Source organism: Mustela nivalis, assembly GCF_964662115.1.
Source record: "Mustela nivalis genome assembly, chromosome: 10".
In the NCBI taxonomy this organism is placed as follows: Eukaryota; Metazoa; Chordata; class Mammalia; order Carnivora; family Mustelidae; genus Mustela; species Mustela nivalis.
Window position 1 is genome coordinate 40,350,100 of NC_139029.1, and position 122,186 is coordinate 40,472,285.

Sequence of the window (122,186 nt, forward strand, 5' to 3'; positions counted from 1 at the left end):
TTATATATCCAAAAGAAGAAAAAAGATGGGTGGAAGATGACCACTAAGGCTACTGAAATGTTTTAACCAGCAACCTTCAAATGAGGGAACCCACACCCCTGGAGGTTCATGAAGACTTTCCAGAGGTGTAAAAAGCATGAACAATCCCTACATCCCCAACTAGGACATGTGCTCTCTTCCCTAAAATAAATCTGCCTGATAGTGAGCTTTTTCTTATTTCTTCTCTTTCACAATAATGTTTCTCGCACATTTAAAAGAAAGACATACTTCTCACTTATCCTGAATATTACTGTCGGGTATTGCCCTGGAGAAAAAAATGTCTGGAGCAGCAACTTATGATACCCTAAGAGGCAAATTTGGTGAAACTTGGATGATTTCTTGCCTGGAAGGGGTGAAGGAGAAGAAGGTGTGAAGGATGGCTCATAGGTCACCCTTAAAAAATCATTGATTTTGGGGGTGCCTGGGTAACTCAGTGGGTTAAGCCTCTGCCTTCAGCTCAGATCATGATCCCAGGGTCATGGGATTGAGAACCGTATCTGGCTCTCTGCTCAGCGGGGAGTCTGCTTCCCCACTACCCCCCACCCCCCCACCTGCCCCTCTGCCTGCTTGTGATCTCTGTCTGTCAAATAAATAAATAAAATCTTTTAAAAAAGTCATTGTTTTGAATATTCAGGGCTTCTGAGGGAGAGTCCCAGAAGAGCAAATCAAGAGTGTTCAGTAAGCAACTGATAATAAAAATTTAGATGTCAAATTTAAAATGTGTGAAGAGAACCATTGTTTCTTACAGTTCTACTAGAGGGGAGCACCTGGGTGGTTCAGTCAGTTAAGCATCTGACTTTTGGTTTTGGCTCAGGTCATGATCTCAAGGCCCTGCATCTGGATCCACGTTCAGGTGGAGTCTGCCTGAGATGCTCCTCTCCCTCTACTCTTCCCTCCCATCCTTTCTGTCTGTCTGTCTGTCTGTCTAAAATAAATAAATCTTAGGGATGCCTGGGTGGCTCAGTGGGTTAAGCCTCTGTCTTCGGCTCAGGTCATGGTCTCAGGGTCCTGGGATCAAGCCCTGCATCGAGCTCTCTGCTCAGCAGCGAGCCTGCTTCCTCCTCTCTCTCTCTCTGCCTGCCTCTCTGCCTGCTTGTGAGCTCTCTCTCTGTCAAATAAATAAACATAATCTTTAAAAAATTAAATAAATCTTAAAAAACAATTCTTTTAGAGGGTATCAGAGGATAAAGTTGACAATTAGCTTTACCTCAGAATCACTCAGGGTGCTTAAAATTAAAAATTTCAGGTTTTGGGGGCACCTGGATGGCACAGCCACTTAAGCATCAGACTCTTGGTTTTGGTTCAGGTCATGATTTCAGGGTTCTGGGATTGAGCCCTGCACTGAGCTCTGTGCTCAGCACCGACTCTGCTGGAGATTCTCTTCTTCTTCCCCAACCCCCGTACTCTGTCTCTTTGTCTCTTCTCTAAAATAAATAAGTAAAATCTTAAAAAAAAAAAAAAAACCTCCAGGTTTTGTGATAAATCCAGACAATGGGACAATGGAATATTATTCAGCACTAAAAAGAAACGATCTATCAAACCATGAAAAGATACGATAAAGAAAAGATATATTAAGAGAAATTTTAAATGCTTACAAACTTCCACCAAGTGAAAGAAGCCAACCTGAAAAGGTCACATACTGTATGCTTCCAACTGTATGACATTCTGGAAAAGCTGAAACCATGGAGACAGTAAAACAATCAGTTGTTTGTCAGGGGTTTCAGGGGAGGGAGTGATGAAGAGGTGGAGCACAGAGGAATTTTAGGGCAGTGAAACTGCCCCATGTGATAACATAATGGTGCATACATGTCATTATACATTTCTCTAAACCCACAGAATGAATAACATCAAGAGAGAACTCTAACACAAACTATGGACTTTAGGCGATAATGATATATAAATGTAAGTTCATTGGTTGTGACACATGCCCCACTCTGGTACCTCAGGTGTGGGATTTTGATAATGGGGGAAGCTATGCATGTGTGGAGGTAGGGAGTATTTTAGAAATCTCTGTACATCCCATTCAATTTTGCTGTAAATCTAAAACGTCCCTAGCTTGATTTCTCTAGGTGCCTTTGCCTCCAGGGGGACAGACAGTAGCTGATATTTAATACAGGTTACAGAAACTCTGAGAAATCAGAATGTACATGGGAAATCCTCTTCATATGGTGGTTCTGAGACCTCACAGGGGAGCTGGTGAGAACTCTGGACTACGAAATCAGAAATTATGTCTCCAGAGAAGAGAAATGTGGGTTAAAAATCAATTAAATATCTTCTTGTTCTGTCTTAATTAAAAATGAACAATGAACAGAGGGTCTTGTACAGAAAGGAAACAAACTTCTCAGACTTAATTTATTTATTTTTTTAAGATTTCATTCATTTATTTGACACAGAAAGAGAGAGCCCAAGCAGGAGAAGCAGGAGAGGGAGAAGCAGGCCTCCCCACTGAGCAAGGAGCCGGAGGTAGGACTCTATCCCAGGACCCTGGGATCATGACCTGAGCCAAAGGCAGACATTTAACCAACTGAGCCACCCAGACACTCCTTCCTTACATTTTTTTAAAGTTTTATTTATTTATTTGAGAAAGAGAGCATGTGTGGGGAGGCACAGAAGGAGAGGGAGAAAGATTCTTTTTTTTTTTTTTTAAGATTTTTTTTTTAAAGATTTTATTTATTTATTTGATAGAGAGAGATCACAAGTAGGCAGAGAGGCAGGCAGAGAGAGAGAGGAGGAAGCAGGCTCCCCGCTGAGCAGAGAGCCCGATGCGGGACTCGATCCCAGGACCCTGAGATCATGACCTGAGCCAAAGGCAGCGGCTTAACCCACTGAGCCACCCAGGCGCCCCTTTTTTAAAGATTTTATTTATTTATTTGAGAGAGAGAGTGAGAGAGAGATCGTGAGCAGGAGGGAAGGGCAGAGGGAGAAGCAGACACCTGACTGAGCCAGGAGCCCAATGTAGGACTCAATTCCAGGACCCCTGGATCACGACTGCTGAAGGCAGATGCCCAAATGACTGAGCCACCCAGGCACCTGGGAGATAGATTCTTAAGCAGACTCCACACTGAACATGGAGCCCGAATTGGGGTTTGATCTCACAATCTCACAACCCTGAGATCAGGACCTGAGCAGAAACCAAGAGTCTGATGCTTAACCAACTGAGCTACCCAGGCGCCCCTGTATTTTCCTGACTTTTTTTTTTTTTTTAAAGATTTATTTATTTTGACAGAGAGAAATCACAAGTAGACAGAGAGGCAGCCAGAGAGAGAGAGAGAGGGAAGCAAGCTCCCTGCTGAGCAGAGAGCCCGATGCGGGACTCGATCCCAGGACCCTGAGATCATGACCCGAGCCGAAGGCAGCGGCCCAATCCACTGAGCCACCCAGGCGCCCCATTTTCCTGACTTTTAATGTAAAAAGATAAGGTTAAATCCTAAAGCTTGTAAAATATGTTTCAGAGAGTTGCACAAAGGCACAAAACACGTTTATTGTGAGAAAGAGTGTTAGTTTGAGAACTATGCCTATTATTCACTTAACCTATGAATGACTTCTCTAGTGTTTTCCTTTCCTTTTCCTTCCTTCATTCCCCAACACAGAGTGAAACCTCTAGGAATAGAGAATAGTTTGGTTGGGCCGCCTGGGTGACTCAATGGGTTAAAGTCTCTGCCTTTGGCTTGATCCCGGGGTCCTGGGGTCGAGCCCTGCATCAGACTGTCTGTCGGTGGCAAGTCCACTTCCCCTTCTCTCTCTCTCTGCCTGCCTCTCTGCCTACTTGTGATCTCCGTCTGTCAAATAATGTTAGAATGTTAGAACTGGCAGAGACCTTGGAGGTTACCCCTCCTGCCATTCATCCCCTGAGGGCATTTTGCAGATGATCAACCCACTCCCAAGAGAGAAGGAAGATTTGCCCAAGGCCTCACCATCTCAGGGGGCCAAGCGGTCTTTTTTATTTATTTATACATTTGAGAGAGAGGGAGAGAGTGAGGGAGAGGGAGAGAGACTCTGAAGCTGACTCTACACTAAGTACAGAGCCCGGTACTGGGCCTGATCCCACAACTGTGAGATCATGACCTGAGCCGAAACCAAGAGTTGGATGTTTACCCAACTGAGCCATCCAGGCGCCCCATCCAAGTGGTCTTAGAGTCATTAAATCCTACCTCTCCAATGTCATAGCCAGGAGTGAGCCCTCAGCCCCTCTGACTCCTGGCCCAGGGATCCTCAGTCTTATCCTGAGATAACACATTTGTCTTATCTACAGCCAAGAGAAGTGTAAAACTCTTCTGTTTTTCTGCTCCGATCCTCCTCATTTGCCTTCTGGCATTGGACAGAAGACAGTAGAAAGGAAGGATAGACTAAAAGTGGCTCTAGAGTAAAAGTGGCCCTCTCAGTGTCTCCCTCGTCAGCATCTCCTGGGATTGTACTAGTAAGGCAAACTCTTGAGCCCCAACCCAGACATTATGGATAAAAAACTCTGGGGAGGGACCTAGCCATCTGCTTTAATAAGTGCTCTAGATGACTGTAATAGACACTAAAGTTTCAGAAACATTATAGTAACAAATTAATTCCTCATTAGAAAGACCTCCTGTTCCCCTGATCCTTTTGATCCTAGAGAGAAATTCCAGTCCTCTCCAACGCTGTGAGATTGTGGAACGGGCTCCTGGCTCAGACGTAGCTCTTTCATGGCTGACTTGTGGGGTTTCCCATCTCTGAGCCTGTGTTTTCCCATCTAGCAAATCAGATAATAAGCCTTTCTCTCAGCTCCAGGGGATTGTTCTGAGGATTAAATGTGAGGCTGACTGATAAGCTTGCTTTTTAAAAAACTGTCTTCTACGATTTTGTGAGGGACTGATAGAGTTAGTATCTGGATTGTTACATTCAGCCCTGAAAACACCCCCTTGATACTGCTTAACTCTACACAGAGAGTAGCCAGCCCCCAACCAGGGTAGATGCTTATTGGGAACTTCTGCCCTGAATCTTGGGTTCTGAGTGGTTGGAATGCAGTTTGGCACCTCATACTCAGGAGTAACCTGTTGAAATTTCTTCATACTCTGGGTTTGTTTTCCTCCTTATTAAATTGTTAAGGAGAAACTTGTTTATTTTCAACTGGGAGTCTTTTTCATTAGAGTAACACAAAAGACAGAAGGCCTTTAGAATGGTCCCCTCCCTTAAAGATTGAGGGCACTGAATATTAAAAATAACAGGATATCCTGCCTCTGAAATCAGGGAGTTGTGTTGAAATTCCAAATCCTTTGCTTTTGCCTTTTCCCATTTAACTTTCTCGAATCACTTTTAGAATTAGAAGGAATCTGAGCAAGCATCAAGTCCATTTTTAAATTAATCACGGCACTCCTGTCTATCCATCCCTAACATTCTGTCAATCGGACTCTTTTTTCACATCTTTAGTGACTAGGAGCTTATTACCTCACACGTAGCCCATTCCAAGTGGGACAGTTCTTGCTCTTGGAATGTACTTCCCATTGTTGAACTGAAATCTACCTTTCTATAGCTTCCCATTCCCTTTGCTGCTAGCTCTACCTTCTGAAGCAAAATGGAACAATTGATATTCTCTTTGTAATAATAATAATAATAATAGCTATCATTCAAGAATATGAAGGAATCTTCCTTATTCTGTAAACAGTTGACTTTCTGGATAAATAAATAATCACAAGACCTTAGATTCAGCTTTGGCAATACTTAGAGTAAAACCAAGTTGGGATGCCTGGGTGGCTCAGTGGGTTAAGCATCTGACTTTGAATCAGGTCATGATCTCAGGATCCTGGGAAGGAGTACTGCATTGAGCTCCTTGTTCAAGATGAAGAGCCTGCTTCTCTCTCTGCCTGCCACTCCCTCTGCTTGTGCTCTGTCTCCCTGTCTCTCTCTTTCTCTCTGTCTCAAGTAAAAATAAAATCTTAAAAAAAAAAAAGGCCACAAGCTCACAACAAAAATTTTGAAAGGGTACACGTGTTTTTGAGAAGGAAAAACACTGCATTAACCATTAACTTCTGGTTACACAGATAAGAGGAAAGAATAGGGGGCACCTGGGTGGCTTAGTGGGTTAATCCTCTGCCTTTGGCTCAGGTCATGATCTCAGGGTCCTGGGATAGAGCCCCACTTGGGGCTCTCTGCTCAGCAGGGAGCCTGCTTCCTCCCTCTCTCTTTGCCTGCCTCTCTGCTTACTTGTGATCTCTCTCTCTGTCTGTCAAATAAATAAATAAAATATTAAAAAAAAAGAAGAAAGAATAGTGTACAATTATATACCATTTGTCTTTGAATTTAATTTAAAGCTATACTTAATCTTTCCTCATAAAGTAGAGTTTCTATGCTTATCAAAAAGGAGCAGAGCTTCACAATAGTATCAAAGGATTTATTTTTTAATTTAATTTTTTCAGTGTTTCGAAATTCATTGATTATGCCCCACACTCAGTGCTCCATGCAATACATGCCCTCCATAATACCCACCACCAGGCTCACCCCACCCCCCCAAACCACTCTCCAAAACCCTCAGTTTGTTTCTCAGAGTCCACAGTCTCTCATGATTTGTCTCTGCCTCTGATTTCCTGCCACTCACTTCTCCCCTCCATCTCCCAATGTCTTCCATGTTATCCCTTATGCTCCACAAGTAAGTGAAACCATATGATAATTGAGTCTCTCTGCTTGACTTATTTCACTTCAGCATAATCTCCTCCAGTCCCACCCATGTTGGTACAAAAGTTGGGTATTCATCCTTTCTGATGGAGGCATAATATTCCATTGTATATATGGACCATATCTTCTTTATCCATTTGTCTGTTGAAGGGCATCTTGGTTCTTTCCACAGTTGGGCGACTGTGGCCATTGCTGCTATGAACATTGGGGTGCAGATGACCCTTCTTTTCACTACATCTGTATCTTTGGGGTAAATACCCAGTAGTGCAATTGCAGGGTCACAGGGTAGTTCTCTTTTTAATTTGTTAACGAATCTCCACACTGTTTTCCAAAGTGGCTGCACCAACTTGCATTCCCACCAACAGTGTAAGAGGGTTCCCCTTTCTCCACATCCTCTCCAACACTTGTTGTTTACTGTCTCGTTAATTTTGGCCATTCTATCTGGTGTAAGGTGGCATCTCAATGTGGTTTTGATTTGAATCTCCCTGATGGCTAATGATGATGAAATTTTTTTCATGTGTCTTTTAGCCATTTGTATGTCTTCTTCCGAGAAGAATTAGAAGGAATCTGAGCAGTGTCTGTTCATGTCTTCTGCCCATTTTTTGACATGATTTTCTGTTTTGTGTGTATTGAGAACCCACAGAATGGGAGAAGATATTTGCAAATGATGCTACAGACAAAGGGCTAATATCCAAGATCTGTAAAGAACTCCTCAAACTCAAAAGGTTTATTTTAATAGTTTCAAAGAATCTCAATTTATGACCTTGAGATCATAAATTGCAATAGAAAACTACATTTGTTAGGATGCTTGTTGTAGAAAATGATATTTGTTCATTTAACTGTTTTCCAAAGGAGGTTGATTCATCAAACGTATGATGAGTAACTACTAATCTAGTTCTCATTAACTCAACAAGAATAAAAGACTGTTGGAATCTTCTAAAATTGGGAACGGCAATAAAGTTATTCCTCATTGCAAAAAATTATTTTACTTGTAAAACGAATAAGCCCTTCCAAATTATTATCTTCAAAATCTTATTTACTTGTAGAATAGATAATATACCCTCATGATTAAAAAACCAAAAGATATAAAAGGTTATATTATGAAAACTCTTCTTCCTACCTATATCCTGCCATCCAGTTGTCCTTTCCAGGAGCAAGTGGACAGTTGATAATATTAGCTTCTTTTAAATTCTTTCAGGGATATTTTCTGTGTATATAAGCAGTGATGTGTATGTATTAATACCATCACTTCCTACAGTAATGACAATAAGCAATATACATTAAGACCTTGCTTTTTCACTTAATAGATCTTGAAAATCATTTGCTATCACTACATAAAGAACTTGCTTGTTCTTTTTTTGTGGAAGCAGAGTATGTATTATAGGAATACACTGCTATTTAATCATAATAAACAATTATGTTTTTCCAATCGTTTGTTATTATAAACAGAGCTTGTTAGAAGTGGAATTTCTGAGTCAAAGGGAACGTGCTTTTAAAAATGTGAGAGGGACACCTAGGTGTCACTGTCGGTTGGGCATCCAACTCTTGGTTTCAGCTTAGATCAGCATCTCAGGGTCCTGGGATGGAGGACCCAAGGGCTCAGTAGGGAATCTGCTTGAAGATTCTCTCCAGCTGCCCCTCCCTCCACTCCAGCACATGTTCTCTTGCTCTTTCTCTCCCAAGTAAACAAATCTTTGAAAAAAAATAAAAAATAAAAAATTGATAAATACCACCTTCAAATTGTCTTCCATAGCTCTTCCAGTTTATATGCCCACAAACAAAATAGAAGAGTTCATGTCAAACCGCTCCTGCCACCAGAGCATCTTATCAGTGTTGTAGATATTGACCAATCTGATAGATGAAAAATATCATTTCAAACAACTTCTAATTTGCATTTCTCTTATTACAAGTAAGAGTAAGCATTTAAGAGCCATTCTATCTCTTTTTCTATGAACTATCAATTTATGTCTTTTCCATATTTTTTCCCTTGGATTCTTTTTTAAATTTTGTTATATAACATTTAGTGCAATATTGGTTTCTGGAATAAAGTTCAGGGGTTTATCATTTACATACAATGTCCAATGTCATCACAAGTGCCCTCTTTATTTTTTATTATTTTTTAGCTTTTTTATTTTTTATTTTTATTTTTTTCTTTTAAAGTTTTTACTTATTTATTTGAGAGAGTGAGTGAGAGAGGGAAAGAGCATGAACAGGGGGGAGTTGCAGAGACACAAGTGAGCATAGTCTGGCATGGGGCTCAATCCCAGGACTCTGGACATGAGCGGAAGGGAGATGCTTAACCAACTGAGCCACCCAGGCACCCTAACTTTTTACCTTTTTTTTTTTTTTTTTTAAATATTTTATTTATTTATTTATTTATTTATTTGACAGAGAATGAGAGAGAGAGAGAGAGAGGAGAGAGAGAGAGAGAGACGGAGATCACAAGTAGCAGAGACGCAGAGAGAGGGATGGGGAAGCAGGCTCCCTGCCGTGCAGAGAGCCCGATGTGGGGCTCGATCCCAGGACTCTGAGATCATGACCAGAGCCGAAGGCAGACACTCAACCGACTGAGCCACCCAGCCACCCCAACTTTTTACTTTTTTAAAGATTTAATTTAGTTATTTGACAGGGGGAGAAAGAGCACAAGTAGGCAGAGTGGCAGGCAGAGAAAGGGAGAAGCAGGCTCCTTGTTGAACAGGAAGCCCAAAGTGGGGCTCGATCCCAGGACCCTGAGACCATGACCCCAGGTCGAATGCAGACGCCTAACGAACTGAGCCACCCAGGTGCCCCGAGTACCCTCTTTCATACCTGTCACCCATCTAGCCCGTCCCCTACCCATCTCCCTTTGTATTTTTGTTCTTCATGATTTCATGCTGTATATAAATATGAAAATTATCAATTTCCTATGAAATGAAATGCAAGCATGATTATAGTCATTTGTCATTTTACTCTTTTTCAGGTGGTTTTGCCCTATAAACATTTTTTATTTCTACATAGTTAATTTTGTCAATCTCTTATAGCAACCACTTTTTAAAAAATTTGTATTTTAAAAGACCTTCCTCATTTCGAGATTTTAAAAATTTCCCCCTGGTTCCATCAAGTATTTTTTAGTTTCATTTTTTTTACATTTAAATCTTTGATATATCTGAAATTTATCTTGATAAATAGTGTGAGGTGTAGATCCAAATTAATTTTTTCTAGATGGCTATGCAGTTATTTTAACACCAAAAATACTGTTTGTTTGTTTTTTTTTTAAGATCTTATTTATTTGTTGCCAGAGACACAGACACACAGAGAGAGAGTATGAATAGGCAGGGGGAGCAGCGGGGCAGAGGGAGAAGCAGGCTCCCCGCTGAGCAGGGAGCCCCATGTGGGACTCAGTCCCAGGACCCTGGGATCATGTCTTGAGCCAAAGGCAGATGCCCAACTGACTGAGCCACTCAGGGGCCCCACTGGCTGTGGAAGTGTTTAGAGGTCAGAGAAATGTGGAGAAGCCAGAGCAGCCAATTAGATAGAAGAAGATCTAGGGGAGTCTAATGCCATGAAAGCCAAAGAGGAAGAAATGATCAGCTGTGTCTAGTACTCATGGTAGTAGGTCAAGTAAGAGCGAAAACTGATGTTTTTAAATTATGTCACTGGTGGCCTTGATAAGAGCATTTTGGTAGAATAGTAAGAGGATGGTTCCACAAACTACGGGGGAAAGGAAGTCAAGACATCAAGGAGCACAGTACAGGCCACCTTTATGAGATGTTTTGCTGTAAAGAAGAGCAAAGAAATGAGGCAGGCTGGAGAGAGAGGCTGAGAGCTGCAGAGTCGAGCTGAGTCAAGAGAGGTATTTCCATTTTTTTTGTTTTTTTCTGAGATGAAAGAAATAAGTCTATGTTGGTATGTCATTAGGAGAGAAAAACAGAATAATGATGCAGAAGATAAGAAGAATTGCTGGATAGATGTTTTTGAGGAAATGAAACCATGTGGGGCTTAACACTGTGCTACTGAAAGTGTGATTTGTGGTCTATGGATGGTCTCTGAAAAGCTTGTTACCAATTTATGGTAGAAATTGAGAGTAAATATTTAGAAGCTTTTTTTTTTTTTTTAAAGCTCTCTATTTATTTTAGAGAGAAATAGAGAGTGTGAGTTTGGGGAGAGGCAGGAGATGAGGGAGAGAGAGAATCTCAAGAAAACTCCTTGCTGACCATGGAGCCCAACGTGGAGCTTGATCTCATGACCCTGATATCAATACCTGAGCCAAACGAAGAGTCGGACACTTAACTGAATGAGCCACCCAGGTGGCCCTAGAAAAATTTTGTCAGTGAATTTATTTATTTATTTTAAATATTTTATTTATTTATTTGACAAAGAGAGACAGTGAGAGAGGAAACACAAGCAGGGGAAGTGGGAAAGAGAGAAGCAGGCTTCCTGTGGAACAGGAGTGACCTTGGGCTCAATCCCAGACGTTAATGACTGAGCCACCCAGGCACCCCTATCTGTGGAATTTAATAACAAAAAGTCTGGCATAGAGTTGTCAAATTCATAGATATGGGAAGTAGAGTGATGGCTGTCGGGGTTGGAGGAGGAAAGAATAAAGTGATTGTTTAATGGGTACAGAGTTTCAGTTTTGCAAAATGAAAATAGTGCAGGAGCTGGTTGGTGGTCGGTGGCAGCACAACAATGTGATTAATGCCCTTGAACTGTACTTTTAAAAATGGTGAAGATGGGGACGCCTGGTTGGCTCAGTTGGTTAAGCAGCTGCCTTCGGCTCAGGTCATGATCCCAGCGTCCTGGGATTGAGTCCCACATCGGGCTCCTTGCTCGGCAAGGAGCCTGCTTCTCCCTTTGCCTCTGCCTGCCATTCTGTCTGCCTGTGCTCGCTCGCTCTCCCCCCACCCTGATAAATAAATAAAATCTTTAAAAAAAAATGGTGAAGATGATAAAAAAATGATCTGGGCTTGCATTTAGTATGTCTGTTTTAAAATTTAACTTTTTAGTAATTAGTTTTTATTGCATTTTACAAAAATTAGGTTTGAGATCAGAGGAAAAAAAGTCTTTTAGCACAGGTAGTTTGAGAAGTGCTAAGAAGAGTTTGACCTCAGTTAAAAGTCAAGTGTTCATGCCTACTAAGGAAAGGAAGGCAGAATATAGCAACAGAATTAAAGGAAGAGCAGTTAGAGATAGGCTGGAAATCATGGTGGCTGTGGATGTTCTCTCTCAATCTCTCTCTCTTTCTCAGCTTCATTTTCTCAGTGAATTAGTAGCAAAATCATCAGTTAAGTGAGGATGAGGGAGGAAGGTTTGAAAAGAGATATGAAACAGTCATCTAGTACGGTGGGACGGTATGTGGAACTGGAGCAATGTAGATAAGCATTAAGGGCCTATTTGAGAATAGTAGGTTATCAGATTTAAAGAGAGCCAAGTCAGTATGATTCTGGATTTTTCTCCACTCTCCTCGGTTTTGCTGCAGGTTTAGGATTAGAGTTTCATCAGATGAGCACAAGGAAAGGAGAGCAGGATTGGAGAAATGAAGGTTAATAGCTAGTAATGATTTTCATGATGGATGACAGAATGTAAACTCAAGGACGTTCAAGGGCGAAGTGAGGATATAAGGGCCATGTAAGGAATAGTGCAAAGCTAGTAGGATCAGTGGATTTTGAGTCTTGCAGAAGGTGAAGTTTTGGATTTGGGTATTAGGGGAAGAGACCTAGAAATGAAGTGTGTAGTGATGGGAGAGAGTGGGATGATTAAAATTGAGATTATACAGGGGCTACAATTATTGGTAATGAGATCTAAAGAAAGAGCATGGAAATGAGAAGCTGAGGCAAAGGTGATTCCTAGTGGAGAGGAACCCGAGATATGAAGGCATTGAAAGAATTATCTAAGAGAACGGAAATCACCAAGAATTATGACAATGGTAACGAATGACAATGGACAGGAAAAGCAAGTGTCTATAGATTACTGAAAGGAGTAAAGGCTCCAATCTCCTGCTATGACGTAATACCTGAAGCTCTTATTTTTAGAGGTTAAGCTACGATTTGAGGGGGTGTGGCTCCTTTAAAGGCCAGACGCCGGGAGGCTACTCCTGGAGTCTGCGCAGTGAAGAGGGGGCGGGACCAAACGCGCTCGCCGGTGGGGGCGGGTCTCACGGGGTGGAGTCTGCGCTCCGGGTCGGGCTGCGGCTGCGGCTGCGGCGGCTGCACGTCCAGCTTCTGAGAGAAGGAGGCCGAGGCCTGGGCCAAGCCCGGAGCCGCCGCTTCCCGGAGCCTCCTGGAGCCCCCGCGCCGGCTCAGCCTGGGGGCGGGCTCAGGCCCGGCCCGCCGCCGAACCCAGGACAGAGGCTGCACGTCCGAGGACCAGGCCGGCGCAGCCATGGTGAGGGAACGAGGCCTGCCCGAGCGGCAGCCGCACGCCGCACGCCGCCTTAGCCCCCGCGGCCTGCCCCTCCCTAGTTCTGGTGCCCCCTCTGCCCTCTGCCTTTACCTCATCCGCTTGTTACTGTCCCCCTCGGCGCCCCGCTTCTCCTTTCCCCTGTTCCCCGTCCACCTGCTGGGGTGACATCCCCCCCAGCTCTCTCCTCGGTGACACCCTTTTTTTTAATCACCCCCAGTGACAGCTTCTTTCGCGTTCCCCTTTGCCGCCCCCTCCTCGTCCTTTAACCCGACCTTCCTTTTCTCCTCTGCCATTTTGCTGCTTTTATCTCATTTGGGATCTCTGTACCTCTCTTCTTCCCAATTTTCGTCCTGCTCTTTGCTCTCGCTTCTTACACCCTTTCATTATTTTATCTCCACTGCCCCCTCCTCTCCGTATCCTTTCTCCCCTTCGTCCTCTACGAGCCACATTTCCTCTCCCCCTTAATCGGATGTCCTTTCTCCCCCGCTCTCACAGCTGTCCCCATTTCCTTCTAAGGCTTCAGGGGTCTATGCAGGAACAATTTGAGGGCGATTGCTTCCCAGGAACAGTGGGGCGGGCAGATAGGGATTTGTAAGCTTTCTTCTTTATCTTTTTTGTAGACGGGAAGGGAGATGGGAAGTATTGGTGAAAGCCTGGACTCCGTATTGCCTAGTGTTATTGCAAAACCTGGGTGATAGTGTGTTTTGGACTGAAGCATGGGGTGACGGCCAACATCCGTCCTATGACCTTTTGAGATATCTAGCCTTTGACAAATAATTAAACGTGCTTTGAAACGTATTTTTATTTTGAGCGCCTTTTAATGTGGAGGTACATACAGCTAGGGAAATTTTTAAAAAATCTGTACTTGCAGGCTTAACCATTACTTAGAACAAACGGTTTGCTTTTGTTTGGAGACAGAGACCAGGGCATCTGATGACTGAAAATCAGGTTGGCGGTCAGATTGTGCCAGTCTTCTTTAATACCTACTAATACCATCGTTTGTTTTGCTCTCCCTGCCTTTAGTTGAGAGACCCTTATATTTGCAAATTTTCTCCTTCTTGTTTCAAAATAAGTTGAAGCTTCAGTTGGTTTTTCAAAGAGTGGGGTTACACATGGTTTGCAGTATATTTAATAAACACATTGCTGATCATATCAGCAATCTAAATTTTGGTCTCTGGGAGGAGAAAGATATTCTGGTTAAAACCAAGTCCTGATAATCATGTTCTAGGAGGTTAGTTAGTTTTTGTTTTTACCCCATTCATTTTTTTAGGAAAGAGGTTTGTTGTAGAATCTTTTAATCTGTGAACTTTGTCTAACTGACTGCATTGTTAGGTGGTTCTTCTGTGTCTGCCTCCACAACAACCCTTCACATACACAGTCTATCACACTGCCTTTGTGTGGTAACCTGCTTCTCCTCCTGAAATGTGGGGTTTTTTCTAGGCAGCAATTGTGCCTACTTATTCCTGTTATTCCCAGTGCCCAGGCCATGTACATGCTTGAATGATTCATTTTGTATTCTCATATGATCTTAAACTGAAATTTGAGACAATTAGGGAACTACATGGAAAGAGTGAGTTGGAGAATTTTATTTTTGGTACAAAAAGTAAATTTAGGGACGCCTGGGTGGCTCAGTTGGTTAAGCAGCTGCCTTCGGCTCAGGTCATGATCCCAGCGTCTTGGGATCGAGTCCCACATCGGGCTCCTAGCTCAGCCAGGAGCCTGCTTCTCCCTCTGCCTCTGCCTGCCATTCTGTCTGCCTGTGCTCGCTCTCTCCCCCTCTCTCTCTCTGATAAATAAATAAAATTAAAAAAAAAAAAAATTAAAAAAAAAAAAAAAGTAAATTTAGTAAGATGTGATGATTTCTTTAGAATAAAATAAGATGTTCTGCCTAAGACACCAAATTTCTAGGTTTTTGGAAGCATTGGCTATCCCACTGAGAATAAATGTATGAGTAGAGAGGGAGAAAATTTAAACTCTTTCCGGGTATTTAGGATCCAAAGGTGTCATTTGAGCTGGGCCAGAAAGATGAATATGATTTATATAGATCATTTTGGAAAGGCAAAGACTGCTTTGTTGTGAATATGAGTAGAAAGTAATTGAGATGTATTGTAGGTAACAGATTACCTTTATTTAGCATGGAGAGATGAGGAAATGAGAATGTATAGTAGGAAATGTGACTAGAAAGATACATTACGTATGACTATAACTTCGACTTTGCCTGCAGCTAACTTGATTTTCTTCACTTGTTAAAACACATACCTGCAGAGTAAGAGTGTATGTCTGGGAGAAGTGAAGAGAATGCAAAGTATTAGCTTATTATGAGTTGAGAATTACGTAGAGGCTACTTGTTTTCTACTTCCATCTGCAATATATGTAGTAGGCACTCAGTAAATAGAGTTAAACATTATTATAAAGCTTTGTATTTTAGTTTTCAAAATTTTCATTGTTATGTTGTGTTTTGAATACTTAAGATATCTAAAACAAGGATTCTCAGACTTTACCATAAGTCAGAATCAGCTGGAGGTTTGTGCCACCACTTCCTGAGTTTGATTAGGTTAGAGTAAGGCCTCATAGTTTGCATTTTTGTGTTTCTAACAAGTACTCATGTTATTTTGATGTTCCTGTTCTGTGACGAACACTATGAGGACCACAGCTTTAAGATGTAGTTCTTACTTTTTATTTTATTTTATTTTTTGAGTGCCATTGACTGTTGGCACTGGAGATATTACAAATAATAATAGATATGATCCTTGCCTTTTTATATATTGTATTTGTGGACAATCTAAACATTAAGCAAAAAGAGTAATTTTAAATGCAAAGTGTACATGGGCCTGTGCACGGTTCAGTTGTTTAGCCTTTAGCTCAGGTTATGATCCCCAGGTCCTAGGATCGAGCTCCACATTGGGCTCCCTGCTCAGCAGGAAGCCTGCTTCTCCCTCCCCCTGCTTGTGTTCCTTCTCTTACTGTGTCCCTCTCTGTCAAATAAATAAATAAAATCTTAAAAAATAATTTTAAAAAATGCAAAGTGTGCTAAGAAAGGAAAAGTTGTGGGATCATGGTATGGGATAGTCACAGCTGGCTTCTCAGGATTTTACTTTTAGGAAGAAAACTGAAAGATTAAATTATAGGAGTTGGATTGTGGAAAACCAGATAATAGAATGGCACAGTGAATGATCTGTGGTGGTACCTGTCTTTAGCCTGCTTAACTCTCTGTATCCTGGAGTTCTCAAGGAACTCAGGGAAACCTCATCTGCCTTGCATACCCCTCAAAAAAAAACCCTAAGTTACACCCTATCTATTATGTATCCCTCTTTCATAGAATATATATCAATTGTAATTATAACAAGAAGCAGCCACATGTGCTAAAAAGAAAGAAATCAGGGTAGAATATAAAGTGACATTGTATAGTTAACCCTTGAACATTGCCAGGGTTAGGAGCATCAACCCCTGTCCCAGTATAACTTTTACCTCCTCAAAAACTTAACTACTGATAGCCTACTGTCGACTGGAAGCCTTACCAATAACAAATAGTCAGTTAATGCTTACTTTGTATGTTGTATGTATTATAAACTGTATTCTTATAAGATAGAGAAAAAAATGTTACTAAAAAAACATAAGGAAGAGAAAATACATTTACAGTACTTTACTGTAAAAAATCTGTGTATAAGTGGACCCACACATTTCAGACCTGTCCTGTTTAAGGATCAAAGGTATATGAGTGTGTGGCAACTATTTTAGATAGTATGGTTAGGCTAATATTTATTGAAGATGGTTGTGTATTTTCAGAGCTGTTTTAAGTGCTTTATATATTTTAATGCTCATAGCAACCCAATGAGAAAAAATACTAGCTCTGTGAAGTAGAGACCATGTTTGTTTGGCTCACCATTTTATCTTTAACACTTATATAATACCTGGTGCATTATAAATGCTCAATAAATATTTGTTAAATGACTTTGGGGATGATCAGAAAGTCAGGGAGGCATTGTTGAAAAAGGGACATCTGAATTGGAGGTTGTAGCAAGTGGAGTTTTATTGGTTAAGAGTTTGGGAAGGAAGACCATTCTAGGCAAAGGGACCATCTTAAGCATAAAAACTGGGACCAAAGCAGGCATGATGTGTTCTAGGAAGTGCGTGGCTCTAGGATCGAGGGTACAGGAAAAGATGAGACTAGGTGAGCCTAGGGTCAGATCATGGAGGACCTTGAGTTATAGGCTTATGAGTTTGGCCTCATTGGAAAGACCCAGACTACCTTCTTGTGTGAAGGAATATCATAATTAAGAGATTTTGAAGGTTATCACTCTAAATCAGTATGAAACCTGTTTTGGTATGCGAAGAGCTATTGCAGTACTCTAGCTGAAAATAAGTGTGTGTGAACGTTCACCCTCGGCTTTTTATGGTAGTGGTGATTTAAACTAGAGGAGGAAGAATAAAAGGAAATAAAATATAAAAGTTAGAGTGGTGCCAGAGTACACTACTTTTTGGCAAAGTGTATTTTCCATAGAGGCATTACTATGGAGTTGTGGAAGCTTAGAATCATTAACAGCTTTGCAGTTTTGCTCACTGGGCTTTAGTTCTCATATATGTTGCTATTGGGGATTTATGAAAATATTAAAGTAAATTTACTATACCAAAGTCCTTTATTTACAAATAGTGGGTCTCCCAAATATCATATATTAGGTCCTGTAAAAAGAGTCAGTGTTTCCCAACTTTTTTTTTTTTAAATAGATTTTGTGTGGTATAAGGAATAATTTTTAAGTAAAATGTACTTAGTTTTTAAATTACTTACATAGTTCACTAATAATATATTGAACAAAATATATTAAAAGAAGTTTCAGCCTTTTCCTGTTTAACAAATGACACATTAACATAAGAGAAAGCATTATTTGTCATATTTTCAAATGAGTATATGTTACAATGTAGATTGAAATTATGTTTATGGCATCAAAATAAATAAGAACTGACTTTTTAACTTTAAATTTGGAACTCTTGCATTTTTGTACTTAAAAGAATCAGAAGGTTTTTATAATTGTTCTTTTTTATTTCTAAATGACAAAAGGAATGGTTTCCTGCTGCTACTTGCAAGCCTATGTCCACAAATAAAATATTGGAAGTATATGTAGTTCATTTCCAATAAATGAAAAGTCAAATTGGAAATAATTATCACCGCATTTCTTCTTGTTTTTTAATATTTAATTTATTTGACAGAGCTCACAAGTAGGCAGAGAATTGGGGCGGGTGGGGAAGCAGGCTCCATGCTGAGCAGAGAGCCCAATGCAGGGCTCGATCCCAGGACCCTGAGATCATGACCTGAGCCTAATGCAGAGGCTTAACCCACTGAGCCACCCAGTGGGTTTTGTTTTGTTTTTAACTTTTTATTTTAATTCCAGTTAGTTAACATACAGTGTTAGGCTAGTTTTAGCTGTACAATGGAGTGATGCAGCAGTTCCCGTGTATCACCTGACACTCATCACGCCAAGTGTGATACATCACCTGTTTAACTCCTACCCCATCCCCTCTGGTAGCCATCAGAATGTTCTCTGCAATTCAAAGTCTGTTTCTTGCTTTGACACTGTTTTTTTTACTTTGCTTTTTTGTTTTGTTTCTTAAATTCCCCGAGTGAAATTTGATACTCCTCTTTCTCTGTCCAACTTATTTTATTTAGCATTATGTTCCGTACTTCCATCCACATCATTGTAAATGGCAAGACTTCACTCTTTTTTTATGGCTGAATAGTATTCCAGTGTGTGTGTGTGTGCGCGTGCGCGCGCTAACGGGCACATGTGTACACATGCACACATTTATCTATATCACATCTTCTTTATCCATTCATCAGTTGATGGACACTTGGGCTGCTGCCATGTCTTGACTATTGTAAATAATGATACGGTAAATGTAGGGGGTGCATGTATCCCTTTGAATTAATGTTTTTGTGTTCTTTGGATAAATACCCAGTAGTGTGTTAGCTGGATCACAGAGTAGTTCTGTTTTTAACTTTTAAAATGATACTGAACTCTCAATTTTAACTCTCAATTTTTGAAACATTGTGTATGTTTCAAAATTTTATTGTATATAGAGCATACTAGGGCGAGTGTGTGAATTAGTGGACTCTACCATACTTAAGGAGCCTGCAGTTTGGGTCCAGTTAGTTTATAGTGGTCTTACAGGGTTGCTAGGGCCACCCAGGTTGTACTGCACAACTCAGGTGGCAGCCATGTATGTAGACAGCAATGGATCTACAAAGGTCTGTATCCTATGTACTTGGCAGTGTCTAGCACATAGTAGGGGCTCAGCAAATAGTTGCTAAATGAAGGTGTTTTGCACAGTATACTAGGACCCTTATCTAGTCTTTTAATCTAATAATCTAATCAGTTTATGCGAGAAGTCTTTGCATTTTATGTTCAGTAATACTGAGCACACATTATTAGTTTTTTTGCCTCTAAGTTTTGCTTCTACTGTTCCTTCTATCTAGAATGCTCTCTCCCTTCTTAACTTTTGACTATTAAACCTTCAGTGTCCCTTTAAGGCCTATCTCCTTTGCAGAGCCTTCAGTTAACCTCCAGGCAGCCTTGGATTACTCCTTTCTATATGCCTCTCCTGTACTTGGTTTTGTTAGTTAAGGAAGATGGATGGCTCTCCAGATTGTGAGTTCTCTGAGAACAAGGACAGTTTTTTCAACTTTATTTTTTAAACACTTAGCATAATGCCTAAGACATAGTAAGTACGTAAATATTTGTTCAGTAGAAGAGTGTGTGCACTTTGTAGAGAATCTGATCAGGTAATGTTGACTGAGATGTGAATCATGAAAGATGGAAAGAAAGATGAATACTCTCTGCAGGTCCCCTGAGGGAAAAAGGAGGTTTGGTGGGCAAGAAATGTTGGATCAAATAATTTTTCTCTTACTAGCCCAAGTGATACTTTAGACCTGGGATATATGTATGTTTCTGTCTAGAAAAGTTCAGCAGGAACAGTTGGGGGAGGAAGCCAAATGATTTCCGGAAGAATTGCTAAGCAATGTCATTGTATAAACACTTCCAAATTATTTGTCTATAATTTGTGCGGATGTCCTTCCAGAGAATAGAATATTTAAACACAGGTAGTAAAGAGAATAATTTATTCGTAAATCTAGAGGGGTGGTTAATTATTTAAACATTTTGTTGGCTCTGTATAAAGATCTTCTGTTTTTTTCTTTTTTCCTATATAGTTCTCCCTTGTACGAACATTTTTCTTAGCTCTCCAGCATTTTAATGCCTATGCAATGTCATATTCTCCTTTTCTAAGGACATTTTTAAAGTTTGAATGTTCTTGGTTATATAATATCAGTTTTTTTTTTCTTTTCATAGAACTCGTAACCTTTTGGCCAATCAGTTCACCTCTCTATGTCTCCATTTAAGCATCTCTAAAATGAAAAAGTTATATTAAGTCTTCTCTGTGATCCCTTTCACCTCTTAAGATTCTAGCACGTCAAAACTAAATTATTATAGTAGATACATTCTATTAGCTCTAGCACTGTGGGATCAGGGCACTTGAGCTCTTACCTCCGTGAGTATATTACCCAACTTTTCATACCAAAAAATTTTGGTTTTGTTAATATTTGCATAGTACTTTGATATTTTAAAGTCATTTTTTCTGTACAAATCCCATTTATTTTTCATCACCATTTTGTGAAGTAGTCAAGATAGAAGTTTAGCATCAGTTTTACAAATAAGAAAACTGAGAAGTTAATTTATTTTCCTAAGATCACACAGTTACTAAGTGGCAGAGCCAGCACTGACTGCAGGCCCAGTGTTCTTTCCATTATTAACCTGGCTTCTCTGTTTACCATATTGTATTTCAAAACTCATGCTAGTAGTTAAGAGAAAACTAATGCTGAAATATCTCCTTGAGTTCATGAATCCTATATCTGCTCATATGCTTAGTGATTACTGACCTGAATTTTTGTTTTGTTTCTTAGATTTTTTATTACATGAGTTAAGGTGGAAAGGAAGGGGATTTATTTACCTTTCCAGGCCTTTATCTTTTTTTAGATAGAATTCTAACTTCTTGCCCTTTAGCATATAGCTGTTGGCCACACTGACCAGGCCTTGAAGTGATACACGCAAGCTCACCTTATCTATGTTTTTGTCTGGCATCTAGGGAATTTTAAGGAATAGTTGATGATTTTTAAAAAAGAAAAATAAATCCCCATAGTCCATTTCAAATGGTTTGATATATCTGTACCCTTGAACACAATATATCTGTGCGCTTGGTATACCTTCTTCACCTTCTTCCTCATTTGTAAAATGATTGTATTTGGGGAAGGAGAAGATGAAGGGTTTATAGCATATCTATGGTTATCTTAGATGTTTATTGCTAGAAGTCTGACTTGTCTGAATCAGTAGTAGAAAATACAAAAAGCAAAACAAAACACCAAACCCCCCCCCCCAAATCCAAAACTAATAAACTAAGAAGAGGTTTCCCGTGGAGTACTACTAAAATGAGTGGTCAAAGATTGTCCAGTATCTGAAGTTTCTTATACCTGTGAACTCATGACACTTGTCTGCCTTTCATTCCCATGCTTTAATTTCAGGGTTAGACATATGACTTGATATTTCCCTATGGACACATAGTCTTTTTATCTAGGGGCAAAAGTATTTTAAATACACCTAACAATAGATTTGTGCCTGATTCTTCATTTGTTCAGGCAATAAACACTTAGTGCCCACTGTGTAGAAGGCATTATTTTAGGCTCTGGTAATATAGCAGTGAACAAAATACAGTTTTGTTCTATATAGTTTATATTCTATAATAATGGGTAGTATTTACTGAGCAGTTAATATATCAGTCAGTGTTCTATGTATCTTGTGCTTAGAATGTATTTAATTCTGATAGTGACCCTATAATGTAAATACTGTCATTGTCTGCATTTTACAGACCATAAAACTGAGGTGCAGAGAGATAGGCACTTTGCCTAAGATTACATCATTTTGTAAGTAGGAGAGCTGGCACTTTAAACTAGGCAGGCTGACTCCCAAATCATCACTTTTCAGAGCAATATTACACAATCCTTCAGAGAGATGTCAATGAACTGTTTTCAAACATAAAATGATCAACTTTGTAATCTTTGTAGTCACTGGTTTCTGGCCCAATCTTAAGAAAAAAAAAATCATCCAACTATACCAAAAAAAAAAAAAAAAGAAGAAGAAGAGGAGGAGGAGGAGCACTATCAGAGCCATTTGTCTTCTCTTGGAGAATTTGTCAGGTTCTGGAGCATTTCAGGTACAAAATGAGATTTTGAGCCTGATTCACATGAGTTAGAACTGAGACATCTATAAAAAGCCAGGATCCTAAAATGTCTACACCCTTTCTGAAAAGGTAGACTAAAAAATGTCTGCCCGATGGTATAGGGAGACAAAGAAGCTTATTTGTTTTGATATGGACTCCTCTGAGAATTTACAGTCATAAACCTGCTGTCCTATGTGTCTGAAACTTAAATTTATATTACTAGTGTGAGATCATTGCTAGTAGGAAGGGAATATTTACTGAATAATTATCAGGCATTGTGTTACAGGTTTTAAACACTTTCTCACTTCATCCTAACAATAGCATCATGAGGTAAGTGCCAATATTATCCCCATTCTACCAAGGACAGAACTGAGGGTCAGAGAAGCTAGGTAATTTGTAGTGTAACACCACCTAGAATTCAAATCTAGGTCCAGTATTCTTCCTACTAACTGCAGTGCCTCTGGAAAAGGCACTTCATTTTTGTAACTTAGTTCCTTATCTGTAAAATGAAATTTGTAATATTTCTCCTTTCACAAGATTATTTTATCAAATGAAATAAAGGATGTGATGTTGCTTTGTTTATTGTAAGACACTGTTACCAGCGTCATCCATAAAGTGTATTTTTTCCTTATAATTAACCAGAAGACCTCAATATTCAGTGATCCTGAAACCTACAAGGTCTATCTTGAGGAATTAAGGCAATTTTAATATTTTTATACCAGATTTTTCCTGAAGTGTCAATAGAAGAAATGAAATCAATTTTCAGACAAGTTATAATCTAGTAATTTACTAGTTCATTCAAGAAGTAATTTATAAGGTACATTTTTGGGGGCTTCAGTTCCAAGTGTAAAAGATGCCTGATCTCCTTTTTTTTTTTTTGGTCATACCAGCAGCAGTGGAAGCCCCAGTCCCTTCCAATAGTAGACTACAGTTGTGATATATATATATATATATATATATATATATATATATATATATATATATATATATATGAGTCAATATGAGATTCCTCAAAGACAGACCCTGTGGCCTCCAGAATCTCTCTGTAATGAGGTTTCTCTTTCAGTTAATTACCAGGAAGAATACACTTTATGGATGTCGCTTGTAACAGTGTCTTAGAGTAAACAGAGCATATTCTTGTCGTTTTTTTGATACAATAACCTTATGAAGTGAAAGGAAAACTATTACAAATATCATTTTATGTATAAGGAAGCTGAGGCACAAAAATGAAATGGCTTTGGGACGCCTGGGTGGCTCAGTTGGTTGAGCAACTGCCTTCGGCTCAGGTCATGATCCCAGCGTCATGGAATCGAGTCCCACATCGGGCTCCTTGCCCCACAGGGAGCTTGCTTCTCCTTCTGACTCTGCCTGCCACTCTGTCTGCCTGTGCTCGCTCTCACTTGCTCTCTCTCTGACAAATAAATAAATAAAATATTTTTTAAAAAAAATGAAATGGCTTTTACAGAGGCATTGTAGTTAGAAGGAATTCTGGACCGAGGATTTTAATGCGTGATAGATAAGGAGGGACTTTTTTTTTGTGAAGGAAGGGATCCTGTTGTGTGGAAGGTGTGGAACTGGGTTCTGAAGAAAGGAAAGCAGTTCAAAAAGATGTACTGCTTATACCAGTGTGTCTTTTCTGAAGAGAGGGAAAGAGAGCTAATATCTCAGACATTTTCTTGTTATTAGGAAGTAGTCAAGTGGAAAAAGCTGTTTTGAGGAGCTGTTCTTTTTTTTGCCCTCTCTCCATTATCCCATACCCCTCGCTGTACCATGTTCTTATAAAAAGCAGTGTTTCAAAAGTAGGGAATCTGCTTATAGGTAGTTATTTATTCACATACTCAGTAGACACTGATCATTTGCTCTGTACCAGAGGAGGGGACACAAAAATGGATAAGGCTCAGGTCTTTTTTTTTTTTTTTTTTTAAGATTTTATTTATTTATTTGACAGACAGAGATCACAAGTAGGCAGAAAGGCAGGCAGAGAGAGAGAGAGAGAGGAGGAAACAGGCTCTCCGGGGCTCAATCCCAGGACCCTGGGATCATGACCCGAGCCAAAGGCAGAGGCTTTAACCCACTGAGCCACCCAGGGGCCCCAAGGCTCAGGTCTTAACCCTAGTTGTTTCAATATGTGAGACATTGAGTTCCTCTGATAGATGATGAACTGTTCTAAAAATCCTTTCCTGACTCCTAGGGGCTTGTAAATGATGTAGTTCCTCAGACATTAATTTTTATGTACTAAAGGCCCCATACTAGAGGACTACTTACTTAGTAAGTATTACTGCAGTTTAGTAATCATAAGCTAAAGTTAGTGGATTAGGAGTTTACTGAAAGACTCTAGTCTTTTATGAAGAAATCTGACACTTGCAAGTGTTACAAAGCTCCTACTGCATATGCACAAATGGAGCTTTTTGGAATTCCTGTAATTTCTTGGAAGAGAGCTTTGTAATCAGTGCGTCAGCAGTGTTCTTGAGTTGGTAGTTTTTGTATGGTTGCTAGGTTTGAATCTTAATTATGAATTGTCATTAATTTAACTTCATTATTGGTGTCATTTGTTGTGTTTTATTTGGTTAATCTTGTGTGTGTTTATGTATATTTGCATTAATAACATTTTTGACATAAAAATTTCCAAATTTAGGGGCGCCTGGGTGGCTCAGTGGGTTAAGCCGCTGCCTTCGGCTCAGGTCATGATCTCAGAGTCCTGGGATCAAGCCCCGCATCGCATCGGGCTCTCTGCTCAGCGGGGGGCCTGCTTCCTCCTCTCTCTCTGCCTGCCTCTCTGCCTGCTTGTGATCTCTGTCAAATAAATAAATAAAATCTTTAAAAAAAAAATGTCCAAATTTAGACTTTGACAATGTATTGTTAATCAAATAGGAAACATTCATTTTCTCATTGTTAAACCAGGTATTTATAAAATTTCCTTATAATGATACTTCATTAAATTTCCTTATAATGATACTTCATTGTTAACACTCTTTCCATCTGGAATTTGGGAACCAAAGTGGGTAGGCTGTGAAGTTTTTCTGCCCCACTAATTGGGCCACAGGAAAAAAAAATTTTGAGAACTGTTTTTCTTGAATCACAGTCTAAAGGGGGAGACAGCCATGTAAGCAAAAGTAGGTGACTGTAATAGAGCTATATACAAAGTAGTGTGATTATACCTGCCTATGTTTTGGTATATGAGGGACATTATGGAGAAGTGGACATAGATACTGGCTCTTGTAGTATGAATAGGAACTTGATAGATGGAAAGGTGCAGAAGGGCATTCTAGAAAGAGGGAACAGCATATATAAAGGGAACATGGCTACCACTGGTGAACATTACTTTGGTAAACCTCAGGTTCCTAACAGAAATAATTTCTATTCTTCATAACTCACAGAGTCGTCATGATTGTTTTGAAAAAGCTTTATAAATTGAAATGCCAGACAGATGTATATTGATGAAAATTCCTATTTTTTTTTCCCAACATCTGGGAGCCTTTTGTGCCTCCCCTAGGTAATGTCATGTCAAAACCTTTTCTGATTTCCTTTCATTCTAGTCATCCTTTTCCTCTGTTTTATTCCTTCAAGGAGGGCCCTGCTTTATGATATCTAAAGGCAGGTGCAGACGAGAAGATAGGTGTATAAATTATATGCATAATAGTAGGATACATTCTTTAATTGCTTATGTATAACTGTTTAGGTTGTGTCCTATGTATCTAGTCTATGTATCTAGCAATGTCATAATCCATGCAACACAATCCCTTGGAGCCAAAAAGTCATTTCAAAATAACTCTTTAAGTCTTTATTTGCAAATTTTAGAACATTGTAAAGTAGAACAGAGTTCACAGATATGCTTCTCAAAAATCTCATTTTATTTCTTCTCTGTTTCCCTTTTATATCATAGCTGCTCCTCTGCTTTTCCTCTGCAAATTCTCCCAAGACTCCTTTGCAACCCAGTCCATCATTACCAGATATTTAAATCTCTGGGGAATGTAAGACTGTGTAAGAAAAAGGTATAAGAGCAGTGATGAGAAGTTACATATTTATATGTGTATATATACATAAATGTTTTCATTCAAAATTAAAATGTTACTGAGTCTAATAAAAATGTCTTTTAGTTTGAATACACGTATTGAAAAATATCTTTGATAAAATGACAGTTTCTTGGTTATCGTACAATATTTGGAAAGCAAAAACAGAGACAGTCTCTTAAGTGGCTGCCTTGGGCTCTGGTCATGATCCCAGGGTTCTGGGATCAAGCCCCACATCAGGCTCCTTGCTCAGCTGGGAGCCTGCTTCTCCCTCTGCTTGCCACTCCCCACTGCTTGTGCTTGCTCCGCTGCCCCACCTCAAATAAATAAATAAAATCTTAAAAAAAAAAAAAAGGGCACAGAAACAGCTTTTCTTCATTTCCACTAATTTTTATTTTAGTCTTTTTCCATTTTTAATAATTTGATATGTTCAGAAAGCCATATGAAACATTTGTGTAAGTCATGAAACATAATAAACAAATAGCTAAAAACCTGGCATCCCAACTTAAAAAATAGAACTTGACCACTGCAGTTTTACCCCGTGTGTTTCTCTATGCCATAACCCCCTACCCTTGAGGTATCCTCTGTCCTTTTTTATTTCATCTCTCCCTTGTTCTTCTGTATAGATACTCTACAACATATTTAATTTAGGGGCGCCTGGGTGGCTCAGAGGGTTAAGCCTCTGCCTTAAGCTCGGGTCATGGTCTCAGGGTCCTGGGATCGAGCCCCGCATTGGGCTCTTTGCTCGGCAGTGAGCCTGCTTCCCCCTCTCTCTGCCTGTCTCTCTGCCTCTCTGCCTACTTGTGATCTCTCTCTCTCTGTCAAATAAATAAATAAAATCTTAAAAAAAAAATATTTAATTTAGAGGTAACTTTTTAAGCTTCTGAAATGTTTTTCAGGCAATATAATTTCCTATGGCTGTGTAGATGTTTAATTGAAATCCTGCTTCGTATAGTTTTTGTTTAGCTTAGTAATATTCTATTCCTAGCATTTTGCCATGTCATTAAAAGTTATTCAGAAACATACATATTGCTGTGTAGTATTATATAGAATTGACATACTATGATTTGCTTACCATTTCTTTCTATTTTAGCCATTTGAATGTGTGGGTTTTTTGTTGTTGTTTTGTTTTTTTTTGTTTTTTTTTTTTTTTTGGTTAGAAAAACTGTGATCAGTCCCTTTATGTAAAAACCTTTGTTATTATCTCTGATTATTTACTATTTTTAGGTAAATTCTACCTAATGAAGTACTGGACCAAGAGTGTTGGTGGTTTTTGTTTTGTTTTGTTTTTTATATTTTATTTTTTGAATGTGGGTGTTTTTATGAATATTGAATCGTTTTCATTTCCAGACAAATTGTCCCAGTTTACACTCTTACTAGCAGTATTTGAGAGGACCAATCTGGGCAAATTTTATTTGAATAAGTCACTATGTCAGGATTATATCCTGTTCTAGAAAACACCACATTAACTAAAAAAATAAATAAAAAGAACCGCACTCTTGTTTTGTACTGGAATTGTTGTTTTAGCTATTTGCTGTAGGGTATTTTTTTCAGGGATTGTTCAGGGACCAAGTCATTCTCCACTTGCTGTACTTGTGGAAGTTAATTACAGGGCTTAGTTATCTCTCCTGATCACTCCCTCTGAGAATTTATCTATTCTTACAATTCAGCTGTCACTACTAGGGGATGCTATTTAAATCTGCATATTCAGCTCAGTTCTTTCACTGGAGCCTTAGTTCCTTTTCTGTCCTTGCCTGAGCAGAACAGACTCTCCATGACTACAACAAATTCCCCTGAAGAAAGAATGCTTTGCCTAGTCTTCTTACTAGTTTTGTCAGTGAGGTTATGGAAGTATTCCATATCCACTATTTTGTTTTGTATTTTTATTTTCTAACTTTTTGACAATTTCAGACTTAAAAATGTTGCAAAAATAATACAAGGAATTCTCACATAGCACTCACCAAAATTGCCCAAACTTTTAGCATTTTATCTCCTGTGGTTTATCATGCTTCTCTCTTGCCCCCCCCCCCCACAACTTTTTTTTCCTCCCTGGTTACCCTGGTTAGCTCCTACATTAAATCTTGGAGTTATTATTTTTTTTAATATCCCAGCTTCCCTTCCTCCACCTCCCTTCCTCTCTCACCAGAGGGTGCTACATGAAATGAAAAAAATGGTGAGATGTTTGATATTAAATACCTTGATACCTTGGCTTGATTCTGCCACATTCTAACTGGATGAATTTGGGTTTGTTATTCTTTCTGAGCTCTGGTATTCTCCTATACAAAATAGTGTCTACTATACCAGCTCCACAAGACTGTTGTGAGTTCTAAATGAGATAATAATATGTCAAAAGTATGCTATATGAATGTTGGTCAATCCTTCAAATAACAGTTGCCTGTTTAGTAGAGTGCCAAGCATTGTGCTAGATACTGGGGGTTCAGAAATGCTTACTTCATGTTGTTAATTCTTCCCTCAAATTATTTTTCACTTTTGATTTTTTTTCCATTTTCATTGCCTGTTCCCTAATCCACAGCATCATCACCTCATGTCTGAGCCATGGCCCTCAAATTGTTTTTTGGAATTTATATCAGTGCCAAAGTAATAATTGTTCTGAGAGATAGTATGGTATAGTGGAAAAGGTATGGACTTCATTATCATTAACAGATCTGGGTAGGTTCTTAGCCCCAGTTTTGTTTTGTTTTTTTAAAGATTTTATTTATTTATTTGAGAGAGAGAGAGAGAGAACATAAGCAGGAAGAGGGGGGAGGGAGAAGCAGACTCCCTGCTGAGCAGTGACCCTGCCACAGGGCTCAGTGCCAGGACCCCAAGATCATGCCATGAGCTGAAGGGCAGGCGCTTAACTAAGTGAACCACCTGGGCACCCCTTGGCCCCACTTCTTAGAAATATTGTGACACAGGGCAAGTCCCTTTACGAGTCTTCTAATTTGAACTCCTTTTTCTTTTCTTTTCTTTTTTTTTTTTAAATCAGGAAATGTCAGGGACTATGCTGGGTGCTGTGGATATGAAGAAGCCATTAATAGGTTCCTTGAACTTGAAAAACATCATGGTCTTGTTGGGGAGACATACAGTCATAAAAACTGATTAATATGGGATTGTAAAAGAAACCTAGATTTGGAATCAAATATAAATGGCAGCTTATGTAATGATTTTTTTTTTAAGATTTTATTTATTTATTTGACAGACAGAGATCACAAGTATGCAGAGAGGCAGGCAGAGAGAGAGGAGGAAAGCAGGTTCCCTACTGAGCAGAGAGCCCGAAGTGGGGCTCCATCACAGGACCCTGGGAAGGCAGAGGCTTTAACCCCCACTGAGCCACCCAGGGTCCCTGCCTACGTAATGATTTATTAAAGCACAAACTGAACTCTACAGTCAGATTGCCTGGAGTGTAATTCTGGCTCTGCCACTTCTTAGCTGTATCATCATAGATAAATAAACCTCTCAAATCTTCAGTATCCTCATCTTTGTATAATGGGGATACTGAAAGAATTTAACTTAAGGATTTTTTATGAAAAGTAAATGAAATTATGTATGTAAAGTGCTTAACATAGTTTATAGCATACAGCATATAGTAACAAGTAGTATGAACTCAATAATTATGATTATAATTTGCATAGTGGTTAAGAGCTTAAAAATATAGACTATGGTGGTCTCATTCTTGTTTTGGGAGTCCCAGTTTAGCAACATGTTGGTCGTGTAAATATAAGGAAGATATTTAACCTAAACTTCAGTTTCCCCATTTTTAAAATGCAGATTGTAATGGTGCTTGATTCATAGGATGTAGAAATTAAGAGAACTCTTGTATCTACAGAAGTCTGAACCAGAACCTGAGGCTTAGTGTTTCGTGAAAAATAACTTTTAATTTTTATTCTTTTCTGCCATCTGCTGGCTGTTTGTCTTTGACATGCAAATTAAATTTTTAAAATAGATTTTATTTATATATTTGACAGAGAGAAAGAGAGATCACAAGTAGGAAGAGAGGCAGACAGAGGGGGCGGGGGAGAAGACTCCCCGCCGAGCAGAGAGCCTGATGTGGGGCTCGGTCCCAGGACCCTGAGATCATGACCTGAGTGAAAGGCAGAGGCCCAACCCACTGAGCCACCCAGGTGCCCCTAAATTAATTTTTCTGAACCTCAGTTTTTTTGTTTCGTTTTGTTTTAAAGATTTTATTTATTTGGTAAAGTGAGAGAGCACAAGCAGTGGGAGCAGCAGAGGAAGAGGGAGAAGCAGAAGCAGGCTCCCCACTGAGCAGGGATCCTGACAATGCAGGGCTCCATCCCAGGACCCTGGGATAACCCGAACTGAAGGCAGATGCTTAACTGACTGAGCCACCCAGGCGCCCCTCTGAGCCTGTTTATCTTTGTTCAAAACAAACTTTTGAAGATTGCAAGCATATGTGAAGAAGCTAGATTAGTGCCTAGTACCACATAGCTGTCATTCAGTACCTAAAAGCTGTTGTTACGTGCAGTTTAATTTGTCAGGTGCTGAGAGTAAAATTCTGCCTTGGAAATTAACAAAGCCATCCCCGAACTAGGGATGCTTGACTGAATTTGAAGGACATGTGAGATGTTCCCACGTAAAAGTACTAATCTAAAAAAAAGGCTCAGAGTTGTCAAAGTGCCTGTTACGTTGCTTAAGGAACCGTGTTAAATAAACAGTAGGTTGCATTCAGTAATACTTTAGTGTACCAATAGGAGCTGCGGATTAAAGACCTGGGTTAGGTCAGATTGAGAATCCATTTCAGTTAATTAAAAAGAACTTTCCTGTTTGTTCATCCTAGAAATTCTTTTATCTTTAGAACTGTGTAGATTACTTTGTGATCCAAATGAAGTCAGATTTGACCTCCTTCCTCTCTCTCCTGCTATTTTAGTAGGAGCTGTGTTCCTCTGGCAGTGGTGTACCTAGTTGTTAAGGGGGAAAATCTGAGTAGGAATTTCCAGGAGATGGATTGTTTAGACACTGAGTTCTAGCTTCTGCTTTATCGTTTCTTTTTTTAGTCTTCCTTTGCTGCTGTTTGTTTAAAAATAAGGTAGGAACACTGATCTTTCAATACTTCTGTGTTAGCTTTAATTACTAGGATTTGGGGAATCATGGCAGTTTAGGTTTTGGAGTAGATCTTAGATAACCTAATTACAGTTCTAGTTCTGTCACTGGCTTGATACATAACCTCTCTGTTCTTCATCTTTAAATGGGGGTGATTATCCTTGTTCACATCACAGGCCCACTTTGAGTATCAACTGAGATATTATATTCAAAACTGGTATGTAGGGGCACCTGGGTGGCTCAGTGGTTAAAGCCTCTGCCTTCGGCTCGGGTCATGATCCCAGGGTTCTGGGATCGAGCCTCACATCGGGCTCTCTGCTCAGCGGGGAGCCTGCCTCCTCCTCCTCTCTCTCTCTCTCTGCCTGCCTCTCTGCTTGCTTGTGATCTGTCTGTCAACAAAACAAAACAAAACAAAAAAAACTGGTATGTAAATTTGAAAAGGTAGTATATTGGGGCATCTGGGTTGCTCAGTGAAGTGCCTGCCTTTGGCTCAGGTCATGATCCCAGGGTCCTGGGATAGAGCCCTGCATCTGTCTCCTGTTCTCCAAGGAGCCTGCTTCTCCCTCTCCCTGCCACTACCTGTCTGTGTGTGCTCTCTCTGTCAAATAAATTAAAAAAAAAAAAATCTCTTAAAAATAAAAAGGAATGATTACTTAAATATTCTAAGTGTTCATTACTTCCTGGGTTTGTTCTGCTAAGTGTCTTGCTAAAAGTATGTTCTCAGAAAGGTTTATATATTGGGTGCCTGGGTGGCTCAGTGTGGGTTAAGCCGCTGCCTTCGGCTCAGGTCATGATCTCAGGGTCCTGGGATCAAGTCCTGCATCGGACTCTCTGCTCAGCAGGAAGCCTGCTTCCCTCTCTCTCTCTGCCTACTTGTGATCTCTCTCTGTCAAATAAATAAATAAAATTAAAAAAAAAAAAAAAAGGTTTAGGGGCGCCTGGGTGGCTCAGTGGGTTAAGCCTCTGCCTTCGGCTCAGGTCATGGTCTCAGGGTCCTGGGATCGAGTCCCGCATTGGGCTCTCTGCTCATCTGCTCAGCAGGGAGCCTGCTTCCCTTCCTCTCTCTCTCTGCCTGCCTCTCTGCCTACTTGTGATCTCTGTCTGTCAAATAAATAAATAAAATCTTTAAAAAAAAAAAAGGTTTATATATCTTCCCTCTGGCAATTATACAACTACATCCATTTTCTCTTCTGCAAAATAAATAGATTATTTTGAAATTTACCAAATGAGGTGAAAGTGTAGCTTGTTTCATCTGACTAATGAATTTTTAATATTTAGGATGATGGTACAATAAAGAATAGAAAAAGCAGGAAGAATTCATTGTTACAACTCAGGAAATAAGAGAGAATAAGCAAAGTTCTGTGTGGCAGAAGTTGAATTTGATGAATTATTTCCTTTGAAATTTTTCTAATGTGTCCTTGCTACATCTAGCTGCAGAGGAACCTGGGATATGTAGTCTTTATTACAGGTGGTTGTGTGTTCAGATAATAAAAGACTTTATTAATGTAGAAAAAGAGAACAAGTAATAGGGTTGGGCTTCCAAGTAGTCTATGTCACACTGGGTCAGCCATTTAACTTTTATGAAGGCCATTTCCTTATTTATAAAATAATGTGTTTGTTACTCACTTTACTCAGTTATTATAATGTCAAATATGTGAATGTGAAAGCGCTTTGTAAACTGTAAAATAATATGTAAATATTTTAATAATGTTTTTTGATTATAGAAATCTGTGCTGCATAGAAAGTTTGATTTTTTTTTTTTTCGGAGAAGAAACTGATAGCATATGACCAAAAGTTAACTTTAATATTTTGATTTATTTATTTCTAGTCTTATATTTATTTACAGTTTTATCAATTACTTTTCTTACGTAAGCTCCATGCCCAACATTGGGCCTGAACTTACGACCCTGAGATAAAGAGTCACATGCTCTACCAACTGAGCCCGTCAGGCGCCCCTATAAATATTTTTTATGACAACTTAATTGAGACATAATTCATATGCCATGTAGTTCACCCATTTAAAATGTGTCCCAATTCAGTGGTTTTTTAATATATTCATAGAGTTGTCTAACTGTAACCACAATGAATTTTAGAACATTTTCATCACCCCAAAAAGAAGCCCTGTAACCATTAGCATTTACTTCCCATTTTCCTTCCAACTCCTCCTCCTCTCAGCCCTGGCATCCAGTATTCTACTTTCAGTCTCTATAGATTTGCCTATTTTGGATATTTTATATAAATGGAATCATACAATATATGATCTTTTGTCACTGCCTTTTTTCACTTAGCATACTATTTTTTTAAGTTATATATATTTATTGGGGCACCTAGCTGGCTCAATCAGCTAAGCATCTGCCTTCGGCTCTGGACATTCCCAGGGTCCTGGGATGGAGCCCTACATCAGGCTCCCTGCTCAGCTAGAAGCTTGCTTCTCCCTGTCCCTCTGCTGTACCCCCTGCTTGTGCTCTCTCAGTCTCATGCATGCACTCTCCCTTTCTCTCTCTCTCTCTCAAAATAAATAAATAAAATCTTTAAAAAGTTGTTTATTTATTTTAAGTAATCTCTATATCCAACATGGAGCTTCAACTCATGTCCAAGAGTTGCATGCTCTTCTCTATGAGCCTGCTAGGTGCCCCACTTAGCATACTATTTTCGGGGTCCATCCATGCTGTGTGACATATCAGGATTCCTTTTTTTGCTAAATAAATAGTATTCCATTATGTACATAAGCCATATTTTATTTATCCATTCATCAGTTGGTGGATATTTGTGGTGTTTCTACCTTTTAACTATTATGAATAATGCTTCTATAAACATTTCATGTACAAGTTTTCCATTTCTCTTGGGTAAATATCCAGGGGTCAAATTACTAGGTTATATGGTAATTGGTAGACTTTTCCCCAAAGTGTCTGCATCATTTAATATTCCTACCAGCAATGTATGAGAGTTGCAGTTTCTGTACATCTTCACCAACACTTAGTGACTCCCTGCTTTTAACCACCCTAATGGATGTGAGGTGTTATTTCATTATGATTTTGATTTGCGTTTCCCTGGTCATTAATGATTTTGAGCATTTTTTCTTCTTTCTTCTTTTTTTTTTTTTAAGACTTTATTTATTTATTTGACAGACAGAGATCACAAGTTAGGCAGAGAGGAAGGCAGAGAGAGCGGGGGAAGCAGGCTCCCTGCTGAGCAGGAAGCCTAATGTGGGGCTCAATGTGGGCCTCGATTCCAGGACCATGGGATCATGACCTGAGCAGAAGGCAGAGACTTTAACCCACTGAGCCACCCAGGAGCCTCGAGCATATTTTCATTTGATTTTTTTTTCCTTTTTCATTTGATTTTTGGTCATTTGTATTTCTTTGGAGAAATGTCTATTCAGACCTTTGCCTGTTTTTTTTTTTTTTTTTTTTTTTTAAGATTTTATTTTTTAATTTGACAGACAGAGATCACAAGCAGGCGGAGAGAGAGGAAGGGAAACAGGCTCCCTGCTGAGCAGAGAGCCCGATTCGGGATCATGACCTGAGCCAAAGGCAGAGGCTTTAACTCACTGAGCTACCTGGGCACCCCACCTTTGCCTGTCTTTAATTGAGTTGGCTTTTTATTGTTGAGTCCTAAGAGTTACCTATATATATATTTTTTTGTTTTAAAATTCAAGTTTTTTTCCTTTTTAATTTAAATTCAATTAGCCAACTTATAGTACATCATTAGTTTCAGATGTAGTGTTCAATAACTTACCAGTTGCATATACATCCAGAGCTCACGACATTATGTGCCCTCATTAATTCCCCTCACCAAGTTACCCCATCCTCACATCTAGTTACTTTTATATTCTAGATTCAAATCTCTTCTTAGATATATGATTTGCAAATAGTTTCTCCCATTCTGTGGTCTTTCTTTTCATTGTCTTGATGATGATCTTTGAAGGACAAAAATTTCTCTTTTTTTAAGATTTTATTTGAGAGTGAGAAAGAGAGCATGTGCTTGCATGAGCTGGGGGAGGGACAGAGGGAAAAGCAGACTCCCCACCGAGCAGGGAGACCAATGTGGGGCTCCATCCCAGGATCATGGGATCATGGCCTAAGCTGAAGGTGGATGCTTAACCAACTGAGCCAGCCAGGTGCCTCCCAAATTTTCTTATTTTGATGAGGTTCAACTTATGTTCTACTTTTCTTTAGTTGTTTGTTCTTTTGGTGCTATATCTAAGAAACTGTTTACTAACACAAAACCAAAATTTATACCTGTGTTTTCTTCCAAGAGCTTTATAATTTTAGCTCTTACATTTATGGTCTTGATCCATCTTTAGTTAATTTTTGTATATGACATGAGGTAGAACACTGTCTTCATCCTTTTGCATGTCCAGTTCATCCTTTTGCATGTCCAGCACCATTTGTTTAAAAACCTATTCTTTTGCCCATTGAATTGTGCAGGTATCCTTGTCAAAAATATTGACCATAGGAAAAAAAAAACATTGATCATAAATATTACAGTTTACTTTTGGATTCACAGTTCTGTTTCATTTATATATATATATTCTTATGCCAGTACCACAGTGTTTTGGTTACTATAGCTTTGTAGTGAGTTTTAAAATTGACAAGTGTGAGTCCTCCAGATTGGTTTTTTTTCTCAGTATTATTTCAGTTATTCTAGGTCCATTGTATTTCCATATGAATTTTAGGATGAGCTTGTTAATTTCTGTGAAAAAGTAAGTTGGACTTTGATAAGGATTGTATTGAAACTATAGAACAATTAATATTAAATCTTCTGATCTATGAATATTGATGTTTTTCTATTTGAGTTGGCTTTAATTTTTTATTTTATACTTTTTTCCTAAAATTTATTTCTAAATATGTTACTCTCTTTGATGTTATTATAAATGGAATTGTTTTCTTATTTTCACTTTCAGATTGTTCAGTATAATTGTATAGATATAATTGATATGATGTATTGTAAATAAAGTAGAACTTATATCCTACAGCCTTGCTGAACTTTTTTTCTTTTTAATGTTCTAGTAATTTTTCATCGTTGTCAATTCCTTGGCATTTTTTTTTTAAGATTTTATTTATTTATTTGAGAGAGAGAGTGAACGACCGGGAGTGAGAAAGAGAGCAGGAGCAGAGGGGCAGAGGGAGAGAGAGAGAAGCAGGCTCCCCACTGAGCAGGGAGTATGACATGGGGCTCAATCCTGAGAACCCTGGGACCATGACCTGAACTGAAGGCAGAAGCTTAATCTACTGAGCCACCCAGGTGCCCCTATATTTTTGAAATGTAATGTTTAATAGCTCCCATTAAAATGTCGCATGTATAGTATAATGTAGCTAAGAGTTGTGCTCCTGAGTCAGTTTTTAATTTGACACTATACTTTATCACTGACTATGCAGAATGCTGAGAAAGATGTTACTTTTCTGAGCCAGTTTTCAATTAAAACTTTAAAGATGGGAATGCCTAGGTGGCTCAATTGGTTGGGCGTCTGCCTTTGGCTCAGGTCATGGTCTGAGAGAAAGGCATGGCCCGAGAGTCCTGTGATCAAGGCCCCACATCGGGCTCCCAGCTTGGCAGTGAGTGTGCTTCTCCTCCCAGTTCCCCTGCTTGTGCTCTCTCTCTAATCAGATTAAAAAACAAAAACAAAAAACCAAAAACCCCACAAAACTTTAGAAATGAAGATAATGTTTGACTACTTTTATTTATTTTTTTTAAGATTTTTTTTTATTTATTTGTCAGAGAGTGAGAGTGAGCACAAGCAGACAGAGTGGAAGGCAGAGGCAGAGGGAGAAGCAGGCTCCCTGTGGAGCAAGGAGCCCGATGTGGGACTCGATCCCAGGACACCGGGATCATGACCTGAGCCGAAGGCAGCTGCCTAACCAACTGAGCCACCCAGGTGTCCCTGTTTGACTACTTTTAAAAATGGATGAAGGGGGGTGCCTGGGTGGCTCAGTGGGTTAACCCTCTGCCTTCTGCTCAGGTCATGATCTTAGGGTCCTGGGATTGAGCCCCACGTCGGGCTCTCTGTCGGTGGGGAGCCTACTTCGCTTTCCCCCTCTGCCTGCCTCTCTGCCTATTTGTGATTTCTCCCTCTCTCTGTTAAATAAATAAATAAAATCTTTTAAAAAATTACTAAAAAAAATAAAAATAAAATGGGATGAAGGAATAAGTGAAATAATGGATAATTCATATATGATACTCAGCACAGTCATAAAAGCATCTAATGGATGATAGCTACTATAATTAAATTTTAATTATATTGTACTACTGGGGACATTTACAGTGTTTATTTCTATAGTTAAAACCCTTACACTTGGGGCGCCTGGGTGGCTCAGTGGGTTAAGCCGCTGCCTTCGGCTCAGGTCATGATCTCTGGGTCCTGGGATCGAGTCCCGCATCGGGCTCTCTGCTCAGTAAGGAGCCTGCTTCCTCCTCTCTCTCTCTGCCTGCCTCTCTGCCTACTTGAGATCTCTCTCTGTCAAATAAATAAATAAAATATTTAAAAAAACAAAAACCCTCACACTTAAATCTTTGTGCTTATTTGATTAGTTCTTTATTCCTCAGACTGGAATAACAGGGTTAACCTTTTTCTGTTTTGAGGATGTTAACACCTATAGCAAATTCTTTTACCCAAATAAATTAATCATATTTGAATTACCAGATTGGGATGGGGATTTTGTGGGATATCAAGTTTGAGAGTAAATTTGGTCTAGATTTTAGAAGGACTCAGGCATCAGTCTAACAATCTAAGAATTTTATTTTTTGTCTTCAGGCCCTTGGAAATTTGTGGAAGAGTTGACCAGAGGATGGTCATGGATAGTAATTTAGGAAGATTAATCTGCTATACCTTGAGGTCTTCCCCAACCATCCTTGTCTGATTAGGACACCCTGCTTGTACTTACGTACTACTCGATATGTCTTCTAATATAATATATAATATATTTTATGTAAATATTTGTTTAAACGTTTCTCTTCTGCCTCTTGAGAACATGGGTTACCTATTGTAGTCCCAGCACGTAACACAGTATCTAACGTATGGTAGACACTGAGTAAAAATACTTCTTGAATGAGTTCATGAAAGTTTTGTTTTCTATTTTTCTGGAAACTAATTTGTTGGCTTTTGTCTTCCCTTTATGTTTTTTCCTGGGCTCCAAGGAGGAGGCATCTCCCTATTCCTTACTTGATATCTGCTTGAATTTCCTGACTACTCATCTTGAGAAGTTCTGTTCAGCAAGACAAGATGGAACATTGTGTCTGCAGGAACCTGGAGTATTCCCACAGGAGGTGGCTGATCGACTGCTTCAGACTATGGCTTTTCATGGTAAAAAATACACAGAGGAAATAAGAATTATGTGCTGTTAATTGGCATTGGATTTTGAGTGCTGCTGTGGCATTTAATTATTTTCTTAGAAAAAGCCAGATGAGTCTGATTCCAGGAAAAGGAATTCATTTATTTTTTCCTTTCCTGCCACTTACTATGTAATTTGGAATAAGCATTTTACTTTTCTAATCTAGAAAAGTTGCTTCCTCTTCTCTTTTCTTTCTTTCTTTCTTTCTTTCTTTCTTTCTTTCTTTCTTTCTTTCTTTCTTTCTTTCCTTCCTTCCTTCCTTCCTTCCTTCCTTCCTTCCTTCTTCTTTTTCTGCTTTTCCCATGGCAAAATAACTTTTTTTTAAAAAAGATTTTATTTGTGGAGCGCCTGGGTGGCTCAGTGGGTTAAGCCTCTGCCTTCGGCTCAGGTCATGATCTCACGGTCCTGGGATCAAGCCCCACATCAGGCTCTCTGCTCAGCAGGGAGCCTACTCCTCCCCGGCCCCCGCCCCCCGCTTGCTCTCTCTGTCAAATAAATAAAATCTTAAAAAAAAAAAAAATAAAAAGATTTTATTTATTTATTTGACAGAGAGAAATCACAAGTAGGCAGAGAGGCAGGCGGGGGGCGGGGTGGGGAACAATCTCCCCGCTGAGCAGAGAGCCTGATGTGGGGCTCGGTCCCAGGACCCTGAGATCATGACCTGAGCCGAAGGCAGAGGCTTTAACCCACTGAGCAACCCAGGTGCCCCCAAAATAACTTATCTTTCAAAATATCCCTTTAGGGGTGCCTGGGTGGCTCAGTGGATTAAGCCGCTGCCTTCGGCTCGGGTCACGATCCCAGTGTCCTGGGATCGAGCCCCGCATCGGGCTCTCTGCTCAGCAGGGAGCCTGCTTCCTCCTCTCTCTCTCTGCCTGCCTCTCTGCCTACTTGTGATCTCTCTCTCTGTCAAATAAAATAAATAAAATCTTTAAAAAAAACAAAAAACAAAAAACAAAATATCCCTTTAGAAGTTTGCTGGTGTAAAGTACCTTACGTCTTCATTTGGCAGTGGGAAAAATAAAGACAGAAAAATGAGTTTCTGCTTTTGACCTTTGAATTGGGAAAGCATAGCTAATTTAGTACTTCTGTTTTCAAAAACGAATTTTGAAAATAAGTTGGGAGAGTCTTATCTGTGGTATTCTGTTTATGTAGAGGATTTTTGTTATTTCTGATTAAGTTTTTTTTTTTTTTTTGCTTTGTAATCAGTATATTAAGGAGACATTCATACATTCCAATTGCTTAATTCTGATAACCAGATTTAAGCTTGTGAACATGACTTTTTAAACATACAATTAAAGCTATTCATCATAATTTGCTATACTACCAACATTAAATTACAGTTACTTTGGAGAGTTATTTAAAGTAAGCCTGTAACATACCTTAAATAAAAAAAAAAAAAAAAACCTTCCTATCTCATAAATGCAAACTTCTCCACATAAATGTCTCTTCACTGTAAGTTACCCTGCTCCCAAAGCCACTACTCTGAAGCTTATCATGGTCCAAAGAGAAGGCAAAAAAGTATAACCAGGGCTGATACATATATACGTATATATATATTTAAAAAAAGGGGAAGAAAAAGATGGCACAGAAGGGAATGCAATTCTACAAGTGCAAGCCCTCAAGCAGCAGCAAATGACAAACCCCTTCTTTAAAGAGGTATCCTTTTTATCACTGATACCACAGGCCAAAATACATAGCATGCCATCTTCAAGTAACAGTTGAGGCAATAGATGCAGAGGCATCACAATGAATCCCACTTAACATAACTATAGACCAACACTTCTCTACAAATTCTTTGTCTGATTGCCAATTAAATACAAGTTTTAACTTCATAGCTTAACAATTAAGGGTCATACACTGAAGTCAATACATACACCCAGCATTTCAGTCTGAGCTGTTTCATATACAGAGAACTGAAATTAATTACAAGGTATGACCTAACAAATGCTAGGGGAGATTTTTTTTGAAAGCAGTTTTTACAAATATTAAACTTATCTTCCACACTGAAGTCATCATACATACAGGGCAAAGTTGGAGCTTTTATATTTGAGTTTATTCTTCATTTAACTTGTCACTACTATAGTTGAATATTAAAACAAAAACAATAGCAAGTAGTGAGCTATGATTATAGTCCTTCACTCATTCACTACTGCACATAAAATGCCAGCAGTGTTATTCACTGGCCCCATTACGAGGTCTGACACTGAACACCACCCCTGGGATGATGTTCATCATTCTCTTGTGCTTCCCCATTGTAATGGCGCCGTCTTTCCTGATTTGGATCAAAGTCTACCAGTTCTACCTGGTCCATTTCATCAGTCTCTTCTACTTCCTTTCTCTCAGGTAGGAGTTTTTCCAGCAAAGAGAGTTTATCAGGAGAAAGAAAGCCATTCTCAGGAAAATTTACCTTCAGTTGGATGATGAGGCGACCCTTCTTATATGGCCTACAATAAATTGGCATGCCTTCATTTAGCACACACTTGATATCTCCATGCTTGACAATTTGACCTGGATGAGAGGTGATGACAGTGGTTTGGTTGTCAAGAGTAGATATAGGCTTTTGAAAACCGCACAGTGCTTCAACCAGCTGTATGTCCATACACATGAAAAGGTCTTCTCCTCGTTGAGTAAAAACAGCATGGTCCTTCTGATCTAAAACAATGATAATATCTCCTGGTTCCAGTCCTGGTTCTTGGTCTCTCTCACCATGGAATGTTATCTTCTGGCTATCTTTCATGCCTTTGTCAATATGAACTTCTAGAATCTTCTTCTCTCAAACTATCTTCCTTCCATTGCAGCTTTTACATCTATCTTTAGGACTGATCTGTTCCCCATGACCCTGGCACTCCATGCACACAGATTGAATTTGCTGAACTATTCCAGGTCCTATCTGATGAATTCTTATTTGCATTCCAGTACCTCGGCAATTGGGACAACACTCAACTGCTCCTTTCTTACCACCTCGGCCTTCACATTTATCGCAAATCGCATTCTTTTGCAGCGCTAGTTATCTTTTTTTTTTTTTTTAAAGATTTTATTTATTTATTTGACAGAGAGAGATTACAAGTAGGCAGAGAGGCAGGCAGAGAGAGAGAGGAGGAAGCAGGCTCCCTGCTGAGCAGAGAGCCCGATGTGGGACTTGATCCCAGTACCCTGAGATCATGACCTGAGCCGAAAGCAGCGGCTTAACCCACTGAGCCACCCAGGCGTCCCCAGAGCTAGTTATCTTGTTGAACCATTATATAAATCTTCTAAGGTTACTGAGAGCTGATGCAGAACATTTTTACCTCTCCTTTCTCTCTGCATTCTTCCTCCTCCTCCAAAAAACATATCAAAGATGTCCATGGGGGAGCCAAAACCACCACCAGCTCCACCTTCTTTAATTGCCTGTTCACCTCCTTTGTCATATAATTCCCTTTTCTTTGCATCAGAGAGTACTTCATAAGCTGAGAAATCTGTTTAAACTTCTCTCCTTCATTTGGATTCTTATCAGGGTGGTACTTCAAAGCCAGTTTCCTATAGGCCTTTTTCAGTTCTTCTTGGGTGGCATTGGGTTTGACCCCCCAAACATCATAATAAGTGGTTTCTTTCACCATTTTCTACAGCCGGTGAGAGGGCCGAGGCCGATGTGGGGGAGCGGGAAGGAGCGCGTTGCTGGGCGCAGCTCGGGTAGCCGCCGCTCCTCCACGTCTCACCGAGCGTTCTGGAAAGTTCCGCCTATTTCTGATTAAGTTTTAAGTTGAAATAGATAATGCCATTTTTAATTTCGGTTTATAAACTCTTTTCAAGGAGAAAATATAATTTGCCCAAAACTATAAAATAGAATAACAATGTGGCAATAATAATTACTATCATTTACCTATTACCTGTTTCGTGCTAGGAATTTTGTTTTCCTTGAATTTTCTCTAAAACCTTATAAAATAACCACTATTAAAAAAGGATAACTTTGGGTGCCTGGGTGGCTCAGTGGGTTAAAGCCTCTGCCTTTGGCTCAGGTCATGGTCCCAGGGTCCTGGGATAGAGCCCTACATTGGGCTCTCTGCTCAGCGGGGATCTCTCTGCCTGCCTCTCTGCCTACTTGTGATCTCTGTCTGTCAAATAAATAAATAAAATCTTAAAAAAATATATAACTTTTATAATCCCATTTATATACAGATAAGAAAACTGATTCAGAAAAGTAACTTATTAGAGGTCATAATGCTAGTAAATGGTAGAGTCCTAGTTCAGATCGAAGTCTGATTCCAAATCTGTGCTGTTTTCATTGCCACACAATCTTCCTACAACTACATTAGAGATATTCCTGTTCTATATGTCAGAGAATACTGTACACTTTGCTTTGGCTTTATATGTATCAAGTATGAATCCAGATAATGTATTCCAAGGAGGGGTGGGAAATCTGTGCTGTTTTCACTGCCACACAATCTTCCTACAACCTCATTAGAGATATTCCTGTTCTATATGCCAGAGAATACTGTACACTTTGCTTTGGCTTTATATATATCAAGTATGAATCCAGATAATGTATTCCAAGGAGGGGTGGGAGAAATAATGGTATAATTGAGGCATTTTAGAATAATTTTAGAAAGAAGATGTTTGAACTCCTTGGTTTTCACTGAGTTGCTCAAGTCTGTAGTCTCTTTGAATTCAGCCTGCCAAAGGAACTGGGATGATACCAGTAGATACTATATATGGTAAAGTTAAAGGTTCCTTACAACGCTGCACAACAATTTAAAAGATTATGTCAGTGCTTTCTTTCTTTTTGGTCTCAATTTAATGACTATGCTTAACATATTCAATTTAAATATATATACATATAACTAATCTTGTAAATCAAAGGAATAAATGTTAAGTAGAGTCATAATTTGCCAGAAACTTTTTGAAATATAACTACTGATAGCTAATATTAGCAGCTAACATTTATTGAATACTTGTTATTGTATACTAGCTCTGTGGCAAATGCTTTATATGGGTAAAATAATGGAAGCAGTTTTCAAATAAGTGTAACTAAATAATTACCCCCAGAGTAGTATCATCAGAATGTGTTTTCTACCTCTTCTTTTCAAGCTGCCTTCATATGAGAGAAGGTATATATATATATATATATATATATACACACACACACAAACACACACACATATATATATATATATATATATGAAGCTGCCTTCAGATCAGAGAAATAACTTAATGTCCTCATTTGTGTTACCTCAATGTTATTTCTGGCCTCATTCACCAGAAAGTGTTCTGAATTAATCTCTTTGCAAAGGAAACAAGAGTAGATAGTACTAACCTAAAACTAACATAATATTGTATGTCAACTATATTTCAGTAGTAAAAATAAAAATTGAAGAAGCAATCTGTGGAAAAAAAAACCTTACAGTATTTCCAGGCTGTGTTGTATATTATACAACAAGCTTGATATTCAACTTATGAATTTGTCAGATGTAGATTAAGATAGGTAATAATTAAAATATTAAAAATTGAAAAACAAAGAGTGGATACTACTGACAATACGCAAAAGAACATAATGCCAATTTTGTCACAATTTTTAAAAGTTTCATCAGTTTTTCTGTATCTGAACATTTTAATAAAAAATGGAAAAAAGTTCTATGAATACTTTTAGAATTTATAATATTTTTTCTAATAGCATAATGATTTTAGAAAATCTTAACTTATTTACATTCAGATTTTTCTATTTGCCCAATTCAAAAGAAAAATGATATTGGTAGTAGTTTTTATTAAAATAAGCCTGATGTTAAAGATTTTACTTACTGGGATCTTTGATTCCTTTGTCATAATCGTTGCTTATTCTGTGTCATGATGCTAAAAGTTTTCTAGGAAATGTGTGTTTAAGAACCAGGAATCAGAATATTTGCCATCTAATGCTTCTGTGTTATATTATGACCTAATCTAAATTTTTATACCTTGACATGGTCAACCATATCTGTTTTGGGATTAAATTGAAAAGAATAATGCCTTTTGGGGGGGGTGGAGAGTAATACCTTTTGAAACATTATGGATTGCATCCTTGAATAGTCACCTAGACTTCCTAGGTGACTGAGGGCTTATATTCCCTGAATAGTACCCCACTTCCCTGGAGGTTACATTGCTGGTCACCTCAACTCTTTATAGCCTAAAACAGAAAGAAAGAAAAGAATGCTTTGGGGCAAAATCCTTGCATTTAGGCTTCTGTACTTCAGTCCTTGAAAGAAGCCCTTTGAGGTCCCTGGGTGGCTCAGTTGGTTAAATGTCTGCCTTCTGCTCAGGTCATGATCCCAGGGTGCTGGGATTGAGCCCCACATCTGGCTACTTGCTCAGCAGGGAGTCTCCCTCTCCCTCTATCCCCTGTTCATACTCTGTCTCTGTCTTTTTCTCTCTCAAGTAAATTTAAAAAATGAAGAAGAAGCCCTTGAGGAACCCTCATTTAGAGCATATTCTTAAATGGAGTACTGAGATGGCAGAGTAGGAGGATCCTAAGCTTACCTCCTCGCACAGACACATCTAGGTAACACCCACATCAGTGCAGATAACCTACAGCATATTCTTAAATGTACATGGTCTTAATTACCATAACAAATTAGGAATTAATAATCTGAAAGGAACAACTAACAACCCAAGTGGATAGCATGACAGTAAAGGGAGATTTGTCTTAAATACATTGTAGCAAGTACAGTTATTTGGTCATGGAAAAAATATTGGTGATTCTTCAGTATGTTTATATTTGAAAGAAGGGGAAGATATTCTAGAAAGATTTCCTTCAGATATAGTAATGGCATTTGTGTAGTGCTTTCAGTTTACAGAATGATTTTTATATGTATTGTCTTATTTAATCTTCAGCAGGGAAATATAATTATTCAATACTTAACATAGTGCCAAGCATACAACAGATGAAGAATCTTATCTTTTATAGATAGTCTTCCTTTCTCAGATAAGGAATCTTAGACTTGTGGAATAATTTGTCTAGTGTCAAGGATGCCTGGGTGGCTCAGTTGGTTGAGCAGCTGCCTTCAGCTCGGGTCATGATCCCGGCGTCCTGGGATTGAGTCCCACATCAGGCTCCTTGCTCGGCGGGGAGCCTGCTTCTCCCTCTGCCTCTGCCTGCCATTCTGTCTGCCTGTGCTTGTTCTCTCTCCCCCCCTCTCTCTCTGATAAATAAATAAAATCTTAAAAAAAAAAAAGCAAATGAATGTTGGAACCAGGATTTAAACATAGGATTGATTTCTAAGATCTCATGCTCTTTTAAAAATTCTTTGCTCTTTTAATTCTATTACTCTTAAATGTAGAGACTTAAATTTAGTTTTTAGAAAAATTTACTTAATGTTGGGACTCCTGGGTGGCTCAGTTGGTTAAGCAGCTGCCTTCGGCTGGGGTCATGATCCCAGCGTCCTGGGATCGAGTCCCACATGGGCTCCCTGCTCAGCAGGGAGCCTGCTTCTCCCTCTGCCTCTGCCTGCCACTCTGTCTGCCTGTGCTCACTCACTCTGACAAATAAATAAATAAAATCTTTAAGAAGAAAAAAAAAAAAGAAAGAAAAATTTACTTAATGTAGATTATTGACCCACAGGGGCCAGGAGTAACCTGTTTTGCTACATATATGTATATGATATCAAAATTTGAGAGCAAAACCATTGTTTTGTTTTTTAGTTCTAAGATTTCCATTTGGTGGTGGTGGTAGTGGTGGTTCTTCTTTTTTAAAGATTTTCTTTATTTATTTGAGAGAGAGAGAGAGCATGAGTGGTTGTGGGGGAGGGGCAGAGGGCAAGGGACAGGCCGACTCACTGTTGAGCAGGGAACCCAACACAGGTCTCAAATCCCAGGACCCCAAGATCATGACTTGAGCTGAAGGCAGACACTTAACTGACTGAGCCACCCAGGCGCCCCATTTGGTTCTTTATATTTTCTGTTTCTTTGCTTTGGCTTTCTATTATTTCTTTTTGAGCATGTTTATAATTGCTCACATGCATTTTTATGATGGCTTCTTTAAAATCTGTCAAATTTAACATTTGTATTATCTCAGTGTTGACATCTATAGATTTTCTTTTTTTTATTTTGAGATCTTTTGGTCCTTGGTATGATGAATGATTTTTTATTGAAATCTGGACATTTAGTGTATTAGGAGACTTTTCTGTTTTAGTTTGTATTTCTGACACTACTCCAGCAGGGGAAGGTAGAGGCACTGCTTTGTTATTGCCAGATTGGGGTAAATGTTCTGGTTTCCATGTGACTTCTGTTGACACCCAAGATATGGGGCTTCTCATTACTGTTTTGCAGGGAATGGCATTTTGTTCCCCACTAGGATTCTACTGGTACCTCCCTAGCTGAGAGGAGTGTGAGTACTTTATTTCTCTTCCCAGTTGGCCTCCACTGACACCATGTTGGGGTGGTGGCCTCATTACTGTTGGGCAGTAGTGAAAGTCTTGACTCTTCTTCAGGCCTTTTTTGAGATCACCCCAGCAGGGAGGGGAGGAGCACCTCATTACTGCCAAATGAATGTGAAAGTACAGGCTCCCCACATAATATCCATCACCATCACTGGGGAAAGAGTGGTTCTTACCACCTAACATGGATGAAAGTCCTGGTTCCCTACTCAGCCTTTTCTAACACCTCCCTGTGGAGAGATTGGAACAACTAGTTACAGCTAGCAAGGGTAAAAGTCTAAGATCCCCTTGTGGCATATGCTGGTGTTGGGGGTGCTGGGACCACAGTCTTTTCTGTGGTGTTTGGCTGAAGGAAAGTAGTTCTTTTCTGAAAGTTTCTGTCTTGTTAAACTGCTTTCTTCCTGGTTCTTTAGCTAGAATGAGAAGATTATTTTGGAGCCTTTTGCGGGGGGGTGGTGCTCTGTCAGCATTTCTGGGTTACCAATTTCTTCAACTTTAAGTCTGAGATATATGGAGCAAGAAAAAAATTCAGGAACCTCACCATACCATTTTTTGGGTCCCAAGGTCCCTAGCTGCTCTGCTTTTCTTCTGTTTATCTTTCAGTGTTACCTACCCTATCTTCTACCTGCCTCATTTCTTGCCTCTCCCCACTTGCATGCTTAAATCTCTGGGATTACACCAGGTTCTCAGTCATATCTTGGTTTTTACCAGTGTTCTTCCTCTCTTTATCAGGGAAACATCTTATAGCTCTACCTGTTTCTTACACTCAAGCAATGTAGAACTACTTGCCATTTTCTAATTAGGTGTTGTGCTTTTCCATGTCTGAGGCCTTTTGGGGGACATTTTAAAAATTGAGATAAAATTGACATACAATATATTAGTTTCAGGTGTACAACATAATCGATTTGATATATGTATGCGCTAAAGCTTTATTTAGTCTTCCTTTAATACCCTTCACCTTCTTTCTCCCTCCTTGAATTTTTCCTTCATCTTTGAAGGACTTACTCAAAGATTACCTCTTCTGTTGAATCTTTCTAGGTCTTCGGGAATGATGGGTTGCTTCCTTTTCTTTGTTTCCATGGTACTTTGTACTTGACTCTGATATACCATAGATCTCATTTTGTTACATTAACACTTTCACTCCATGGAATTGTGAATTCTTTGAGTATAGGGGCATAGCTTAATATTCTTTGTATACACATTTGGTAGTGTTTGACATATAGTGATTGTTTAATAACTGCTCAGTGGCTGGAACCTTACTATGAAATTTACACCCCTGAAATAGAATTCCTGTAGTTTAAAACACTATCTCTAGAACTGCACTGCCTAAGAGAAATAAAACATGAGCCGCAACTGTGAGGCACATATGTAATTTAATAATTTTATTTTTTAATTTTATTTATTTGACAGAGAGAGAGGGAGAGAGAACACAAGCAGGGGGAGTAGGTGAGGGAGAAGCAGGCCCCCCACTGAGCAGGGAGCCCGACACAGGGCTCAATCCCAGGACCCAGGGATCATGATCTGAGCTGAAGGCAGAGCTGAGCTGAGTCACCCAGGCACCCCCACGTAGATAATTTTAAATTTACTAGTGGCCACATTTTAAAAGTAGAAAAAGGTGAAACTAATTCATAATTTTATTAAGCCAGTACATCCAAAATACCATTTTAACATGTAGTCAATATGAAAGTTATTAATGAGATATATATATATATATATATATATATATATTTTAAGATTTCATTTATTTATTTGACAGAGAGAAATCACAAGTAGATGGGGAGGCAGGCAGAGAGAGAGAGAGGGAAGCAGGCTCTCTGCCGAGCAGAGAGCCCGATGCGGGACCCGATCCCAGGACCCTGAGATCATGACCTGAGCCGAAGGCAGCGGCTTAAACCACTGAGCCACCCAGGCACCCATATATATATATATATATATATTTTTTTTAACTAAATCTTCAAGGTCTGATGTATATTTTACACTTACAGCAAATCTCAGTTTGGGCTGTCTGCATTTCAAGTGCTCAATAGCTGTGTGTAGCTGGTGGCTACTGGTTTGGACAGTATAGTTCTAGAATAATGGAGTTCTTCATATGTAGTCATTTTTGTCCACTGTGACAGGTAAAGGTTTTTCTTGATTTTAACTTTTTAACCATAAATAAGTCTGCAAAATCCACTGGAAAGCAGTGTTCCCTTTAAAAAAATACTTTAGTTCTGGGGCGCCTGGGTGGCTCAGTAGGTTAAGACTCTGCCTTCGGCTTGGGTCATGATCCCAGGGTCCTGGGATCGAGCCCCGAATCATGCTCTCTGCTCAGCGGGGAGCCTGCTTCCTCTTCTCTCTCTGCCTGCCTCTCTGCCTACTTGTGATCTCTCTCTCTGTCAAATAAATAAATAAAATCTTAAAAAAAAAGAAAGCCTACAGAATGTTTTTTAAATAATTAAAAAATTAAAAAATACTTTAGTTCTAATACAGAGGTGACCCTTAGCTGTATCTTTAGCCCAAGCTGTATAAATCTGTTTAGTATGAGTCTGCTGAAGTGCCACTTAGAGTTCTTCCCTTGACTCCAGGCTATTTATTTACCTGGTCCCAACTATACACTCACCCTGGACTGTTCTTAGGATATCTTTTATTGGCATGCCTGTTACTTTCACAAGAAATGTTGTTTAATTGATAGGTGATATGGTTGAGATTGATGTGGTTCCAAGACATCATATACTTCTGGCACTGTTAGTTGCTAGTCAGGTAGATCTCTAAGGGACTTTAAGAGGTTCCTGTATCCACTTTATTTGAATTTAATCTGACAGAAAGTTGACTATAACCTAGGTCCTCTTTTTTTTTTTTTTTTAAGATTTTATTTTGTATTTATTTGGCAGAGAGAGAGGAAATATAAGCAGGGGGAGTGGGAGAGGGAGAAGCAGGCTTCCTGCTGAGCAAGAAGCTGGACGCGGGGCTCTGTCCCAGGACCCCGGGATCATGACCTGAGCCAAAGGCAGACTCTTAAGGGCTGAGCCACCCAGGTGCCCCTAACCTCTAGATCCTTTTAATAAGATTTCAGATCTAGCCAGTGATCTGAATAATTTGCAGATATGCATGTGCTAAATATGTGTGTATATATATATATATACACACACACACATACACATATATTACACCTTTTTATTCATTCAAAGATCATATATATATTATGTATGTATGTTTGTGTGTATAATAATGTATTATAGTGAAATTGAAGCATAGACTAGTAATGGTAACATTAATTGGTAACAATTAATTCCCCAGATTCAGTAGCTTAACATAAAGTTTGTTTTACCTCACCCATGGTACATAAATGCTGCAAATCCGTGGAGGGTTGTTCTCCATGGTCACTCTTGGATCCAAGCTGATGGAGGCTCCACTTTCAGAAATCTATTCTGTCTAGAACTTGAAGACTCCTCATTTGTCATAGCGGGAAAAGATAGCATGGGAAATTGTGTACTGGCTCTCAGGTGCTTCAGCCTATAGGCCGTTGGTCAAAACTAGGCACATAGCCCCATCTAATTCCAAGGGTAGGATGGGAAATGTAGCTGTCTACATGTCCGGGAAGGCATGAACCAGATGTTAGTGAATATCTATAAGATCTATCACAGTCACTTGCTAGCTCTGTGACCTTGGAAAGCCACTTTTCTTACCCTAGTATATTCATCTCTAAGTTGTAATCATAATATTCTTACCCCATGGAATTGTTATGTATATTAAATGAAATATTGTTACATGGATGTGCTTTGGAAATGTAAGTATGCTGGAAATTTTAGCTATTCTTTAATTATTTTTTGAAATTGAGGTGTTAACTTTTTTTTTTTCCAGGTCTACTGAATGATGGAACTGTAGGTATTTTCAGGGGCAATCAGATGCGCTTAAAGCGTGCTTGCATTCGCAAAGCCAAGATCTCTGCTGTTGCTTTCCGGAAAGCCTTCTGCCATCACAAGTTAGTGGAACTTGATGCTACAGGTGTGAATGCAGACATCACGATTACAGACATAATCAGTGGGCTTGGCAGTAACAAATGGATCCAGCAAAATCTCCAGTGCCTAGTGCTGAACTCGTTAACTCTTTCCCTCGAAGATCCTTACGAGCGGTGCTTCAGCCGGCTTTCTGGCCTTCGAGCGTTAAGCATCACCAATGTTCTCTTTTACAATGAAGACCTCGCTGAAGTTGCCTCATTGCCAAGATTAGAGAGCCTGGATATTTCTAACACCTCAATCACAGACATCACAGCTTTGCTGGCCTGCAAAGACCGACTCAAGTCTCTAACCATGCACCACTTGAAGTGTTTAAAAATGACAACTACCCAGATACTGGATGTTGTGCGGGAACTAAAACATCTGAATCATCTTGACATTTCAGATGATAAACAGTTTACATCAGACATAGCTCTTCGCCTACTAGAACAAAAAGACATCCTACCCAACCTTGTCTCCCTGGATGTTTCTGGGAGAAAGCATGTGACAGATAAAGCTGTTGAAGCCTTTATACAACAACGGCCCAGCATGCAGTTTGTAGGTTTGCTGGCCACTGATGCAGGTTACTCTGAATTCCTCACCGGTGAAGGACATTTAAAGGTTAGACTTTTAAAATGTATTATTTTGTCAGGCTGACCAATGTCTTAGCTGCATAAGGTTCCATTAAGATGAATGTCTAACAATATATGGAACATGTCTGTGAAAGATGGCATTGTATAGTGGAAAGGCCTTGCTTTCAAGTCAGAGAGTCCCAGTTAAAATCCTAGCCTGCTTGCTTCATGACCCAGACCAAGAGATGATGTAACTTTTTGGGTTTCCATTTCTTTATTTACAAAACAGATATTCTATCTAACTAAATTCTTCCAAAGGTTAGTGATTATATATGTAAAGTGCTAGTCGTGTAGTAGGCCTTGGATAAGTGATAGTTCTTATGATGGTAATATTTAGATATTTTGAACCACTGTAACATACCATTTCTAATTAGTCACTACTCCTTCTTGAATTGATATTCATTGGGAAGTTAAGTTCTCCAAGGAGATCTTTACCATAGAAATGGTGTAATTTTGCTTTTCTTAAGGTTTTTCATGCCTAATGATTTAAATTCATCTGCTTGGTACTTGGGATTCAGAGATAAAAAAGATATAGGATCTGCTTCTAAGGAACTTAGTCTTGGTGATGATACAGTCATAAATAACTATAAAGTCAAAGATCAGTGTAATCGCTGTAAAAGAGTAGAAGAAATTTCTTCCAGCTGGAGAATTGGGGGCTTGATGGAAAAGATGGTAGCTGAGTCATACCTTGAAGGATAGAATTGTGGCAAGTTTAAGCTAATATTTTCCTAATGTACACTGTATCCTCTAGATGCCTTACATTGATAGGTATTAGCCCCATTTTATAGATGAGAACCATAGACTCAGAAATTATATGATTTACAGTTAGTAAGAACCAACATTTGGATTTTTATCTCTAATTCCAGAGCCCCATTTTTTCCCCCTACTACCTACACTACTTAAGCAGAAGCATCCTTTGATCCTACCTGGAGCAGAGTCAGGGATGGCCTGAAAGTGGATATTGTGACCCAAAAGGCAAGGTACCTTTTTTGAGTAATCATGGCAGACTCAAAAAAGGAGAAGGAAAGTTTAGTTGTAAATATAAACATCTCAGTTCTTAGGTATTTGTAAATTTAGGCCTTAAAAAATAGGATGTAGAAAATGATTTTGAATTATTCTTTTTTATTCATTCAATATTTTACCAAGTGCCTGTGTGTACTGGTCACCGTACGGGGCATGGGGATTTGATGGTGAGGGCAAAAAGGCATGATTTTGCCCTCATGGAGCTTGTAATTTAGTGAGGGAATCAAGTAATCAAATGCCATGTGCCAACAGAATATGTGTGCTTTAAATATATGTACACACATATACATTTAAATATGTATGTATTTATGTATATTATATATACATGCTCTATATATGCTTTATACTGTGCTAAAATCTAGAAGATAATGCAGTATTATATATGAAAATGTTTAACAGAGAGACTTGACTTTAATATAAGGCTTCTCTGAAGACTTAATGAATGAGTGGAGATCTTAAGGGTGAATAGCTTGGTAGAGAACATTCCAGGCAATGAGAAGAATTAATGCAGAATATATGTGGTAGGGCGCCTGGGTGGCTCAGTGGGTTAAGCCGCTGCCTTTGGCTCAGGTCATGATCTCAGGGTTCTGTGATCGAGTCCCGCATTGGGCTCTCTGCTCAGCAGGGAGCCTGCTTTCTCCTCTCTCTCTCTCTCTGCCTGTCTCTCCATCTACTTGTGATTTCTCTCTGTCAAATAAATAAATAAAATCTTAAAAAAAAAAAAAGAATATATGTGGTAGAATGGAGCATGATACATCCAAGGAACTGAAAGAAAGGCCACTGTGGCTAGACCTCAAAAGTAGAAATTCACAGAGCAATGAGATGAGGCTGGAAAAGTAAGCAGACACCAGGGTCAGACTTGGAAAGGTCACATAAGCCAGGTGCAGGGCAATAAGAAGTGTGAGGAACTGACTTAACAATTTGTTATGGAGCAAGACAGATTTTTAGCACAGGGTTTTTTGATGAAGGAAATATAAAAATGTAAATTACTATTCTAATGTTACTTAACTGCCAAACAAATTGGTCTAATAGTAAAGGATTCTAAAAATTAAAAGGGGACGAAATCCCCCATGGTCTGGGAGTTGAGGGAGAATTTCCCAGAAGAGGTGAGCATCCTAAAGGATGAAAGGAATGTGTCCCTGATATGTTAAGCTAAATAATATTTTCAAGGCAAAGATGTAATAGGTATGATCCCAGAGCAGTATAGTTTTTGCTGGTTTCTTCTTAAGACCAACAGACAACCCTCCAGTGAATTAGCCTGACTTACGAAATTGAGGCTAGTAGGACATCTGTATTTCACAATGCCTGTGAAACAAGTTTGATTTCACAAACGGAGCTGTTATTACTTTGAAATCTTGACCATATGAAACACCTACTTTATTTGGTATCATTATCTATTTTCCTCCTACATAAACATTAAAGTAGTGATTCTTACCCTGCACTACAGTTAAAATCACCTGGAATGTAATTATGTGAAATGATGTTTATGTTAATCAACCTTATCATGGTAATCATTTCCCAATATATACATGTATCATATCATCATGTTGGATATCTTAAACTTACACAATGATATATGTCAGTAATATCTTTGATAAAGCTGGGGGAAATGATTTATTTCCTTACTTACTTTAAAGATTTTATTTTAGGTAATCTCTGTACCCAACTTGGGGCTCAAACTCACCACCCCTAAATCAAGAGTCACATGCTCTAAGGGCACCTGGGTGGCTCAGTAGGTTAAGCCTCCAACTCTTGATTTCAGCTCACGTCATGATCTCAGGGTTGTAGGATCGAGCCTCATGTGGGGTTCTCCACTGGGCGTGGAGTGTGGTCAGGATTCTCTCTCTAACCCTCTTTCCCCTACTCTTCTTTTTTTCCCTGCCCCACCGAAAAAAAAAAAAAAATTACATTCTGTACAAACTGAGCCAGACAGACACCCCTGGAAAAAAAATTTTAATTAAAAGAAATCACTTGTGGAGCTTGAACAATTAAATCAGAGCCACAGGGAGGTAGGACTCAGGAATCAGTATTTTCTAAAGCTCCTTAGGTGATTACAGTATTCAGTCAATATTGAGAATCATTGTTTTAAAGTAATTTTATTTATTTATTTATTTATTTTAATGTATGTTTTTAAAGATTTTATTTATTCATTTGACAGGCAGAGATCACAAGTAAGCAGAGAGGCAGGCAGAGAGAGAGAGGCTGAAGCAGGCTCCCTGCTGAGCAGAGAGACCCATGCGGGGCTCGATCCCAGGACCATGACCTGAGCTGAAGGCAGAGGCTTTAACCCACTGAGTCACCCAGGCGCCCTTATTTATTCTTTTTAGAAAAAGATTGTTGGGGGGCACCTTACTGGCTCAGTTGGAGGAGCATGGGACTCGATCTTGGGGTATGAGGTCAAGCCCCATGTTAGGTATAGAGATTACTCAGAACAAAATGCAGACTCAAAAAGAGATCATTGGAACTTTCCCCTTTGTTCACCTATATAGAAAAATTAATGTTTTTTTTAAAATTATTCACTGATTTGAGATCTGGTAATAAGTCATGTTAAGGGAAGAGAGCTGAGATTGCCACATCTCCTTTTTAAAAATCTAGTTCAGCCAAGTTGTTGAAAAACTTGTCTGAAATGATTGTCTTAGTGTTGTGATGCTTTAAATTAGTTGAGGGGGCACCTGGGTGGCACAGTCAGTTAAGCATCTGACTCTTGGTTTGGGTTCAGGTTGTAATCTCAGGGTTGTGAGATCAACCCCGTGACTCCAACCTCGGTGTCAGGCTCTGTGGTCAGTGCAGTCTGCTTGGGTTTCTCTTTGCTCTCCCTCTGCCCTGCCCATCTCCCACCCCTGGTCCAAAACAATCAATCAATCTTTAAAAAGTAAACTAGTTGAGGTTGACTTTTTGGCATTACTACTTTGTTTTTTTAGGCCACACTAAGGAATATAAGAAATAGAGACCCTGTGACTCCCCAGTATTCCTTATAAGGCACTATATGGTACTCTGAAGGGGTGGTTATAAGAACTAGTTTGTTTTTTGCGCTTTCATGTGTATTACTTAGTTTAATCTCTTGACTCTGCAAGAGAGGTATTATTGTCCTTAGTGAGAGGGAATGTCTTTAAGGGTGACAGCTGGCTGATATTGGAGTCTGCTTTTGTATCTTGGACTATTTTGATTCCAAAGCATGTGTCCTTTCCACTACATCTCATTGTCTCTGTTTGAGAATCTTAGTTCTTTACTTTCCCCTCAATTTCTAGTCCCTACACAGAGGGTTTTCTTACTATAGAATTTCTGTCATTGTTTCCTCATCCAATTTGCTCTTCTCTCACCATCAGTTTTTTGAACCATCCATTTTACTACATCTAGGATTTGTTGGCCATTTCATTCCCGGACTTTGGTGTTATATAGTAAGCTGTGGTTCCTAGTTCCTAAGAATCACTAGAAATGTGCTAAACCCAATATTAGTTCTCATTTTTACTTAGCTTCCTAGGTATCACTCTTGTCTTTTTTTCAAACTTTTCTTACTACTGTGGTTAATTTCCTTTATTCGTTCTTTCTCATCTCCCAGGTCTCTAAATATTGGAGAGTTCCATTTCTTGGTCTTTATTTTATTTTATTTTTTTAAAGATTTTATTTATTTATTTGACAGAGAGAAATCACAAGTAGACGGAGAGGCAGGCAGAGAGAGCGAGAGGAAAGCAGGCTCCCTGCTGAGCAGAGAGCCCGATGCGGGACTCGATCCCAGGACCCTGAGATCATGACCTGAGCCGAAAGCAGCAGCTTAACCCACTGAGCCACCCAGGCGCCCCCATTTCTTGGTCTTTAAATCTATATGCTGTACTTCTCCCTTGAACTAAGACTCCTATATTGAACGGCAATAGTCAATACCCAGTGAAGATCCATATAAAGTGTTCAAAGGAAGAAGAGTTGATCCATTTCAAAGAACATTTACTAAGTACTTTTTAAAGACACCTGAATTCGTGCCCTTGAAATCAAGGAATTCTAGTTTAGTGGAGAGGAGACAGATAAATTTAAAAATAGGTTTAATTCAGTGTGACAGATGCTTTAATAGAGTGCTGTAAGAAAAGTTTTCCTTAGAATATAAATTTTAGCTTTACTCTGTATATTAAATATTTACAAGGCTTAATTTAGTGGTTATGGGCATTTTCAAAGATTTTATTTATTTATTTATTTATTTGACACAGAGAGAGAGAGAGAGCACAAGCAGGCAGAGCACAGGCAGAAGGTGAGGGAGAAGCAGGCTCCCCACAGAGCAGGGAGCCCAATGCAGGGTTCAATCCCAGGACTCTGAGATCATGACCTGAACTGAAGGCAGGCACTTAAGTGAGTGAGCCACCCAAGCGCCCCTCTATTTTATCTTTTTAAATTTTCTACGGATTTTATTTATTTGAGAGAAAGAGAAGGGGGGGGGGCGGAAGGAGAGGGAGACAGAGTCTTTTTTCTTTTCTTTTTTTTTTTTTTAATATTTTATTTATTTATTTGATAGAGAAAAAGACAGCAAGAGAGGAAACACAAGCAGTGGGAGAGGGAGAAGCAGACTTCCCGCCAAGCAGGGAGCACAATGCTGGGCTTGATCCCAGGACCCTGGTATCATGATCTGAACCAAAGGTAGACACTTAACGACTGAGCCACTCAGGAGCCCGGGAGAGAGAGTCTTTTTTTTTTTTTTTAAGATTTTATTTATTTATTTGACAGAAATCACAAGTAGGCAGAGAGGCAGACGGGGGTTGGGGGGTGAGGCAAGGCAGGCTTCCTGCCAAGCAGAGAGCCCAATGGGGGGCTTGATCCCAGGACTCTGGGATCATGACCTGAGCCAAAGCAGAGGCTTTACCCACTGAACCACCCAGGGGCCCCTGGGAGAGAGAGTCTTAAGCAGACTCCACCCTGAGCATGGAGCCTGACACAGGGCATGATCTCATGACCCCGAGATCATGACCTAAGCCAAAACCATGACCTGGATTCTTAACTGATTGGGCCATCCAGGCGCCCCATCTCTGTTTTAAATTGTTACATATAGATAACTTGATTTTTTAGCATCTAGCATATGAAATTGGTTGAACTGAAGATGCTTATAGTTTGAGGAGTCAGACTACTTGACTTGAGGGTTTATCACTGGCTAGATAAGTATTGATCACTGAATAAAACATACATGCAATGAAATTAGTTTAAAATATTTAACATTCCAGTAACAAAAGTTCTTTAAAGTTACATTCAAAGATAACTTGAGGCTGTATTTCATATAGATGCTATAAAGCAATTGAATCAACCAAGTACAGGTAAATGAAGTCTTACTGATAAAATCGTTAAACATATTCCCTCTTACAACCTTTTTTATTTCACGTAGTATTTCAGTGTCTTTACAAATCTAAGAAAAAGTTCAGGATAATTCAAAAAGAATTGAACATCTGGAAAATTTTTATCATTCAATAACCACTTATATATATGAATACATAATCAAGACCAATATGCATGTAGTATATATCACAGTTCTTTTTTTTTTTTTTTTAAGATTTTGCTTATTTACCTTTATTAGAGAGCGTGAGAGCAGATGGAGGAGCAGAGGGGGAGGAGAGGGGGAGGAGAGGGGGAGGAAAGGGGAATCTCAAGCAGACTCTGCCCTGAGCAAGGAGCCCCACATGGGGCTCGATCTCAGGACCCTGAGATCATGACCTGGCCAAAATGAAAAGTCAGACCCTTAACTGACTAAGCCACCCAGGTGCCCCTACTTCATATAGTTTAAAAAGCATTTGTAAAGAAACTTCCATTGTTCTGCCCTCAGGGAGAGAAGGAGCTTTACAATCCAACTGACAACTATTGTTTTTCTGACAACCAGGCAGCACCTAGTTAGTGTGATGTGTGAACATAAAAATGACTGCCATCTAGTCTAGGTTGTGGGGTGTCTGCTTGAGAGCACAGCATTTCAGGGCTAGCTTCTCTGAGCATAGAGTTGTCTTCATAGTACATGGACAGAACTGGTCCTTGGACAGTCGTACAGCTAGCACTACCAGGTGCCTTTGCCCCACTCAGCTCTTTCAGCTATTACAGGAATGGTGTGGGTTTGCTGTTTGAGTGAGGAAAAACACAAGAATGGTCACAGATTCGTTAAAAATACATATTTATTTTTTTAAAAAAGAAACTTCCATTGTTGTTTCTACGGTTTTACAAATGTTTACTTAATATGTGCTCTTGTGTCCATTTGGCACGATGTGTACTGTAGTCTGAGTCTTCCAATTTAAAGAGATTATAACTCTGAAGGACAGGTTGGGGTTTTTTTTGTTTTTTGTTTTTTTTTTAACCTTCTTATAGATAAGACAGATGCCAGGATCATAAACAACAAATGTGTAGCTTAAGAAGTGCGGAGGTGCCTGGGTGACTCAGTCATTTGGGCATCTGCCTTTGGCTTGGGTCATGGTCTCAGGGTCCTGGGATGGAGCCCTGCATCAGGCTCCCTGCTCAGCAGGGAGTCTGCTTCTTCTTCTGTCTCTGCTGCTTGTTCTTGCACACACACACTCTCTCTCTCCCCATAAAGGAAGGAAGGAAGAGAGAGAGAAAGAAAAGGAGGAAGGAAGGAAGGAAGGAAGGAAGGAAGGAAGGAAGGAAGGAAGGAAGAAAAAGTGCAAATAAGGGGGGCACCTTGGTGGCTCAGTTGGTTAAACATCTGACTTGATTTCTGCTCAGGTCATGATCTCAGGGTTGGGAGATCGAGTCCTATGTTGGGCTCTGTCCAGGTGTGGAGCCTGCTTAAGACTTTCTCCCTCTCCCTTAGTCTCCCCCACACCCGCTCCTGCAAAAAAAAAAAAAAAAAAAAAAGAAATGCAAATAAAGTGAACACGCTTGAAGCCATTACTCAGGTTAATAAATAGAACTTTCAGCTACCCTGAAGTTTCTCTGTGCCCCATCTTGATCATAGCTCTCTCCTTCTCCATAAAATTAACCTCTATTCTATCTTTAATAATAATAATGTCGGGGCACCTGGGTGGCTCAGTCATTGAGCATCTGACTTGGCATGGGTCATGATCCCAGGGTCCTAGGATCGAGTTCCACCTCCGGCTCCCTGCTCAGTGGAAAGCTTGCTTCTTCTCCCTTTCCCACTGCCCCGGCTCTGTTCCCTCTCTCGCTGTGTCTTTCTCTGTCAAATAAATAAATAAAATCTTCAAAAAATAATATAATAATAATAATGTCCTTATTTTTTAATAGTTTTATGATCTGTTTATCTCTAGGCTTTTAGTTAATCTTGCTCATTTTTAAAAATTATATGTCTTTGAGGGATACCTGGGTGGCTCAGTCAGTTAAGAGTCTGCCTTTGGCTCAGGTCATGATCCCAGTGTCCTGGGATTGGGTTCTGTATTGGGCTCCTTGCTCAGAAGGGAGCCTGCTTCTCCTTCTGCCTGCTGCTCTCCCTATGTGTGTGCTCGCTGGCTCGCCCTCCCCACCTCCACCCTGACAAATAAATAAAATCTTTAAAAAAAAGAACTAAAAAAACAAATTATATGTCTTTTGAATACCTTTATTTTACAGATTCCTTCTCCCCTCCTTTCTTTTCCTTACAATTTGTCTATTAAAAGATCCAACCTTTTGGACTTGTAGACTTTGTTTCAGTCTGGATATTCTTAATTAATAATAATAATTATATTAATTAACATCCTCATTATCATTATTATTAAAGTCATCTCTACACCCAGTGTGGAGCTTGAACTTACAATCCCAAGACCAAGAGTGGCATGCTCTACCAGCTGAGCCAGCCAGGGCCCCCTGGATATTCCTGATTATATACTCATGGTGCCTATTTCTGTGTTGTTGTATTTTTTTGCAAATTAGTAGCTAGATTCGGAGGCTTAATCAGACTCAAGTTTGATCCCTTGGGCAGGAGTCTTAGGTATTGTGCTCTTTCAGTAAGGAAGTATATAATATATGGGTTTGTTTGGTTGGTTTTTTCCTGTGATGTTAGTGGTTGTTGACACTAGTTCCATTAATTCATTGGGGATCAGTGGTGATATTACCATCATTTATTTTTCACTTTTCAGTTGGATTACTTTTATATAAAGTCACTTTCCATTATATACATTCGGTTACTCAATACTGTGTGAACCACAGTTTAAGATATATGTATGAATCTATATAAATGGGGCATTCCTTAGACCTAATTTTGAACAGAATCTATATCTATTTATTTATTTATTTATTTTTAAGTAAGCACTACACCCAGCGGTGCCTGGGTGGATCATTTGGTGGTTAAGCGGCTGCCTTTGGCTCAGGTCATAACCCAGTGTCCTAGGATCCAGCCTCACATCAGTCTTCTAGCTCAAAGGGAAGTCTCCTTCTCCATCTCCCTCTGCCCCTCCCCTCCCAACTTGTGCTCATGTAGGAGCACACACTCTCTTTCTCTCTCTCTCAAATAAATAAATAAAATCTTCAAAAAAAATTAAATACTACACCCAATATGGGGCTTAAACTCACAACCTCAAGAGTCTTGTGCTCTATTTTTTTTTCTTTTTTAAAAGATTTTATTTATTTATTTGACAGAGATCACAAGTGGGCTGAGAGGCAGGCAGAGAAAGAGATGGGAGAAGCAGACTTCCCACTGAGCAGAGAGCCCAATGCGGGGCTCAATGTGGGGCTCAACCCAGGACCCTGGGATCATTACCTGAGCTGAAGACAGAGGCTTTAACCCACTGAGTGACCCAGGTGCCCCGAGGCTCATGCTCTATTAACTGAGCCAACCAGGTGCCCTTGAACAGAATCTCTTGGAGCTGAATGAGAGCTAGATAAATCTGGGGGAAATAATTAACACAGTTATTTGATGAATACTTATTGAGCACTTATTCTGAACCATACATAATGCTAATTATTGGGATATAGTGGTGAATGGGTCAGTTGAATGGAGGGATTATGGTAATGGTTATGAAGGAGATGTTTCATGGGGACCTGATTTAGATTGATGGGTCAGGGAAGGGCTCTCTAAAGAAGTGTCATTTAACTTGAATAGGGAAAGATGAGTAGAAATTAGTCAAAGAAAGAAAGATTTCAATAAGCAAGTTATATATATAATGGCCTTTTGCTGGGAAAGAGCTTGGGTGATTGAAGGATCAGGGGAAAAAGACCAGTGTAGCTTTAACATGAGTTAAGGGAAATTAAGGAATTATCTTAAGAGACAGATTTACTTAAGATTTACTTTAGGTGCAGCATAGAGAATGTTACCCATAGGCTTATCATAGGGTCTAAGCCTATCTAACGTATATCTCTTTAGCATATGTACACCTTCATAAGATGACTCTTCTGAGTGGGTTGGAAAGTAATCATTCGCATTTGTTTCAAGACTTACATGGCTATACCAGATTCCATCTATACAAATGATGTTTGGCTAGAGAAAGTTAGAGGGTTGAAGAAATCCTAAAAGCTAATCTTATGGCTATGTTCAAAGGTGTCTGGAGAAGCCAATGAAACTCAGATTGCAGAAGCATTGAAGCGGTACAGCGAACGGGCATTCTTTGTCCGGGAAGCTCTATTTCACCTTTTTAGCCTGACTCATGTGATGGAAAAAACAAAGCCAGAAATTTTAAAGGTAAGAATAAGAAACTGGATATGAAAACTTTGAAATTATCTTCCTGGATACAGATGATGGCTTTGTGAAGAAAATCGGTGAAAATTTGCATTTAGTCTTTGATTTTTTTTTTTTTTGTAATGGGTTTGATGATATATGATTTCAGTTGTTAGCCATAAATGAGAGAGAAGATAGTTGCATAGTGTTATTGAAGTTAAATACCTTCTACTTCATATTTAACTACCTAAAACCAGTGACCACTGTGATATTTTTTTCACCATCTGCAGTAGAAAATGAAAGTATATGACTGGAATCACAACACTGCATTGTATTGCTTCCATATAGACTTTTTAAAGATATATAATATTGGTATTCCATAAGGCACCTTCCCATGCACTTTTAAGCACCTGTACTTTCATAATTAATTCATGATATTTCCCAATTAAAATCTTTTAATCAAGACAGCTTTTGAAGAGCAAGAAAGGAAGATTCTTAATTTTTGTTGATTGTTTAGGGCCATGTTTATCAGATTGTGTCCTTTGTCCACCAGAAGTCTGGAATATTATTTTTAAAAGCATATTTGTGAAGCCCACTCTAGGAAATTTAGATTCAATAGGGCTGGATGAGGTACAAGAATCTGCATTTTAGGGGCGCCTGGGTGGCTCAGTGGGTTAAGCCGCTGCCTTCGGCTCGGGTCATGATCTCAGGGTCCTGGGATCGAGTCCCACGTCGGGCTCTCAGCTCAGCAGGGAGCCTGCTTCCTCCTCTCTTTCTCTCTCTGCTTGCCTCTCTGCCTACTTGTGATCTCTCTCTGTCAAATAAATAAATAAAATCTTAAAAAAAAAAGAATCTGCATTTTAATAATTCCCCAAGGTAATCCTAATACATATTTGAAATCAGTGAGTGTAGGACTGTATTATATTTGCCTCATTTAGTGGGTACAACAGTCTTACAGATTGTGTAACTACAGATCTATGAGGTTAAGTAACAGTAAGTTAGTAGCAGAGAGAAATGACCTAACCACCCCATTATCTTAAATTTTCAGAATAGGGTGCGCTTGGATAGGAACCAGTAACATTACAGTCCCTGAGATGTTACCCCCAACACAGCCACCCCTCCATATATACCAGAGGATATTGGCACTTGGTATATGAATTACCTGTTTTGGTTTTGGTTACTGTGAACCTGAGCAGCAAAGAACCTCTAGTCCTGATCTGAAATATTTACTCATTCATTCATTCATTCATTCAGAGAATGGTACAGAGAGAAATGAATATAGAAAATTCTTTTAAGGGATTCAGTTCTAAAGGAGAGCAAAGGAAAAAGATGGTAGTTGGCTGAGGAACTATTTTTTTAATTTTGATTTATTTATTTATTTATTTTTGACAGACAGAGATCACAAGTAGGTGGAGAGGCAGGCAGAGGAGAGAGGAGGAAGCAGGCTTCCTGCCAAGCAGAGAGCCCGATGTGGGGCTCGATCCCAGGATTCCGGGATCATGACCTGAGCTGAGAGCAGAGGCTTTAACCCACTGAGCCACTTGGGCGCCCCAGGAACTTTTTTTTTTTTTTTTTTTCTTTTTTAAGATGGGAGAAAAAACCCAGCTTTTTATATGCTGATATGAATGATCCAGTACAGAATAAAAACTTGATATAGGAAATAGAAGAACAGCTGAAGCAATGTCCTTGAGTAGACAAAAAGCAAAAGATGTAACATGTAAGTGGAGGGATTACCTTCAGAGAAGAACCCAAAAAGATCATTTATGGTAATAGGAAAACAGCATGTTCATGTTTATGTACTGGCAAGGGGGATACACGTGGTAGTGAGAATCTGAAATTCTTTTCTGAATGTTTCCTTTTTTTCCGTATAATTGGAAGCAAGGTTCTTTAGCTGATAGTGAGGATTGGGAGGATTTGTTGGGGATTGAGGAGAGAGGAAAAGATGAGAAATAGTTACGTAGGCCAGAGGGAAGCAAATGGATTTTATTGTACTATGACTTTAGCAGTGTTCGTAAGAAACTGAATGTCAGAATTTGAAAGTGAAAAGTTTGCCTCTGGTTTACTCTAAACTCAGTAAGAATTTATTTAGTGCTTAGAATATAAGAGGCACTGTACTAGGTCTGGATGAGTTACGTGAATAGAAAAGATTCATTAGCCCTACGGAAAAATTCCTGGACATGAACAACTTGATACCTTCCTGGACCAGGTAGGTGAGAACTATGTGTTGATAAGTGATTGCTATGCCCTAGGCTCTTTGCACATGAGGATAAAAAAGATAATTTAAGCCTGCTTAGAAATTGTTAGAGATCAACAAAGTAATGTTGCTATGTTAAGAGGGCTTATATTAATAGCGTGAATAAAGAGAACTAATTTTTTTTCTAGCTTGTGGTTACTGGGATGAGAAACCACCCTATGAATTTGCCAGTACAACTTGCAGCAAGCGCCTGTGTGTTTAACTTAACTAAGCAGGATCTTGCTGCAGGAATGCCTGTTCGACTCCTGGCTGATGTGACTCATTTGCTGCTCAAAGCCATGGAACATTTTCCCAATCACCAGCAGGTAAGCGTGTGGATATTCCTATTCAAATAGTCCTTTTAGTGTTCCCCACCCATCTCCTACCTCCATAGAGTTCAATTTAGTAGACCAGATCTGGAAATTCAAATGTCTTTGCAGCCTGCAAAGTAATAAATTTATGGTATGACTGAGTATAGGAAAGCAGAGAAGTAGAAAACTAAAGAGAAGATTCCCTGCCTGAAAGTATTTAAATCCAAATATTGAGGGAAATAGTGCAAACCATAAAAAACTCATCTTCCACCTCAATCCTGACTTTGGATAATTTCAGCAAATATGCCAGAACACATCTATTCTGGGCCAGGCACTATCAAGTACTCGCATACAGAAATGAGTAAGACATGGATTTTCTACTTCGAGCCATATGGTATGCGTATAACCTATCCTATTGTCAGGATGAAAACTGAAAATATAAAAATTATATTTTTCATTCTTAAAATGTAACAGCTAGTTGGCAATTTAGTAAAAAATACTCATAAGCCAAAAATCAAGTAAAAATGTCAATCCAGGGGTGCCGGGATGGCTCAGTCAGTTGAGCATCTATCTGCTTTCAGCTCAGGTCATGATCCTGGAGTCCAGGGATCAGCCCTGCATCGGGCTCCCTGCTCAGCCGAGAGCCTCTTCTCCCTCTGTCCCTCCCCCTGCTTATGCTTTCTCTCTCTCTTTCAAATAAATAAAATCTTTAAAAAAATGGCAATCCAGATAGGTGATTGGACCAGTAAAGCCTCATTGAGGGCAGTTACCAAATTGGATAAGCTTTAAGCTTTGGTTTTTTGGTTTTTGTTTTTTTCCAGATTTATTTATTTATTTTAGAGAATGAGCACACATGTGTGCAAACATGGGTAGGAACAGAGGGAGAAGGAGAGAATCCTCAAGCAGACTCCCCACTGACAAGCCCATTGTGGGGCTCAGTCCCTGGACCCTGAGATTTTGACCTGAGCTGAAATCGAGAGCTGGCCACTTAACCAACTGGGCCACCCAGGCACCCCTAGGCTTTGGTTTTTATGGCTTCTGGAAGCCAGGTAGTTAGAGGACAAAGCAGAATCCACCCAAAGTCCACCAGAAGGAAGGGGGATTAGCTGATATTAATTCTATTTATTATCCTACCTCGTCTCATGGAAAAGACAAAGAATATGCACAAGTAAACTCACATGGGTTCTTTGGAAGTCAGTCTTTCAAAAGCAGGGAGGCAGAACAAAAGTTGTAAGAAATCATTGGTGTTTCATCAGTGATCTTCCTTTTTTTATAGAGGCTACACCTAGTTAAAAAATAACAAAGCAATATTTTATTCAGGAATTTCTTTCTCCCTTTGGTTCTTTAGTTACAGAAGAATTGCCTCCTTTCACTTTGCAGTGACCGGATCCTTCAAGATGTTCCATTCAACAGGCAAGTGTTAGCCCTAGAACTTAAAATGGGCCAAAACGGAATTTTAGAACTCTGTCTTGGGCCATTTCTTGCCAGTTGGCATATCCTTCGTGTATAGTTAATAAGTGAATGGGATTCTGCATTATCCTATAAAATGCTAACTCTACTTTCTCTGATTTGGTACTTTGACATTCCTGTTAGCAGATTGGCCTCTGTTTTCATAGTCCTTTGCTTAAAAATTTATATTATGGCTTTTAGAATATTCATACAATATTGTAGGCTGAAGAAACTGAGGCATGTGGACTCAGTGTCTTGCCCATGATTTTGTGTCTAGTAACTGCAAGGCTAGAAAGACTCAAGTCTTCTAGTTTTAGGTCATGATCTTTTCTCTGTATCATACATCTTATTATTATTTGATACTGAATTAAAGAAGAAACTTTTTAAATAGAGGTTAAGGGAGGTTATATAGCTGGATTCAAGTAACTTAAAAAGTGTTTTCCCTTGTCTTCTAAGATGTGATTTGAGAGCTAAAAAGGATTTTTTGTCATCTATTTTAAATATAATTTTTAAAGATGGTATTGAAAAAGAAAATATACTTATGATTTAATGAGAAGTATATTTCTCAAGCAGCAATTTTACTGTGATTTATTTGTGTAAAGTACTGGCACAGCTGAGGAATGAGATGTTCCATTTACTATTTCAAATCGTTTGGACAAACCTATAACTACATATATCTCATTTAGGTTACTAATTTTTATTTTTTAAATACTGAGCATCTGTACTGATTACATGAAGTCATATGTAGGAAAGACATAGTCACTTTCCTTTTTTTTTTTTCTTAAAAACATAATCACTTTCTTAAAGAAAATTGTCAACTAACCCTGGGGTTGAGAAACCTCTTTTAAAGGGCTAGCCAATAATATTTTGGGCTCATTAGCCATAGGGTCTCTGTTGCAGCTACTTAACTCTGCCATTGTACTTCCTAAAGCAGTTGAAGATGATACATAAACAAATGGTTTTACTATGTTCCAATAAAACTTCCGAAAATAACCAGCTGGACCCACGGCTATAAAATCACTATATGTAGGCTATCGTTTACTTACCTCTGATCTAGCCAATACACTGCTAGATTTGAGCTTCTTTATGGTCAGAGACTGTGATTGGTTAATCTCTTTGTCTCTAGTGCTTAAGTGGATGTTTGATGGATGAATGAATGAAAAATGAGTATGACAGAAGACAGAATTTTTCATAGAAGAAGATGACAGAATGCATTGGGCCCCCCAACGAGGAGGGAAAGATTTCATCTGATTGGTGATCATTAAAGATTTCATGTTAGTGATGGCATTTGAGATAATAAAGATAATTGATGGCATTTGAGATAAAAAGATAATGACTAACCTGTATAAATCACTTCTGTTGCCAAGCACTGTGCTGAGTGTTTTACATATGCTTATTCAGCCCATAAAAAAGTCCTGTGAAATTGTTATTCTTATAATTTTCATTTTATAGATGAAGAAACAGAGCCACAGAGAGGTTTAGTAATTTTCTCAAGGTGATAAGATAGCAAGTAGCAGAATTTAGATTTAAATCCAGAATGACTCCAGAACCTCTACTTTTTACATCCATGCTATATTGCTTTGAAGATGAGAGAAGGTTGGATTGATTGTTTTATGTCATGGGAACTGCACAAATACAGGTACAGAGGAAGTTAGTAATAATATTAGAAAAAATAACCTTTATCAAAAGCTTGGTGTGTGCTAAGTTCTGTACTAAGTCTTAAGTTTTATGTGTAATATTAATTAATCCTCACAACAATCCTATTGAATAGATCTTATTATTTTACAGATGAGAAAATTGAAGTTCAGAAAGATTAAGGAAATTGCCCCAGGTTCCCAAAGTTAGTAAGTGGTAGAAGTAATATTTGAAACCGGGCTGACTCCAGAATGTATGATTTTCTTAACAACTTTCCTGCATTGCTTCATGTGATAAAATAATATATTTTATTATTATCAGTAACATTAGGTAGAACTAGAATTTAAACTCCAAAATACAAGAAGCATCAGAATCTGTGCTCTTAACTATAAGGCTATCTTAATCATAATTCTGGGCATGTTGGGGGACTAATGAGCAGTCCATTTTGCAATAAGCATTGGGTAGGCAGGAAAAAAGATTTGAAAGTTCGGGCCCATTGTTAGAGTCCAGAAATATTGTGAGTACAGGAATTACATCATACCTAAGTTCTCTGACAGATTTATGTATTACCAATATTAAGGCACAAATTGAAGGGAAAACAGTGGAGGCATAATGGCCCATTAGAAATCTACTGTAAAAGAATCCAAGATGGCCTTGGGAATAGAAAGGAGGTAATAGTAAATTTGAAGGAATTCGCAGAGGAGTAATTTTATCTATATAATTCAGACAACATGTATTAAACATCCATGTGTGAAGCTCTGTATTGGGTTCTTGGTATAAAGGGCTGAATAGTTTACAGTCCTTTACCTCAAGGAACTAATAATAATGGGCCAATGGAGGATTCATGTGAAGCTGCAGATAATCACTCTGACAGAGTTATAAACAAATGGTTGTTTGTTACAACTCTGATAGAATTACAAACAGATGTTAAGGAGCAGTGATAAAGCAGTGATAAACGTGTCAAGGAAAACTTCTCAGCACAAGTGACATTTGAGCCAGGTCTTGAAAGGAGAAATTATAGGTATATTCCTTAGTGTCATCCTGATTTCTCTCCTTATGTCACACCCCACATTCAAGTCCTTTGACAAATCCAGCTATTTTCCAAATATATCATGAATTCAGCCATTTCTCATCACTTTCATTTCTATCTCTTGGACTAGACTAAAAGTGATTTATCTCCAAAATTATTATGGTAGCCTCTGAACTGCTCTTTTTGCTTCTTTATTTGCCTGTTGAAGTTTATTTTAAAGTCAGCTAATAGAATAATCCTATTAAAAACATAAGTCAGTTCATGTCATATCTCTCCTTAGAATCTTTCTGTGGCTTCCTGTCTCACTCTGGAGTAAAAGCTAATTCTTTACAAAGACTTTATGATATGGCACTCCTGTTACCCCTGACCTCTTGTCTCAGTACTACTCTTGTTCTCACTGCTCTAGCTCTCACTGGCTTTCATGGTATTTCTCAAAACCTCCAGGCATATTCCCAATGCAAGGTCGTCGTGTCTCCTTCCCTCTGCCTAGGATGCTTTTCCCCTAGATAACCACACAGCCAGCTTTCTTACTTCCTCAAAAGTTTTCAGTGAGGCCTTTCCTAATAGCCTTACCTAAATTCAACATTTCATATCCTCTCTTTACCTGCTTAATTTTTTTTCCTCTACAGCACATGTCACATATTTTACTTACCTATTTATCATCTATCTTCCACACTACAGTGTAAGCTCTATGAGAGTAGAAATATTTTTCTATTTTGTTTACTACTCTGTCTCCAGCACCAGGAACAGTATCTGGCACAAACCAGGGGCTCAGTAAATGCTTGTGAATGAATAAATGAATATTTCTGTTGTGCTAGATGCTGTAAGGACCCAGAAAATAGTACAGTGTAGAAATTACTATAGGTTAGATATATGTTATAATTCTAGAAGATAAATATCAGATGGTTTTGGTCATATTTCCCAAACTCTTGTTTCTTTACAAAGTGTTGTTAGAATTAACAGCTAGAAAAAAAATTAAAAAAAAAAAAAAAAAAAAAAGAACTAACAGCTAGGCACCATTTCCAAAACACTCAAGTATAATTATTCTGTTATCAGTTAAGAGGAATTTTCCCATTCTTTCTCACCTACCTAAATTGTAGCATCATTTCCCAGCTAGAACTCTGAAACTGCCTCCATCTCCAAGATTCATTCATGGAAAACCCTTTGTGTGTTTTCAGGTTTGAAGCAGCCAAGCTTGTCATGCAGTGGCTGTGCAACCATGAGGATCAAAACATGCAAAGAATGGCTGTTGCTATCATTTCCATCCTGGCTGCCAAGGTATCTGAACTCCCATAATTGAACAGTTTTCTGTAGGAAGCTGTCTCCCGTTGCAGTTACTATTTTCTCCAAAACCTATGTGCCAGAAAAGTTAGTAAGCCTCTTTGCCAGCCTGTTTTTTCAGGCTACATTCAGTATTGCAGAATTCCATGTTGATCAGAGATTTTAGTCTGACCTTTGGAGCCTGTTGCCGTGAGTGATATTAAACTCACATTAGTGAGTTTTGGGACTTAATTACTTTGTCTTCTGCTTGTTTGCAGCTTTCAACAGAACAAACTGCGCAGCTTGGTGCTGAGCTCTTCATTGTCAGGGTAAGTCTATTATCTCCTCTGTGCAGACCACTAGATAGTCTTCATTTTCAGGCAGTGTTGTGTATTTCAAAACATTATTTTTGTTACTTCTACCTGGATGTATTCATTTATTTTTATAGAAGCAGCTTTATTCCTCAACAGAAATGGAAAGAGCCCTGAACTAGGAGTCAGATGACCTAGGATCTAACTGTAAACTCAGTTTGTGAACTTAGACAAATTTTGTGAATCATTGGAGCCTAAGTAAACCTTAAGATCGTATCTAGACCTAAAATTCTGTTATTTTGTTATTTATGAAGAAAATGTAGAGACTGTTGTAGGCATGAAATTGTGCTAGATGCTTTGGGGGAAAAGATAATTTAAATAACAGACAAATGATTTTGATTTCTCAGTTACGGAGATGATAAAATGAACAGCAAAATGTTAAAAATCTTTAAAGAGAGTAAATATAAACAGTGTCCTAGGGAGGACTGGAGGAAAAGTCTACTCTTTTTCCTTTTCTTGCTACAATCCTGGCTTGAGGTGTTTAAACAATAATGGTAGATGGAAAAGTCCAATGAAAGACTCTCCTTTTTTTTTCTTTTTAAGATTTTATTTTTAAGTAATCTCTACACCCAGCATGGGGCTCGAACCCACAACCCACAACCCTGAGATCAAAAGTCGCACTTTCCACCGACTGAGCCAGCCAGGTACCCCAAAAGACTCCCTTTTTCTGTGATTTACGTATTATGTATGTAATGAGAAAGTCATTCCTTTGATAAATATATGTAGCTAGCTCCTTGCTAGATGTTAGGGATTCACACTGAATTATACCTATAATTTCTGTCCATAAGAAGTACTAGAGAAAATAGCTATGTAGATGTGGTTGTAATACAGTCTAATACATATAATAATAGCAATAGGAATGAAAAGAGTAATATAAAGAAAGGAGAAAGCTGTGATGGTATAATAGAGTAGGAATTCTGGAACTGACACATCTGGGTTTATTCCCAGTTCTGGCACTTAACTAGCTTGGGCCATCACATAAATTTACTTAGAGGTTATGAGCTACTTTGTACAGTTACTATGAAGATTAAATGAAAAGGAAAATAAGATTAATTGAAGGGGAGGCACCTGGCTGGCTCAGTTGGTAGAGCATGCAACGCTTGATCTCAGGTCGTGAGTTCAAGCCCCACATTGGGCATGGAGCTTACTTTGAAAAAAAAAAAAATTTATTTGAAGTAATATATGCTAAGTGCTTTGCACAAAATAAATACATGTTAGATAAGAAGGGATGCTGATTTTATTTATTTTTTACTATTTTCAGGGATGACACTTTAGTTTTAAATATGGCTTTTCATTGTTATACATGTGTTTCAGTAGTTTTGGGTGGAGATATATTCAAAGATTTTAAGGAAGTAATTCACTTATATGCTTTAGGGGAAAATGAAACTTAGTTTAGCAGGAATTAATAGCAGTAGTAGTGGTAGTAGTGATTATCACTAGCCTTTATTTAATCTCTTGATTATCACCCACAGTTTACAGATGAGGAAACAAAGGAATAAATTGCCAAACAAGGTTACACAGATGCAGATTCTAGTGCCACGTTCTTAGCCACTTAATGATTATTAATTCCCCTGAGGTGTTTTTATTTCTAAAAAAATTTTTTCCTGATCTGCGTGTAACTTTACCCCCAAAACTATAATCAAAAAATGGAATTATGGATGCCTTATCTAGGTTTCAAAATATTTATCTTTCAGACTTAAATTTCTTGGGTTATGGCTATGACAGAAATAATTTACAAATGGAATTTCAAAGCTATTATCTTATTCAATTCCAATATAGACTTTGATTCTCTTACAATTGTATGTAATTTGTTTGTTCTTTTTTTTTCCTTCAGGAAGACTTGGAATTCGATAGAATTAGGTCTTCCAATTCTAATTTTCTCTTACTAAGTTGACTATGATCAAATTACTTAATATTTCTCAGTCTACATTTCCTCTGTTGAAAAATGAATGTAACAGTACTATAATATAGGATATAATTTGCTGATACTTAATAAATGTAGATTCCTTTCCCTTTCTCCACCTCTACTTTTTTTGTCCAGGATCTAAATGAATATATGTTGTGACTAATTGGGTAAGATAGTTTTCCTCAGCTCTAAATGGTTTGCTTTTTATTTTATTTACAGGGTACTTGATTATAGGTATCATCAGAATAATAAAGTATTTTTGAAGATCCTATACTTTTTTTTGTTGAAGGAAAAAGCCTGACCAAAGAAGATGTTTGTTGTACTTTTAAAAACTTTTATAGGAAATGTTTTAAGCCATGAGACCAATCTTTATGACTTGTGATTACCACGACTAATTACAATAACAGTTTGTGATGAGAAATTCATTCTATTTCTTTCAGCAACTTCTTCAAATAGTGAAGCAAAAAACCAATCAAAATTCAGTGGACACTACTTTGAAGTTTACTTTGAGTGCACTTTGGAACCTCACAGATGAATCTCCAACCACTTGCAGACATTTTATTGAAAACCAAGGGTTAGAACTCTTCATGCGGGTTCTAGAGGTTAGAATGGGAATTTAGCCTATAGTTTTGACATTGATTGATTTTAAGTATTCATTTATTATATTTGGTTATTTAGGTAGTTATAGGTTTCTTTTTCTTTTTACAGTCTTTCCCAACTGAGTCATCCATTCAACAGAAAGTCCTAGGACTTTTGGTAAGATAAAAACATATAAACATTTCCTGCTAAATTCCAAGCTGTAATCAGTTATATTCCTTCTGAGGTAGTACGTTGAAAAATGCTTCTCAGGGTGTGTGGGTGGCACGACTGGTTAAGTGACTGACTCTTGATTTCTTGGTTTCCACTCAGGTTATGATCTCAGGGTTGCAAGATTGAACCTCACGTGGATTTCCATGCTCAGCACAGAGTCTGCTTAGGTTTCTTTTCTCCCTCTCCCTTTGCCCCTTGTGTTCTCTACCATCCTGCCCTGGCACACTCTCTCTCTCAAATAAATAAATCTCAAAAAGGAGGGGGGATTTTTCTCTATTTGTAAACACCTAATGACATTAGAAAATATATACAATATAATAAAATGAGAAAAGCAGGCTATAAACAAACATATACATACTAGATTTTCACCACATTAGGGGCACCTAGGTGGTTCAGTTGATACACGTCTGCCTTGGGCTCAGGTTGAGCCCTGCATAGGGCTTCCTGCTGAGCAGGAAGAGCTTCTCCCTCTCCACTCTCCCTGCTTGTGTTCCCTTTCTCACTCTGTCTTTCTCTGTCAAATAAATAAATAAAATATTTAAAAATAAAAGGATTTTCACCACATTAAAAGGAAAAATATAAGTTACATACTTTATTATATATGGTTTGGTCTAGTATAGCGCTTCACTGTGAGCAATTTTACTTTTATAATCAGAAAAAAAGTCTCGTGAAAAAATATCACTAACTGGGGCACCTGAGTACCTCAGGTGGTTAGGCATCAGATTCTTGATTTTGGCTCAGGTCATGATCTCAGGGATTTGGGATCAAGCTCCGTGTCTGGCTCTACACTTGGCAAGGAGTCTGCTTGGGATTCTCTCTCTCCCTTTCCTTCTGGCCCTAATCCCACTCACACGCCATATAAATAAATAAATAAATCTTTTTTGAAATGTCACTAACCTGTAAGTGTCCTTACATGCTATGTTTGGTAATTAATAATCAGTACTTAAAAGACTGCTTAACAAATTAGACATTCCCTAAATTTATTAGATATAGATTAAAGTGAGCCCCCTAAGATTTTGAGGCAATGTTGAAGGAGCAAATGTTTATTATGTTTAATCACTGCAACAGGAGAAGTGCCTATATGGTGAAAGCTATTTTAGAGCAGACCTCTGCTCTTAAGAAATTAGATAATAGGAGGCATAGATGAGTGAGTTAAAAAAGTTATAGATTAGTGTTTGTTTTACAGATGCATGAGTATGAGATAATAAATGAGATATGGATTATTGGGAAAGGTGACATTTAAAGAAGACCATCTGTTCACTATAGTTTTAGTTTTTTATGAAGTAGAAAATGTAAAAGGACCCAAAAGCCCAGAAATAGGGAAGTATTAAGCAGATCATAGTTTTTGATTGTTCTGTTCAAGGTTCATAGGATTATTAGATACAGAAGTTGGTTCACATCACCATAACAAGAAAAGTAGAACTTATTTTAAATACTTAGAAAGCTTGTAGAGCTTTAAAATGCTTTTCTAGCAATTTTTTTGTGGGCAGAGGACATACCTTGATTTAAGTCCTTTGGAATTTATTGAGACCTGTGTATGGCCCACAATATGTTCTATTTTGGTAAATGTTTCATGTGCACTTGAGAAGAATATGTATTTTGCTGTTCTTGGTATAATGTCCTATAAATGTCAGTCAGTCTAATTGGTTGTTATTGTTCAAGTATTCTTACTGATTTTCTGACTGCTTGTTCCAGCAATTTACTGATAGGAGTTTTGAAATCTTCAACTATAATTGTTGATTTATCTATTTCTTCTCACAGTTATATCAATTTTTGCTTCATGTATTTTGGAGCTCTGTTATTAGGTTCATAAGCTGTTAAAATTGTTATGCCTTCCATTAGACCCCTTCTCATTATAAAATGACTTTCTTTGGGTGCCTGGGTATCTCAGTAGGTTAAGCCTCTGCCTTCAGCTCAAGTCATGATCTCAGCGGCCTGGGATCGAACCCCACATGGGGTTCTCTGCTCAGCAGGGAGCCTGCTTCCCCCTCTCTCTCTGCGTGCTTCTCTGACTACTTGTGATCTCTCTCTGTCTGTCAAATAAATAAATAAAACCTTTAAAAAAAAAATTTTTTTTTTTTATCATTTCCTGCCCTTAAACAGTTTCAGTTATTTCAGATAGGAGAGTAACTCTGACACCTTTTTACTTCATTTTGTCCAGAAGTATGTGTCCTCATCAATCTTCCATCAAATAGAATTAAAAATGAGAAATGTGTCTTTTATTTATACTACTCTTTACATATCTTTTAGTGTAGGTATGGTAGCAATGAATTTTCACTCAGGTTTTGTTTGTATGAAAAAGAATCTTGCTTTTACTTTCAAAAGTTACATTTCTTAAAAAAATTTAAATTTCTGCTGATTATTGAGTTAAAATGGATATTTTTTCTGTTCGATTTTGGGGTTTATAATTTTCATCAAATTTGGAAAAATTTTGGCCTTTATATCTTTACCTTGTATCTTTAAATACACACCCACACACGCATATATACGCACACACTTTTTTTTTTTTTTTTTTGGTACCTTCTCTCCTCTCTCTTTCTGGGATTCCAGTTATAAGTATGTGAGATTGCTTACTATTATCTCATAGGTCACAAAGTAATCTATTGGCTTTTCTCCCAAAATTTGTTGTTGTTTTTTCTTTATCTGCTTTTGCTTGGATGTTTCCTCTAGCTCTGTGTTTTAGTTCACAAGGGGTTTTTTCCCTCCAACATCTCATCTGCTGCTAATTTCACCTGGTATATTGTTCATTTCAGAGATATATATGTGTGTGTGTATATGTATATATAAATACTTTTTATTTCTAGAAGTTACATTTAAATCTTTGTATAGCTTCATTTTCTCTCTTCAGGTTTATGTTTTCCTTTCATCCTGAGTCCTATTTATAACATTCATAGTAGCTATTTTAAGTCTTTGTATGCTAGTTCTATTATCCCTGTCATTTCTGAGTCCATTTTAGTAACAGTTTTTCTCTTGGTTTTAGATCATATTTTCATGAGTCTTTGTATGCCAGGTAATTTTTGGCTAGATGCCAGTCATTGTGGAATTTATATTGATTTTTGCTGGATATTATTGTTTTTCTTTAAAGAGTTTTAGATTTTGTTTTTATAGTTGAGCTACTCACAGATCAAGTTGTTCCTTTCAAAGCTTATTTATTTGCTTTGTCATAGTGGCTTCAGATTAGACTTTATCCAAGGACTGATACATAATTTAGCTCCACTCCTATGCAATACTCTATTATGTGATGTCTTCACTCTGCCTGGTGGGAACGTGTACTTGTCCTAAGCCTCTGTGATATGGGGATGTGTTCATGTATTGCTTTCTGGTAGTTCTTTTCCTAGCCTCATGGAGCTTCACTTTGCATCATACTCAGCCAAGCATTTAAGGGGATTCTTCTGCAGGTATCTTTCTCTCTTCCTCTCTGGAGCTTTATTTTTTCTAGTACTCTGTTCTGCACATTTTTGCTTCCTTGGCCATCTTGATCACCGATCTCTGTCTCCTCAATTCAGCAAAATCTCCTGGATTCTCTTTAGGCTCCCCATACCTGCACAGCAATCCTGGAAACTGCCTCATTTGAATACTTTCTCTCAGGTATAGACATTCTTGTATACCTGTTGTCCACTATCAAAAAACAGTTCTCTCACATAGTTTGTCTGGTTTTCTAATAACTTCTTTATGGCAGGAAAGAATGGCCATAATTCTTTTTTTTTTTTTTTTAAGAACTTTATTTTTGTTTTAAGTAATCTCTACCCCCAACATGGAATTTGAACTTACAACCCCAACATCAAGAGTTGCATGCTCTACTGTTGAGGCAGACAGGTATCCCAAGAATGGCCATCGTTCTTTTGATGTTCTGTTTTGCTCTTTCCTTTGTTTTTTGTTTTAGTAGTGGTGTCTTTGTTGGGGGGTAGGCATTTGTTTGTTTGTTTTACTTTTTTTATCAGTTACTGTCTCACAGTATGAGGTTCAGAGCTATCTCTGTTGTTATGGATTGTTTTCATTGTCCATTGTAATTTAGCACTGTGATGTATCATCTTCTCTGCGGCTTTAAGTTCAAAGTGTGTCCTCAGAGGGTCTTTGTTTCTTTCTTTTTTTTCTTCTTTTCTTATTTTTGTCACTATAAAAATGCTATGTAAAAAATGCAAATAGGGAAGAATATGAAAAACAAAAGTAAAAAGCCAAAAAAAAAAGTAAAATGCCTTTACTTTTTAAAAAATTTTGTTTATTCATTGAGACAGAGAAAGCATGAGCAATGGTGAGGGGCAAAGGGAGAGGAAGAAGCAGGGTCCCTGACTGACTCAGGGCCTAATCCCAGGACCCCAGGATCATGACTTGACCTGAAAGCAAACACTTACCAACTGAGCCACCTGAAATGTCTTTTCTTATTTGAATGTGTGAGATTAGAGAGGAGTGATGATTAATTATTCATGCTGGTGAAAAACAGATTGTACACATTCTAAAGTTAAGCTTGTCTCTTCTATCCTCACTCTTTTTCTTATTGAAGAAGAAAACTTGTTAATCCTTAAAAGGTATATGGACATGATGCCTTTCGCTTTCATTTATTATAGAATAACTTAAGCTAGGAAGTGAATAGTCTCTTAACAAACAAACAAAAGTTTAAGTCTTGGTTCCTAAGAAATGGAATCAACATATTAGGGAAAAAATTACTATTTTATATAGATCAAATGTCAAATGAAGTTTTAAGAATTAGGATTAATCTTCAGAGTAGTAAGTTGGATCTTAGATCTTTTGGAAGATCAACTAGTCTAAACTGGAAACCTGGGGCACCTGGGTGGCTCAGTGCGTTAAGCCTCTGCTTTCAGCTCAGGTCATGATCCCAGGGTCCTGGGATCGAACCCCGCATCGGGCTCTCTGCTCAGCAGGGAGCCTGCTTCCCCCTCTCTGCCTACTGCTCTGCCTGCTTGTGATTTCTCTCTCTATCAAATAAATAAATAAAATCTTAAAAAAAAAAAAGAATCAAGAACTCATTTAAAAAAAACAAACAAACTGGAAACCCATCAGTTGTTTCCCATGTGCACAGAGGTCTTCTTATGTACTGCCTATGGAAGCCTAAGAAGAAAGAGAGGGGCAAGCTGGATGGCTCAGTCGTTAAAGTGTCTGCCTTCAGCTCAGGTTTTGATCCCAGGGTCCTAGAATTGAGCCCCAAATCAGGCTCCCTGCTTAGCGGGAAAACCTGCTTCTCCCTTTCCCATTCCCCCTGCTTGTATTGCCTCTCTCACTGTCTTTCTCTCTGTGTCAAATAAATAAATAAAACCTTTTTTTAAAAAAGGGACAGAGGGCGCCTGGGTGGCTCAGTGGGTTAAGCTGCTGCCTTCGGCTCAGGTCATGATCTCAGGGTCCTGGGATCGAGTCCCGCATCGGGCTCTCTGCTCAACAGGGAGCCTACTTCCTCCTCTCTCTCTCTCTGCCTGCCTCTCTGCCTACTTGTGATCTCTCTCTGTCGAATAAATAAATAAAATATTTAAAATAAATAAATAAATAAGGAACAGAAAGTGTAATGATTTAAACATGTATTGGCGGGCGCCTGGGTGGCTCAGTGGGTTAAGCCGCTGCCTTCGGCTCAGGTCATGATCTCAGGGTCCTGGGATCGAGTCCCGCATCGGGCTCTCTGCTCAACAGGGAGTCTGCTTCCTCCTCTCTCTCTCTGCCTGCCTCTCTGCCTACTTGTAATCTCTCTCTGTCAAATAAATAAATAAAATCTTAAAAAAAAAAAAAAAAAACTTTAAACATGTATTGGCATATGTACAAAAGATGAAGACTGTTATTAAGCCCAGTGAGTTCCTTCTTGGAATGCAAAGGGCCAGTTAGCCATTTATTGTTCATAATACTTTAATTTTTATATCCTCTTTTTTTCCAGAATAATATAGCTGAAGTACAAGAATTGCATTCTGAATTAATGTGGAAGGATTTTATAGACCACATCAGTAGCCTCTTACATAGTGTTGAAGTGGAAGTCAGTTACTTCGCAGCTGGAATCATTGCCCATTTAATATCTAGAGGTGAACAAGCTTGGACATTGAGCCGTAGCCAGAGGAATTCTCTTCTGGATGATCTGGTAGGGTCGTTTGGTATTTTTTAGAAGCATACAAACAACATTCATAGTAGTTAAACTTTCAGAGGCTCATATTACAGTAATGCAGTGCTAAATAAATATTGTGCTCTTTCTTGTGTGTCTTGCAGCATTCAGCTATTTTGAAATGGCCAACTCCAGAGTGTGAGATGGTGGCATACAGGTAATTAGCAAGATAATTAGTATTAAGCTAGTAACCTAGTCATTTTGCTTGCTTAGAGATCATTCCTACTAGGTGTATAATGTATTTTCCCTCAGGCATCTTTTTACTGGTTTTTTAAAAGATCAAAGTGTTTTTACTTTTTTCTGCTACATGTCATTCAGTAGTCCTTCCTTCATTCCACATTTATTGAAGACAAGTGCCAAGGACTTTTTCTGTGTGCTTCTGTGTGCTTGAAATTCAAAGATGAGTAAGACATTCTGCCCACATACAAGAACCTTACAGCTGGGGTGCCCGAGTGGCACAGTTGGTTGGGTTGGGTTCAGCTCAGGGTTCTGAGTCTGAGCTGCGCAGAGCCAGCATGGAGTCTGCTTGAGATTCTCTCTCCCTCTCCCCCTGCTCCTCCTATTCGTGCTCTCTGTCTCAAAAATAAATAAATCATAGAAAAAGAAAGGAAAAATAAAACCTTAGAGTCTACTGAGGAAAAACAAAATGTGAATCAAATATAGTTCACTCTTAAGCTAGTTATATGGATAGGATTCTATGAAATTAAAGATGAGAGTACTTAAATGCACTGGGAAGTGGTAAAATGCTTCCAGAGGAAATAGAGTATGAGCTGAGTTTTGAGAGAAAACTAAGTATGGGCAGAAGATTTTAGGAAGAAGAAATAATGTATTAATGCAGAGAGGTCCAAGACAAGATGACACATTAAAAGAAGTAGCACCAGGTTAGTTTGTGAAACTGTAATAATTTCTTAAATCGCATACTGGATGCCTAACTGTTTATGACAATTAGGTGTCTTGATAGTTAAGTTACTGATTACCAGATATACTCCATATTGCTACATAAGTAATACTATTGCATCTTACTTTTATTCTCTACTTCATAAATGCTGGTACTGGCAACATTTTTGATTCCCCCAACTTAATGTTCTGCCTGTGTTGGGGCAGAAGACCTTGAGAAACAGAAAGGCTAATTCTAGACCCTCATGATATTCTACGAGTTAGTTATCAACTGACTCCTCCTTTTCTAAGTTTCCAAATCAAAGTCTGCTATTCTCCAAATGTTTATTTTCAAGACCAAAAGAGTACTTTTGAAAAAAATATTTCTCTCCGTTAGTACCTTATTCTGATCACCTTCCATCTTTTATACCAAAACTTTTATCTGAATACTATCCTTTCTCAAATGGCTAACACAAACAAAAAATATATTATAGTTCACTTATATTAGTTTGAAAATAGTAGATGAAATTTCTAGAATGGAAGCTCAGGAATTATTGCTTTAGAAAATGACACTAAGTATGGGGGGGGGAGAAAATGATACTAAGTATAGTATGTAACTTTTTTCTTTTGAAATTTTAGGTCCTTTAATCCATTTTTCCCATTACTTGGCTGTTTTACCACACCAGGAGTCCAGCTGTGGGCAGTTTGGGCCATGCAACATGTCTGCAGCAAGAATCGTATGTACAAAAAAACCTATGTTTTTCTTTTTTCAGTGAAATTCTCTTTAGACAGGAATACCATTTCTACATGGTAAATTGAGTTGAATTTTTTTAAGAACACAGATTTTAAAAGATACAGTATAAGAGAATCTTTAGAGGTACCTGGCTGGCTCAGTTGGTAAAGCATATGACTCTTGATCTCAGGATCATGAGTTCAAGCCCCACGTTGTCTTTAAACAGAGAGAGAGAGAGGGACGTTGGGTGGCTCAGTCTGTTAAGTGTCTGCCTTTCCCTCAGGGCCCGAGTCCTGCACTGGGGGTCCCTGCTTAGCAGGGAGTCTGCTTCTCCCTCTCTTTGCCCCTCCCCCTGCTTATACTCTTTCTCTCTCAAATAAATAAATAAAATCATTTTTTAAAAAAAGGGGGTGCCTGGATGGCTCAGTCAGTTAAGTGTCTGCCTTCAGCTCAGGTCATGATCCCAGGGTCCTAGGATCGAGCTCTACATCAGGCTCTCTGCTCAGCAGGGAGCCTGCTTCCCCCTCTCCCTCTGCCTGCCTCTCTGCCTGCTTGTTATCTCTGTCTGTCAAATAAACAAATAAATAAAAATCTTTTTTAAAAAAATTTAAAAAATTAAAAAACAAACAAACAGTCTAACTCTGATCTAAAAATTTCCTCCTTTTATTATCCCTACAAGGTTCTGAGAACTCCCTAGTTTCTTAACAGCCTACCCCCATGTTATATCTAGCTTCTAATCTCTAGGTTTCTTTCTTCATTACTCAAGGAATGGGCTTTTCACAGTTTTGTAAGAGAAAACAAAACATAACAAGGAATAGTATATATTCATATGTGTTTTTTTCTTTTTTAATGATTACTTTTAGGTGTAGGTGTTCATTTAGGTTTATTCTGTGGAGTAACCACCCTGAAAATGTTATTGTAAAATCCACTGTAGGGGGGATGCCTGGCTGTCTTAGTCAGTAGAACACGCAACTCTTATTCTTGGGGTTGTAAGGTCAAGCCCCACACTGGGTATAGAGATTACTTAAAAATAAAATCTAGAATAAAATAAAAAATGAAATAAAATGGACTGGAGGGACACCTGGCTGGCTCAATCAGTAGAGCATGAGACTCTTGATAGGGGATTGAGAGCCCCATAATGGGTATAAAGATTACTTTAAAAAAAAAAAAAAAGACAATAAATAAAATGCACTATAATTGGGGAATGTTGAAGTATTTTATCTCCAACTTGGGTAATTCAGATTTCTGCATTCTTGCTTCCCAGGCTTACTTTATTTAAATGGAATTTGCTTCTCAGTTTGCATTAAAAGTTCTAATGCTGCTTACAGCTTTTAATAATTAAGAGATAGTATGGCTTGGAAGTTAAGGGCACACAGGAATCTACCTGGATTCAAATTATGTTATAGCACTTACTGTGTATGCCAGCTTGAGCAATTTATTAAGCCTCGGATCTCAGTTTCCATGTTTGTTAAATGGGAATAATAATGTTACCTATTTCACATATTATAATGAGCATTTTCCCATATTTTAGAAAGTTTAACAACATGATTTTTAATAATCGCATAACCTTTATCGTATGACATGTTAGTTTCCTAGGACTAATAACAAAGTTCCATATGTGGGTGTCTTAAAACAACAGGAAGGTTTGGGGCGCCTGGGTGGTTCAGTTAGTTAACTGTCTGCCCTCAACTCAGGTCCTGATCCCAGGCAGGGTCTTGGGATCGAGCCCCACATCAGGCTTTCTGCTCAACAGGGAGTCTGCTTCTCCTTCTCCCACTCCCTCTTCTTGTGTGTGCTCTTTCTTGCTCTCTCTCAAATAAAATAAATAAAATCTTTTTTTAAAAAAAACAGGAATGTTTTTCTTTCTTTCTTTCTTTTTTTTTTTTTAAGATTTTATTTATTTGACAGACAGATCACAAGTAGGCAGAGAGGCAGTCAGAGAGGGAGGGGAAGCAGGTTCCCTTCAATTCTGGAGACTAGAAGTCTAAAATTAAGGTGTCATTGGGGCTGTCTTTTCTTTGACAGTTCTAGGGGAGAACTGGCCTTGCTTCTTGCTACAGGTATGTGCTGCCACACATGTGGCAGTCATTGGCTTATACATGCATCACTCCTGTCAGATGATCATCTTCTCCTTATGTGTCTTCACATTGTTTTCTGTGTGTATCCATTTCTGTGTCCACATCTCTCCTTTTCTTTTTTTTTTTTTTTTTTTTTTTAGATTTTATTTATTTATTTGTCAGAGAGAGAGCGAGCGAGAGCGAGCATACACAGACAGAGTGAAAGGCAGAATCAGAGGGAGAAGCAGGCTCCCTGCGGAGCAAGGAGCCTGATGTGGGACTCGATCCCAGGACGCTGGGACCATGACCTGAGCCGAAGGCAGCTGCTTAACCAACTGAGCCACCCAGGCGTCCCCACATCTCTCCTTTTCGTCAGAGAATACCAGTCATACTGGATTAAGGTCCACCCTAGTAAGTTCATCTTAGCTACATTACAAACAACTTTGTTCCCAAATAAGATCATATTCTGAATTACTGAGGATTAGGACTTTAACCTATCTTTTTCGGGGTCATAGCTCAACCCTTAACATATGCCTCTATACTTAATAATAAATGAACTTAGCAGTAATTTATATAGTCACTTTCCTATTGATGAATGTTTAAGTACCTTTTAATTTTTTTAAGATTTTATTTATTTATTTGACAGAGAAATCACAAGTAGGCAGAGAGGCAGGCAGAGAGAGGGGGAAGCAGGCTCCCCCCTGAGCAGACAGCCCAACGCGGGGCTCGATCCCAGGACCCCGAGACTGTGACCTGAGCCAAAGGCAGAGGCTTATCTTACCCCACTGCGCCACCCAGGTGCCCCTACTTTTTAATTTTAAAATTACAAACACTTGTTTGAGCGAGAGATATTAATCACACCATTATTTATAATAGCAAATAACTCTAACCTAGAGGTCCAGCAATAGACAAACATTAAATAATGTTGAAATACCCCCCCCAAAAAAAAAGTATATTTGTATGTTATTGTAAGTGAAGAAGACATGATAGAAAATTATATAAGCAGAAATATACTCTGGGGGCCATGACATAATAACTTATACCAGACTAGCCCTCTAGCCATTAATAATAGAAAGTGCAGGGTGGGGAAGATTTGAAACAAATCTTTATAGACATTAGGCAGAAGGCAGCAAAGATCCCCATCCCTGAGAGAGAACCAAGTACAGCACAGCAATTTTATTGAACTGAGGAGACAAAAATCAAGAGTTTGGTAAGATTGAGGTATTGGAGGGATACCCGGGGGCCTCAGTTGGTTAAGTGGCTGCCTTCGGTTTAGGTCATGATCCTAGAGTCCTGGGATGGAGCCTTACATCAGGTTCTTTACTCAGGGGGAGCCTACTCTTCCCTCTCCCTCTGCTGCCCCCCACCCCACTTGTGCTTTCTCTCTCTCTCTGTCAAATAGTGAAATCTTTAAAAAAAAGAGATTGAGATATGAGACAAAATTTATGGGATTTATGAGGCAGAATAATGCAGAGGTGACTGCTACATCTAGAATGGACTTCAGAAATCTTTCTAAGGATATCTTGAGTCTTTTGCTAATTAGTGAGTGGTAAATGCCTAGGGTGAGACTCCTTTGGGCTTGAGAAAGAATACCAAGGATCTATTAACCGAATAACACTTGGACCTCACACAAGGTTTGGAAATACTAGAGTTCCAAACAGTAGAAAGAACTTAATACCTGGGGCATTCAGTACAGGTGCTAGAAAAGATTAAATGAGCCCTAAAATAAAGACTTCTCTAGGGCAATCCTAACAAAGCTTAAAAACAAGTCTTGAAATGGTTAAGTTAGTTGCTCTGAAAACAAATTAACTTATTTTTCCCCAATTTTTTATTTAAATTCTTGTTAGTTAACATATAGTGTAATACTGGTTTTAGGAGTAGAATTTAGTGATTCATCACTCATGTATAAACCCAATGCTCATCACAAGTACCCTCCTTAATACCCATTACCCATTTAACCCAACCTACCCCCACTTAACCTCCCTCCATCAACCCTCAATATGTTCTCTATCTTTTTTTTTTTTAAGATTTTATGTATTTATTTGACAGAAATCACAAGTAGATGGAGAGGCAGGCAGAGAGAGAGAGGGAAGCAGGCTCCCTGCTGAGCAGAGAGCCCGATGCGGGACTCGATCCCAGGACCCTGAGATCATGACCTGAGCCAAAGGCAGCGGCTTAATCCACTGAGCCATCCAGGCGCCCCTGTTCTCTATCCTTAAGAATCTCTTATGGGGTGCTTTTCTCTCTTCCTTTTTTTCCCCCTTTCATGCATTCATCTGTTTTGTTTCCTAAATTCCACTTATGAGTGAAATCCGGTAGTACTTGTATTTCTCTGACTTAGTTTGCCTAGCGTAACACATTCTAGCTCCATCCCCATCATTGCAAATGGCAAGATTTCATTCTTTTGATGGCTGAGTGATAGTCCATTGTATGTATATATCACATCTTCTTTATCCATTCATTAGTCAGTGGACACCTGGGCTCTTTCCATAGTTTGGCTACTGTTAATAATGCTGCTACAAACGTGTCCGGATATATGTAAACCCACTTAAAATGTATTTTTGTATCCTTTGGGTAAATACCTAGTATAATGCAATTGCTGGTCATAGGGTAGTTCTATTTTTAACTTTCTGAGGAACCTCAATACTGTTTTCAAGAGTAGCTGCACCAATTTACGTTCCTATCAAAAGCGTAAGAGGGCTCCTCTTTCTCCATATTTTCGCCAACATCTCTTAATTCCTGTGTTTTTAATTTTAGCCATTCTGATGGATGTGAGGTGGTACCTCATCGTGGTTTTGATTTGTATTTCCCTAATGCCTATTCATGTCTTCTGCCTATTTCTTAACTGGATTATTTGTTTTTTGGGTATTGAGTTTGATAAGTTCTTTATAGATTTTGGATACTAACTCTTTTTTCTTTTTTCTTTTTTTTTTTTAAGATTTTACTTATTGGGGCACCTGGGTGGCTCAGTCATTAAGCGCCTGCCTTTGGCTTGGGTCATGATCCCAGGGTCCTGGGATGGAGCCCTCCATTGGGCTCCCTGCTTGGCGGGAAGCCTGCTTCTCTCTCTCCCATTTCCTCTGCTTGTGTTCCCTCTCTCACTTTCTGTCAAATAAATCAATAAAAAATCTTTTTAAAAATTTTTATTGATTTACTTGACAGACAGAGACACCACGAGAGAGGGAACAAAGCAGGGTGAGTAGGAGAGGGAGAAGCAGGCTTCTCCCAGAGCAGGGAGCCCGGAGCAGGGCTCCATCCCAGGACCCTGAGATCATGACCCAAGCCAGAGGTAGACTCTAAATGACCTAGTCACCCAGGCACCCCTGGATACTAACTCTTTATCAGATATGCCATTTGCAAGTATCTTTTCCCAGTCCATAGGCTGCCTTTTAGTTTTCTTGATTTTTTCCTTCACTTTGCAGAAACTTTTACCTTGATTAAGTCCCACCAGTTCATTTTTGCTTTTGTTTCCCTTGCCTCCAGTAACATCTAGTAAGAAGTTGCTACAGCCAAGGTCAAAGAGGTTGTTGCTTGTATTCTTCTCTAGGATTCTGATAGTTTCCTGCTTCACAGTTAGGTCTTTCATCCATTTTGAATTTATTTTTCTGTATGGTATAAGGAATAGTCCAGTTTTCCCAACATTGATGTGGTTTTAGAATATAGGTGAGGTTTGGTGGCATGAGGTCCAGAGCCAGTGACCAAGAAAGAAGCTAGAGCTGTCTTTGGTGCAGAATGGTGGTTTATTAAAGCATGGGACTGGACCTGTGGGCAGAAAGAGCTGCTGCCCCAGGGTTCTGAGGAGTGGCTGATTATATACTATGGGGTTGGGGGAGGTAAGGAAAAGAGGTTTCAAGAAAGAACTTTCATATGTTAAAGAAGACTCATAGGATACTGGAGGACTTGCCATTGTCAGGTTAAGGTTGTTTACACCTCTAGTAAGTCATTAACAGTAAAATAGTTGGGAGCTTCCTTGAGGAACATTACACTTTGTCTGCTTCAAGTATCTCTCAATGGGCTGCAGATTATAAGGACATTTAATTATATTGAATTTCCTTCTGGAAGTTAGACCATTGATAGAAATGCTTTGTTCTTGTAAATTGCTAAGACATTTGTAAACTGAGGGAGACTTAGGAGGTGATCTCTATTAGTTAACTATTTGTTTTTCCTTTCCTTAGCTTTGGGGCTGCCCTGAGTGCATGAGGAATGTCACATATATCCCATAGGGGTGGAGGGTAGTGGGGTGTCAGTTTTGCTTTGTCCTCAGCTTGCTTCTGTTCCCTCAACACCATTTGTTGAAGAGATTGTCTTTTTTCCCTTGGGTATTCTTTCCTGCTTTGTCGAAATTTAGTTGATCATTTAGTTGTGGGGAACTTTCTGCTAGAGAAAAACTAAGTACTCTTTTTTATTTTATTTTATTTTTTTTTTTAAGATTTTTTATTTATTTGTTTGACAGAGAGAAATCACAAGTAGATGGAGAGGCAGGTAGAGAGAGAGAGAGGGAAGCAGGCTCTCCGCTGAGCAGAGAGCCCGATGCGGGACTCGATCCCAGGACCCTGAGATCATGACCCGAGCCGAAGGCAGCGGCTTAACCCACTGAGCCACCCAGGCGCCCCTAAGTACTCTTTTTTAAAAAGACAACAAAATCTGTAGACACTCAACAACATATTTGGTATCTGATAAAAAGAGCTAGGTGAGGGGGTGCCTGGGTGTCAAGTCCCATGTTAGGCTCCATGCTCAGCGGGACATAGATCTGAGATTTTCTCTCCCTCTTCCTCTGCCCTTCCCCTGCTCATGTGCACACATACTCTCTCTGTCTCTCTCTCTCAAATAAAGAATCTTTTTTTAAAAGTTGCTAGTGTTAGGTCCCCCAGTAATGGGTCCATGGTCAAAGGAGCAAGACTGATACAAAGTGAAGGTCAAGCAAAGCTTTATTTCGCGCCAAGCATCAAGAATCAAACTGACGGGGCGCCTGGGTGGCTCAGTGGGTTAAGCCTCTGCCTTCGGCTCAGGTCATGGTCTCAGGGTCCTCGGATCAAGTCCCGCATCGGGCTCTCTGCTCAGCAGGGAGCCTGCTTCCTCCTCTCTCTGTCTGCCTCTCTGCCTACTTGTGATCTCTGTCTGTCAAATAAATAAATAAATCTTTAAAAAAAAAAAAAAAAAAGAATCAAACTGACCCGGGTGCCTGGGTGGCTCAGTGGGTTAAGCCTCTGCCTTCGGCTCAGGTCATGATCTCAGGGTCCTGGGATTGAGTCCCGCATCAGGCTCTCTGCTCAGCAGGCAGCCTGCTTCCCTCTCACTCTCTCTGCCTGCCTCTCTGCCTACTTGTGATCTCTGTCAAATAAATAAATAAAATCTTTAAAAAAAAAAAAAAGAATCAAACCGACAGTCAAACAGACCTGTCGGGGCTGCCCCTTACAGAGAGGGTGACCCCTCCCTGCCTCACAGACCAACTTTTATAGAGCAAAGGCCATGTGGTTGGGCCTGGCCACACACAGGTGGCGAATGAGATTGTAACACACAGAGAAAGCTGCACAGTCATGCTAGATCACACACGGGTGGCCAATTGAATTACAGTTCACCCCATAGTAGCTATTTGAACTAGCCTATCACCTTAGTCAGAATTGGCACCCAAAAGGCAGGGCCCACACTCCTTGGTAGCTAGGGATACAGTGTGTGCGCTTTACTGATTGGATGTCTCTCCCTGACCCGACTCATCCCTGCATTTGGGCCGTTATCTCCACCTGACCTGACCCACCCTTGTATTTGGGCTTTGTTACCTGGGACTGGTTTCCCGGACTTGCTTTTAAGTAAGTTCCCCTGGGCGGGCAGGGTCAATTTAAGCTTTACTGCATAAACAACAAAATTGCTGTTCAACCAGGGTGGGGCCGCTCTGGCTAAATAGGCCTTTACAACTAGATGAGGGGAGAAGTAGGGAAAAAAATTACCCATAATGAGGAAAAAAAAATAGACGATTTGAAAGACCCTAGAGGACCCGCACCCAAGGACGCACTCACAGACCACTGGATGCAATAAGCAAGAGGATTTTATTCGGGCATGCTCGGACTCCCAGGGACACTTGACCACGAAATCCGCGAGGGATGGGTCAGTGTCTGAGAGCCCTGATCTGTTTCGGGAGTCCCTTAATATAGAATTTTACAGTCCATTACATCAGAGCCCTCACTTTTCTAGCCAGTAATTTCAAAGCATTACAGTAAGGCCTACACATAGGTAGCCAATCCTTTAAAACCAACCATACATTCTGGCCAGTCACCGTTCAGGTAGTGTACAGTAGAGGGTACGTGTTGAATTGCACGTTTCTAACCTTTATCTGTATACGTGCTGAGCCGCACGTCTCCAGCTAGCGTAGGTGCTGAACCGTACGTCTCCGGCCTTGGTACGGGAGGCAACCCTTATCAATTTTACTTAGTAGTAGGGGAAATTCTTAACAGGGGAAGGGTATAACTTTATTTGATTACACAGCGAACGAGGGTTTAAGCAATTTTTCATTTCTTAGCAAAGCATTAGAAGCATTATTATACAGAAGCCAGAAACAGCTGGGTTAAACACAGATTTTTGCTATTCGTTATCCTGTTATGCTGCTTGCTGACTCCCTTATCTATGGTCAGCTGGTGACAGTTTCTTAGTTAGCATAAGCTGGTTATAAAAAGAATGTTAAAACTTATAGGCTATACTATAGTTCTGACCTGGGGTCCTTCATTCCCCCCTTTTTCTTTATCATGGATATAATCTTATATCCATCTGTTTTGTTCTTCAGCTGAGTCCATTTGGGACTCTACTTGTTTAAGTAGTTGGTATTGCTGAGTCAAGACCATAGTCTGAACAACAGACAGGCAATCTTTAATGAATTAAGACACAAGGACCAAAAGTTAGAATTAATAACAGAATGATGAGAGGGCCCGTTATAGATGACAACAAAGTAGTAAGCCAAGGCGATCTGTTGAACCAGTTTTCGAACCATCCCTGCTGGGACTGAAAATCCCTTTTTCTTTGAGCAAGTCTTTCTCTGAGTTTATCCATAGTTTCTCTGACTACTCCAGTTTTATCTGCATAAAAGCAACATTTTTCTTTTAAGGCGGTCAGGGGTGCCTGTGGAATGTCACACATATTACCAAGGGGAGTGGGTGGAGAGGGGGTGCAAGGCATCAGCCCTTTTTCCATCTTCAGCCAGCCTCCTGCTCCCTCATTATTTCCCCCTGAACAATTTTGACTCTTTAATCTTTAAGGTGGTTGAAGGTGGAAGGTCTCATCTTCTGTAACTTCTTCCTGCTGAATAGGGGCGTAGAGCTGTCCCTACCTACTGGGGTCAATATTGATCAGGGTAGGAATGTATAAGGGAGTTACGAAAGGTGGAGGCAGCTGAATCCAGCGCTGACAGTGAAGAGGCGTCCTCTCACGCGACAAGGATCGTCTGTCGTGGTGAAGTCATTGCAGCAATGGAGTCTCGGCACCAAGTAGAGAAACGTGGAACAAAGCAACATATTAAAGTTAATAAGGCGATAAGAATGAGAAGCCCGAGAAGGAGATACCTAATTGTTGGTCATAGTCCTCCTTCAAACCAGGAACTTAACCATTCACTGAGAGAGAGAGAAGGATCTTGTAGGGCCTTAATCTGGGTATTCATGTCTTTTATTAGTCCTGTGACATTTTTGTGATAGTCTGGAATGTACACACAACATTCTGTCTTGATAATTGCACATGTGCCACCCTGTGCCGCTGTCAGGACATCTAAGGCCATCCTAACTATAGCGATAAGGAGGGTTTTGTAACTTAGGCCCATATTTGATTGGGGAGTTATGGCTTGATAGCATCCCCTTTCCTTCCAAATAGCTCCCTGGGCATGTAGTACCAGGAAGGCATATTTGAAGTCAGTATAAATGTTAATTCTTAGGCTTTGACAATTTGGCTACTAAGACAAATCTGGACCTGATGTGACATCATTACAGTCAGGGACTGTCCCATAGTGAGCTTTGAGGCTCCTTTTATGAGGGCTGTTCTATGCTTAGCTAAAGCATCTGTTTGCAATCGCACCTCAACAGAGGTGGCCTCTAGGATAAATATGACTAAGGGATGAAACCAATAACATGACCTCTGAGTGGTCCAACCTTAACAATATCCTGATTACAGAGGATCATTGTCAAGTGGGAGAAAACTTGTCAAGAGATAAGGGGAGTTCCCCATGCATCATCCAATCCAATCATAAAGAAAGTGGGGTCATCCATTGTCTCCACAAGTCCATAGTTAATCCTATGGAGTGCAATAGGCTGGCTTTTAGGCAATTTCATTATCCCAGCCACACATAAGGTGTTAGTTAAGTTATACAATTGTAGGGGAATCAATCCCATTTTTCAGTTGTTTAATCATGTGCCGTGGGGTCTGCGAATATCCCCACAAAACAGTAAGATCAACTAAAGAAGCTATTGTACAACTTCTTTGAAGTTTACCTCAAATTGTTTAGCTTAGGTAAACATTTAGAGACAATCAAATCTAGAATTTAACATCCATAAAGGTGTGTTACTAAAACATAATTTTTCTCTCTAAAATAATCCTCATTCATAGAGATAGCGAAATCAGGACTAATTCACTTGTGAAACAAGTCCAGTTTTAACAAACTTGGCCCATTATTTACATAAGCTCAGCAAGAACAGTTGAGTGTGATCATATAGATCTTTTAGAATCTGCTTTGCTGGAACTTCTTATAAGGAATCTCTAGGTTGAACTTTTAGTAGCCTCTCCGGGCCAGAAGCCAAGCTTTGTACTTGCCATCAGGCATGCCTGCAATACCTGTCGATTTGGGCGAGTTCCTCTTCTGAGTCTCCACACCTACCAAGGAGTGACATTCTTTACTCACCTGGTGAGGCTGCTGGGAACTCTGTAAGCAAGGTATCAGGCCAACAGTCCCAAGGGGCTTTATGGCTCCAGGTTTCATAAAGTCAACCTTAGTTCCTTTAAACTGTCTGGTCATATCTGAGTCTTTTCAAATATGACATCCCAGTCAAAGCCCTGGTAAAATAACCAGTTTCCAATTCTTTCCTGTTACAAGGAGAACAGATTCTTATTGAACTTATGCAAATGACTGATTGCCATGGAAGAATGAATACTTACTGAGACCTTTTGGTTTCAGAGGGTTCAGATAGAGAGAAAAGCTTGAATGCTTTGAGCACTTTTACAAATGAGCACTTATACATCTCTATAAGTTACAGATAACTTAAGAAAAAGTATCCCTAGCCTGGAAGAGCAAACATTAGAGAGAACCGGCAATGTTTAAAATAAGACAAAACATTAAGAGACACAACACTATAATCTTTTAGTTCATTTAGTTCCATATTATTAAATCTGGTGAATGCAGCTTTAGTCAGTCTTGGAAATTCTTACCCATTTCAGTTTTAGGATTTTCAAGTATATCAAATATCTGTATTTGTCCTGAAAGTCCTTTATAGGAATCTCTTTGAAGATAAAACTCATTTTACAAGAGAATTAAAACAATTATAAATGACAAAAACTCAGAATGGATATGCTTAGAGCTAAAGAGACATGGGAGTTTACAATTTAGCTGCAAGAAGATCAGGTTACAATTTCTGTGACACATAACATTCTCATAATTATAATATCAAGCGATGATCTCTCAAAACATTAAAACTTTAGGAAATGCATAGAATCTCTAGAATAGTTATAGCATTTTCCCAAATGTAACCCAAGGTTTATCATTGGTTTAAATCTTGTCAACAATTGCTAAAATCTTAGAAAGTTTAAAAACACATGCCTAAATATAATTAGGGATGTTAAACACCTGATAAAACAAAATATAGGAACTGAATTTTCCAGGCAGGCAAAGAGAAAACCATTTACACTTTTTAACAGATCAATTAGCTAAGAAAACTTTGCCCCTTTTAAACAGAAAGAAAACCAGATTTTTATACCAGTGTCTTTCCCTTTTTTATTTCTAAGTGTGCAGTCTTAAGATAGGAGTTTTCTGGGTTTCCCTCCCATCATGAATGATGTCGCAGACAAAGGAGGGGGATCTTTCCCCTGCTGTCTTGTTCCCATCCCTCATGGGAATTTAGGAGTGTCTTAGCTAAGGCCTGTCCGTATAAACCCCGGACCAGGCTACTCCATGGAGTAGATGACCGTTATGCCATATGACGCCCCGCGAGACTCCAGGTGTAGCCCACTCAGACTCCGTAGCCGAAGTGGTGGAGCCATACAGACACATTCACACAGTCAGGCACTCTTCAGATTCAAACAGGTTGGATACCCTCCCCTTCAGGGCATCTCTGGCTAATGGGAGGTGATCAGTCTCCCCTTTCACTCTTTACAGATTAGAGTGAGTTTCTATGGTTACAGGCAATGGAGGATGGTAACAGGGTGTTTTCGCAGTCGCTCAAGGTTGGGCTGTTTCCTTAATCTCTCAAGGCCAAATGGCCCTTATACTTGGAAGTATAATCTATGTGGAGGCAGGTCAGGAGAGTGCTAAATTACCTTGGAGGCTGTTTTTCTTTCTTTTTTAGTCTGTCCTGACCATATCTAAAATTTCTTTTGTGAAAATTTCCGTTCACAAACCTTCTACAACTTTCCTTTGCATTCAGGTTTTGTCCCAAGCCATTTCCTTCCAAACAACCATCTCATTTAGGACAAAATTACCTTCCTTAAATCTTTCTTACATATCTCCTACTTTCCTACATACAGAGTTTCCTTTTATTTCCATCAGTCTTAGTTACACTAAGCAGAACTTTGTATTCTTAGAAACACTTCTAGTTATTAACCGATTGTGAACTGTTACAACAGAATTCTTCAGGTGGCAAATTTATGAATCAGTTAAGTGTAGAACACGTTTACCAACAGATTTAAATACTCTTAGTTTCTTTGCAGTAAGAAGTCAAAAAGCACAAACCTACATCCAGTAATTAACGACTTAGCATTTTATCCTGTTTGGTTAAGACCTAGATGTCCACAATTTAATTCCATTTGTCATCCAAGCAAAACTTTAAAACTTTCAGATTACCAAAGACTTTGAAAGCTACTTCAGCAATTACCCATTAGAACTTTGAGACAGACAATTAACCATCAGTTTAGTTATTTCTTTGCTAACAAATTTTAACAAGTAACACGAGCTTATTTGACCTTCAGTAACTTCGAAGTTTCACATTTACTGCTGATAACTTAAAAGACGGGTCTTATCTTAATTAAACCAACAGACTTAACTTAGTTCCAACACTGATTTACGTTCCACCTGGACCCACTCCACTTTGAATGTTTACCTGAGACATGGTTGGGAAGATCTGGAGTGGGGGCTGTTAGTTAGGTCCAGGGGGTACTCTTCTTGCTCCTTGACAGTGAAGAGAGAAGCCGTGGTGCATGATCTAGAAGCTAGTCATGCAGGCTGCACACACGTTGGTACAGAAATAGGAGAAGAGGGAAACAGAAGAAACAAAGTGCTGCCAGGAGGCAGAGAAAGGATTCCCAGTTTTGGAGCTCCTAAGCCCCAACAGAGGAGCAGATGCCATGCTTTCCCATCAGCCAGGGGGGAGGGGTTAGGCAGTCCAAGTCAGGCCAGAGAACACAGGGAAACTTCCCCGAAACAAAGAGAGTTTCGGCAGCTGCTTGGGAATATTCCTTATAGTCTCTGTCTCGAATTAGACCAACCCCAGTTGGCTCCAGTTATAGCCATTAACATGGGAAGTGAGTGAGGGAGAAGTTCCCACATCTACTAGGAGAAACAGAAATAAGGTTAGAGTCCCCTTTGCTAGGGATGGCCCAGCGACCTGGGTTTACTAGAAGAAGGCTTAAACGTATTGTCCCATTTTAGATTCTGAATAAAGCAAGAAACAAATAGCCACAACACTGAACAAGACAAACAGACCGGTCACAAGATGTGCCTTGCGGCTTTGGCGCCAAACCGAAACCCATTCCGATGGTCGGGGGAAAGCAGAAGCTGTTCCCTCGGCCAAAAATTGAACGTATCCCTCAGATACGCTTGGAGCACCGAAAAATCGGGCTCCCCGAATCCCTGGGACGTCTCCCAGGGTGGCAGGGGAGAAGTCTGAGTCCGTCAACTCCTTCTCAAGCTGCCCCGAACCGAACACCGGTCTATTACGCGTAATAGCACAATTCCGATACCGAACACTGAACGAGAGGCAGACAAGGCAGCAGACAAGACAACAGACAGAGACAATGGCTGGCCAGCTTACCTCCCGGTGGGACCGGTGGTCGTTGGGCTGGGGTCCACGGTGGATCTCGGTGGAACCTCCAAATGAAAGACCCTAGAGGACCCGCACCCAAGGACGCACTCACAGACCACTGGATGCAATAAGCAAGAGGATTTTATTCGGGCATGCTCGGACTCCCAGGGACACTTGACCACGAAATCCGCGAGGGATGGGTCAGTGTCTGAGAGCCCTGATCTGTTTCGGGAGTCCCTTAATATAGAATTTTACAGTCCATTACATCAGAGCCCTCACTTTTCTAGCCAGTAATTTCAAAGCATTACAGTAAGGCCTACACATAGGTAGCCAATCCTTTAAAACCAACCATACATTCTGGCCAGTCACCGTTCAGGTAGTGTACAGTAGAGGGTACGTGTTGAATTGCACGTTTCTAACCTTTATCTGTATACGTGCTGAGCCGCACGTCTCCAGCTAGCGTAGGTGCTGAACCGTACGTCTCCGGCCTTGGTACGGGAGGCAACCCTTATCAATTTTACTTAGTAGTAGGGGAAATTCTTAACAGGGGAAGGGTATAACTTTATTTGATTACACAGCGAACGAGGGTTTAAGCAATTTTTCATTTCTTAGCAAAGCATTAGAAGCATTATTATACAGAAGCCAGAAACAGCTGGGTTAAACACAGATTTTTGCTATTCGTTATCCTGTTATGCTGCTTGCTGACTCCCTTATCTATGGTCAGCTGGCGACAGTTTCTTAGTTAGCATAAGCTGGTTATAAAAAGAATGTTAAAACTTATAGGCTATACTATAGTTCTGACCTGGGGTCCTTCAGATTGAAATAGACCCAGAAGTGGGGCACCTGGGAAGCTCAATGGGTTAACCCTCTGCCTTCAGCTCAAGCCATGATCTCAGGGTCCTGGGATCGAGCCCGACATCAGGCTCTTTGCTCAGCAGGGAGCCTGCTCCCCCCTACCCCTGCCTCTTTGCCTACTTGTGATGTCTCTCTCTGTCAAATAAAAAAAATAAAATCTTTATTTAAAAAAAAAAAAAAGAAGAAAGAGGGTTGCCTGGTTGGCTCAGTGGGTTAAAGCCTCTGCCTTCGGCTCAGGTCCTGGGATGGAGCCCATATCGGGCTCTCTGCTCAGAAGGGAGCCTGCTTCCCCATCTCTCTCCTCCTGCCTCTCTGACTACTCTCTCTCTGTCAAATAAATAAATACAATCTTTAAAAAAAAAGATTCTCTCTCTCATGAAAATGTTTTCTCATCTTCGTTAAACCAGTATTATTCCTGTATGTCAAGAAAGAAAGAAAAAGAGAGAGGAAGAGACCTTCATTATGTTGAAGCCAAATCCTTTGTACTGCAGCTTATGTATGCAACTTCTTTTTCTTGCAAACTGGAAATAAAATTTAGCCTCCTTTATCGGTTTAAAAAAAAAAAAAAGATTCTCTTTCTCCCCACCCTTCCCCTGCTCACGTACTTGCTCTCTCAAAGCAAAACAAAACAAAAACTTAGGAAAATGAACAAAATTGGAGGACTTACACTGCCTGACTTCAAGGTATACTGTAAACTACAGTAACCAAGACAGTGTTTTGTGGCTCTAAGATGTGTGTTTTCCACACCTTACCAAGCAGTTCTCTAATTATCAGCAAGTCTGAAAAGGTGACTTACAAATTTAATTCATTTCTGACAATATTTACCTGGAGATGGCATCAGATCTCACAGTCCCACAGGGCTGCTATCCCCACTTCAGACGCCAGGACCAAAGTGTAGGTTTTTACGTGTGCTTCTGACTGGTTATAAAAATTGGAGGTTTGCACAACCCCCTCCTCTGTTTGATTAATTTGCTAGAGCAGTTCACAATGCAGAGAAACATTTACTTAACAGTTTATCGTAAAGGATATTATAAAGGATATAGATGGATAGCCAGATTAAGAGGTACATAGGGTGGGTTCCAGATGTGTCCTGAGTACAGGAGCTTCTGTCCCTAGAGAACTGGATACATGTGGATGTATTCACCAACATGAAAGTTCATCATATCTTCTTGTTCAAGAGTTTTTATAGGGGGTGCCTGGGTGACTCAGTGGGTTAAGCCTCTGCCTTGCCTTTGGCTCAGGTCATGATCATAGGGTCCTGGGATCAAGCCCCACAAAGGGCTCTCTGCTCAGCAGGGAGCCTCCTTACCCCTCTCTCTCTGCCTGCCTCTTGGGCTACTTGTGATCTCTCTCTGTGTCAAATAAATAAATAAAATCTTTAAAAAGTTTTTATAGAGCTTAACCTGTGCCCTCCCCACTTAACTTTACTAGGATCCAAGAGTGGGGCTGAAAGGTCCAACCTTCTAATCATTTGGTCTTTCTGGTGACCAGCTCCATTCTGAAGCTGGCTAGGGACTCGACTCTGTCACCTTATTAGCATGTAGTCAAAAGGGACTCCTAGTAATGACAAGATACTCCTATTGGGAAATTCCAATGGTTTGAGGAGCTCTGCCATGAACCTGAGACAAAGACCGAATATATTTCTTATTCTACCACAGGCCACCCCAGTCTGATTCTTTTTTTTTTTTTTTTTTTTTTATTTGACAGAGAGAGATCACAAGCAGACGGAGAGGCAGGCAGAGAGGGAGATAGAGGGAAGCAGGCTCCCCGCTGAGCAGAGAGCCCGATGCGGGACTTGATCCCAGGACCCTGAGATCATGACCTGAGCCAAAGGCAGCGGCTTAACCCACTGAGCCACCCAGGCGCCCCCCAAGTCTGATTCTTTACAGATTCTTTACAACAAAAGGATCATAACAGTTAACAGATACTAGTACATTATAAGAGTCCCATTCAGTCATTAATACATCATATGAAAATTTCTGCCAGGGCAAGGCCACTGAGCTTTGCATGCTTTCATTAGATATTAGATACTCCAAAGGCAGAAGTGATCTTAAGGTGAAAGCATATATTTGTTATCAGGAAGCTGGTAAAATTTAGCCAAGAGTTATCTGTTGGCTCTGAGCTTCTTTCAAAGTGTAGTGTTGTATTGGATTTCTCTCATGACATGACCCATTTGTTCATTTCAGTCCTTAGCTACTATTTCTCTTTCTTTTCATTTATACCCAAACTTTTCCACCTTCAGAAGATTGTAAGTTCTGACTTCTGTGTTGGTCTAGCTTGCAGGCAGTAACCCTCCCACTCAGTCAGCTCTCATTCAGAGAGGTAAGGGTAGGTAAGTCACAGAACTTGTGGGCTGTTTTACCTTCAGGCAGTATAACTGCATTCACTTAATCCCAGTTCTATCACGTGGAATGAAGGCACAGCCCATCCTCATTACACCCTGGGGAATTCTGTTTACAACATAGTTACAGTTTCTTGCTTAAGAATTATTTCTGCTGGGTGCCTGGGTGGCTCAGTTGGTTAAGCGACTGCCTTCAGCTCAGGTCATGATCCCGGAGTCTTGGGATAGAGTCCCATATCGGGCTCCCAACTCCATGGGGAGTCTGCTTCTACCTCTGACCTCCCCTCTCATGCTCTCTCACTCTATCTCTCTCTCTCAAATAAATAAAATCTTTTTAATTTTTTTGAGATTTTATTTATTTAACAGACAGAGATCACAAGTAGGCGGAGAGGCAGACAGAGAGAGAGAGGAGGAAGCAGGCTCTCAATGGAGCAGAGAGCCCGATGCGGGGCTCGATCCCAGGACCCTGGGATCATGACCTGACCCGAAGGCAGAGGCTTTAACCCACTGAGCCACCCAGGCACCCCTCAAATAAATAAAATCTTTAAAAAAAAAAAAATCATTCCTGCTTTCACCATTTGGAATTGCAGCCCTGGTCCTGTGACCACTGTGTCAGGTTGGGAATTTTTTTTAAGTTTAAGTAGTATGGGAAGAAGGAGAAGGAGAAATGTATATCGTCATTTTAACAGTATCCTCCCTTGGCAAGAATTACATAGTCATCACAGCATCCTTTCCTACTGCCTCTTCTCTAGCTCTATGAGAAAAACAGAAGAATATCTCCTGGGGACACTCCTTTAGCCCCACTCATTTTGGACATGAACATACTCTCACAAAGACATGAAATCCGGGGTGCCTAGGTGGCTCAGCGGTTTAGAGCCTCTGTCTTTGGCGGGTCATGGTCTTGGGATCCTGGGATGGAGCCCCGCATTGGGCTCTCTGCTCAGCAGGGAGTCTGCTTCCCCCTCTCTCTCTCTGCCTGCCTCTCTGCCTACTTATGATCTCTGTCAAATAAATACAGAAACTCTTTAAAAAAGGGGGGGGGGCATGAAATCCAGTGCCTCAGGCCTGTATCTCACCTCTACCCTACTTTTTAAAATAACCAATATATGAATTGCCCAATCTAATCCTTTGAAACTGAAACTGTTACCCTGAAGAAGATCTGTCTCTCTGCCAATTGCTGGACCTTGGAAGGGAGGAAAAAGTTTACTCAACTCTCTGGCAATTTGTGCCTCAGAGTTACAAAAAGAATCTCTCTAGATTCAGCCTGTCTCTGCAATGCTGCAGTACCCCAGATCCACGCATTCTGTGGACCCAGGTGGCTACCTCAGGGGAGCACATGGGTCTGAAAATTAAACTGACAAAAACAGATTTACAAAGAAAACCATACACATTTAAAAAATGTTTTAAGGGCGCCTGGGTGGCTCAGTGGTTAAGCCGCTGCCTTCGGCTCAGGTCATGATCTCAGGGTCCTGGGATCGAGTCCTGCATCGGGCTCTCTGCTCAGCAGGGAGCCTGCTTCCTCCTCTCTCTCTCTCTCTGCCTGCCTCTCTGCCTACTTGTGATCTCTCTCTCTGTCAAATAAATAAATAAATAAATCTTTAAAAAAAAAATGTTTTAAGATTACTTATTTTAGAGAGTGCGTCAGCAGGAGGAGGGGCAGAGGGAGAGAGAGAAGCTTAAGCAGACTCCCCACTGACTGCAGCACCCAGGTGGGGCTAGATCCCTGAGACCATGACCTGAGCTGAAATCAAGAGTGGGGTGCTCGGGGTGCCTGGGTGGCTCAGTGTGTTAAGCCTCTGCCTTCGGCTCGGGTCATGATCTCAGGGTCCTGGGATCGAGTCCCGCATCGGGCTCTCTGCTCAGCAGGGAGCCTGCTTCCTCCTCTCTCTCTCTCTGCCTGCCTCTCTACCTGCTTGTGATCTCTGTCTGTCAAATAAATAAATAAAATCTTTAAAAAAAAAACAAGAGTGGGGTGCTCAACTTACTGAGCCACCCAGGTGCCCCTAGCATATACTTTTTTTTTTTTAATATTTTATTTATTTATTTAACAGAGAGATTGAGATCACAAGTAGGCAGAGAGAGAGGGGAAAGGAGGCTCCCTGCTAAGCAGAGAGCCCAATGTGGGGCTCAACCGCAGGACCCTGAGACCATGACCTGAGCTGAAGGCAGAGGCTTAACCCACTGAGCCACCCAGGTGCCCCTAGCATACACATTTTATTAAAACTTTATTATTATTATTATTATTATTTTGGATTTTATTTATTTATTTGGGAGAAAGAGACAGAGAGCACATGAGGGGAAGGGGCAGAGAGAGAAGCAGACTCCCCACTGAGGAGGGAGTCCCACACAGGGCTTGATCTTACAACCCTCGGATCACGACCTCAGATGCTTAACTGACTGAGCTACCCAGGCACCCCAACTTCATTAAAACTTTAATTATATGTGGGAATCTTCAAAAAAGAATGAAGCCCTTAAGTGACCAGAACAGGAAGATTTTATACCTTTTAGATAAAGAAAGAAATTTTTGAAAAATTGACAGGACATAGATGTTTGGGCTAGTGGTAGTGAATGGTGAACAGTGACTAGAAGAAGAAGGGTTAGTTAAACAAGGTTTATACAGATTCCCCAGCTCCCAGATTCATAGTCTCTGAAGATAAGAATATCTTCCTTCTTCCTAGTACAGAAAGGATACTTTTTCTTTTTCTTGTTTTAAGATTTATTTATTTATTTATTTTAGAGAAAGCTAGAGAGCACAAGCAGGGGGCAGAGGGAGAGGGAGAAAGAATCACAAGCAAACTCCATGCAGTGCACAACTTGGGGCTCAATCCCACGACCCTGAGATCACAACTTGAGCTGAAACCAAGAGGTCGACACTCAACCAAATGCACCACTCAGGCACCTAGGGAGGGTACTTCTCACATGGGAGTTTTATGATCTGTTTCAGGGAAGAAGGATGATGGGGGGAAGTCAGACTGACCGTCCTGCTTCTGCTGTTTTCTCAAACTATTTTAGCTTAAGGTAGTCAATATGCCAAGAGCATGTATTTTGGGGCAGTGTGTCCTAACTCCATCAGCATTATACACTGTAAAGTATGTTCCTTGATCTGAAGAATGGCAGTTGGCTGTCCATATTGGAGAAATATCTTATGTTTTGGTTCCTCTATAGCATTCTAAGTGTTAACGTCTATCACTGACTGAGCAAAGCCCGGTCCAGGGTCAACGTCAGTTTCTGTCAAGATCCATTTATAGCTCCCTGCCTCCCCAGGGCTATGAGCATTGTTCTGACTTGCCAGCTATGATCAGGGCCTTCTCCCCACTTTACCACGTAGCCAACTGCAGTCTCTATTTTGCTGGCAGATAGAACAGTTCTCACTGGCAATGTGTACCTCAAGATTGCAAGGGGAATATTTCTAGATTCAGCCCATAACTGCATTGCTGTCGTACCACCATACCTACTTACTTCATGGACCCACATGGCCACCCCGAACCAGTTCACAGTAATATCTGCTTGTCTATCTCAATTATCTTCTGAACCTGGAAGAGAGTTCTTCTGATGGGCATAGAAATGTCCTATTTTAATATACTTCTTAGATTCCCACAGTGATTTCCATATAGCCATGTCCCATATGAGCATCCCTTTAATGGTCCTGTGTCTGTTGCCCTTGTGCCCAACCATATGGCAAGGCTATTGGCCACTGCCCTTGAGTCAGTTAAAACCCAAACAGGCTTTTTATCATTTTTCAATTTTTTATTTTATTTCTTTTTTAAAAATATTTTATTTATTTGTTTGACAGAGAAATAGCACAAGTAGGCAGAGCAGCAAGGAGAGAGAGAAGCAGGCTCTCTGCTGAGCAGGGAGCCTGATGCGGGGCTCGATTCCAAGATCCTGGGACCATGACTTGAGTTGAAGGCAGCCACTTAACTGACCGAGCCACCCAAGCACCCCCCACTTTTTTCAGTTTTTTAATCACTGTTGGGAAAGCACCATGCAGTTCAGCCCACAGAGCTGATTTGTTTTTACCTTTTTCAGTCAGTGCTGGCCTTTCAAGCAGGATATTATTGTCTGTTCACTTTGAAACTACTGTCCACAAGCTGAGTAGCTCTTTGTTGATTAGTAGAAAGCTGTCTATAGGGCACTATCCAAATGATGATAGAATCTAGCAGCTCTCGGGCGCCTGGGTGGCTCAGTGGGTTAAAGCCTCTGCCTTCAGCTCAGGTCATGGTCCCAGGGTCCTGGGATCGAGCCCCACATCGGGAGGCAGGGAGCCTGCTTCCCTTTCTCTCTCTCTACCTGCCTCTCTGCCTACTTGTGATCTCTGTCAAATAAATAAATAAAATCTTAAAAAAAAAAAATCAGTTAAAAAAAAAAAAAGAATCTAGCAACTCTTTGTGCACTTTCAAAGTTGGTCCTGGGGAGAAAGAGGCTCCCTGCTCATGATCATATCCTCACTGCCTTCCCGCTAAGTAGCATGATCCTATATAAACCATTTCCATATTACTGTAGAACTCTCCCAGCACTGCCATCCCCATTAGAGTGTTTCTCTGACATTGCCCAGAACACCAGCCATATATCAGGTCTTAAGATCATTTTTGTTTTTCAGTCATAAGGGTAGTTTCAGATAATATCAAATAGCACAGTAGTAATTGCCCCTCAAATGGAAGTTCTCTAGTCCAGGGTCCCAATAGTCATCTCTGGGAGGCACTTAAAGGCTTTTGCTAGAACCCCCAGTCTGTCCTTCATGTAGGGCACAGAGAAATTGTCCCCACCAGCACTTCACCTTGTATTCTACACTGCGTATGGGCTTTTCTTAATCTTCTGGTACCCATGTAACATGTCTAATTAACATTGCCTGAGGGTAGATTTGGGTGCTTTCTGTCTTATAGCGTTAGGTAGGAGAAACATTCCCTATTCAAATAAACTGTCCATCCTTATAATACAATCAGGTAAAAGAAATGCAACAACTTTACATAAAGCCTATTTAATCATACCAGTTCTCCTACAGACTTTTAGTTTAATTCCATCAATGTTTTAACCCCCCCCCCCCTTTTTTAATGCCTCTGTTCTTAACCGTAACCTCCATTAGGACTTCATCCACAAATTTTGATTTTATACCTAGGTAGGTGAAGTGTGCTCCAGCCAGACTCATTCCCATAAAACATTCAGGTAAAGGAAACACAACTTCTTTACATAAAACCTGTTTAAACATTCCAACTTTCATAATTCCGACAACCCTTACATTTTTATTTTCTCTCAATCTAATTATAGGGCTTCACCTGTAGGTTTTATAACAATTTACCTGGCTTTATTATCTAAAAGACTTGCGTCCCCACTGGTGGGTCATGCCAAGGAACCCTGGCCCTTTTGTCAATCTTTATCTTGATAATTTGGCTTAACCACTGCCACAAGCAAGTGCTGGTCAGGTTTAGATCCATTTCTAAATTCCCTTTGCAACTGTTACCTTTAGTAACCGATTACAACACAGCTACTACTCCATACCGTAGTGAATACCTGGCCACCCGGGAATCAGAGGGTTTTCATCCCATCTTTCATCTTTTCTCTTCCCAAACTACACACGCTTTTTTGTTTTCTCAAAGATTTTTATTTATTTGACAGGGAGAGAGAGAGATCACAAGTAGATAGAGAGGCAGACTGGGGGTGAGAGAAGGCTCTCCACTGAGCAGAGAGCCCCATGCGGGGCTCAATCCCAGGACCCTGAGATCCTTGACCTGAGCCAAAGGCAGAGGCTTAACCCACTGAGCCACCCAGGGGCCCCAAAACTACATGTTTTTATGAGCAGGGACCATTATAACAAATTCCACTTCCAACACCAATTCTAATCTGTTTTTCCACACACCAGTTCTTAGCAGACACTGATTGAGTGTTCTACAAATTGAATTCAATTCTGACATTATTTACCTGGAGAGCCCCTAGGTTAAGGGCCAGTCCCTCAAGACTACTGCCACTTTAGACTTCAGTTACAAATCCAGGCATAGAAATAGACAAATGTGGTTCAATAGACCAGGATAGAAAATACAAAAATAGACCTGTACATATATGGCTGATTAATTTTTTTCTTAAAGATTTTGTTTATTGGGGCGCCTGGGTGGCTCAGTGGGTTAAGCCTCTGCCTTCTGCTCAGGTCATGATCCCAGGGGCCTGGGATCGAGTCCCGCATTGGGCTCTCTGCTCAGCAGGGAGCCTGCTTCTCCTCATCTCTCTCTCTGTCTGTCTCTCTGCCTATTTGTGATCTCTCTCTCTCTCTCACTCTCTGTCAAATAAATAAATAAATCTTTTAAAAAAAAAAAGATTTTGTTTATTTATTTGACAGAGATCACAAGTACACAGAGAGGCAGGCAGAGAGAGGGGGAAGAAGGCTCCCCACCGAGCAGAGAGCACAATGCCGGGCTTGATCCCAGGACCCTGGCACCATGACCTGAGCCGAAGGCAGAGGCTTTAACCCACTGAGCCACCCATGCGCCCCATGGCTGATTAATTTTTGACATAAGTTCAAAACAAATGCAATAAAGAAATGATAATCTTTGAACAAATGGTGCCACAACATTTGGATCTCTATATGCCAAAAAAAAGTGCAAGGTGCCTGGTGGCTCAGTCCAAAGACCAACTTTTGATCTTGGAGTCGTGAGTCCAAGCCCCACATTGGGTATGCAGATTACTAAAAAAATTAACTGGAAAAAAAGAAAAAAAGTCTACTTAAATAAAATGACCTTTTTCTTGCCTTGGACAACATATAAAAATTAACTCTTGGGACGCCTGGGTGGCTCAGTTGGTTAAGCAGCTGCCTTCGGCTCAGGTCATGATCCTAGCGTCCTGGGATCGAGTCCCACATCGGGCTCCTTGCTCCGCAGGGAGCCTGCTTCTCCCTCTGACTCTGCCTTCCACTCTGTCTGCCTGTGCTCGCTCTCGCTCGCTCTCTCTCTGACAAATAAATAAATAAAATCTTTAAAAAAAAATAAAAATAAAAATAAAAATAAAAATTAACTCTTATTTACTTATTGATTGGTTGATTGTGATCTCTACACCCAACATGGGACTTGAACTCATGACCCCATGATCAAGAGTTATACGCTCTTCCAATTGAACCAGCCGAGCACCCCCCAAAATTAGTTTTTAATTGATCATAGGCCTACATATAAACCAAAAATCAATTAATAGTTCTAGAAGAAAACAGGAGAAAATCATTGTGATCTTGTGTTAGGCAAATTTTTTTAAAGACTTCATTTAAAGACTTCATTTATTTGAGAGAAAGAGAGTAATCTCTACATCCAACATGGACTCGAACTTTACAACTCCGATTTCAAGAGCTGCATGCTCTCCTAGCTGATCCAACCAGGTGCCCCACATATTTCTTAACAATGCACAAAAGCATGATCTACAAAAGAAAAAATTGCTAAATTGCACTTGATCAAACTTAAGGGCTTCTGTTCTTTGAAAGATACTGTTAGAGAAAATAAAAAGCCAGTACACATACTGGATCAAAATATTTACAAATCACATGTCTGATAAAGTGCTTGTATTGAAAATTTTTATTTTTTATTTTTATTTTTTTAAAGATTTTATTTATTTATTTGACAGACAGAGATCACAAGTAGGCAGAGAGGCAGGCAGGGAGAGAAGCAGGCTTCCTGCTGAGCAGAGAGCCCGATGTGGGGCTCGATCCCAGAACTCTGGGATCATGACCGGAGCTGAAGGCAGAGGCTTTAACCCACTGAGCCACCCAGACACCCCTCACAATTTTTACAAAGAACTCTCGGGGATCCTGGGTGGCTCAATTGGTTAAGTGTCTGCCTTTGGCTCAGTTATGATCCTAGAGTCCCAGAATGGAGCCCACATCGGGCTTCCTGCTCAGCAGGGAGTTTGTTTCTCCCTCTGCCCTTCACCCCACTTGTACTGTCTCACGCTCTCTCAAATAAATAAAATCTCAGGACACCTGGGTGACTCGGTCAATTAAGCCATTGCCTTTGGCTCAGGCCATGTTCCTGGGGTCCTGGGATCAAGTCCCGCACCTGGCTCCTTGCTCTTCAGGGAGCCTGCTTCTCTCTCAGCCTCTGCCTGCCACTCCTGTTTGTGTGTGCTCTCTCTCTCGATCTCTCTCTCTCTGACACATAAATACATAAATAAAATCTTTAAAATAAATAAGTAAGGGGCGCCGGGGTGACTCAGTGGGTTAAAACCTCTGCCTTCGGCTCAGGTCATGATCCCAGGGTCCTGGGATCGAGCCCCACATTGGGCTGTCTGCTCAGCAGGGAGCCCGCTTCCCTTTCTCTCTGCCTGCCTCTCTGCCTACTTGTGATATCTCTTTCTCTCTCTCTCTCTCTCTCTCTGTCAAATAAATAAATAAATAAATAAAATATTTTAAAAAATAAAATAAAACAAAATAAATAAGTAAAATCTCAAAAAGAAACCAAGAACTTTCAGGGAGCCTGAGTAGCCCAGTCAGTGAAGCATCTGCCTTCAGCTCAGGCTATGATCCCAGGGCCCTGGGATCCAGAAGCAGATGGGGAGCTTGCTTCTTCCTCTTCCACTACCCCTGCTTGTGCTCTCTCTCCCTCTCTCTGTCTCTCTCTGTCAAAGAAATAAATAAATAAATATCCTTAAGGATGCCTGGGTGGCTCAGTGGGTTAATCCTCTGCCCTCGGCTCAGGTCATGATCTCAGGGTCCTGGGATGGAGCCCCGCATTGGGCTCTCTGCTCAGCAGGGAGCTTGCTTCCCCCTCTCTCCCTGCCTGCCTCTTTGCCTACTTGTGCTCTCTCTCTCTCTCTCTGTCAAAAAAAAAAAAAAAAAAAAATCCTTAGGGCACCTGGGTGCTGCTGCCTTCAGCTCAGGTCATGATCTCAGGGTCCTGGGATTGAGTCCCGCATCTGGCTCTCTGCTCAGCAGGGAGCCTGCTTCCTCCTCTCTCTCTGCCTGCCTCTCTGCCTACTTGTGATCTCTGCCTGTCAAATAAATAAATAAAATCTTTAAAAAAAAAAAATCCTTAAAGAAAAAAAAGAAAGAAAAATAACTCTCAAAACTTAGGGGTGCCTGGTGGCTCAGTCAGTTAAGCATCTGACTTCGGCTCAGGTAATGCTCCTGGGGTCAGGATCTGACTTGGGCTCAGGGTCCTGGGATTGAGCCCGACATTGGGCTCTTTGCTCTGCGGGAAGCTTGCTTCTTCTCCCTCTGCCTGCCACTAGCCCCACTTGTGTGCTCTCTCTTTCTCTCTCTCTCTCTCTCTCAAATAAATAAAATCTTTTAAAAAACAGGGGCGCCCAGGTGGCTCAGTGGGTTAAAGCCTCTGCCTTCAGCTCAGGTCGTGGTCCCAGGGTCCTGGGATTGGGCCCCGAGTCTGGCTCTCTGCTCATCAGGGAGCCTCCTTCCTCCTCCCTCTATCTCTGCCTCTCTGCCTGCTTGTGATCTCTGTCTGTCAAATAAATAAATAAAATCTTAAAAATTTAAAAACGAACTCTCAAAACTTAATAATAAGAAAACAAAACAAGTAAAAAGAAAATGGGCAAAAGAGTTGAACAGACCCTTTACCAAAGAAGATTAATGGAAGGCAAATAACCCATAAAAGGTATTGAACAGCATTAGGATAAACTTATCAGTGCACTAGAATTGAAAGTCCAGAAATAAATCCATGTATTTATGGTCAATTGATTTTTCACAAGGATGCCAAGACAATTCAATGGGGAAGGAATCGTTTTTTCAACAAATGGTGCTGGGAAAACTGAATAGGCACATGTGAGAGAACTTGATTGCTTACCACATACCATATATAAAAATAACTCAAAATAAAATTAACTCCAAATGAGGCCTAGACCTAAATGTAAGAACCACATCTACATATATATAAGCATATAAAATTTTTAGGAGGGAACATAGACATAAATCACCATAACCTTAGATTAAGCAATAGCTTCCTAGGACACCAAAAGCATAAGTGACTAATTTAATTGGGTTTAATAAAACATTTTAAAACTTCTGTGCTTCAAAGGATACCACCAAGAAAGTGAAAAGACAAGTTACAGAATGGTTGGGTAGATTTGCAAATTATATATCTGATGAGGGGCATGTTTTCAGAACATATAAATAAAGAGCTCTTACAGCTCAACAAAAAGAACCCAGTTTAAAGGTAGGCAAAGGATCTAAATAGTCTTTCTACAAAGACTGCATATGAATGGCCAAAAAGCAAATGAAAAGAAGCTCAACATCATTAGTCATGGAGAAATAGAAATTAAAACCACAATGAGACACTACTTCACACCTACTAAGAAGGCTGCCTATAAACAAAAATTTGGATGATGACAAGTGTTGGCAAGGATGTGAAACAGCTTTCTCATTCATTACTGATGGGACTGAAAAATTATACAACCAGTTCTGGAAACAGTTTGGTGATTTCTTACAAAGCTAAGCATACATTTAGCATTTGTCCAGCTTTCTAAGTATTTCCTCAAAACTTTTGCCAGAATGATTATAGTATTTTTAGTCATTGTAACAAAACACTGGGAGAAAAGAATCCAACAGATGCCCATTAGTACAATAACATTAAAAATACGTAGTAAATTCAATGCAATGGAATGCTAACTTAAAATACTTGTACTTAATACTGAAATTTTTAAAAATACTATTTTTTTTTCTTAAAGATTTCATTTATTTATTTAACAGACAGAGATCACAAGTAGGCAGAGAGGGAGGCAGAGAGAGAGGGTTAAGCAGAGAGCCCAACACTGGGCTCCATCACAGGACCCTGAGATCATGACCCGAGCCGGAGGCAGAGGCTTAACCTACTGAGCCACCCAGGTGCCCTTAGAAATACTTTTTAAAAAACCCTAAAACTGCTACATACATATGTATGTAACAATATGGATGCCCTCTCAGAAACATCATGTTCAGCAAAAGTAGACAGACTCAAAAGAATACCTACTGTATGATTTTATTTACATGAAGTTTTAGAGCAGCCAGGGGTAGTCTATATCATGAAATTAGAAAAGTGGGGCAGGTGTGTGGCTCAGTCATTAAGTGTCTGCCTTTGGCTCAGGCCATGGTCCCAGGATTCTGGGATCGAGCCCTGCATCGGGCTCCCTGGTCAAAGGCAGGCTGCTTCTCCTTCTCTCACTCCCCCGATTATATTCCCTCTCTCCCTGTCATATAAATAAAATCTTAAAAAAAAAAAAAAAAGAAATTAGAAGAGTGTTTGCCTGGGTTAGAATACAGAGGAGAATGACTACAGTGGTGCACAAGGAGACTTTTTAAAAAATATTTCATATTCTAATTATGGTGGTTACACAAGTGTATACATTTGCCAAAACCCATCAAATTATAAATTAAATTTGGGTATATTTTTGTGTATAAATTATACTTTAATAAATATGACTAAAACTAAAAACACTTTTTTTTAAGATTTTATTTATTTGACAGAGAGAGGGAACACAAGCAGGAGGAGCAAGAGAGGGAGAACCAGGCTCCTGGCCTAGCAGGGAGCCTGATCTAACACTTGGTCCCAGGACCCTGGAAGTCATGACCTGAGCCAAAAGCAGATGCCCAATGATTGAGCTACCCAGGCACCCCTAAAAAATGTTTTTTAAGATTTTATTATTTGAGGGGCGCCTGTGTGGCTCAGTGGGTTAAAGCCTTTGCCTTCTGTTCAGGTCATGATCCCAGGGTCCTGGGATCAAGCCCCTCATCTGGCTCGCTGCTCAGCAGGGAGCCAGCTTCCTCCTCTCTCTCTGCCTGCTTCTCTGCCTACTTGTGATCTCTGTCTGTCAAATAAATAAAATCTTTTTTTAAAAAAAGGTTTTATTATTTGATAAAAAATGTTTTTAAGATTTTATACGATCTGGGGTGCCTGGCTGACTCAGTGGATTAAAGCCTCTGCCTCAGGGTCCTGGGATCAAGCCCTGCATTGGGCTCTCTGCTCATCAGGGAGCCTGCTTCCCTCCCTTTCTCTTTGCATGCCTCTTTGCTTAGTTGTGATCTCTCTGTCCAATAAATAAATAAAATCTTTTTTAAAAATAAAGATTTTATAAGATTTTCTTAAGAAATATATATAATCTATATATGAGACCATTCTATATAGATATATCTATATATTATATATATATATGAGAGAATCATTGTGTGGGGACTTGCAGTGTAGACATAACATCACTACAGAGGTATTTATCAAGCTGTAGCATATGTTAGTGGTCTATAACAAAACAGTTAAGATTTAAGTGAAAAAAGAACTTTTTTGTGTGTGGGATAATTTTTAAGTGTTGTAAGAAAAGCTCTTTCTTTTTCAGCCTCAAGGTATTGCAGCATGCTGATTGAGGAAGGAGGATTGCAGCATTTATACAACATCAAAGAACATGAACAGACTGATCCCCATGTTCAACAGATCGCTGTGGCCATTCTGGACAGCTTAGAAAAACACATTGTGCGCCATGGCAGACCACCTCCCTGTAAAAAGCAGCCCCAGGCTAGACTAAATTGATAGCCATAGGTAGTTGGATAACTGAATCACAGGAATCCTTTTCATGATAGGTTCATTTGGAATATCTTATCCTCTGTGCTGTTTTAGGGGTTTCTATGACAAGAGTCATAAGATCAGTTTGGGTTTGATGGTGTACAGTACTGCCCATGTGAACAGTCTCTAATTTGTCTTGTGATTTTTAACTTCTGAGGCATGAAGGGTCTCTTCCTTCATCATTGCCTTTTAGGAAATTTTCCACATCTTTCTGTGTTTGAAGTTACCTGTGCTTGAAATTCTACGGTTTTATGATCAAGTTTGCACGAACCCTTAGGCCAGACTTTTCTGATCTTAAAGTCTCTTCCAATCAATTTGCAGCTTCGGATGAGCTGTTAACCTGATTTCCAGCACTGCTTCAGTTATAAGTTTTATACTGCTTCTGTATAAAATGCCTTTATTCTCTGTATGTGTACCTTTTATAAGATGTCCTTCTTAGTGTGAAAGAACAGAAAGTCGAGTCCTCTTGGAAAGCTACTCACTGACTGGAGCCTGGGTGGTTGGCAAAAAAAAATAAATTAGAAAGAAAACTAGTAAGAGAGAAACAAGATTAGGAACTGGAGAAAGGTCTGCCCTTACAGTATAGTTTTTAAACTAGAACAAGCTATCCTTCTGGAACCCTCTCCTGAGGCAGTGAGCATATTTATTCCTGGGAGCATGGGCTGCTGCTTCCTACACAGACTGCTGGGTACTCTGTAGAAATACTTGCCCAGGCATCTTAATGTAAAATATTACAGCATTCTGTGTTAAAGAAGAACTGTCTGGATCTCTATATGTCATACTGTTGTGAAATGTGAATTTTTATAAAATTGTCTCTTGTTAAAACTGACCGTTCTTTTCCCTCTATTTCAAAGTCATTTTGTTCAGTGAAATAGAGACCACACATGGTATTACCGGCTCAGTTAAAGGACAGTTAACAACAGTAAATTTTGTCACAAGAAGTTAAATTTTCTTTTCTTTCAAAATACATGTATCTTAATGTTCTCATGTTGGAGAAAGATGTCCACATCTCACTGCCAAAAATGAATGAGAAGCACTAGGCTATTATTAAGTGTAATGATTCTAGTTGCGGTGCATAAAAAGGAAATATTTTTTGATGGGTTATTTTTTAGACAATTGCCTTTCCTTTATGATACCTGTTACAGCATAGTAAAGAATCAGTTATCATTATATCAATAATGAAAGCTGGGAGGTAGGAAGTCACCAAAAAACTTAATTTCTGTTTTCAGTTTTAGTTTGTGAATAAGGTTAATGACAATTTGAGATAACTGTGTTTTCTTCATAGATGGCCAGAATGTTTTTAGTAGAGATTTAAGTGGTATATTTAAATTATGGTGATTATATAGATGCATTTTTATTTAGAAAGGAGCTGGCTTAGTAGTATGGTGATAACATTTTTGACATATGTATTTCAAACCACTGTCACAAAAGTCATACTTGAATTATTTCGTACTCCTTTGCAGGGATGAAAACTTAAACTGAAAGAAAATAGGTATTTAGGTATTAAAAACCATATCATATTCTGGGTTACTTCTGACTTAATTGGTTTAAGGAATTTTTATAGGCTCAAGATAAACTTTCACAGATTGTCTATTTCAGAGGAAGTGGAAAATTCTTTTAACTTTCCCCCTTTTTCCCGGATTTTAATGTCTAAGGCAAAATGTAGAAAATAGGATGGCCTACACTAGCTTGGAAGTTGCTGGCTATGTTGACTACTATCTCCAGGTCTCTTAGCTTGGATAGTTAAGGGAAAGCCTGTTTGAGAAGTTTGGCTTCAAGTTTCTCTTACATCTTGTTCAAGACAAAAGTGCATGTTCCATATATGCTAATCTTAGGTTTTTATCTTTACAAATTGTTTTCAGAAATAGCTAAAAATGTACAGAAAACAACAACTCCATTATTCAGAATAACTTTATAGATGAAGACTCAAAAATACTTAAAGTTAATTCTAAACTTACTACTTTGAGCATTGGTAATGGTCGGATATTTCTTAGACTTAAAAGCAAAATAATTGGTCACGTCCCATATATAAAAATTGCAGTGCCTTTGTGGTTGGGATTGTTCTTAAAATTGTGTATCTAAGGCACAGAATTGTTTCTAAGGTCTTGAATCTGGCTAAAATGTAATAGTTGTATATATTGAAATTATGAGGCATATCTGGCCTGTGTCTACAGTTAGAAGCTGTTAGGCCTCCCTTTTACATGTGTATACTGGAATGTTAACAGTACTTGGTGCCTTCAAGGGTTACTTCTTCAGTGGCTTAGAGGTGCTGTTTCAACTTAGACTAGGGTTGAACCACTCATTACTGAAATCACTGGTGCACTCAGATATTATAAAATGTCGCACCATCAGTCCACAAGCAGCAGCAAGGTTTAGATCTACCAAAGAAAATGGAATTAGATTTTTTAGAGTATAATGATTCATGTTGGTATCACTGAGTAAAACAAAAATGGTTTGAAATTAAAGCAAAAATAAGGTATCTCGTTCTTTCCATCAAGTATGTTTTGCTTGTGATCTTTAAATTCTAAAAAACCATTTTTCCTGTTGGCAGTTGAAAAAAAAACATAAATCAAGTAATAATAAGGGGTTAATTTACCCTCTGGCCAAGGACTCAGTGACTACTGATCTTAGTTGAGGCTTTTTTAAATTGTCAGACCCACAGTTCCAGGAATTGACCTTAAATATTGCTGCTCTTTAGCCCTGGACAGAAATGCCAGTTGGTAGCAATAGTCAACTTAATTACCCAAAGTGGAAGTGAATCACAATAAAAGGGTGCTACAGGGATTTAATTTCATGATCTCTTTTGTTTGCAGACTTCCAAAAAATCAAAGATTCATGTTTATAAACATCAGTCTCTCCAGCCTAGAAAGTTGTTCTTACTACTGAAACCTTTTAAGTTGGCCCTTTTTCCCCCTTGTCACTTTCATTTAGCTGTATGTTTAATTATGCTATGTGTCAAGAGAGCATTGAACCATCTTCTAGCTCTTTGGAGCACATTTTTTTTTTTTTAAGATTTTATTTATTTATTTGACAGAGAGAGAGAGGAAACACAAGCATGGAGAGTGGGAGAGGGAGAAGCAGGTGCCTCAATGAGTAGGCAGCCTGATGCGGGACTCGATCCCAGGACCCTGGGATCATGACCTGAGCTGAAGGCAGACACTTAATGACTGAGCCACCCAGGCACCCCTTTGGAGCACATTTTTATGAAAACATATTTTATGTGCTAAATTATGATATGATAGATTAGATTAATGAACGATGGCTTTAGCTTAGTGTTTTCAAAGTGCATCACTGCCCATAGAACAGCGTGCAGCCGCAGGCCCCAAGGTTGAAAAGAGGTCATGAGTAGCAGGGAAAACAAACTTAGTTTCGTGTGTGTCTAAACCTACCCCTCTTCTGCCCTCTACTGGTGTGTTTACACTATTTGGTCATTGTGCAACTTTTATTACAGAATAAACAGTATTATTAAAAGTCTAAGTAAAAGGCAGTATCATAATACCAGCTGATGTGGGCACTTTTTTATCTGTATGTAGCTTGTTTAGGAACCTTATATGGGTAGGGCTTCAAGAGTAGTGTATACCAGGACAGCTTACAGAGCAGTTTGCAAAACTTAGTTTCCCTCTCAAATCCATTGTAGCAGTTTCAAGTGACTGTGTGGATGTTGGATGTTTAATCTTTACCATTTGCTTTGTATTGACACATTTTTCATTTTTAGTGTCAACTCATACACTATTTTAGAAATAATGCAAATCCAGCCTTCATCCAGTGATGAGAATAACAGTATAATAGGAATTTGCTGAATGTGCTTTTAATGAGTAATTGCTTTTTTTTAGTATCTCATAGACTTTGCATGACACGGTACACTCCTAATTATGCATTCTTTAGTTTTCAGATCTTAATCTAAGACATTGTATGTTAACTGATTGGTAGCCTGAGAAAGAGCTTTCTCTGCCTATTTCTCCCATCACCAGTTTTTGGGGGTAAATTATGGGAAAAACAGTGCTACTTCTCATTTCTCTGGATGAATTGAAGTTTGTTTGGATGGCACAACCAAACTTTAGAGCAAGATAGAATGGCTATTAAGAATACTTAGAAAATCCACATTGATCAAAATTATTCTGTGAAGTCATAAATCTAGTTCATTAATAGTATGTGCTTAATTTTGAACTTAATTTTGGGAAAACTGTTCAAATGGGTTCTTTTAAGATTATTTTAATCAGCTTAGTAGCAAGAAGCTACTTAGCTAATGAAAGCTGAGACATACTTTCATAAAAGCAAGAAATTCTTGGGAGCATTTTTTTCTTTAAAAATGGGATGATGTTAATGTCAAGATTTATACTCAGATAATCTGCAAGAATAAAATTTTAAAATCCTTGACTTTTGTAGATTTCCCACTGTCAAGTTCTCATGGACTTGTGAGAGAAAAGCTATCTTTCGTTTGAATTCTGATGGAAGAGTTTAACTCCTTTCAAAGGATATGAAAAATTCATTGGGAAGTGAAATGTGTTCATTTTAAGGGCTCTCAGTTATCTGGACTGAAGGCACTGTTCTCACTGTGGCCAGATGAGTGGGAGTGTTCTATACATGAATCATGCTATATTTTAAATCAGGACATCACTTAGGTATTAATGTGTGTGTACAGAGTTTTGTTGGGGAATTTTTTTTTTTTTTTGCCTAAATAAATGTTATAAATTTTATGTAAAGTGTGTCTTGTCTACTTTATTTCTAGACATTTCCTTTAAATCTAATGCAAGATTTAGATTCCTGAAAAAAATAAATAAATGAAAATAAATTTTAAAAAAAAGATTTAGATTCTTTGGTTATTGACTTGTAATAGTTGCTTACCAGTGGTTGTACTGCAGAAGTTTCTAGTATTGGAACTCTATTCATTTCATTAAATACATACGGTAGGTACTGTTAAAGTTTTGGAATTTATATAATTTATAAGTCGCTCAGGGAACTTATAGTTTTGTGGAGAAGAAATATTAAACATATAAATATTATTGGGACGCCTGTGTGGCTCAGTTGGTTAAGCAGCTGCCTTTAGCTCAGGTCATGATCCCAGTGTCCTGGGATCGAGTCCCAGGAAGGACTCAAGGCTCCGCAGGGAGCCTGCTTCTCCCTCTGCCTCTGTCTGCCATTCTGTCTGCCTGTGCTTGCTCTCTCTCCCTCTCTCTCTCTCTGACAAATAAATAAAATCTTTAAAATAAATAAATAAATAAATATTACTTAACATTGTATCACAGACCAGTCCAAAGTGCTCATTATAGAGGCATGGAGATTCCACTTAATCCAAAGTGGGGACCAATTACACAGCCCAACAAGACTTCCTAGAGAGCATAATATCTGGTTTGACATCCATTCACACAACTATTGAGATAATTAACTGATTTTATGTATATTAAGTACATTTAATGAGGGAGATTACCAAAAACAAAGTATAAGAACCCTATAGCCAGGAAGAATCCTTAGTTATTTTAGTTTCAGAAACTCATTTTGTAGTTGAGGAAATGTAGTCTTAGATAAAATGAGCTTGCCGGTCACACAGCAAGTCAGTGACAGACTCTGCCCTATAGTTTTTTTGTTGTTGTTTTAGATTTTTATTTATTTGTTTGACAGACCGAGATCACAAGTAGGCAGAGAGGCAGAGAGAGGAGGAAGCAGGCCCCCTGCTGAGCAGAAAGCCCTATGTGGGGCTGGATCCCAGGACCCTGGGATCATGACCTAAGCCGAAGGCAGAGGCTTTAACCCACTGAGCCACCCAGGCGCCTCTGCCTTATAGTTCTTATTTCCAACTTCCAATCCAGTGGGCCTCTCTTCCCTACCATATTGTTACATAATAGTATGAGATTTCTTAGTATTATGTGATTAAGCATCAAATGAATGGTACAGAAAATAATGTGCACCAAATGGTGAGAGAAATAGAGATTGTCCCTGAGGTGTTCTAAGCATTAGTGTTTAAATGCTATAGAATTGTTTTTTTGTTTGTTTTGTTTTAAGACTTTATTTATTTAACAGATCACAAGTAGGCAGAGAGGCAGGCAGAGAGAGAGGGGGAAGCAGGCTCCCCGCTGAGTAGAGAGCCCAATGTGGCTCATCCCAGTACCCTGAGATCATGACCCGAGCTGAAGGCAGAGGTTTAACCCACTGAGCCACCCAGGCGCCCCTGCTATAGAATTGTTAATGAATGGCCACTACAAATAGTATTGCTTCACTAATACACAAACATAAGGTTAGCTGTGTTAGGGTGACAGGGTTTGTTTGTTTTTAAGTTTTACTACAATTTTTATAATAATTACTAGGATATTTTAAATATTTTATTTATTTGACACAGAGAGATCATAAGTAGGCAGAGCAGCAGGTGTGGGGGGGTGGGGGGAGAAGCAGGTTCCCCACTGAGCAGAGAGCCCAATGTGGGACTCAATCCCAAAACCCTGAGATCATGACCTGAGCCGAAGACAGAGACTTAACTCACTGAGCCACCAAAGTGCTCCAATAATTACTAGTTTTAACTTGTTATCTGTCCAATAATTCACTCAATAGCGATATGGCATTACTATGGGCCAGTCATATTGCGGAAAAATACTTCTGGCTAATACTTAACCAGATAAGTGGATGAGCCCTATAGAGCCAAAATTCCAAAAAGGAAAAATTTAAAAGTCCTCCACTCTTCCCCCTCCCTCACCCATTGGCACAGTTTTTATTATGTAGATTAACCCAATATCTCTTGACTAAATTCTTCTTTCCTCCCCATTACCCTTCCCTCTCCTATTCTCTATTCTTAATCTGCATTTCTGCATTTCAGGAGTCCAGTGAACTGATCTGACTAACTGCATAACTCCTGGAATTGGGAGGAGGGGATGAATGCTAGAAACTGAGCATTCACACTAATCATAATTTTAGATTCCAATGCAATCTCAGAATTCAGCCTTTACACAGGCTCCTGCCTATGAAAGAGTAAATCGTAGGGTAGGACTACCCACAGGGAGCTCTCAGCTTCCAGAAGTAAGCCTTTGCAACAGGTTTGGAAAAATGACACTAGTAGCCAGATGCTGCAAATAAAATGGCTTACTCCCATACATTCAGCAGGACACCTGTTTAAAATCATCTTGTCAGTCATCTCAGTCAAAGACTCAGTCATCTCAGTCAAAGACTCAGTCATCTCAGTCAAAGACCATCTCTCCTGAGTATCCTTCCTAGACTGGGATGTGAATGTAAGACCCAAAAATGAAAAAAACCTTTGTGCGGGTGCCTGGCTGGCTCAGAGAGTGGAGCAAGCAACTTTTTTTTTTTTAAAATATTTTATTTATTTATTTGACAGAGAGAGACAGAATCATAAGTAGCAGAGACGCAGAGAGAAGCAGGCTCCCTGCTGAGCAGAGAGCCCAATGTGGGGCTCCATCCCAGGACCCTGAAATCATGACCAGCGCCGAAGGCAGACGCTCAACAGACTGAGCCACCCAGTTGCCTCAAGAGTGGAGCAAGCAACTCTTGATCAAAAGTTTGAGGGCACCTGGGTGGCTCAGTGGGTTAAGCCGCTGCCTTCGGCTCGGGTCATGATCTCGGGGTCCTGGGATGGAGTCCTGCATCGGGCTCTCTGCTCAGCAGGGGGCCTGCTTCCCTTCCTCTCTCTCTGCCTGCCTCTCTGCCTACTTGTGACCTCTCTCTGTCAAATAAATAAATAAAATCTTTAAAAATAAATAAATAAAAGTTTGAGCCCCCACGTTGGGTACAGAAATCACTTAAAGCAAACAAACAAACAAAAAAATTAGATCTCCTGTCACTTCCCAGTAATATACATTATAAAAGAACCATTTTCAATTACATATGCATTGTGATTGTCATATTTGAATATGGGTATTAAGGAGTTACCAAACGTATTTTCTACCTAATTCTCTGTCTCATCAGTTCAGCCTTAAACAAAACACTTCAGGGACCCCCTGGGTGGCTCAGTTGGTTGGACAACTGCCTTCGGCTCAGGTCATGATCCCGGAGTCCTTGCATCGGGCTCCCAGCTCCACAGGGAGTCTGCTTCTCCCTCTGACTTTCTCCTTGCTCATGCTCTCTCTCACATAAATTTAAAAAAAAAAAAAACTTCAAAACTGCAGATATTATAATAATGAGCCAAGTGCTCCGTTTAACCCTCTAAGATTTTGCTAGAGAAGGTAATTATCCCCTATCTTACAGATGAAAGGAAGCCTAAAGAGGTCAAACATAGAGGAACTTGTAGATTAAACCTAGATACAGTTTTGGAGACAAACCATAAGACTCTTTTTATTTTTTTTTAAAGCTTATTTATTTATTTGACAGAGAGACATCACAAGTAGGCAGAGAGGCAGGCAGAGAGAGAGAGAGGAGGAAGCAGGCTCCCTGCTGAGCAGAGAGCCCGACGCGGGACTCGATCCCAGGACCCCGAGATCATGACCCGAGCTGAAGGCAGCGGCTTAACCCACTGAGCCATCCAGGCCCCCGAAACCATAAGACTCTTAATCTCACTAAATAAACTGAGGGGGGGTGAGGGGAGGAGAGTAGGGAGAGGGTGATGGGTTTAGGGACATTAGGGAGGGTATGTGCTATGGTGAGTGCTGTGAAGTGTGTAAACCTGGCGATTCACAGACCTGTACCCCTGGGGCTAATAATACATTATATATTTATTTAAAAAAATTAAAATATTAAAAAAACCCTAAATACTGTTTTGATACTAGTGTCCCCACTATTGGTAGAACGTTGGCTACTTTGTAAAGTATTAGTAGTACTGATGTTTTTCAATGTGAAGGCAAAGGTATAATTATAATCAAAAGCCCTCTGAAACGGTTCATGAAATAAAATCACATTGTTTGTGGCTATTAGCAATGGTTTTAAAGACTTTTCCCCTTTAAAGACCTATGAGCATAAACCAACAATAGTCTAGGATTTGGGGCAATCAATTAGCACTATGTGGCAAGTGCAATTGTAGGGGATCTATAATTTCAAATACTACTAGTTACTTGATAGATTCCAATGGTTGACTTGAAATTCCAATATAACCAGAAAGTATATCAAGGCAAGCACTATGCTAAGCCTTTTTATGTCTATATTCTCAGCTAAGCCTTACAACAACCTTGTCAAGATGATAATCATTCCATTTTATGGATGCAGAAATCGTGAGGTATTAAATAATTTTGCCAAGATCACAAGCTATTAGGCATAAGAATCACAGTAAGACTCAGGTCTGTCAGGCTCTGAAATCTATGCTCTTAATCACTGTGCTATAAAGAGGGAAAATCCAATTTAACCTTTAAGGACAATCTCAAACCCAATTTAAACCTTTCCTGTTTAGGGTTGCTGACACTTTGTACCCCTCTGTGATTCTAGTTCCTTCATTTCCTAGGCATGCTTTTTCCATAATAAAAGTTTTATTGCTGATCACTATAATGGGAGAAATAAACCAAAGCTTACAGACATAGATATGGGTAAACCACAAATGTTAATAGCTCATTTTTGTCTTTCTTTGATGCCCAGAAAGAAACAAAGACTTGCTCAAAGTTACAGAACATCACATGACACTTTCCCTTAGAAAGCATCCTTTTTCTTTGAGAAACCAAAAATAACACATGGGGTAGATAGTCTAATAGTTTTTGAAATTCTGCGAGTTTGGTGTTATTATTAATTTATTTTCCAGAAAAGGAAACTAACTGAAGCTCATAGCTTAAGTAACTGCCCAAAGGAGAGGTGAAGTGGAATTTGATTCAAGCTTTATTGATATCAAAGCTTGTGATCTTACCCCTATACTTGAGGACAGCAAAACTTAAGAGATTTTAGAACATTCTTTTGTGGTTTTTGTTTGTTGTTGTTGTTGTTGTTGTTAGATTTTATTTATTTATTTGATAGAGAGACAGTGAGAGAGAGAACACAAGCAGGGGGACTTGGAGAGGGAGAAGCAGGCCTCCCACCGAGAAGGGAGTCCAATGCAGGGCTTGATCCCAGGACCATGACATCATGACCTGAGGCACTTAATGACTGAGCCACCCAGGCACCCCAGAGATTTTATAAAATTCTTAAAGAAATTCTACCATAATTTAAAGAGATCTTAACTAGGGTTTTCTAATTTCATTTCAGAAGTTTAATTTCTTTACACTTCATTTGTCTGCATCTGCACTATACCTCCCCTACCTTTTCTTCAGAGCTGTATATCAGTAAGACTTTCTAGAGAAGGTGACATCTAAGTGAGATCTAAAGGATCTGTAGGAATTAGTAGGGAGTGGTAGAGTGGACAACAACGAGTATGCAAAAGTACATTTCTGGAATTGAAACAATTTCAGTACACTATGGCCAAAGGAAAGGTTATAATGAGAGTACTCGTGGTTTAAACTAGAGCGGTAACCTAGAGCCAGATCATGAAGGGCCACTGAAAACCATCCTAAGAAGTTAGGGTTTCATTCTGACAACAATGGGAACATGGAAGTGTTTTAAACTGGGAAGAAGGGTGATCAGATTTGTGTTTTGGGTAGAGTACTCACTGAAAGTGGGTGAAGAATTAGAAGGGATGAGTCTGGCAACAGACCAATTAGTACCATGGACTGAATCTTCAAAAATGGTTAAACTGAATTGAAAAACTGACAACTGACAAATAGGTGCGGAAGGGCACCGAGGAGATTAGGAGAAAAAGGGATAGGGGAACAGGTTATCACAAAATTCATCCCTCCCTAAATAGATGCAACCTTGTTTGTGATTTCAGAATAAAACTTTCCTCTAGTGCTACAATTCATTTTTTCCAGGGAGCCTTGTATTTTTTTCAACAAATACTACTGACCACCTTCTATTTATTATTTATTTATTTAGTTAGTTAGGTTTTTTTTTGTTTTTTTTTGTTTTTTTTTTTTTAAAGATTTTATTTATTTATTTGACAGAGAGAAATCACAAGTAGATGGAGAGGCAGTCAGAGAGAGAGAGAGAGGGAAGCAGGCTCCCTACCGAGCAGAGAGCCCAATGCGGGACTCGATCCCAGGACCCCGAGATCATGACCTGAGCCGAAGGCAGCGGCTTAACCCACTGAGCCACCCAGGCGCCCCAGTTAGTTAGTTTTTATTTATTTATTTGACAGAGATCACAAGCAGGCAGAGAAGCAGGCAGAGAAAGAGAAGAGGAGGAAGCAGGTTCCCTGCAGAGCAGAGAGCATGATGTGGGGCTTGATCGCAGGACCCTGGGATCATGACCTCAGCCAAAGGCAGAGGCTTTAACCCACTGAGCCACCCAGGCACCCC

The 122,186-nt window shown here is 39.5% G+C and overlaps 1 protein-coding gene and 1 pseudogene across 2 annotated transcripts; one reads left to right on the plus strand and one right to left on the minus strand.

The window, feature by feature from the left end:
* Positions 1-12,774: 12,774 nt before the first annotated feature.
* ZYG11B (zyg-11 family member B, cell cycle regulator) lies at positions 12,775-115,640 on the plus strand. The gene is made up of 14 exons (XM_082688436.1): positions 12,775-13,041; positions 38,529-38,694; positions 50,941-51,695; positions 62,163-62,303; positions 64,662-64,838; positions 66,172-66,236; positions 70,116-70,215; positions 70,476-70,526; positions 72,915-73,076; positions 73,183-73,230; positions 79,160-79,357; positions 79,483-79,535; positions 80,894-80,991; positions 110,720-115,640. Exons 1-14 carry the CDS (start codon positions 13,039-13,041, stop codon positions 110,908-110,910), a joined length of 2,208 nt encoding a protein of 735 aa, XP_082544562.1. The 5' UTR covers positions 12,775-13,038; the 3' UTR covers positions 110,911-115,640.
* On the minus strand, positions 39,879-41,703 carry LOC309843140 (dnaJ homolog subfamily A member 1 pseudogene; annotated as a pseudogene). Its single transcript has one exon. The product of its transcript is annotated as a dnaJ homolog subfamily A member 1 pseudogene (transcript).
* Positions 115,641-122,186: the final 6,546 nt, after the last annotated feature.

Excerpts from the sequence above, each read along its gene's own strand:
- ZYG11B (XM_082688436.1), top strand. Across the intron at positions 70,216-70,475 it reads TTTCCATCCTGGCTGCCAAG|CTTTCAACAGAACAAACTGC; the intron begins GTATCTGAACTC and ends GCTTGTTTGCAG. Across the intron at positions 80,992-110,719 it reads ACATGTCTGCAGCAAGAATC|CCTCAAGGTATTGCAGCATG; the intron begins GTATGTACAAAA and ends TTTCTTTTTCAG.